At 41.6% G+C, this 135,477-nt stretch overlaps 1 protein-coding gene, 1 non-coding gene and 2 pseudogenes across 2 annotated transcripts; all 4 read left to right on the top strand.

Annotated features, from left to right (window-relative positions):
- Positions 1-26,653: 26,653 nt before the first annotated feature.
- On the top strand, positions 26,654-36,436 carry SNX12 (sorting nexin 12). Its single transcript, XM_010356469.2, has 4 exons — positions 26,654-27,054; positions 32,718-32,813; positions 33,721-33,845; positions 34,564-36,436. The coding sequence occupies exons 1-4, from the start codon at positions 26,890-26,892 to the stop codon at positions 34,664-34,666; spliced, it is 489 nt and encodes a 162-aa protein (XP_010354771.1). The 5' UTR covers positions 26,654-26,889; the 3' UTR covers positions 34,667-36,436.
- A 4,865-nt stretch (positions 36,437-41,301) lies between these two features.
- Positions 41,302-82,927, top strand: LOC115898672 (annotated as a pseudogene).
- LOC104656779 lies at positions 50,623-52,381 on the top strand (annotated as a pseudogene).
- LOC115898936 lies at positions 77,638-77,801 on the top strand. The gene has a single exon (XR_004058583.1). It is a non-coding gene; the product is annotated as a U1 spliceosomal RNA (small nuclear RNA).
- Positions 82,928-135,477: the final 52,550 nt, after the last annotated feature.

Raw genomic sequence — 135,477 nt, 5'->3', positions numbered from 1 at the left:
CCTGTGTGACAAAGTTCAAATTCCCTAGCAAGGCATGCCAGGCTCCTCAGATTCAGGCCACTTCACACCTTTCCTGCACACTAAGTTACAAGCAGAGTTTCACACTATTTCCTGGAAATACCATGCCCTTTTATACCTTTCTCTCTGCATCCTGAGATATCATCCCTCTTGTCATTCCTTTCCATGTCTCTTATTTTTGAAAACTCCTATTCAGCCTCCCCTGTCTCCCTTAGGTGCGATTAGTTCTCCTTTTTTTTTTCTGCATTCCTAAGCACTTTGTGCAGTCTTATGTTATATAGCACAAACTATATTGTATTGTAATTATTTGTTTACTTATCTGTCTCTCCCAATAAACTGTGATAGAGTCTCGCTCTGTCACCCAGGCTGGAGTGCAATGGCACGATCTCGGTTCACTGCAACCTCCACCTCCCAGGTTCGAGCGATTCTCCTGCCTCAGCCTCCTGAGTAGCTGGGATTACAGGCGCCTGCCACCGTGCCCAGCTAATATTTGTATTTTTAGTAGAGACGGGGTTTCACCATGTTGGTCAGGCTGGTCTTGAACTCCTGGCCTCTGGTGATCCACCCGCCTCGGCCTCCCAAAGTGTTGGGATTATAGGCATGAGCCACAGTGCTTGACAAATTATCATTTATTAAATGAAATATCACAAATAGCACTTGGACATTTAACTTTTAAATAAACATGTCCTATGCATTTTTTACCTGACCCTGTTCCAATTGTTAGACAGCAACCTCTGAGGGGCAGAGACTGTAATTTGACTTGTCTGCCACTTGCAGTGTTGCTATTATGTTCTGTGATGACAAGGTCTTCCTCCTGTGCAGAAGGATCTCCATGCAACCCAGGATTTTTCAGCGGTGGCAGCACATTGGGCCTTCAAAGTGATATTAGCCTGATCATTGTAAAATAGCCATATTGGTTCTCCATATTCCTGCCTTCTTCTGCTCCAGCATGCATTTATCCTCCACCTGTCACCTAGGTGTATACAGAAGGCCATATATTCCCATCTGAGGTCCAGACTAGAGAGATGAGACATAGTTGCTCACAATGCCTGCAAACATTCCCTGCACATGCCCCCTTTTCCTTCACCCCAGCTAAGGGTACTTGGTAAGTGCTGCATGAGTGGTGAATTTGGCAGAGGAGAGAGCCTTGTGGCCCTAGGTCACAAGGAGCTCTGTTCTAAGTGAAACAGGTATGGTAGCAGATCATGTAGTTACTGAGACAGGGAAATGTAAGGGTGGGGCAGGCACCTGTCCTGGCCTGAGTTGTATCTTGCATTGTCTCCCTTTGTACATTTGTTTGAAAAGGTTCACCTCTCCACCAACTCATGTCCATCACGTCCTTAAATTTCCAATTCAAAGCTCAAAACTAACCTGCCCTTGGAAACTTTCCCTGACTAGCTCAACCTGACAGGTCACTTCTCCAATTTGCATCTCCTGAACCTCTATGAACTCAGTTTGTATTTTTATTTATTTATTATTATTATTATTTTTGAGACAGAGTCTCACTCTGTCACCCAGGCTGGAGTGCAATGGTGCGATCTCAGCTCACTGCAACTTCCGCTTCTTGGGTTCAAGCAATTCTCCTGCCTCAGCCTCCCTAGTAGCTAGGATTACAGGCGAGGGCCACCATACCTGGTTAATTTTTGTATTTTTAGTAGAGACGGGGTTTCACCATGTTGGCCAGGCTGGTCTTGAACTCCTGACCTCAGTGATCCACCCACCTTGGCCTCCCAAAGTGCTGGGATTACAGGCGTGAGCCACCGTGCCTGGCTTGTATTCTTTAACTTTGTGCTTCTGCTTACATGACTTTTCATTTCATGAGGGCATATTGTCTCCCCAACTAGATTATGAACTTTACCATCAATCAACAGATGTTTGTGGAGCCTTTGCTGTTGAGAGTATACCTTGAAATCCTGGACAGATAAAAATGACCACACGTCATAGGACGAGATAATTTAGGAGGACGAGCTAAAGGATTGGTGGGATGGTAAAAACACCATCGTGACTTTAAAGCACGCAGATAGAGAGGTCAGGGTTGTTCAGCTGTGAAAATGTTGCAAAATAACATTAGTCAAGAGACAGAATTAGCAAGATGGTCTTGGAAAATAAAAAGACATTGGGCAGGAAACAAGATTAATAGGAGGCCCCCAGAAACCAGTGTAGCTGTAAGCTACAAACAGATAATGGCAGGATTTAGAGGACACAGGCTTTTCTCCCAGTTTGAAACCCCAGAGTTTATTTTCTCAAATGGCCCCCCATTCACAATTTGTTTTTTTCCTCTTCAAGGTCATAGGGGTTTGGCTCTCTTGACTCTTTCACTGCTACTGTCCACTCTTCTACTTGGGTGCCATGCCCCCACCACAGGTCTTTTGCCAAACTGGCTCTATGAATTTGAATTGAGGTTGACATTTCCCCACTTCTTTCTTAGTACCCAGCTCTGAAGAAACACACAATTCACATGTAGCATTTTTTTTTCTTTTTTTTTTTTTTTTTTTTTTTGAGACGGAGTTTCGCTGTGTCGCCCAGGCTGGAGTGCAGTGGCCGGATCTCAGCTCACTGCAAGCTCCGCCTCCTGGGTTCCCGCCATTCTCCGGCCTCAGCCTCCGAGTAGCTGGGACTACAGGCGCCTGCCACCTCGCCCGGCTAGTTTTTTGTATTTTTAGTAGAGATGGGGTTTCACCGTGTTAGCCAGGAGGGTCTCTATCTCCTGACATCGTGATCCACCCGCCTCGGCCTCCCAAAGTGCTGGGATTACAGGCTTGAGCCACCGCGCCCGGCCTACATGTAGCATTTTTATAGGATTTTTGCTAATAAACACATGGAAAATGCAGGAGTTAACAAAAATAATAATGAAAAAAATTCAAGGACTCTCAGAAGGTACCACCTCTATTCATCCCTGATCTTCACAAACGTATATAGAATGTCCATATATTTGCTTTTTCTCTTCCCTAAGTCTTTTCTTATGTGTTTCTGTGAAAGATTTCTAGTCTTTGTCTTTTTTCTTTTTCTTTCTTTCTTTTTTTTGTTTTGACAGGGTCTCACTCTATTGCCAGGCTGGAGTGCAGTGGCGCGATCTTGGGTCACTGCAACCTCCACCTTCCAGACTCAAGCAATCCTCCCATCTCAGCCTCCCAAGCAGCTGGCACCACAGGCGTGCACCACAACACCTGGCTAATTTTTTGTATTTTTTTGGTAGAAAGAGGGTTTTGTCATTTTGCCTAGGCTGATCTTAAACTACTGAGCTCAGGCGATCCACCCACCTTAGACTCCGAAAGTGCTGGGATTGCAGGTGTGATCCGCCATGCCCAGCCTAGTTCTTGTTTTAGAAGCCACCCTCCCAACCCTGTCTGTTATTGTTTTAAAAAACATTTTCACAGCCTAGGCAACATAGTGAGACCCCATCACTACAAAAAATAAAAAATTAGCTGGGCGTGGTGGCTCATGCCTGTAGTCCCAGCTACTCGGGAGGCTGACATGGGAGAATTGCTTGAGCCTGGGAGATTGATGCTACAGTGAGCTGTGATGGTGCCACTGCACTCCAGCCTGGGAGACAGAGTGAGACCCTGTCTCAAATAAATACATAAATAAATAAAAATATTTTCAGTTAATGACTTTTTTTTTTTTTTTTTTTGAGACAGAGTCTGTTGTCCAGGCTGGAGTGCAGTGGTGCGCTCTCAGCTCACTGCAACCTCTGCCTCCCGGGTTCAAGTGATTCTCCTGCCTCAGCCTCCTGAGTAGCTGGGACTGCAGATGCGTGCCACCATTCTTGGCTAATTTTTGTATATTTTATAGAGATGGATTTTCACCATTTTGCCCATGCTAGTCTCAAACTCCTGAGCTCAAGCGATCTGTCTGTCTCAGCCTCCCAGTTCTGGGATTACAGGTGTGAGCCACTGCACCTGGCCAATGAACATTTCTTTTTTTTTTTTTTTTTTTTTTTTGAGACGGAGTCTCGCTCTGTCGCCCAGGCTGGAGTGCAGTGGCCGGATCTCAGCTCACTGCAAGCTCCGCCTCCCGGGTTTACGCCATTCTCCTGCCTCAGCTTCCCGAGTAGCTGGGACTACAGGCGCCCGCCACCTCACCCGGCTAGATTTTTGTATTTTTTAGTAGAGACGGGGTTTCACCGGGTTAGCCAGGATGGTCTCGATCTCCTGACCTCGTGATTCGCCCGTCTCGGCCTCCCAAAGTGCTGGGATTACAGGCTTGAGCCACCGCGCCCGGCCCCAATGAACATTTCTTAAGGGTCTACTATTTTCCAGACATCAGGGTTGGTACTTGCTCGTAAAGTGCACCCTAGAGTGAAGTACTCAGATTTTAGCCCCAAATAGTTTTTTTTTTTTTTTTTTTTTTTGAGATGGAGTTTCCCTCTGTCGCTCAGGCTGGAGTGCAATGGTGTGATCTTGGCTCACTGCAACCTCCGCCTCCTGGGTTCAAGCAATTCTCCTGCCTCAGCCTTCTGAGTAGCTGGGATTACAGGCACCCGCCACCACGCCCAGCTAATTTTTGTATTTTTTTTTTTAGACGGAGTCTCTCTCTGTCACCAAGCTGGAGTGCAGTGGTGCGATCTCGGCTCACTGCAACCTCCGCGTATTTTTAGTAAAGATGGGGTTTCACCATGTTGGCCAGGCTGGTCTTGAACCCCTGACCTGAAGTGATCCACTAGCCTCAGCCTCTCCCAAAATGCTGGGATTATAGGCATGAGCCACCACCATGCCCAGCCCCACATAGACTTGAGTTGGCACCACTTTTTTGGACCATAGACATAACTCTGGTGCAGTGAAAAGAGTACTAGATTGAGTCAGGAGATCTGAGTCTTTGTCATATTTCTGTCACTAACTAGTTGAATAATGATACTAATTACACTAATATTGATAAGTAACGTTTATTGGGTTTTTATTGTGTGTTAGGTACCATGCTAAGTGCTTTATGTGGATTATCTCATTTAGTCTCACAACAAATGTATAAACTCAATGGTGTTACTGTTTTCATTTCACAGAGGAAAATGAGACTTAGGATAAGGAGACATGCTTAAGGTTCAGAATTACTAAGTGGTAGAGCAGAGGTACAAATCCAGGCAGTCCGACTCCAGAGCCTAAACAAGACAGTTTCACTCTTTTGGCTTTGGTTTACTCATTTGTAAAATGAGAGTGATATATGAGAAGATCTCTAAAGTCTCTTCTAGCTCTAAAGTCCTATTTCCTGTGATCTCCAATCTGGGTTCAAGACCCCAGGTTGCCCTTTATATCTTAGGCTGCCCCGAGCTTACACTTCACACCCACATGAATTTGGTCCTAGCCTCCTGCACAAATAACATCCACAATGCTTCATCCCTCAGGTTTTTTATTTGTTTTGTTTGTTTTTGTTTTTGAGATGGAGTCTTGTTCTGTTGCCCAGGCTGAAGTGCAGTGGTGTGATCTCGGCTCACTGCAACCTCCGCCTCCCGGGTTCAAGCGATTCTCCTGCCTCAGCCTCCTGAGTAGCTGAAATTACAGGCACGCGCCAACACGCCTGACTAATTTTGTATTTTTAGTGGAGACGGGGTTTCACCGTGTTGGCCAGCCTGGTCTCGAACTCCTGACCTCGTGATCTGCCTGTCTCGGCTTCCCAAAGTGTTGGGATTACAGGCTTCAGCCACCGTGTCCAGCCAATCCCTCAGGTTTCAAGGAACCTTAGAGTTTCCTCTTTAACTCTTCCTGTAGAGCTCTATGGTTCCAACCTTTGAAAGTCCTCACTCAGCCTGGGCAACATGATGAGACCTCCATTTCTACCAAAAAAAATCTTTTTAATTAGCTGGGCACGATGGTGAGCACCTGTGGTCCCAGCTACTTCGGAGGCTGAGGTGGCAGAGTTGCTTGAGCCCAGGAGGTTGAGGCTGCAGTGAGCTGTGTTTGTGCCACTGCACTCCAGCCTGGGCAACAGAGTAAAACCCTGTCTTAAAAAAAAAAAAAAAAAAAAAGCCGGGTACAGTGGCTCATGTCTCATGCCTGTAATCCCAATACCTTGGGAGGCCAAGGTGGGTGGATCACTTGAGGTCAGAAGTTCAAGACCAGCCTGGCCAACGTGATGAAACCCCGTCTCTACTAAAAGTACCAAACATTAGCCAGGCGTGATCGTGCATGCCTGTAGTCCCAGCTACTCAGGTGGCTGAGACACAAGAATTGCTTGAACCTGGGAGGTGGAGGTTGCAGTGAGCTGAGATCACATCACTGTATTTCAGCCTGAAAAAAAATGAAACAGTCCCACTGGCATGGTATTTACCAGAGTTATTTACAGAAGAGTTTTTTTTTCCAGAGGTATTTGCCAGAGAGTTTTCAATACACAAAAACATGCATATGTGTGTGTGTGTGTGTGTGTGTCTATGTCTATATATATGTATGTGTGTGTGTATGTGTGTATATATATATATATATTTTTTTTTTTTTTGAGACAGGTCTCACTCTGTCACGAGGCTGGAGTGCAGTGGCACGATCTTGGCTCACTGCAACCTCTGCCTCACAGGTTCAAGTGATTCTCGTGCCTCAGCCTCCCGAATAGCTGGGATTACAGGCTTGCACCACCCCACCTGGCTAATTTTTGTATTTTTGGTAGAGATGGGTTTTTGCCATGTTGGCCAGGCTGGTCTCAAACTCCCAACCTGAAGCCATCCACCTGCCTTGGCCTCCCAAAGTGCTGGGATTACAGGCATGAGCCACAGTGCCTGGTCAACATGCTTATATTTTAAGTTACCTGAAAAGAGCAGGATATGATACTTTATATACTATATGTTCATAATTTTGTTTAGTAAGGTACATTGAGAAAAGATAGGGAGATTTGCCAAAAAGTGTTAACAGTGGTTATCTGTTTTCCTTTCTTATATTTTTCCAATTTACTATGACCATGTATACCTTTTAAACTGAGAGAAATGCTTTATATTTTGCCTCTTTTTTTTTTTTTTTTTGTTGAGACCGAGTCTTGCTCTGTCGCCCAGGTTGGAGTGCAGTGGCGCGATCTCGGCTCACTGCAAGCTCCACCTCCCAGGTTCATGCATTTTCCTGCCTCAGCCTTCCGAGTAGCTGGGACTACAGATGCCTGCCACCACGCCCGGCTAATTTTTTTGTATTTTCAGTAGAGATGGGGTTTCACCATGTTAGCCAGGATGGTCTCAATCTCCTGACCTCGTGATCTGCCCACCTCAGCCTCCCAAAGTGCTGAGATTACAGGTGTGAGCCACGGTGCCTGGCCTATTTTGCCTCTTTCTACAAAAGATTTGAAGCACCTTACCAAAAGAATACCAATGTCATAAGATTATAGAAATAGAAAATAGAAATTTATTTCTTCCTTTGTCTCTCTCTATTTTTTTTTTTTTTAAGATGGAGTCTCACTCTGTCGCCCAAGCTCTAGAGTGCAGTGAGGTGATCTCAGCTCACTGCAACTGCCGCCTCCTGGCCTGCCTCAGCCTCCTAAGTAGCTGGGATTACAGGCGTGTGCGAACATGCCTGGCTAATTTTTTTTGTATTTTTAGTAGAGATACGGTTTCACCATGTTGGCCAAGCTGAGTCTCGAACTCCTGACCTCGTGATCCACCCACCTTGGCCTCCCAAAGTGCTGGGATTATAGGCTTGAGCCACTGCGCCTGGCCTTCCTCTTCCTTTCTGTAAAGGAAGAGGAAGCTCATGTGTGATGACTGAACACTAAATTTACCTTTTTGGGTAGTCAGTGGGTGGAGAAAGGGGGAAACACAATCAATTACACAATTTTTGTTATCAGAAAGAAAGAAGCATAGCAATTCCTCAAGAGAGACAGAGATTTTCCTGTCACTAAATTCTTTCCCCCACCCCCCAATTGAAAAGACAGGATTATAGCAAACACAATTTTTTGAAAAAAACAAAACACTTATAATCCCATTGCCCTCATACAACTTTCTTCATTGCCTGTCAGCTTTTAGTCCTTATCCACAGACACATATAATTTTACATGGTTGCAATTAGAGTCTGTATACCATTTTGTGTTCTGCTTTTTTCAATGAACATATCATAAACCAGTTTTCATATTTAGTTTTCCATAATTATATTTTTTAACAGCTACATAATTGTCTATTGCTGGCACTAAAATCCATAAGAAATTTCTTATGTGGGATTAACATAAGGGACAATGTCCTCAGTAACGGTTTTATAATACACACAGAAGAGATTTTCACATTACTTTCTTGTAACTACCCTGGCTCAAAGCCAAGGACGTAACATTGAGGCACTTCTGCAGAACTGAGCTCAGATGGGTCAGGCCTGTAACCTTCTGGGGCTCCAACTTGATCTGAGGACACAACTTAAAATGCCACGTAAAAGAGTGGATGGATAGAATGTCCCTTACAATATATTCCATAATTATCTCTTCTCATAGGCAGGCTTTTGACACGACCTTAGAGGCAGAGTACATTTATTCTCTGATGAAGGTCAGAAGTATTGGTATGCTCTGTTGTTGACTGGGGCAGGATCCATATGTTTTGGAAGCCAGATAAATAGGTGGACGGGTGACTGGGTTACCATTCTGGCTTGAAAGTTGAAAAGCCTGGCCAGAGTTGTCTGCATAGAGGTTTACCTCATGTTCTCATGGAGGTAGGGTGCAGGTGAAGTCAGATTTTTCTTAGGAAGCAGCTTTTGGATCTGAGTTCTATGCCACAGAGGAAGGATTTTTGATGTGAACAATTTTCAAAGCCCATTACCAGTCAGGTGGCATGGGCATAAGAAGAGAGTCTCAAAATATTCCAATGGAACCTTGGGTTTTAGGAATTATAGGGTACCAGTGTGCCTTACAGTATGAATTAGCTGCAGAATGGGGCATTATAGTGACCAATTGATTTTTGGAGACTGTCACTAAGGACAATTAAAATTTTTTACATGAATGATATCAAGCTGTTATTTCTGGCACTAATTATGTAGCAGAGCCTATTGCCTCTTAAGAACTATACCTAATATGCAATAATAAAACTATGTCAGCAACACAAAGCCAGCTTCGCTTTATTTTAAGAATTTATTTCTTTTAGAGAGGGAGTCTCACTATGTTGCGCAGGCTGGTCTTTAACTCCCAGGCTCAAGTGATCCTCCCACCTCAGTCTCCCAAAGTGTTGGGATTATAGTCATGAGCCACTGTGCCTGGACCTATTTTAAGATTTTTAGTATATAAACGTTATAGCCATACAACAAAAAAACTTTTTTAAAATAGAGAAAAAGAAGAAAATAATTAGCCACAATCCTATCATCCTAACACAACTATCAAAGGGTTTTGTGTACTTCCCTTATTTTTTCACCACCATAGTTTACATATTTACATTCATATTATATATATATACACATTTATGTCCTGTTTTAATAATTATAATTACACATGTAATACATAAGTATATTTTCCTTTAAAAATTTAGAACATTAAAGAAAAAACTAAAAGTACCTTTGGACCCTTATCCTACACACCTTTCCCCTGTCCCTGAAGTTACCACTGTCATGAGTTTGATATGCATTCTTCCTATCCTTTAAAAAAAATGGCCGGCATGGTGGCTCACACCTGTAGTCCCAGCACTTTAGGCAGCTGAGGCAGGAGGATCCCTTGAGGACAGGAGTTCAAGAATGAGACCAGCCTGTGCAACATCTCAAGACCTTGTCTCTACAAAAAACGTAAAAATTAGCCAGATGCAGGGTCATATGCCTGTGCCAGCCATGTGGGAAGCTGAGGCAGGAGGATCCCTTGAGTTCAGGTGCCCAAGGCTGCAGTGAGCTATGATGGTACCACTGTACCACTGTGCTCCAGCCTGGGTGACAGAGTGAGACTGTCTCTCTCTCTTTCTCTCCTTTCTTTTTTTTTTTTTTTTGAGACAGATTCTCACTCTGTCGCCCAGGCTGGAGTACAGTGGTACTATCATAGCTCACTGCAGCCTTGAGCACCTGAGCTCAGGGGATCTTCCGCCTCCCAGGTTCAAGTGATTCTCGTGCCTTAGCCTCCCAAGTAGCTAGGATTACAGGTGTGTGCCACCACACCTGGCTGATTTTTGTATTTTTTTAAGTAGAGACGGGGTTTCACCATGTTAGCCAGGCTGGTCTTGAACTCCTGGCCTCAAGTGATCCACCCGTCTTGGCCTCCCAAACTGCTGGGATTGCAAGTGTGAGTCACCGCACTGGGCCGAGACCCTGTATCTTAAAAAACAAACAAACAAGGCCGGGCGTGGTGGCTCAAGCCTGTAATCCCAGCACTTTGGGAGGCCGAGACGGGTGGATCACGAGGTCAGGAGATCAAGACCATCCTGGCTAACATGGTGAAACCCCGTCTCTACTAAAAATACAAAAAACTATCCGGGCGAGGTGGCGGGCGCCTGTAGTCCCAGCTACTTGAGAGGCTGAGGCAGGAGAATGGCGTAAACCCCGGAGGCGGAGCTTGCAGTGAGCTGAGATCCGGCCACTGCACTCCAGCCTGGGCGACAGTGCGAGGCTCCGTCTCAAAAAACAAACAAACAAACAAACAAAAAAACTCTTGCGTGGGAATACATAGTATTGTTTTGTGGGTTTTTTTCTTTGCATAAATGATTACATTTGGCAACTTGCTTTTTTCTTTTTTCTTTTTTTTGAGACGGAGTCTCACTCTGTCGCCCAGGCTGGAGTGCAGTTGTGCGATCTCGGCTCACTGCAAGCTCCGCCACCCCGGTTCACGCCATTCTCCTGCCTCAGCCTCCCGAGTAGCTAGGACTACAGGTGCCTGCCACCACGCCTGGCTAATGTCTTTTTTTTTTTTTTTTTTTTTTTTTTTTTTGATTTTTAGTAGAGACGGGGTTTCACCTTGTTAGCCAGGATGGTCTCATCTCCTGACCTCGTGATCCACCTGCCTCGGTCTCCCAAAGTGCTGGGATTACAGGCGTGAGCCACCGTGCCCGGCGGTAACTCGCTTTTTTCGCACAAAAATGTTTTTGAGGTTTATCCTTATTGAAACATCTAGTTCATTCCCTTTAACTGCTGTATGGTATTCAATTTAGTGAATAGGACACATTTGATTTAGCCATTCCCTAAAGAATTCTCATCTTTGGCTGGGTGCAGTGGCTCACGCCTGTAGTCTCAGCACTTTGGGAGGCTGAGGCAGGTGGATTGCTTGAGCTCAGGAGTTCAAGATCAACCTGGGCAACATGGTGAAATCCCAACTCTACTAAAAATACAAAAATTGGCTGGGCTCGGTGGCCGCACCTGTAATCCCAGAACTGTGGGACACTGAGGTGGGCAGATTGCCTGAGGTCAGGAGTTCGAGACCAGTCTGTCCAACATGGTGAAACCCCATCTCTACTAAAAATATAAAAATTAGCCAGGCATGGTGGTGCACCCCTGTGGTCCCAGCTACTTGGGAGGCTGAGGCAGGGGAATCACTTGAACCTGGGAGACAGAGGTTGCAGTGAGCCGTGATTGTGCCACTGCACTCCAGCTTAAGCGACAGAGCAATACTCCATCTTAAAAAAAAAAAAAAAAGAAAGAAAGAAACATAAATATAAATACAAAAAATTAGCCAGGTGTGGTGGTGCGCACCTGTAGTCTCAGCTACTCGGGAGGCTGAGGTACTAGAATCACTTGAACCTGGAGGTTGCAGTGAGTTGAGATTACATGCCACTGCACTCCATCCTGGGTGACAAAGGGAGACTCCACGTACCCCCCTCCATAAGAAAAATAATTCTTACCTTTAAAAAAAATTGTGGCAAGAGCAATAATGCTAATAAGTCTGCTAAACTGCCTCAATTTCCCTGGTGTCACTCAGAGCACACCAGTGCAAAGAAACAATGTGAAGTAAGACAAAATAAGTCACTTTGCATCTCTGCATACAGGTGCAGAGATGACTGGCCTCTAGATCACAATCCTGTGAGTCTAAATTCACAGTGCTGTTAAGTTGAACTTTCTGCAATGGTGGAAATGTTCTATATCTACACTGTCTAGAAAGTAGCCACTCTTTGGGCTGGGCGTGGTGGCTCATACCTGCAATCTCAGCACTTTGGGAGGCCGAGGTGGGCGGATCACGAGGTCAGGAGATCAAGACCATCCTGGCTAACACGGTGAAACCCCATCTCTACTAAAAATACAAAAAATTAACTGGGCGCGGTGGCACACGCGTGTAGTCTCAGCTACTCGGGAGGCTGAGGCAGAAGTATGGCTTGAACCCGGGAAGCGGAGGTTGCAGTGAGCCAAGATCGTGCCACTGCACTCCAGCCTGGGCGACAGAATAAGACTCTGTCTCAAAAAAAAAAAAAAAAAAAAAAAAAAAAAAAAAAAAAAAAAAAAATCCAAAAAAGAAAATAGCCATTTTTTTTTCATACTTGGCTATTGAAATATGGGCAGTGCAACTGAGATTTAATTTTTAACCTAAATTTGGCCACTTGTGGCTAGTGGCTATCAAATTGGATGATGCGATAATCTAGCAAATGGTCATTAAAGCCACAATTTTTTTTAATATTACAAGTTACATAATCAGAAGCTCCAAGACAATTGTGTCCACTCTCTAAAGGTCAAGCGATGATGCTGAGATCTTGTCTTGGCCCTCTTACATGCCTTTCTTTTAAGGTTAAGTCTCCTTGTTCCTGGCCTCAAGATGGGTTAAGAGATTCATTATCATACAGAAAGGACAAGGTTGCTAAAATGTCTGTCTTTCTGGGAAATAACTATACTCAAACCAAACCATGTAGAAATTAATTTCTAATTCCAACACCCTCACTTGACATTTAATAAACTAAAATCCCCCATCAATCATCCCACTAGCCCACTAAAAGCTTCAAGGATGACAGAAGTATTACACAAAATCAACAGAAGAGTATAACCATCTTACAAAAATGGTCTTGGCTAAGAGCCAGCATTGTTCACTTAGTCGGGTTATGTGTCATAAATGGGGTTTAGACTCAGAACTGCTCTACTTTCTTGTTTTCCATAAATGCCTGTGGGGCTCTCTGAATCCCCATGCAGATCTCCTTTATCATCCAGAAGATTCCTGACTGCCTCATATAGCCTGCTAAATCTATAGCTCACATAGATAGGCACATGGTTATATAATTTGCTCCTAGAACAGGCACCAGAATGTCCAGGTCTAGAGTCCAGTTGATCTTCCCTGGCAGTATCAGGCAGATATGACGGTACATGTGGGCTGGAAGGAGGACTATCGAGAGGCTCAAAGGCACAAATACAGACAATAGTAAAATAACATGAAAAACATGCTAGCTATGCCTGTTATAAAAATCCATTACTAGGCCGGGCGCGGTGGCTCAAGCCTGTAATCCCAGTACTTTGGGAGGCCGAGACGGACGGATCACGAGGTCAAGAGATGGAGACCATCCTGGCTAACACGGTGAAACCCCGTCTCTACTGAAAAATACAAAAAAACTATCCGGGTGAGGTGGCGGGCGCCTGTAGTCCCAGCTACTCGGGAGGCTGAGGCAGGAGAATGGCGTAAACCCGGGAGGCAGAGCTTGCAGTGAGCTGAGATCCGGCCACTGCACCCCAGCCTGGGCGACAGAGCGAGACTGTCTCAGAAAAATAAAATAAAATAAAATAAAAATCCATTACTAGCTTCTCTTTTTCATATGGGCCCTGATGCATAAAAGTATACCTATCCTCTGGTCTTTCCCTCCCCCTCCCATTTCCTCTTCTTTTATGTTTACTTTCTCTGAACTCTTTGCTTAGTCTCTTTCTCCTTCTGCCCCTGGCAGTTTCCACTGCTGATCCCCTTTCTTCTTTTTCTGGGGCCAGTCTTTTAGCATCCTTCAACAAGGTTATGCACTCAGTTAATCTATAAATGGTATCAGGCCATTAAGATATAAGTTAAGAGAAAGGAGGCATAAACACCATCCTGCTTTACTTGTGCTTGTGCTTTGGTGTACTCAGAGACTTCTTCCTACCCTGAGACTTTCTATCTTCAACTTTTAAAAAAGGAAGACCCAGGCCGGGCATGGTGGCTCACGTCTGTAATCCCAGCACTTTGGGAGGCCAAGGCGGGCGGATCACGAGGTCAGGAGATCCAGACAATCCTGGCTAACACGATGAAACCCCGTCTCTACTAAAAATACAAAAATTAGCCGGGCGTGGTGGCAGGCGCCTGTAGTCCCAGCTACTTGGGAGGCTGAGGCCGGAGAATGGAATGAACCCGGGAGGCGGAGCTTGCAGTGAGCCGAGATGACGCCACTGCACTCAGGCCTGGGTGACAGAGCGAGACTCTTGTCTCAAAAAAAAAAAAAAGACCCTCAGTCTGGCGCGGTGACTCACGCCTGTAATCCCAGCACTTTGGGAGGCTGAGGCAGGTGGATCACAAGGTCAGGAGATCGAGACCATATCGGCAAACATGGTGAAACCCCATCTCTACTAAAAATACAAAAAAATTAGCCGGGCATGGTGGCGGGTGCCTGTAGTCCCAGCTACTCGGGAGGCTAAGGCAGGAGAATGGCGTGAACCTGGGAGGCTGAGCTTGCAGTGAGCAGAGATCGCGCCACTGCACTCCAGCCTGGGTGACAGAGTGAGACTCCACCTCAAAACAAAACAAAACAAAACAAAACCCTCTCCCACTATAGGAGCAATACATGTTTATTAAAGAAAAATGATAAAATACAGAAAAAAAGTTACAAAGTACTTATAGTCTTATCATCCAATGAAAACCACAGTTAATATTTTGGTATATTTCTTTCCAGTATTATTTTTTCCCACATGGATTTTTAAAAATTGTAATCACATTGTACATACAATTTTGTATTCTTGTTTTTTCCTCAATGTATAAGCATGTATTCAAATAATTATACAGGTTCATAAATATAATTTTCATGACTGTGTAATATTCTGTCAGTTGGATGTACCATTGGTTAATCATTTCTGAATTTTTAGCCATTTATCTTTTTTCTTTTTTGAAAAAATAGAGATGGGGGTCTCGCTCTGTTGCTCAGGCCGGTCTCGAACTTCTGGCTTCAAGAGATCCTCCTACCTTGGCCTCCCAGAGTGCTGGGATTACAGGTGGTGAGCCACCATACCCAGCCCATTTATCTTGAAGTGGTATTAAAATGAGGATTTATACAAGCATTAATTACCAGGGATCTATGTTAAGCACATATAGATGGTCCCAAAACAGTAATTGCCTATGTAATCACTGAAAAATGATAGTTCAATGAAAGCAGCAGGTTTTCAGTGAATGGTAGTTTTCTCCATAAAGTTTAAGAGTAGTGAATTTTTTAAATTTATTTTTAATTTATTATTATTTTTTGAGACGGAGTCTCACCCTGTTGCCCAGGCTGGAGTGCAGAGGTGCAGTTTCGGCTCACTGCAACCTCCACCTCCCGGGTTCAAGTGATTCTTCTGCCTCAGCCTCCCGAGTAGCTGGGACTATAGGCATGCGCCACCACACCTGGCTAATTTTTTTTTTTTTTTTTTTTTTGTATTTTTAGTAGAGACAGGGTTTCACCATGTTGGTAAGGCTGGTCTCAAACTCCTGACCTCAAATGATCTGCCCACTTCGGCCTCTCAAAGTGCTGAGATTACAGGCATGAGCCACTGCGCCCAGCCTGTTTTAAATGTTTAAAAATGAGATGGGGGTCTCACTATACTGACCAGGCTAGTCTTGAACTCCTGAGCTCAAGCGATCCTTGCACCTCAGCCTCCCAAAGTGCTGGGATTACAGGCATAATCCACCACACCTGGCCAAGAGTAGTGAATTTTATAGTAGTGTCAGGACCTCCCTCTCTATTATGGCATCCTGGTGTAGTAGAAAGAAAAAAAATACTTTGGAATCAGACATTCTTTCCTTTATTCAAAAAATATTGATTGAGTATCTATTGTGTGCCAGGGACTGTAAATACACTAATAAGAAAAACCAGGCTGGGCGCAATGGCTTATGCCTGTAATTCCAGCACTTTGGGAGGTCGAGGCAGGTGGATTGCTTGAGTCCAGGAGTTCAAGACAAGCCTGGGCAACATGGAGAAACACCATGTCTACCAAAAATACAAAAGTTAGCTGGGCATGGTGGTGTGCACCTATAGTCCCAGCTACTCTAGAGGCTGAGGTGGGAGGATTGCTTGAATTCAGGAGGCAAAGGTTGCAGTGAGCCAAGATCGTGCCACTGCACTCCAGCCTGGGCTACAGAGCGAGACTCCATCTAAAAACAAAAACAAAAACAAAAACAAAACCAGCAAGAAAAAACTCAAGTGCTTCCCCTCATGGAGCATATAGTTTAGTGGAGTTCACAAGCAATCAAACAAGCAATTACATATAGCATGATAAGTGCTAAGATGGGGGAAATATGGGGGAATACACATGTATAAAAGAAGAAACCTAATTTGAAGTTGGGGGGTCAGGAAGGCTTCCCAGAGAAAGTGGCATGTAAGCTTAGATGTGAAGGATGAGTAGGAGTTAGCAAGCTAAAGATACAGAGGGGACTGGGGAAGAGACTACGTGTTCCAGACAGAGGGAATAGCAAGTATAAGGTCTTATAAGTATGTGAAAGACTCTCTTTTATCTGAAGATGCCATTATTTTGCCTTCACTCTTAAAGGATATTTTTACAGAATATAATATACTAGACTGACAGTCATTTTCTTCCCGCCAGTTTAAAGATGTTTTCCGACTGCCATCTAGTCTCCATAGTTCCTGAGGAGAAGTCCATGGTAATTTGAATCATTGTATGCAATGTTGTTCTTCTCTGGCTGCTTTCAAGATTTTCTGTTTATTTTTTGGCTCTCAGCAGTGTTTTTTTTTTTTTTTTTTTTTTTGAGATGGAGTTTTGTTCTTGTTGCCCAGGCTGGAGTGCAATCTTGGCTCACTGCAACCTCTGCCTCCTGGGTTCAAGCGATTCTCCTGCCTCAGCCTCCTGAGTAACTGGGATTACACACATGCACTACCACGCCCGGCTAATTTCGTATTTTTTGTAGAGACGGGGTTTCTCCTTGTTGGTCAGGCTGGTGTCGAACTTCTGACCTCAGGTAATATGCCCGCCTCAGCCTCCCAAAGTGCTGGGATTACAGGCGTCAGCCACTGCGCCTGGCCCGCTCTCAGCAGTTTTAACTATGATTCAAGTAGGTGCAGTTTTCTTAATATTTATTCTTTTTGAGGTTTGCTGAGCTTGAATCTGTAAATGTATAACTTTGCCAAGTTTGGGACGTGTTCAACCATTATTTCTTCAAATAATGCTTCTGCTCTATTCTCTCTTTCTCCTTCTTCACACATATTTTATTTTATTTGAGACAGAGTCTCACTCTGTCGCCCAGCCCAGGCTGGAGTGCAGTGGCACAATCTCGGTTTACTGCAACATCCGCCTCCTGGGTTCAAGTGATTCTTGTGCCTCAGCCACCTGAGTACCTGGGATTACAAGTGTGCACCACCATGCCCGGCTAATTTTTTGTATTTTTAGTAGAGATGGGATTTCACCATGTTGGCCAGGCTGGTCTTGAACTCCTGGCCTCAAGTGATCTGCCTACTTTGGCCTCCCAAAGTGCTGGGATTACAGGCATGAGCCACCACGGCCAGCCTCCTTCACACATATTTTAGACCTCTGATATTGTCTGAGACTCTGTTCATTTTTTAAAAATCCACTCTCTCTCTTCTTGAGATTGAATACTTTTAATTATGATATCTTCAAGTTCACTGACTCCTCTGTTATATTTCATTCTGCCATTAATTCCACACACTTAAATTTTCATTTCAGATACTGTATTTTTTAGTTCTGGAATTCTCATTTAGTTATTTTCTATATTTTCCTTTTCTCTGCTGAGGTTTTCAATTTTTTCATTTGTTACCAGGGTATTTTTCTCTCCTCATTAAGCAATATCATCTTTGAGTTAGCCTCCATTAATTGTCTTTTTCCTTTAGTGTGGGTTACATTTTCCTAATTCTTCACATACAGTTGTCCCTTTGTATCCATGGGGGATTGATTCCAGGAACCCTCTTATGGATACCAAAATCTGAGGATGCTCAAGTCCATTTTATAAAATGGTGTAATTTTGCATATAATCTACACATATTCTCTCATATATTTTATTTTATTGATTGATTGATTGAGATGGAGTCTCACTCTATCGCCCAGGCTGGAGTGCAGTGGCACGATCTCAGCTCACTGCAACCTCCGCCTCGCAGGTTCAAGTGATTCTCCTGCCTCAGCCTTCCGAGTAGCTGGGGACTACAGGCACGTGCCATCTGCCTGGCTAATTTTTGTATTTTTTGGTGGAGACGGGGTTTCTTCATATTGCCCAGGCTGATCTCAAACTCCTGACCTCAAGTGATCTGCCCACCTTGGCCTCCCAGAGTGCTGGGGTTACAGGCGTGAGCCCCTGTGCCTGGCCTGTTTTTTGAATATTTTTGATCTGCAGTTGGTTGAATCCACAGATGCAGAACCCATGGATATGGATAACTGTATTACTTTTAGAGGGGCTCCTGGACATTGTGTATGTTATGTTGTGGAGATTCTGGATTCTGTTATATTCTCTGAGAGGGTAGATGTGTTTCTTTTAGCAGGTAATTAACTTGTTTAGATTCAAACTGTACTTTGCCTTGCCTGTGGTTAGTGGCAGCTCAAATCTTAGTTCCATTCTTTCAGTTTTAGATGGAAACTGCCCTATGCATGCATAGTTCAGAATATGCCTTGGGGAAGAATTTATACAGATAATTTAGGGTTCCTTTTCTCAGAATCTCTCCTTTCTTAGCTATCTCCTCACTTTCCAGAGGCTGTGGTTGTCCCAGGCTCTGTCCTTTGGTTCTTCAGGCTAGAAAGATAAGGATTTCCTAATGGACTTTCAGTGATGTGGCCAGTGATTGCAGCCTGACCTCAGGCTGAGGCCACAAAAATGGGAAACTCACCCCATGCTGACCTCTTATTCCAAGCTCCAATTGCCCTCTGAAATCTGCCTGCTTTTTGTTCATTCTCTGGAGCCTTCAAGTTGTGCGTGCGTGCGTGTGTGTGTGTTTGTGCATGCACACACGCGCGTGTGTATCTGTGCGTGTGTGTGTATTTTGTCCAGAGTTTACAGATGTTATCTATTGAGAATTTACTCCATCATACTGAGAATGGAAACTGTAAGAGATTCTCAGATGAGCTTACTTCATATTTTAGGGGTAAAATCATAGACCTCAACTTCTTTCTTTTTCACCTTGATATTTCTGTATATCATCACCCATTTTCTCCTCTTGCTTCAGAGAAAAAGGCCAACTTGTCCACTTTTTCCCCCACCTCATATTTGTGGCAGGATCTACACTTCACCAATCCATTCATTTACTCAACAAGTATGTATCAAGCCAGGCGCTCTGCTAGGTGTTAGGGGTAACAAGAGCAAGCAAAAATAGACCCCACTTCACTGAAACGGCTCTCTTCTGGGTCATAGGTTGTCAAAAGTCCGGTTTCTTTTCTTTTTCTTTCTTTCTTTTTTTTTTTTTTTTTTGAGACGCAGTTTCGCTCTTTTTCCCAGGCTGGAGTGAAGTGGTGTGATCTTGACTCACTGCAACCTCCGCCCCCTGGATTCAAGCGATTCTCCTGCCTCAGCTGCCCGAGTAGCTGGGATTATAGGCGCCCACCACCACAACTGGCTTTTTATTTTTTATTTTTTATTTTTAGCAGAAACAAGGTTTCTCCATGTTGGCCAGGCTGGTCTTGAACTCCTGACCTCAGGTGAACAGCCCGCCTTGGCCTCCCAAAGTGCTGGGATTACAGGCGTGAACCACCATGCCTGGCAAGTCTGGCTTCTTAATCACCAGATAAAATAACTTTTTCTCAGTCTCATCCTCTCTAACTTCATTGCATCATCCTCCATTAATTCTGGTTACCAGCCTCTCCTTAAAATTTTTCCTTTGCCTTCCAGGTCTTCTCCCACCTTGTTGATTTTTCCTGTCACTTTCCAAGTAGGGGAATTCTCAGAGACTTTGTCCTTGGCTCTTTTCTTCTCTTGTCCTTGGCAGTCTTACTTGATCTTAGAGCTTCAACTACCACTTCCGTGCCCAAGACTCCCAAATCTCTCTCTTCAGCCTTGACCTCTCTCCTGAGGTTGAGACTTGAATTTCAGCTGTTTGTCTCTGCCTGATTGTCTAACAATCACATTAAATTGCAAGTAGTCAAAATCCAACTCATTATCTTGCCTCTGAACCCGCTCTTCCTGCTGTGTTTCCTATTTCAGTTAATTCCTGATACTGGAAGCATAGAGTTAAATAAGAGCTACATTAGGGGTGTTGCAAAAGGGATTCTTGCATTGGGTAGGAAGTTTGATGATAGGGAAAGCTGTGAAGTCCCTTCCAATTCTGTGATTCTATTATGTTCCCAGGCCAGAGCTGTCCATTTCCTTCAAGGGGCTCACAATTGAACCGAGGGAGACAAACCAATTGAGTGATAACTGGTCTTGACTTTGAATGCAGCGGAAATTCAGAGAAAGGAGATAACGTGCACTGAAGTAGTAAGAGAAGACTTTATGAAGAAGAGAACCAAGCCAAGCTCTTCAAAGGTAGAAGCTGTGTCTTTTATTTCATCCATAGTCCCACAGCACCATTCTCTACACACTGTAGAAACTCCATAAAGGCTTTTTGAATGAGTTTGTAATATTATTGATGTTTATTGAGTACACATTGAGTGCACAGTTCTTCACTAAATGATGTAGATGTTAACCAAGATGCAGTCTCTTTTTTAACCAGTCAACCAATGAATATTTACTGAGTGCCTATTATTTATAAAACACGATGCTAGAAATTATAGGGATGCAAGATGCAAGAAAAATATGTCTTAGACCTTCCCTTAGGGAGTTTACAATGTGGTTGGTAAGATGAGACATATATGCACAGGAGGCTAACTAAGAATGTGAGCCAGAGCCAAATGAATGCTATAGACAATAAGTGTAAACACAATTTTTAAAGTACAGGTTACTGTAGACTGGGTGGATATGGAGGCTTTATGGAGGTGGGACCTGCACTGGGCTTTGAAGGATGGGGCAGAAATTAAATAGGCTTCAAGTTGTCATAGTTAAGATACAATTCAACACATGAAGCATCAGACTAAAGGCCAAACAGATGAAGAACAACATCTAGGCAGGAATTTGCAGCTTATATCAGCATTTGCTAGAGTCATTCTATTTCCCTCCCACCATAATCACATTTTTGTTCTTTTTCTTCCTTTTTCCTTTTTAAAATATTTCCCCCCCTTCTCTTTATGGTGACATACAGGGCTAAAATATTCTCCTCTGAGAGACATGTTAAAAGCCTGAGCTCAAAAACCAGACTGGGTTCAAATCCTGATTTTATCACTATTAGCTGTGTGATTTGGGGCAAGTTGCTTAATCCGTCTATTCCTCATCATTACACTACAGATGTAAAAATAGCACCTATGTCATAGGATTGTTTTGAGGATTAACTGAGTTAAAATATATAAAGCACTTAAAATTGTGCCTGGCAGATAGTAAGTGTTCAATAAATGTTAGCTTTTATTAAGGGAAGAAGGCTGGCTAATTCAACATTATTGTCTTTCCAGGTCTTATTGTTTCTAGATAACTAAGTATATAATTAACGAACACCTCTATGGAAGCTGGAGGTCAGACTCTTGTCAGCTGATGGGTTAGGTCTTTAGCAACCCCATTAACATGCATAACAGCCCACTTAGGCTGCTGCCACTTTTTCCCAGATTGCCCTCACCCCTAGGCGACTTAGAGATACTTTTGTGAAATAAATACAATCACCAACTTAAGTAGGCAAGTTGAGTATTTAAAGGGCACTTCATCAACATAGGAAGAGAACTGACAACTTTCAGAAGGGATTTAGTTTAAAGTAGACTATCCCCAGGGAGGCCTCAGGTGAAATGAACGTCAAGAAGGGAACAAGTCACTAATGGTAATAGGCAGCTGGATGGGTGTGTGGAAAGGAGTAGGGTGCTCCATAGAAAGGCGGTTAAGCTCTGAATCCAGATCCCCTGGAATACAGATTGTATGGATATGAGCTCTACTCTTTTGTTTTCACCAGTCTACTACCTGTTTTTACAACCAGACCCTCCCCTCTTACTCCCTCCCTGCAGTTCCAGCCTCCTGCTCCCAGGAACACAAACACCCCAAATTACAGGGTCTTTTGATTTGCCATTTCCTTGGGACAGCCTGAAGGGAGAATCGAAAGAAGTTCTTGTCAGTACGGTTGCATAACACTGAGTCGGAGATTGTGAAATGTCCTTTGAGAAAAATGTACGGGCAGGAAGATGAATAGGTGTCTGTTTGATTAAGGTACAGTACTGCCTGTGGGCAGGATGATGAACTAATGAGATTCCATACAATTTAAAGGTCCTAAATCTTCATTTCTCACCACCCCCATTCTTGACTCCTTTTGGCCAAGAATCACTGTGGTCAAGGAAACGCAGTAGAGAGGAAAGTGCACATCAAGTTCTGATGTCACCTGTTTGTCAAGAGATTTGACTCAGCTACTGTGTGTGTGTGTGTGTGTGTGTGTGTGTGTGTGTGTGTGTGTGAGCTAACTGAGGTACAGAGGATAACTGTGCTTCACCCAACATCACTTAGTAGCTCTGAACTTCTGTGCCTGCCATGAAAAATAAAAAGGGTGCTGTGTGTGTGTGTGTGTATGTGTGTGTGTGTGTGTGTATGTGTGTGTGTGTGTGTGTGTATGAGAGCCAGCTAGCTGTTATTGCCTTATTAATGCAAAGGAGTTAATTAGCCCAGTACCCTCTACTCTCCTCTTCTTTTCACCCTATCAAAATTTTCTCTCAAAGATCATTTATCATTTATTTACACCTCATTGTGAATTTAACTTGCACAATTCTCCTAGGGCCATTTGATTTTAAGCCTTATCTCGTCACTCATCTATATATCTAACTTTTCACTTTCTATGGAATTGGTCCCTCTAGCGCTAAACACATTTAAATCTCTCCTATCCTAAAAAACAAATCCTTCTTTGACTATGCATTGCTCTCTAGCTACATTTCTTTCTTAGGCAAGTTTCTCAAAAGATTCTCTACTAAATGTTTCCACTTCTTCACCTCTGATTCAATTCTCAATTCACTATGATCTGGATTCTACTCCCAGGACTCTACTGAAACTGTTCTCATTTAAGTAATTATTAAATCTAGTGGACATTTATCAGGGCTTATCTTATTTGACCTTTCTACTGTATTAAACACTATTAACCACCTATTTGCTCCTTTTAGAAACATTTTCATTCATTGCCTTCAGATCATTATTGTCTTCTGGCTCTCTTCCTACCTCTCTGACCACTCCTTCCTGATATCCTTCACAGGCTTTTTTTTTTTTTTTCTTTCCAAGATGGAGTCTTGCTCTGTTGCCCAGGCTGGAGTGCAGTGGCTCAATCTCAGCTAACTGCAACCTCCGCCTCCCAGGTTCAAGCAATTCTCCTGCCTCAGCCTCCCGAGTAGCTGGGACTACAGGCGCATGCCGCCACGCCCATCTACTTTTTTGTATTTTAGTAGACACCGGTTTTCACCGTGTTGCCCAGGCTGGTCGCCAACTCCTGCACTCAGGCAATCTGCCCGCCTTGGCCTCCCAAAGTACTGGGATTACAGGCGCCAGCCACCGTGCCTGGCCCACAAGCTGTTCTTTTCTGTGCCTGCCCTTTAATGTTTTTCCCAAATGGAAATAGTTTTACTTTTTCTGGTTAAAAAAGAAATGTAAGTTTATTGTTAAAAAATCAGATCCTTTAGAAAATTATAAAAATATAAAATCCAACTGAAACCCCACCACACAGAGGTAACCACTGCTAACATTTTGCTGTATGTCTTTCCAGACTTTAAAAATTATATATAGTTATTTATATATATAAATAATTATTTATATATAATTATTTATATTTATATTATATATATAATTTATAATTATAACTATTTATATTAATTATATATATAAAATATACAGTAATACAAATGATGTACTACAATATTTTTTACCAGCTTTTTTCACTTTTTTATGGACATCATTCTGTATCAACAAGCATAGGACATTATTTTAAATGGATAGATAGGGGAACTGTAAATTAGGCCATTTACACAAGATAGTGAAATTTATGATGGAAGTGACTAAGATAAAAAGCCTTGTAAAATATAAAATCCACTACCCCTTTATAAGATTTGTTATATAAGCAAATTCACAAATTAGAAAAAAAGACTACAAAAATATTGCAGAAAATGCACAATTATTTGCTCTGAAAAACAGGATCCTTACACTGGTATCTTTATGTGATTATCTGATTATTTTCTGAGGATAAATTATTGGAAGTAAAACTTTTGAGTCAAAGATTTTGGTAGATAACATTTAAAATAAAAAAAAAACAAAGGCACTATACTTAAACATAGTTAATGAAAAACAACCCTCCCTGCCATCTGCGCCTCCTTTTCTCCAGTTCTGCTCTCCAGAGACAACCAGTATTACAAGTTTCTTCAAGTCAAAGTTTTTAAAAAAAATACATACTGCCAATCTATTTCCCAGAAAGATTGTACCGATTCACATTCCTACCAAAACTGCATGCCCTCACCAACTTTTAAATCTTCTGTCCTTGCCTCTTCATGTTTTTCTTTCTACATGGTATGCTGATGACTCTCATCTCTCTATCTCTCTAACCCTGACCTCGCCCTCGAGCTCCAGGCCAGTATTTCCAGCTACTCGCTGGACATCTCCACCTGGATGTTCTACAGACACCCCATATTTATCTAAACTGAACTCATTTTTTACAGATGAGGAAAACTGTTTGTATAATTTGCTCATGGTTATACAGCTAGAAAGCGAGGATTTAAACCCAGGCAGCCTAAGTCCATTGGTCACACATTTAAGCCCTACACTATACTACCACCATGTCTAATCACATACAAGTCCTATTTTATTTCTTCAATCTCTGTCCTATCTCTTCCCTCTTCTCCATTCTCACCATCACCACTTGATTCTGAGTCTTATTGTCAATACTTTCATAATTCAACTTAAATACATCTTCCATGTTGTCTACAAAACAATTCTTTTAACACATACATCTGATCATTTTTCCTGCTTAGGATCCTTCAGGGACTCCCTATCACCTACTATAAAGCGTTGTATCACTTATCATAAAGTCAGAGATCCTTTGCTTAATATAAGCAGATCATCCTTTGTCTGCCCATCCCAAGCCAGTCTACCTTTCTAAACACTTCCATCACACAGTCTGAATTGGCGATAAATGCCTAAAAATGCCCTACTATTTCTTATTGCAAGGACTTTGCATATTTCTCTCTCTCTGTCTCTTTTTTTCCCCCTTTTCTTTCTTTCTTTCTTTGATGGAGTCTTGCTCTGTTGTCCAGGATGGAGTGCAGTGGCATGATCTCAGCTCATTGCAATCTCTGTGATTCAAGCGAGGTTCAAGCGATTCTCCTGCCTCAGCCTCCCGAGTAGCTGGGATTACAGGCGTGTGCCACCCCGCCCAGCTAATTTTTGTATTTTTAGTAGAGACGGGGTTTCACCATGTTGGCCAGGCTGGTCTCGAACTCTTGACCTCAAGTGATCTGCCTGCCTCGGCCTCCCTAAGTGCTGGGATTACAGGTGTGAGCCACTGCGCCCGGCCTGCATATGCTGTTTCTTATTCCAGAAATTACCTTTCCCTATTTCCACTCCTATTTGTCCTTTATGTCTTTTTATGTCTGTTAAACTCATATGTTTCCTCCTCCAGGGGAGCCTCCCCTAATTTTTCCAATTATACATTTCCTATGTGCTGCTTTGAACATTTACTGATTTTGTATTTGTCACATTATATTAGTTTTGTTTACTTGTCTCCCTTGCTAGAATGTTAACTCCTTGAGGGCAGGGACTCTCTTATTTAACTCCAGGACTTTAGTGTTTAGCATGGTGCTTGGCACGTAAGTAGTTGCTTAGTGGATATTGGTTAAATTGAATTAAATAGCAATTGTGAAATTGTAGGGCCTCATACTCTGTTGAAAGAATTTCTGGCATCAGTGATATGGGAAATATTTTTTGAGCAGAGGAGGGCAGGGGAAAGGTGGAGAAAGGATGACCTGAAATCATCACCCTGTCTACCCTTTAATGTAGAGCATATGCAAATTAGTCATATAAATATTAGTATTTCTATAGATATTCTCATGTAAACATTTATTCTATCTCCATTATGGGTTGCAGGCAACCTCAGAGCAGCGCCAAGTACGGAGTTCTGTGGAGCAGAAATAGAAGGTATGAAGTAAGTACCCTCAATTTGCTGAGAAATGTAAGATTGAGTACACCTGGAGTGTGGCAACAAGGAGTAAGATATGCCCAATTTTCCTGAAAAGTGAGAGAGAAATGTCTTTCTTTACCCCATCCTAGTTGCCTGCTGCTTTCCTGGCACCATACGTAGTGCTGAGTGCGCCATTGTGTGTGGCATGAACTGAAAGCATCATGGCACAGGTGGGACGGCTACGTTATAGGTTCTCAGTACTATTGTTGGAACCCCACCCTCCATAGACCACCCTTCTATTTTCGCGGAAAACCAGGACTTATTCAGGTCACGGGGCTTCGACCTATCACTGTAGGAGCCTGGCTCGCGGGGCAGTACCCACTGTTGATTGATACACGGTATGAGACAATTTCTTGGGTTGAGGAGCCGCGATTGGCGGAGCCAGCCAGTGGTGCTAAGCAGGGTATTGGGTACTGCGTATTGGGGATGCAGGTTCCCGGGTGGCCACAAACATCACCCGGAAGCCTGAATATGGCCTCCACTCTACAGGGCGCGCAGCAGGCAGCACGGCCGCTATTCAGGGCGCAGGGCCCGGGCCCGAGCGGCGTGCGCGTGCGCGCGTGCGTGGGCGCGCGTGCGCGCCGCCGCCGCCTGTGGGTTGGCTGGTTATTTTGCAAGCGGGAGGGGCCGTGCGCGCTCCTGCCTCAGGCCTCTGTCCCCTACCCCCCTTCCCCGGTCCCAGGCTCTCCTTCGGAAAGATGTCGGACACGGCAGTAGCTGACACCCGGCGCCTTAACTCGAAGCCGCAGGACCTGACCGACGCTTACGGGCCGCCAAGTAACTTCCTGGAGATCGACATCTTTAATCCTCAGACGGTGGGCGTGGGACGCGCGCGCTTCACCACCTATGAGGTTCGCATGCGGGTGAGTCACGGGGTGAGGGAGACAGCTGAGGGAGGACCGGGCGGCGCGGGCGGGAGGGGGGAGGGAGGCTACCGCGAGGACAACTAACGGCGGGCAAGACGCCTTAGGGGTCATTTGGGGGTTAGGGGCATAATAGGCTTGGAGAGAGGTTTGCCGATTCGGTTGTGACCGGAGGATGCAGAAAACTCCTGAGGGAGACATCGGACGGGGATGCAGGAAAACTACCCATGAGGAAGTGAAGCATGGCTGGATAGGGTGGGGTGGATGGAAAAAGATTAGAGTGAGGAATTCAAGGAGATAGGAATCACGACAGAAGGAAGGGAGGGAGGATGGAAGAGGGCTGGGGGATGGAAAGCCAAGGCGATATATCGCTGAGCTCCATAACTAAACTAGGTTGCGGGAAGTCTGAAGAGGGAGGGCAGGAAGGACGGCTGCTTTCTAATGAGGTCTCCCTGGGATAATGGAGTTAAGCAAAGCCTTGAATTAAAGGGAAGGTAGATTCCAGAAAAGGCAGACAGCGGGCTTGTGGGAGCAGAAATAAGAAAGGGAGTCTCCTTGAGACCGAGCGCTTTCCTAACTTGTGTCGGATCAGCATCTGAAGAAGATAAATGTTTTATGCTTAAGTTTTCGCAGGTACTACATTCTGTCTCGCCTTGAAACCTGGCCTTGCCCTGGGATTGGTGCCTTGTCAGTCACTGCTTTCATTCTATGCTGATCCTTTAGATTTGAAGTATCCAGAATGTTTATTTCGGTATTTATTGACTCTCATTTAGGTACTTTGTATATGAATGGCTTTTTGCCCTTTCTGTCCTAGATTACCCTTTTGGATTCTGACCCTGGTCTGTAGTTACTTTAATACATGACATTTCAGAACTGCCCAGGAGTGGCTTCTTCCAGCATGCATGACAGAGGACTTTACTCTAGTGCTTAGCCCATAATGCAAGGATGGAATGTCCAGATAGAGTATTTGGTTTACAGGATCTTTTGCCCACTTGAAGTGGTTATAGGCAAAACAGTTTGAGAATCATTTTCCAGTTTTCCATATGTTTTCTTCTCAGACTAAAAGGCCAGAATATTCTCTGTGGACAGCATCCTGCTCAAACAGCATTGAAGAACTAAAAGAGTGTATGTGCTTTCATTGTTGAAGGAGTGAATTGAATGAGAAATTGTGGTTTCCTACTTGGGCTTTGAAATCTTATTGAGAAGTGATGATTTCCAGATTCCAAGCTTGGCAAAATCCAAACTAAAGAAAGAAAAGTGAATAGCAAAACATGAGAAACACTTCTCTACATAAGAACTATTTGAAATCATGTCTTTGGGGGAGAATGGAATTTAGGTCCTTTAGAATATGATAAAAGCAGGAAATTGTCAGTGCTGGAGAACTTAGTTACCTGAGGGAGCTTGGGCATAACTAGTACAGCATAAGGGCTGTCTGCTTTGGGGTTTTGGAGACATTCGATGCATTAGCCAAGAGTCTTAGGGATTCTGAATGAAATCGCTCTTTACTCCAGGTATTCTTTTGTTTTTTTAGAGATGGAGTCTCGTTCTGTTGCCCAGGCTGCGGTGCAGTGGTGTGATCTCGGCTCACTGCAACCTCCGCCTCCTGGGTTCAAGCAATTCTCCTGCCTCAGCCTCCCGAATAGCTGGGATTACAGGCACATGCACCATGCCCGGCTAATTTTTGTATTTTTAGTAGAGACGAGGTTTTGTCATGTTGGCCAGGCTGGTCTTGAATTCCTGACCTCAAGTGATCCTCCTGCTTCAGCCTCCCAAAGGGCTGGGATTACAGGCATGAGCCACCACGCCTGGCCCTACTCCAGGTATTCTAGTAACAACAGGGACTGTTCATCTAGTGCCTGCTGTGTGCCAGGCACTGAACTAGGTTTTAATTTGTCTTAATCCTTACAAAGTTCGTTTTACACATGGGAAACTGAGGAGGAATGCAGTTTAAGTAACTTGCCCAAGTACACATAACTATAACTGACAGGGCTGGGATTTTAACACAAATATGTCTGACTCCATATTCTTTCTACTATACTTCAGTCTCCTTGACAACACTTAGTAGCAAAACTTTAGCATGTAAAATTTTTCTACTCACTAAACTTTTAATTGGTCCCTTCCACAATTTTTTTTTTTTTTTTTCGAGATGGAGTCTCGCTCTCTCACCCAGGCTGGAGTGCAGTGGCATGATCTCAGCCCACTGCAACCTATACCTCCCAGGTTCAAGCGATTCTCCTGCCTCAGCCTCCAGAGTAGCTGGGACTACAGGCATACAGGTGTGGTGCCACCACACCTGGCTAATTTTTTTTTTTTTTTTTTTTGAGATAGAGTTTCGCTCTTGTAGCCCAGGCTGGAGTGCAGTGGCGTGATCTCGGCTCACTGCAACCTCTGCCTCCTGGGTTCAAGTGATTCTCCTGCCTCAGCCTCCCAAGTAGCTGGGATTACAGGCATGCACCACCACGCCTAGCTAATTTTTGTATTTTTAGTAGAGACAGGGTTTTGCCATGTTGGCCAGGCTGGTCTGGAACTCCTGACCTCAAGTGATCCATCCGCCTCAGCCTCCCAAAGTGCTGGGATTACAGGCGTGAGCCACCGTGCCCAGCTTGTTAATTAATTCTTTGAGACTAGGTCTTGCTCTATTCCCCAGGCTGGAGTACAATGGCACAATAATGGCTCACTGCAGCCTTGACCTTCTGGGCTCAAGTGATCCTCCCACCTTAGCCTCCTGAGTAGCTGGGACTAAAGGCATATCCCATCACTCCTGGATTTATTTAAAAAATTTTTTTTTTGTAGAGATAAGGTTTTATAGAGACAGCCTGTGTTGTCCAGGCTGGTCTCAAGTGATCCTCCTGCCTTGACCTCCTAAAGTGCTGGTATTACAGGCATGAGCCACCATGCCTGGCCCCTTATTTATTCTTTTTTTTTCTTGAGATGGAGTCTCACTCTGTCACTCAGGCTGGAGTTCAGTGGCACGATCTCAGCTCACTGCAACCTCTGCCTCCTAGGTTCAAGTAATTCTCCTGCCTCAGTCTCCCCAGTAGCTGGGATTACAGGTGCACACCATCATGCCTGGCTAATTTTTATATTTTTAGTAGAGACAAGGTTTCACCATGTTGGCCAGGCTGGTCTCGAACTCCTGGCCTCAGGTGATCTGCCTGCCTCAGCCTCCCAAAGTGCTGGGATTACAGGCGTGAGCCACTGTGCTTGGCCTTGTTTATTCCATTTTTTTTTTTTTTTAAGACAGAGTCTTGCTCTGTCACCCAGGCTGGAGGGCAGTGGTATGATCTTGGCTCGCTGCAGCCTCTGCCTCCCAGGTTCAAGCGATTCTCCTGCCTCACCTTCCTGAGTAGTTGGGATTACAAGCGCCTGGCTAATTTTTGTATTTTTAGTAGAGACAGGATTTCACCATGTTGGCCAGGCTGGTTTTGAACTCCTGACCTCAAGTGATCCGCCCGCCTCAGCCTCCCAAAGTGCTGGGATTACAGACATGAGCCACCGCATCCAGCCCTTATTTTATTCTTTTAAATAGATAATGGTTTAGTAATATTACTTCATATGAATCTCACTCCATTTCAACCTATTGACATTCCTTGAACCTTGACGATCCTGGATGGAGTTTAACTAATGTAAGTTGGCCAGTTATTTGGCTTTTGATGGCCTGTTTAAGAACTGGATCCTGAAAAAACGATTTCCAGTGTCAAGGAGTACAAAGCATGATGTAGTGTGGGGTCTGTGTGAAGCTCTAATAGAGTTTCGAGATGCTCTTTTCCTGCCAAGAGGCAGTTGTGGAGAAAGGAGATAACTAGTTTATTTTATTCATCCTCTCACCTGAATTGACTGGCAGTAAATATGGTCAGTATTAATACATGTGGTTGGCCATTTCTATTTAGAACTTGTAGGCAGGAATGAAGATCAGGGCTTTCTGTCTGTCAGGGGATTCGTGTTGCCACTAGAGCCTTGGGAATCTCAGTGTTTAAAATGTAGAAATGAGCTAATTTATATCAGGGAGCAAGCTTTGGTAAGCCAGCTTTTGTAATGGCGATTTCTTCTGCATTTTCTAGATGAGGAGAGGATAAACAGACACATAGAGTCTCTATTAATTAATTGAGCATTTATTGAGTAACTTGCATATTCTGCATTTAGAAGATGCAGAAGTAGTCATAGTTTCTGATCTTAATGAGATTAGTTAGTTAGACAAGGCAAACATGATGCATAAAACAATAGTATATCAGGCAATGCTAAAGTATGAATGTCAGAAGAGTTCAGAGAGGAGGTAAACCAATAAATCCAGTTGGTGTTGTCAGGAAATTTTTTTGTATGAAGTGAGAGTTGAGTAAGCAGTGGTAGAATGGAGAGGATTTGGACAGGAAGAGCAGAGGTAGGCATACCTTGGATGTGTTTTTCTCTTTACAGGGAATTTAAATTCACTTTTTAAAGGAAAATGTAATATGTACACATGATAAATTCAAATTGTACAATGAAAAACATGACTATTCCACCCATTCCAGTTGTCTTCTCTTACTCTCGAAAGTCAATCACCATTACCAGTATCTTTTCATAAATACTTTATTCATCAGTGTAAATATATACATATATATCCCTTTTTAAAACACAAATAGAGGCAAGCTATATATATATATATATACTGTTCTATACCTTTATTTTACTACTTAATATCTTTCCATACTGGCACATGGAGATCTTTCATTTTTATTTCGAGAGACAGAGTCTCTGTGCCAGATTACAGTAGCATGATCACAGTTCACCATAGCCTTGACCTCCTGGGCTCAGGTGATTCCCCTGAGTAGCTGGGACCACAGGCGAGCACTGCCACTACACCTGGCTTTTTTACTTTTTGTAGAGATGGAATCTTGCTATGGTTTTCCAGGCTAGTCTCAAAACTCGGGCTCAGGTTATCCTCCTGCCTCGGCCTCCCGAAGTGCTGGGATTATAGGTGTGAGCTACTGCACCTGGCTTTCACATTCTTTTCATAGTTATTTAATATTCTGCTATACAGGTATACCATAATTCATTGTAACCTATTGTCTATTCGTAGACATTTATTATTATTATAAATAATAAAATGCAATGAAACTCTTTTTTTTTTTTTTTTTTGAGACAGAATCTCACCCTGTCTCCCAGGCTGGAGTACAGTGGTGTGATCTCGGCTCACTGCAACCTCTGCCTCCCGGGTTCAAGTGATCCTTCTGCCTCAGCATCACAAGTTGCTGAGATTACAAGTGTGTGCCATCATGCCTGGCTAATTTTTGTGTATTTAGTAGAGACGGGGTTTCACCGTGTTGGCCAGGCTGGTCTTGAACTCTTAACCTCAAGTGATCTGCCCACCTCGGCCTCCGAAAGTGCTGGGATTATAGGCGTGAGCCACCAAGCCCGGTCAAAGCTCATAGGTACATATTTACACGCTACTGCAAGTCTACGTGTAGGATAAATTCTAAGCAGCAAGGGACTTCTGATCATCAGCTGTGACAAGGTTGGATGTGGTAAGGGTTGGTCTTTACCTGGTGGTGATTTGAAAGGTTATAGGAGCATGATCCATAGAAGCTATTTCTTCACTGGGACCTGTCCAAGTTACTCAGACAGGTGGCTACCACAGGCTGAACATTACTTTCCATCTTTCCTCTTTCATTTTTCCTTCTATGTAGACAAACCTACCTATCTTCAAGCTGAAGGAGTCCTGCGTACGGCGGCGCTACAGTGACTTTGAGTGGCTGAAAAATGAGCTGGAGCGAGATAGCAAGGTATGGCCTTGTTCTCTATGTGGCATCTTTGGAGGAGGAGATCTACATAGGCTGAGGGGGCATACAACCACAGTCTATAAAGTCTTGAAGGGAATGAAGAGGGTGAACACATTCTTATCCATCAAATCTCAGTATTTTAGATCGGGGGGATAACCTTTTGAAACTTGAAAGTGGTAAATTCTGGCTGGGCGCTGTGGCTCATACCTGTAATCCCAGCACTTTGGGAGGCGGAGGCGGGCAGATCACCTGAGGTCAGGAGTTCAAGACCAGCCTGGCCAACATGGTGAAACCCCGTCTCTACAGAAAATACAAAAATTTAGCCAGGTGTGGTAGTGGATGCCTGTAATCCCAGCTACTTGGGAAGCTAAGGCATGGAAATTGCTTGAACCTAGGAGTCAGAGGTTGCAGTGAGCCGAGATCGTGCCCTTGCACTCCAGCCTGGGTGACAGAACAAGACTCTGTCTCAAAAAAAAAAAAAAAAAAAGTAGAATAAGAAAGAAAGAAAGTGGTAAGTTCAGGATAAGTTGTTTTTTTTTTTAAAAGTATTACTTCACTTAGTCGCTAGTAAAGTTGTACAATTTAATTCCTGTAGGTGCTAAAAATGGAAAGTCTAGTGTCAGGGAAATCCTAGCTAAATTATTGAATGGTAGTGGCTTGTTAAGGAAAGTGAGGATTATTTGGAGTTTATTTCCTTCTTTTGAGGTGGTAAACCTGTCCTCCCATAGAAACGGATTAATTTTTGACCTGAGCCATCCTGACTGTTCTTATGGTCTTAGTTCTTGCAAGTTGCTGGCTGTGGGACAGGATAGACCCTATGCCTAATAAGAAATGAGGTACATAGTGCTTTACCATCTCATTCCCACTCTGTCTCTCTCCCATGTGGCTGGAATTTTGTGTGTGCCTGCAGATTGTAGTACCACCACTGCCTGGGAAAGCCTTGAAGCGGCAGCTCCCTTTCCGAGGAGATGAAGGGATCTTTGAAGAGTCTTTCATCGAAGAAAGGAGGCAGGGCCTCGAGCAGTTTATTAACAAGTAAGCCAAGTTCCTGGGGGCTCCACTTGCTACTTTTACCATCGTAGTCTTTCTTTATGTTTTGTTTACCTCACCTTTTATTTTTATTTATTTATTTATTTATTTGAGACAGGGTCTCACTCTGTCACCTAGGCTGGAGTACAGTGGTATGATCCCGGCTCACTGCAACCTCTGCCTCCTGGGTTCAAGCGATTCTCCTGCCTCAGCCTCTGAGTAGCAGGGATTACAAGCACCGGCCACCATGCCCGACTAATTTTCGTATTTTTAGTAGGGATGGGGTTTCACCATATTGGCCAGACTGGTCTCGAACTCCTGACTTTAAGTGATCCACCCACCGTGGCCTCCCAAAGTGTTGGGATTACAGGCATGAGCCACCGCACCCAGCTCACCTTTTATAATGGGTACCATGATGTGGTGCCAATTATGTGGTGGGCTGACTGGACAGTAAAACTCCATTCCTTTGAGTAGGATTCTGATCCTGTATGTCAGAGCCTGAGAAAGCACAGTATGTTGGTTGTATCTAGGGATTTCCCTGTCTTGCCCCTCTATTCCCCGTCCCCTCTACAATATTAGGGTTGAGGTGGTACCCTACTGCTGTCCTCTACTGGCTTGAACCTTAGGGCTGACCTTGCCCTTCCTCCCCTGTCCACATCCCCATCCCTCTGCTAATTCTCTCTGATTCTGAATACTACTGATAACCATCCTGGTTTCTTTATAGAATTGCTGGGCACCCACTGGCTCAGAATGAACGCTGCCTACACATGTTCCTGCAGGAGGAGGCAATTGACAGGAACTACGTCCCGGGGAAGGTGCGCCAGTAGGAGCCCCTCTCACCACCTGCCCTCTACTTTCCTGCTGAAATGACATTGGTTTTTACACTAAGCCTCTCTCTGTCTTTGATCTGAAGTTGGCTGCCCATCTCCTGGCCTGATAGACTGTCTGGCATTGTGCTCCCTGGTACCTGACTACACCATGTGGGCACTCTGCTAGGATCCTTTTCTCTGAGGAGAGGTGGGAACCCACAGGCAGATGCCCTTTGCTTGGGGTTGGGGTGGGTGGGTGGGGGGATTAGACTGGAAGGCAATTTCTTGGGCATTTACCCATGCCAGAAGGCTAACCTGGGGGGAGGGGGGCACTTGTGCTGGTGAGGCACTTGGATACATACTGATGCTGCAAGTCCAGGGGATTTTTCTTACTCTTAGGTTTAACCAAGAACACTGAGCAGGGAAAAACCCTGCCTTTCCTAACTGCATGTATTTTTTCCTTTTTGGAAAGGTGGTAGAGACTCAGAAGCTTTCCTTGTTTTCTCTAGGCCTGCTCCCAGCTTTCTTAACAGTTTCTTTTGTTGCTTTCTCTCTCCTTTGTTGCTTTCCATGGCAGTAATCCTCCTAGAGTCCAAGCAGTCTGTTGTATGGAGCAGGGTGTGTGGGTTTTCTGGGCCCATCATTATGGCTGCTTCAGAGTCAGAAGAAAGCCATAGGGCAGTAGGGGAGCTCCTATTGCCTAGCCCTTCTCCCTTTGTGGCTCCCACTCTAGCTGCCTATTTTTGCTCATCAGCTGGTGAGTCAGTATGGGCCAGCAGTTCTCCCTCCCTAAGCCCTTGCTACTTTATGGGTTAGCTTTGCAGGTTTGGTGGCTTGAGGGGTGGGGGCAACTCACCACTGCCAGGTAACTCCCTGAAGGGTGGGAGTGGATTATCTTCTAGGCTCTTCCTGGCGGTAGGGAAGGGCATCAACACTGTCTTCCTTCCATTCTCCTTTCCCCCATCCCATTTAGTGCTGCCACAGGGCAGAAGCACACAAACCAACCACACAGTCTCTGACTTCTCCTAAGCACTTTGAGCTGTTGAATGGGGCTCAGGGGCAAGAATTTTTGCTGCCCTCCCCAGCGTGGTCACAGGGTTATTGAACTGCCTGCACTTGTTTCTCATGCAACTCCAGCATTTTCTCCAGAAGTTGAACTATGGATAGCAGCTTGGTATGGATTTCCTAAATCTTAACATCTGAAGCAGCTTCTTGAGGCTGGCAACTATCCTGGTTTCTGTCTGGGAGGGGGTGGTTTGTTTGCTGGGGCCCAATGTCTGTCCCAAGTGGTGGGGTGAGAGCAAGTTAACTTTGGTGCCAGGTGAGAGGTGGGGGCTCTTTGCTTAGACTCCTTATCATGGAAAGATTGGAGTTTTCTATGCAGGGTGTTGGGGAAAAGGATTGCTGATTCTGACTGACCCTGATCAGAGAGATTAGGATTATATTTTGACATAGGATTTGGAGCCCATCTAAATGTTGAAGTTCCTTGAGACGGCTCTCCAGCTGCTGAGCCTGTGCCAGGGGCTAAGCAGCCCCAAATGAGTGGCTCTGCCCCCTTTCCCACCTCGCCAATGTTGTTGTTGCTGCCTTTTTGATTTGTATCTTCTGTTATAGACATTTTTTAAAAACGATTTCTTCTTTCATTGTGCACAAGTGCTGAGAGTCTGAGGCCCCATTTCTGCTGTGTATATATATCCTGACTCGGGGCTTTTATTCAGCAAACTGTTCATTCTTCTGTCAGACAATGTCATATTCAACTCTGTTCATATTAAACCACTGTGAAGCAAGCCTCTGTTTTCCTGCTTAAGTTGTAAATTTAGTATTTTTTAGTGTCTAGGATATGCTGGGTATTATGCAGAAATCATACAATGTGGCCAGTGTCCTGAGGTAATGTTTTGCATTTAAATTTTTTAAAAAAGCAGAATCTTAACTTATCTTAATGATATTTACCTATCCTTTTTGCAACTCACAACTGACTTTGTCACAGAGGTAATGCATCTGCTTGCAGGAAGTAGCTGTAGGCTCAGTACCTGTGGTTTGAGTCACATTTAGCAGATTTGGTTTTTAAGCTTGTGGGTTTGTGCTAATTTGGGCAGAATATATTTATTATATATATATGTGTGTGTGTGTGTGTGTGTGTCTGCATATGTAATACATGTACATAAACACACATGAATTTGTTCATCCTCTGACACACCCACACAACACCAACAAACATTTCTTCTATAGGCTTTTTACCTCAATTGACACTGTTTTGTTTTTTTTTTTTTCCAAATAAGTTTGACACAGGCAGAAAGGTGGGTGAACTCTCAGAACTTTTGGCGGGTGGATATTCATCTGACCATTGAGCTCTGAAATGGTTTCCCTACACAGAGGGGGTTTTGGCAAGGGCTGGAATGAGGGGAGGTAGCAGTCTTGTCATTTAGAAAATCAAAGCTAGTTTTAATGTAGTTCAACATGGAAAGAAGGTATAGAAAGTGATGTGTTTAAAACATTAGCAAATTAAGGCTGAATATGGTTGGCTTATGCATGCCTGTAATCCCAGCATTTTGGGAGGCTGAGGCAGGAGGATTGCTTGAGCCCAGGAGTTTGAAACCAGCCTGGGCAACAGAGTGAGACACCGTCTCTACAAAAAATTTCAAAAGAAAAAAAAAAAGGAAATTAACATTACTTAGCAGTATTTGGTTCTAAGCAGAAGAGTGGGGGCTGTGAGGAAGTTGAGGTTTCTGGTAGTTCATGAATGAGATGACTAAAAATATCTGAGGGGATAGGGAAGAATGGATATTTCTGTGAAATAAAGGAAAGTAAGGGTAAAGAGAGATGCAGCCTTCGTAGGCAGCAGTGTTGAGAATGAACTGTAGAATAAATAGAAAAGCAGCTATAAAATAAGTGTTAACAAAAATTTGGACAGATGACACCTCATTTAACAAGTGCTAAATAGTCTTCTGTGTCTGGTCCTATGCTAACAGCAGGGCTGGGGATAGGGTGGAGTGGTTGTGGTACAAGTAAAATATGATATTACATTCTCTTTTTTCGTAGACCTTAAGAGTTCAGTTGAAGAGGTGTTTAGCTGGGTGTGGTGGCCTATGCCTGTAATACCAGCACTTTGGGAGGATTGCTTGAGTCCAGGAGTTGGAAACGAGCCTGGGCAACTGAGTGAGATCTCATTTCTACAAAAAAAAAAAAAAAAAAAAAATTAAAAATCTGGCCAGGTATGGTGGCACATGCCTATAGTCCCAGCTACTTGGGAGGCTGAAGCCGGAGGATTGCTTGAGCCCAGGAGGTTGAGGAGTGAGCCATGCAGTGAGCCATGATTGTACCACTGCACTCCAGCCTCAAAACAAAATGAAGAGAGGCCTATACAAGACAGGAAAATGCTAGAGACAAAGTAAGAGATTCAGGCACATCTGGTTAGTTGTCCAGTCTTTTTCTTTTTTAAAAATATCAGGCCAGGTAAATCTCTCTTGGATGTCAAATTGGCCATTTTGGCACATGAACTGGGCCGGGCAAGAACCCTAAATCCAAACCCTCTTACCCATTAACACTGAGGAGAAGCATACTTTTCTTTGATAAGGAATTCTAATTTACACAGGTATTTGCATGTTTACTGCTAATTAATCCCCTTTATCTATAGTGCAGAAAGGGCTTAACCTTATGCTGGAACCTGGGGGACAGAGGCTAACAAAAAATTTTGAACATAGCTAGACCCAAAAGAAGTCTAAATCTTCACATTCCAAAGATGCCTTATCTACCCTTTAACCCATTCTTTGAGACAAGGAATTAAGCCAGTCAAGGTGGGAGAGGTGGATAACATTCAGGCTTCTCTGGAGTTGTTTGATAGTTATCCTACATGAGATACTTTTATGTTGAAGATATTCCTACTTTTATGTTGAAATATATGCTGTAATAATTTAAGTAAAATTACTTTCTTCTGTGGAAATGTAGAACAGCTGCTCACTGAAATGGATATTTCTTCATATCCTTGAAAACTGTTGAGTCACCCTTAGTATTCTCTTCTTAGATATAATAAGTTCTAATTTTTCCTTACTTGGCTCATTTTTAACTCTTTTATCTTTTTATTATTCTGAAATCTCTCCAAGGCCCTCACATGTCCTCAGGTTGTAGAGTCTTAAATTGGACAACATTTTAATTACAACCTGAAGGTTAGGTAGTTGTTATTCCATTTATATATCTTAGTATTTGAGTTTACTTTTGAAATATAAAGTCTTGGTGACTAATTTAGCATGTGGTTCTCTGCCACTCCCTTCCTGACCACCCACCACCCCTCATTCTTATCTTCTTTTTTTACCTTGTTTGTACAAAAACCAGTTGTTGCCTATTTTATTTCTTCTCTCCATACCCTGTCTCTCTGTCTATGCATTTAAAAACAGAACTCATTCCTTATAAAACAGACAAACCAGGGATAATTATCAACATCAAAAAAGAATTCTTTAAATCACTGCAGGCTTCCTTTAAATAGGTGTTTCCTGTGGTGGTTTTAAGTGTTTTTATATAGGTCATCAACTACTTTATAAAGAAACTGAAGATAAATAAAGGGTTAAGAGGCAGTGCCAGTTGAAGAACAGTTAGAAATTGGGATAAAACAGTAGTTCTTAGGTAAACAGTAAAATACAGTTAGATTTTTTTTTTTTTTTTTTTGAGGTGGAGTCTCACACCGTTGCCCAGGTTGGAGTGCAGTGGCGTGATCTCAGCTCACTGCAATCTCTGCCTCCCAGGTTCAGGTTCAAGTGATCCTCCTGCCTCAGCTTCCCGAGTAGCTGGGACTACAGGTGTGGCGCCATCATACCCGGCTAATTTTTGTATTTTTGTTAGAGACGGGGTTTCACCACGTTGACCAGGCTGGTTTCAAACTCCTGAGTTCAAGTGATCTGCCCATCTCGGCCTCCCAAAGTGTTGGGATTACAGGTGTAAGCCACTGCACCTGGCCTGATTTATGTATTACTTTTCAAGAGAATGTTATACCAATAATATTTTTTGTCTAGATACAGTGAACTTTTCATCATCTGTACTAATGGAGGCATATACATTTTAATTTTGTTATGCATTTTGGTTGTAACATTTAAATATAGGGATGTCTAATCATAAAATTTAAAAATACTTCATACTTTCATCATACTGAAGACTCAGGAAGATCTGAAAAGAAACAGAAAGAGTACCAGGCCTGGAATAGAAACCTGACTTCTAAAATTGGCTATATAGCTAGCTGTAGGACCTTAGTTGAATTGCTTCACCATTTTGGGCCTGTTTTCTGAACTATACAATGAGGGATTTCAACTAAATGAGGGATTTTGACTAAATAATCTCTGAGGTATCTTAAATCTCTAGCTTTTTATGATTTCCCACCCTTGCCAAGGAGTTGAGTAAACATTGGCGGTGATGCCACCAGAAAAGTGAAAGCACAATTTTTCCTGTGTATGATGGAGTTTGTTGTAGTGTAGTTAGTTTTCTCTTCCAGAAATGAACGATTATCCTGATTAGATTTTGTTTGCCCACATCCTGTTATATCAAGTCATGAGTATACCCCCATTGAAACTCAGAGTTGATTTGGTTTACGGTTGTCCTAATTGTATCCTAGGTCTTCTAGCTGAAATTTTAAAATGAAGTAGTCACCCCATGGAGTTATTTATTTATTTATGTATTATTTTGAGACGGAGTCTTGCTTTGTCACCCAGGCCAGAGTGCAGTGATGTGATCTTGGCTCACTGCAACCTCTGCCTCCCAGGTTCAAGCGATTCTCCTGCCTCAGCCTCCAGAGTAGCTGGGACTACAGGGGCACGCCACCACGCCTGGCTAATTTTTGTATTTTTAGTAGAGACGGGGTTTCACCATATTGGCCAGGCTGGTCTCGAACTCCTGACCTTGTGATCTGCCCACCTCGACCTCCCAAAGTGCTGTGATTGATTACAGGTGTGAGCCACAGCACCCAGCCCCCATGGAGCTATTTTTATTTAAAACACATACATTATAATTCTATTGATCTGATTACAAAAGTGCTTATTTTGTTAAAATGTTTCATTGTGGTGATAAAAATTCAAAAATTATTAATGTCAGTCAACAAAATTCAAGCAAAACATAAATGTGTAAAGTAAAAAGTGAAAGATTTTTCCTTAGTCCCTCTCACCACTCCCATTCTCCAAGAATAACTTAATTTGGTGTGTGTCTTCCCAGATGTTGTTCTGTGTGTGTTTATATATTAATATACACATATATACATATATGAATACCCACACATTTGTATATAGGTTTTTTAAACAAAATGGGATATTATATGTACCGTTTTGCAACTTTTTTTCACTTTGCATTGTATTCTGGACTTCCTCTTGCATTAATACCTGGAAATTTACCTCATTTAAAAAATGACTGCATAATATTTCATGGTATGGTTGTATCACAATTTAATGATTCACCTATTGATGCAAATTTGTCTCCAATCATTCACTATTATAAATAATGCTACATATAACCTTGCTCCAGCGTATAAGTATTTCTGTAGGATAGATTTTGAGAGAAGGAATTGCTGGGTCAAAAAGTGTGTGCCTTTTACTCTGTGTGTGTGTGTGTGTGTGTGTGTGTGTGTGTGTGTAGAGATGGGGGAGGGGGTGATCTCACTTTGTTGCCCAAGTTGGTCTCGAACTCCTGGCTTCAAACAATTCTCCTGCCTCAGCCTCCCAAAGTGTTGGTATTACAGGCATGAGCCACGGTGCCTGGCCTCATTTTACATTTTGATAGCTAAAGCGAAATTGTTTTCTTAAAGAATGCAGTTTAGGCTTCCAATGACAGCAAATGAGAATGTTTCCCCACCCAAAGTGGGGAAATTCTGTTCACAAAAAGTTTACTTGCCAAAAGTGGCAAAAATTTAAACAATTGATAATTATCCAAACTATTTGGTGAAAATCGTATTTCATGGTTTTAATTTGCATTTTCTGGTATGTTTAGTTGTAATGATACCACTGTCAGGTTTTAGTTTCCCCACACATTAACTTTTGGTCGTTCTAGAGGCAGTATCTATTGTTGCTAATTGAGGATACTGACTACTCTTCACCATAAATAAACCATCACACTTAATTAAAGGCCCCGAGTGTAAGTTTCTTCCCATCTGACTCTGGGGGAAGATGAAGCGATTAGTCTAGTGACAAAGCAACATTATCTGAGGCGCTCTCACAACCAGTACCTTTTTCAGATTGTCATTACTTGAGGTCAAGCCCAGAGCAGCACTGACAGCTCAACTACATGGTCTTCTGACCTCATGGCCAACCTGCTTTGATACTCGGGGAAATATAACTTGGTCTCTTGAGCCACCATCCCTCCAGTTTGGACCCCCGTCCAGTTATTTCTCCCAGATCCATACCTTTGATTCCATGCAGGGATGGAACAAGGATGGGGACCAAGACCGTGATGGTGACCATAATAAGAGGTCGGATTACCAGGCCTTCTGGTTGGCTGTCCACGTGTTAGTCAGAAATAAGCTTTAATTGGTCGTATGCAATGGGAAGCACATACCTGTCGTACGCAGTGGGAAGCACATACCCTCTTCTGATTGGCCTCTTAGTTGAGGGGTGGACTACAGGGAAACCTGCTGGTTGGCTGGAATGGAAGACCAATAGGAACGCTGTGGCGCTGCTTTCGAAAGTGAGGCCTGCCCCGCGCGCCTGGAGCTGTCAGCGGGTTTCCTCGGAGCTCCAGAGGCCTGAGTTGGTAACTGCGCTTTCCTGCAACCTAGGTATCCTCTACCCCGGTCACGGTCACACTTCTGGCGTCTCAGAATGTCTCTGGTTGTGCCGCGGTGAATGAGGCCGTAGTCCGCTTGTCCAGCCCTTAGGAAGGTCCTGCCTTAGGCTGTCGGTTTCGTTCCGCAAACGCCAGCCCGGAGCTCTTCCTGGGATGGGGCCATTGAAGTCATGGGCCTGGGGAGTGGGGATCAGGGACCAGGGAATGGGACAATACTTTGCGGGCCTCAGGATGAAGTTCTTCATTGCGAGCATTGTGACCCGATTCGCGGCGGAAGCGGGAGAGGCTGCACTCTGCGGCTGTGAAGGCCTTTTTTGTATTAAGTCTCAGGAAGGGAGCAGGAAGTGTGTGACCCAGAAAGTTCCGCCGTCTAGGTGGCCTCCACCATTTCAGCCAGCCACCGCCTCTGTTGCCTGATTTCAACCCCTGTGGCTCCTTCCTAGACTCATCAGCTCTAAGACCATTGCAGTAAGTAGATTAACCCTTACAGCCTGTACTCAGAAAGTCCCCTTTCTTCCTCAATGTCAGTGGGTTTGACCTTGTTGCTTTTATTTATTTTTCTAATTAATTACACCAGTACATTCTCCTTGTAAAAAAAAAAAAAATTCAAAACACTATACATATATGGGGCTAACACTTTGGCCATTACCCACAATCCTTGTCCTCTTTCCCTCTTCCCCAGAGTAACTGCTATTAACAGTTTGGTGTGTATCCTGGCAGCCTTCCAGGTCTTTTTTTCTAGTTATCATAGAAACTACATTGTGTTGTATTTTTATTTTAACAAAAATTATACCCTACTGTACATACCCCGTAAGTTTTTTCATTCAGTGTTTTGGAAACATTTTTATTTTGGTACATCTAGGTTTATTTTTTATTTTATTTTATATTATTTTATTTTTTAGTAGAGATAGGGTTTCACCATGTTTGCCAGGCTGGTCTCAAACTCCTGACCTCGAGTGATCCAACCACCTTGGCCTCCCAAAGTGCTGGGATTGCAGGTGTGAACCACCGCACCCGGGCAGATTTACTTCTTTTTTAAAAAAAGTGATGTATTATGCCATAGTATGACTATAAAACAGTTTATTTAACAATTTCCTTATTGATAGACTACTAGATTTTTTCAATATTTTGCTTTTACAAGTGGTACTCCTATGAACATTCCTGAACATGACAGTTTCTTTAGTGCAGTGGTTCCCAAACTTTTTGATTGCAGGACCCCTTGACATTCCTAACAGAATTTGTTTATGTAGGTTTATGGCTCTCTCTATTCAATGAAATTAAAACTGGCCGGATGCGGTGGCTCACACCTGTAATCCCAGCACTTTGGGAGGCTGAGACAGGCGGATCACCTGAGGTCAGGAGTTGGAGAACAGCCTGGCCAACATGGTGAAACCCCATCTCTACTAAAAATACAAAAATTAGCCGGGTGTGGTGGCACACAGCTGTAATCCCAGCTACTCGGGAGGCTGAGGTGGGAGAATCGCTTGAACCCGGGAGGCGGAGTTTGCAGAGGTTGCACCATTGCACTCCAGCCTGGGCGACAAGAGCGAGACTCTGTCTCAAAAAAGAAAAAAAAAGCAAAATAACTTTTCCAAAGCAAGAAATATTATTGAGAAGAGTAAAATTGTTTTTTTTTTTTAACAAGTCTCATTAATGTCTAGCTTAATAATAATACTCCAGACATCTGGAGTCTCATATCTGCCTTTACATTTGATCTATTGGGATGTTTTGGTTGAGTATATCACACATATATTATAAATGTATATGTAACAAAATTTACCATTTTAACCATTTTTAAGGAAACGTTTCAGTGGCATTAAGTACATTTACATTGTTATATAACCATTACCACCATCCATCTCCAGAATTTTTTCATCTTCCAAATTGAAACTCAAAACAATAACTCCCCATTGTCCCCTCCCCCAGCCCTAGCAACCACCATTCTATTTTCTGTTTCTATGAATTTGACTATTATAGGTAACCTTATGTAAGTGGAACCATATGGTATTTGTATTTTCGTGACCGGCTTATTTCTTTTTTTTGAGACGGAGTCTCAGTCTGTTGCCCATGCTGGAGTGCAGGGGTGTGATTTCTACTCACTGCAACCTCCGCCTCCTGGGTTCGAGCAATTCACCCACCTCAGCCTCCAGAGTAGCTGGGACTATAGGCACGCTCCACCACACCTGGCTGATTTTTGTATTTTTAGTAGAGATGGAGTTTCAACCTGTTGACCAGGCTGAACACAAATGATCTGCCCGCCTTGGCCTCCCAAAATTCTGGGATTATAGGCAGGAGCCACTGTGCCAAGCCATGACTGGCTTGTTTCACTTAGCATAATGTGTTCAAGGTTCATTCATGTTGTAGGTTGAGTAATATTCCAAAGTGTGTTTATATACATACATACATACCACGTTTTGTGTGTCCATTCGTCTGTCAAGGACACTTGGGTTGTTTCCACCTTTTATCTATTGTGAACAATGCTACTATGAATATAGGTATACAAATATCTGTTTACATTTCTGCCTTCAATTCTTTTGGGTATATATCCAGAAGTGGAATTGTTGGGTCATATAGTAGTTCTCACTTCCCTTCTGATGGACATTTATATCAGTGCTACTCAAACTGCATTCCACAGACTGGTACCAGTCGTGAACTATCACCTGTACACAAGGAGATAAGTCTAGGAACCGAGGATAGGCATTTAAAGCCTTTTGTAGCAATTTCATGTGGCCATGACATCTAAGTGAATGATCACTTTTCTAGTAATTTGTTTTTTCTTTACAAAGGTATCAGTCCGTGATGGATTGGAAATTTACCAAAAAACAAAAATAAATAAAACAACAACAACAACAACCAAACTGGGTCAGGCGTGGTGGCTCATGCCTGTAATCCCAGCATTTTGGGAGGCCCAGGCAGGAGGATCACTTGAGACCAGCCTGGGCAACCAAGTGAGGTCTCATCTCTACAAAAAATTTTAAAAATTATCTGGGCATGGTGGCATGTGCCTGTAGTCCCAGCTACTCAGGAAGCTGAGGCAGGAGGATTATTTGAGCCTGGGAGGTCAAGGCTGCAGTGAGTTATCATCACACCACTGCACTCCAGCCTGGGCAAAAGAGCAAGATCCTGTCTCAAACAAAAAACAAACAAATAAAAAAACCCAAATCCCTGATCTTTTGCCATACATAGTTTTCATTTTAGTTTTTTTCTGAAGATGGGATGTTGCTGTGTTGCCCAGGCTGGTCTCGAATTCCTGGCCTCAAGCAGTCCTCCCACCTTGGCCTCCCAAAGTGCTGGGATTACAGGAGTGAACCACTGCACCTGGTTACCACAGATAGTTTGAGAAGCACTGATTGAAGTGGATTCCAGTTTGGGGTTGTCATTTGCCATTAACTCTTTTTTATGGACAATGTTTCTCTAAGGTAGGTACTGAAGAGTAGAATTACTGGGTTACTGGATCAAAGGGTATGTACATTTTACATTTTATTACTGCAAAATTGCTCTTCAAAAAGGCCAAATACTTCTAACAATGGTATATGAGTCCTTTTTTTGTGCCAGAAATGATATTCAAAAAAATGAAAACTAAGATGGTATATGAGAGTACCTATTTCCCTACACTCCTGCCAACACTTGATATCAATCTCTTAAACTTTTTTAGTCTGTCAGGCAAAAAATATCTCCTCTTTATTCACAGTTTTCTGATTATTAGTGAATTTAAGTATTTTTTCATGTTTATTAACTTTAAATTTTGATGTAGTCAGATATATTATTCCTTTTCTTTATGGCTTTTACTTTTTTGTTATTTTTTCATAGAGACAAGTCTCACTCTGTCGCACAGGTTGTAGTATAGTGGTGCAATCATAGCTCACTGTAACCTTGAACTCCTGGGCTCAAGCAATCCTCCCACCTCAGCTTCCCCAGTAGCTGGGACCATAGGCACATGCCACTATACCTGGCTAATTAAAAAAAAAAATTTTTTTTGTAGAGATGGGGTCTGACTATGTTGCCCAGGGTGGTCTCTAACTCCTGACTTCAAGTGATCTGCCCGCCTTGGCCCCCAAAGTGCTGGGATTATAGGCATGAACCACTGCACCTGGCCCAGCTTTTGCTTTTTTAGTCTTAAGTGTTCTTGCTCCAAGGTTTTAAGCATGTTCATTTATATTTTCTTCTCATGTGTTTCTTCCCCTCTTTTTCTTACAGCTTTATTGAGGTATAATTGATGTACACTAAACTGCACATCCTCAAAGTATATGATTTGATGAATTTGGACATATGTACACACCCATGAAACTATTACCACAATCGAGATAATGAACATGTCCATCACCTCTGAAAATGTCCTTGTGTGTTCCTTTGTTCTCATACATTTCTAAATGTGTGTGTATGTTCATGTATGCATAGATGCACGGATATGTGCTGGGATTATACACTTTTTCATTAATTAAGGTAAACTTACATACAGTAAAATTCATCTTGAGTATATGTTTCTGCAGGTGCTGACAAATGCATAAAGTCATGTAACAACTGGCCGGGCGTGGTGGCTCATGCCTGTAATCCCAGCACTTTGGGAGGCCAAGGCAGGTGGATCACCTGAGGTCGGGAGTTGGAGAGCAGCCTGACCAACATGGAGAAACCCCGTCTCTACTGAAAATACAAAATTAGCCGGGCGTGGTGGTGCATGCCTGTAATCCCAGCTACTCGGGAGGCTGAGACAGGAGAATCGCTTGAACCCGAGAGGCGGAGGTTGTGGTGACCCGAGATCACGCCATTTCACTCCAGCCTGGGCAGCAAGAGTGAAACTCCGTCTTAAAAAAAAAAAAAAAAAAAAAGAAAGAAAGAAAGAAAGAAAAGAAAAGAAAAAAGTCATGTAACAACCAATACAGTGAAAATATAGAATAGTTTCATCACCTCAAAAAATTCCCAATTCTCCTTTATAGCCTACTCCTCCCCTCTACTTCCCAGTAATCACTGCCTGTTTTCTGTCACTATAGTTTTGCCTTTTCAAACCTGTCATGTAATCATACAGTATATAAACTTTTGAGACTGGCTTCTTTTATTTATTTTTATTTAGTATTATTATTATTTTTGAGACAGAGTCTCACTCTGTCACCCAGGCTGGAGTGCAGTGGCGTGATCTCGACTCACCACAACCTCTGCCTCCCAGTTCAAGTGATTCTCCTGCCTCAGCTTCCCGAGTAGCTGGGATTACAGGCCTGTGGTACCACGCCCAGCTAATTTTTGTATTTTCAGTAGAGATGGAGTTTCACCATGTTGGCCAGGCTGGTCTCGAACTCCTGACCTCAGGTGATCCGCCTGCTTCGGCCTCCCAAAATGCTGCAATTATAGGCAAGAGCCACCACGCCTGGCCTATTTATTATTATTATTATTATTTATTTATTTATTTATTTTGTTTTTTTGAGACACAGTCTCGCTCTGTCACCCAGGCTGGAGTGTAGTGGCGTGATCTTGGCTCACTGCAACCTCCCACTCCCAGGTTCAAGTGATTCTCCTGCTTCGGCTTCCCGAGCAGCTGGGATTACAGGCGCCGCCACCACGTCCAGCTAATTTTTGTATTTTTAGTAGAGACAGGGTTTCACCATGTTGGCCAGGCTGGTTTCGAACTCCTGACCTCAGGTGATCTGCTCACCTTGGCCTCCCAAAGTGTTGCAATTACAGGCGTGAGCCGCCACGCCTGGCCTATTTACTATTATTTATTTATTTATTGAGACAGAATCTCACTTTGTTGTCCAGGCTAGAGTGCAGTGGCATGATCATGGCTCACCACAGCCTCCACCTCCTGGGCTCAGGTGATCCGCCCACCTCAGCCTCCTAAGTAGCTGGGACTACAGGCGCAGGCCATCACACCCGGCTAATTTTTTTGTATTTTTTGAAGAGATGGGGTTTTGCCATGTTGTCCAGACTGGTCTTGAACTCCTGGGCTCTAGTGATCCTCTCACCTCAGCCTCCCGAAGTCCTAGGATTACAAGTATGAACCACTATGACTGGCTGGTTTTAATTCTTTAAACTGTTTAGGAGTTACTTTTGTGAATGGTATGAGATATAGCTATAACTTAATTTTTTTTCAAATATTAGGTTGGTGCAAAGTTATTGCAGTTTTTGCCATTAAAAATGGAAAATTTATTTTGCACCAACCTAATAGGTAATCATCACAATACTATTTACTTTCTCCAATGACTTGAAATGCCACCTTTGGCCGGGCGCGGTGGCTCAAGCCTGTAATCCCAGCACTTTGGGAGGCCGAGACGGGCGGATCACGAGGTCAGGAGATCGAGACCATCCTGGCTAACACGGTGAAACCCCGTCTCTACTAAAAAAATACAAAAAACTAGCCGGGCGAGGTGGCGGGCGCCTGTAGTCCCAGCTACTCGGGAGGCTGAGGCAGGAGAATGGCGTAAACCCGGGAGGCGGAGCTTGCAGTGAGCTGAGATCCGGCCACTGCACTCCAGCCTGGGCGACAGAGCGAGACTCTGTCTCAAAAAAAAAAAAAAAAAAAAAAAGAAATGCCACCTTTATTATATACCCAATTCCCTTATACATACAAATCTGTTTCTGGATCATCTATTTTGTTTCACTGATGTTTGTTCTTTGTTTTTTTTTTGTTTGTTTGTTTGTTTGTTTTGTTTTGTTTTTTTTGAGACGGAGTCTCGCTTTGTCACCCAGGCTAGAGTGCAGTGGCGCAATCTCGGCTCACTGCAAGCTCCGCCTCCCGGGTTTACGCCATTCTCCTGCCTCAGCCACCCGAGTAGCTGGGACTACAGGCGCCCGCCATCTCGCCCGGCTAGTTTTTTGAATTTTTTTTTAGTAGAGACGGGGTTTCACCGTGTAGGCCAGGATGTCTCGATCTCCTGACCTCGTGATCCACCCATCTCGGCCTCCCAAAGTGCTAGGATTACAGGCTTGAGCCACGCGCCCGGCCCTGATGTTTGTTCTTACGCCAAAATTACACTTTTTATATTACTGCTATAGCTTTATCATAATTTTGATACCTGATAAAGTCTTCCCTGTTGCAGACATTTCTTGCCTAACTAGTTCACTTTTCCTTCTACAAGGATTTTTAGAATCAGCCAATATATTCTCCAAAAAAATCTTGTTGAGATTTTAGTTGAGATTATGTTGAAATTTCAGCTTAATTTGGGGAGAGTGGATATCTTTACATTATTAAATTTTCCCAACATAATATATCCCTCTATTTATTAAAGTTTTCGTTAATGATATGTCTCTCCTTTTATTTAGGCTTCTTTTATGTTTTACATTATTTTGTAATCCTGTGTTTACTTCTCTTTCTTTCTCATCTGTAAACTTTTGTTTTTTTTTGAGACAGAGTCTTGCTGTCATCCAGGCTGGAGTGCAGTGGCGCAACCATGCCTTATTGCAGCCTCAACCTCACTGCCGCTATTAACATTTTTTTTCTTTTTTTTTTTTTTTTTGGAGAGATGAGGTCTCACTATGCTGCCCAGGCTGGTCTTGAACTCCTGGTCTCAAGTGATTCTCCTGCCTCGGCCTCCCAAAGTGCTGGGATTATTGGCCTGAGTCACTGCGCCTGGCCTGTAAACTTTTTTGAGTGTAGGGACATTTTTGTTTCATCTCTGTATTTGCAGTGCCTGACATATAGTAAGTGCTCAGGAAATGTTTGATGAGCAAAGTACACCACAATAAGTGTTCCAGCATTTCATTAAAAATGGTGGACTTCAGCCTGGGCAACATAGTGAGAGACCTCATCTCTACAAAAAATAAAAAGATTAGCTGGGTATGGCAGCATGTGCCTGTGGTCCCTGCTATTCAAGTGGCTGATGTAGGAGGATCGCTTGAGCCCAGGAGGTTGAGGCTGAGTGCACTTCAGCCTAGGCAACAGAGCAACACCTTGTCTCAAACAACAACAAAAACAGAAAAACAAAACTTGTGGACTTGGAAGTGGGGGGTTGTGGGGGGAGGGAAAATGGGTGAAGAAGGGGAGGTGGCTGGGGAATGGGTGGGGGCCTGGCGGGAGCAAGCAGTGGAGCTGGGGTCCCTGAGCTCTGTCAGGAGGAAGCCAGGCTGCACTTTCTGGGCAGTCGGAGGGGACAGGTGGCACCAGAAGGCAGGTGGACTTAACCTGTTGGTGACTGCGGCCTCTGCCCGTCCTGCCTTGCTGCAGGTGCCTTGGATGAGGCTGCCCCACACACCCTGAATGATTTTTATAATCAGTGGATAAAGTGGGAGAAATGTGGAATAACTTCAAATACAGGTAACAGAATGTCTTCAGTCGTGAGGGAGTAAGCCGTAGTGAAAATGTGGGTATGAACTCTGACAGATATTTGTCAAAAAGAAAAAACATCAATATAGGAGACTCGGCTGCTCAGCAACAAAGTAGTCCCTTAAGAGAAAATGTTGCCTTACACCTGGCACGCCAGGCCCTTCAAAGAATTCTTCAAGGAGAAACCAACATTGTGCCACTGAAATCCCTCAAATTGTTGAAATAAGTATCAAAAAGGATAATGATTTTTGTGTTACCCCAGGAACAAGACTTGCATGAAGAGATTCCTACTTTTGACATGCTCCATGGGGTGGTAAGAGAAACATTTCTGTTATAATGACCCAGGATTCATTGGATACTGATAAAAAGCTTGGTAGAACTCAAAGTGGACTTCAAAGGAAAGAGAGGTGCTAAGCTCTGTACAGGACACGGACAGTGTTTCCAGAAGAACCAGAAGAACCGTAGGAAAGTCGCTCTCTGAGACAGGCTGCAGGATACTGTGGGCTTGTGTTTTCCCATGAGAACGTATAAGAAGAAGTCAAAGCCTCTCTTTTCCAATTAAAGAAACATCTCTTTCTGAATTAATGCTGGAGAAATGCCCTTTTCCTGCTGGCTCAGATTTAGCCCCAAAATGGCATTTGAATAAGCAGCATACAGCTCCTGTGAGCCCACATTCAACATTTTTTGATGCATTTGATTTGTCTTTGGGTTTTTTTTTTTTTTTTTCTTTTTTTTGAGACGGATCCATCGCCCAGGCTGGAGTACAGTGGTGTAATCTTGGCTCACTACAACCTCGGCTCACTGCAACCTCCGCTTCCCGGGTTCAAGCGATTCTCCTGCCTCAGCCTCCTGAGTAGCTGGGATTACAGATGCCCGCCACTACGCCCAGCTAATTTTTGTATTTTTTAGTAGAGATGGGTTTTCACCGTGTTGTTCAGGTTGGTCTTGAACTCCTGACCTCAGGTGATCAGCACACCTCGGCCTTCCAAAGTGCTGGGATTACAGGTGTGACCCACCTCACCCAGCCCCATATTTAGTTTCTATAGAAGATGAAGATAGTTTAGAGAGAGAAGACCGCTTAGTATTGAAGAAGGGGTTCATCCCCCTCCCGATGCACAAATACATACATTTGAAGCGACTGCACAGGTTAATCCATTATATAAACTGGGACCAAAGTTAGCTCCTAGAACGACTGAAGTAAGTGGGGACAGTTCTGCAGTTCCATATGCTAACTGTGACCTGAAAGAGGATACAGCCACCCTGTGTTTGCAGCCATGGAGGGCAGAAGCAGCATGAGGTACATGCCCATGTTAGCAGACAGGGAGCTTGGGAAGTCCACACACAGACTGATTACATACATTGCTTCAGACTACAGGGAATCCTTGTTATTGGAGAGTGATGGATCGTTTTGAAACAGAAGCCCTTCTAGAAGGGAAACGCAAAGACACATTTTTGCTCAGGGACGCTGGGCAAAGGGACTGCCTCTTCTCTGTGAACTTCTGGGGCTACAGCAGATCCCTGCAGGCCTGAATTGAGCAGTAATCACAACTTTGGTTTTGATGCCCATGACCCCTGTTTATTTCACTCCTCCACTGTAACAGGACTTGAAGAACATGATAGCAGCCATAAAAAAAGGATGAGTTCATGTCCTTTGCAGGGACATGGATGAAGCTGGAAACCATCATTCTCAGCAAACTAACACAGGAACAGAAAACCAAACACCGCATGTTCTCACTCGTAAGTGGGAGTTGAACAATGAGAACACATGGACATGGCGGGGAGCGGGGTGTGGGGGAACATCACACACCGGAGCCTGTTGGGGGGTGGGGAGCGAGGGGAGGGATAGCATTAGGAGAAATACCTAATGTAGATGATGGGTTGATGGGTGCAGCAAACCACCATGGCACATGTATACCTATGTAATAAACCTGGACGTTCTGCACATGTGTCCCAGCACTTAAAGTATAATAAAAAAGAACATTATAAAGATCCCAGTTATTGCATGTTTTTTGAACTGTTGCTTACTATATTACTAGATAGGACTTTCCCTTTTAGCTGTAGTATATCTGTTGTACAGTAATCTGCAGGTGCACTACATATGATGGAATTAATGGGCCTCCTTTACCATCAATGTTACAGGATTTTTAAAAAGAGTATTATTATAAACACAAATTTTGGGTTCGCTGGTTAGAACGAGAACCAGTCAAGGCAAAGTAAACTCTCCTGTCCCCAAAGGGTGTGAACCTGGTCTGCTTTCATGTGCATCAGACATACACCTATAATGATGCTAGGTTTTTTCATATAGTATGTAAGGTTAGTGTTAGTATCTGTCAGATGCAACCTTCTGTTACTTATCCAGATAAACATGGTTCCTAGTGGAACAACAGAGGATAGAAGTACAGGTGTTCAGGCCGGGCACAGTGGCTCACGCCTGTAATCCCAGCACTTTGGGAGGCTGAGGCAGGCGGATCACTTGAGCTTAGGAGTTCGAGACCAGCCTGACCAACGTGGTGAAACCCCATCTCTACTGAAAATACAAAAAATTACCTGGGTGTGGTGGCGGGCGCTTGTAATCCTAGCTACTGGGGAGGCTGAGGTGGGAAAATTGCTGGAACCTGGGAGGTGGAGGTTGCAGTGAGCCGAGATTGCTCCACTGCACTTCAGTCTGGGAGACAGAGCAAGACTCTGTCAAAACAGAGACAAAAACAAAAACAAACTACAGGTGTTGAGTAAGACTACAAAACAAGTTTGCCTATTTAGTGAACAGTTTGGTTTTTAATGGCTGTAGTAATAGAGTGAGGCAACTCTGGGGCATTTGCTGTGAAGAATTCTATTTCTTACTGAAGAACAAATTATTAATATCAGATAAGTATTTCAACAGTGTGACTAATGTTTGAAATTATTTTTTCTAAGAGTTTTTCTATAACCTTCCAAAAGCAGTGATATTTATAATTACTATAAATCAAGCTTTAGAAGTCCAATGCAAATAAAATAATGCCTTTCTTTTAGGAAAAAAAAAAATGTAAGTTTCTGGCCACAAGGGCATAGTGCAATTCACCTAAGTGTTGATGTAATTTATAGTCAGACTCTTTTCTCTTCTGCAAAAGATACTGTTAAGTAAACCAGGTTTTCTAAATAGTAATTCTTAAAAGTTTGGACTTATAAAATTAGTAGTAGAATTTTATTTAAAGGCCCTAGGTATTAGTTTTTCTTTTTTTTTTTTCGAGATGGAGTCTCGCTCTGTCACCCAGACTGGAGTGCAGTGGTGCGATCTCAGCTCACTGCAACCTCTGCCTCCCGGGTTCAAGTGATTCTCCTGCCTCAGCCTCCCGAGTAGCTGGGACTACAGGCGCTTGCCACCATGCCCGCTAATTTTTTGTGTTTTTAGTAGAGATGGGGTTTTACCATGTTAGCCAGGATAATCTCGATCTCCTGAGCTCGTGATCTGCCTGCCTCAGCCTCCCAAAGTGCTGGGATTACAGGCATGAGCCACTGCACCCAGCCAGGTATTAGTTTTTAAATGAGTGCTTTAACTTAAAACAGCTGCTGCAATATAGTTTTGCATATGATTTTTTAAAAAGTTGATGTGACCGGGCATGGTGGCTCATGCCTGTAATCCCAGGCCAAAGCAGGCAGATCACCTGAGGTCAGGAGTTTGAGACCAGCCTGGCCATCATGGTGAAACCGCGTTTTTACTAAAAATACTGAAGATTAGCTGGGTGTGGTGGTGGGCGCCTGTAATCCCAGCTACTCGGGTGGCTGAGACAGGAGAATCGCTTGAACCTGGGAGGCGGAGGTTGCAGTGAGCCAAGATTGCACCACTGCACTCCAGCCTGGGCAACAAGAGCAAAACTTGGTGTCAAAAAAAAAAAAAAAAAAAAAGTTGATGTGTAGTCTAATTGTTGTTTCATAAAAGTTGGATCTTCTCCTGTGCCCATAATGATTTTGTGAATCATGAAGAAAATAAGACTAGAAGATGCCCAAACAAATCAGATAATAGTAACTACAATGGTTGCTGATGTTAGATTATTGTTAAACTGTAATTACTAATTTGGATGGCAGTATTTATCTCTTTTCTGTAAACACTCATAGCTAAATTGCTTAAGTATAATTTACAGAATTTCAGTGTAATTTACTCTCAATGGAAAATCTGAAGCATAAATTGCAGATTTGAAAGGTACTGTACAACCATTATATCTGTAAATAACTACTTAACACCTCTTTGTCACTTAGAATACTACTTGAGTGTACTACTACTTGAATACTACGTGAATGTTATACTACTTGAGTGAGCTCTTTTGGAAGTTATATCAAGTTCTAGTGTTTGCTTCTTAGTAACCGAATTGAATGTACAGTTCTGTCCTAGACATTTTGCCCTAAAGTAGCTGAATCTATTCTTGTGTCTTTTTGTTAATGTGCTCTATACCACTGGTGAGTGCTCCATAGTTTCCTTACCTGCTGCTACAGAACATTATTTTACATCCCTATGGCAATTGCCAAGGCCACAAAAAAAGAAAAGCTTTATTTGTATGCCACACTAACTCTTTGACTGCTAATGTATGTTTCTGCTTGCTATGCCTTGTTATGGCTGCTTTTTTGTGCTAATAAAGTATGTTTGGTGTTCTCCTTGTATATCTGCTGTTGTATACATTTGCAACGATTTCTCTTGTAAATGGAATGGTATAGGGTTTTTTAAAATAAGCATTATCTAACAACTAGCTAATGTAGAATTACTGTACAGTCTCATATTGACTTATCAGAATAAGTTAACTCTAAGTTTAATGCTCTGCACCTTATCAATCATAGTCACATATACTGTGGAGCAGTATGTATAGTTACTGAAAATCATTGTACAGTTTAGATTATAACAGAAAACTGACAGAAATAATAAATCTATTGATTGCTTACGGGTAAAAGATCAAAACTATCAATGACATATTATAGTAAATGAGTATCTGTAACCTTCCACACATCAGAAGCAGATGAAATCAAGTCTCGTGAACTATTAATATATCAGTACCGGCCAGGTGCGGTGGCTCACGCCTGTAATCCCAGCACTTTGGGAGGCCAAGACGGGTGGATCATGAGGTCAGGAGATTGAAACCATCCTGGCTAACACGGTGGAACCCCATCTCTACTAAAAATACAAAAAGTTAGCCCGGCTTGGTGGCGGGCGCCTGTAGTCCCAGCTACTTGGGAGGCTGAGGCAGGAGAATGGCATGAACCCGGGAGGCGGAGCTTGCAGTGAGCTGAGATTGTGCCACTGCACTCCAGCCTGGATGACAGAACGAGACTCTGTCTCAAAAAAAAAAAAAAGAAAGAAACAAAAAAGAAAAAAATATATATCAGTATCACTTATTGGTTTGGGGCCATCTTAATTGAAAACAAATGCCACAAATATAGAACTTTAACCAAAGACTTGTCCATTTTAAAGCAAGATGGGGATTGAAGTCACTTATAATTTCTATTGCTTATAATTGAAGTCCCTTAAGAACATATGTCAAAGTGTTTGAGAACTTCATTCAAACCTACTTTTTTTTTTTTTTTGAGATGGACTCTGGCTCTATTGCCCAGGCTAGGAGTGCAGTGGCACAGTCTCAGCTCACTGCAACCTCTGCCTCCTGGTTTTAAGCAATTCTCCTGCCTCAGCCTTTGGAGTAGCTGAGATTACAGGTGGGCACCACCATGCCCAGCTAATTTTTGTATTTTTAGTAGAGACGGGGTTTTACCATGTTGCCCAGGTTGGTCTCGAACTCCTGACCTTAGGTGATCCGCCCGCCTTGGCCTCCCAAAGTGCTGAGATTACAGGTGTGAGCCACCACACTTGGCCCGAGCCTACTTTTAAAGTTTTATATGCAATTAGGTTGTTATGACTAGATTGTGTTTTAGGGAGGAAACTGGAAACTCCAAGAAAGCACTTGATGTTTTTATATGCTTGTAGCAAATTGATATTCTAACTGTAGATTTATAGAAAGTATTAATGCTTTTATGTATTTCAGAACTTTCATATGTTAAATGGAAATTATTTTAAATGTGTAACTATTTGAGTTTATGTAAGCATGTATACACTGTGCTAAAAGTCACTTGTGTTTCAATTTGTCTATAATATTAATAGGCAACTTTTGGTTTAAATATTTTTCTTAAATTATTAGTGGCTTACATTTTAAAAAAGAAAAATTACCAGCATGAAATTGCAAAAAAAAAAAAAAAAAAAAGTCTTTGGACTTTCCCCCCTAGAAAAATGCACAAATATACACAGAATTTTGCATCAATTTTAAACGTGGACGTGTTCCCTGATGCCTATCCATAAGCTTCACATTAAATACTCCTAATCAGAAGTAATAAATCCATAATAGGACTGCTATGGCACTTGTTCATAATTCAACCACAGGCCATCAGGGAAGGCTTCATAGAAAAGATAGTTTTTGGTCTGAGATTTAACGAATGAGTAGGAGTTTCCTGGATTTTCAAGGGCAAGGAAGGGCATTTTAGACTGAAGAGTCCAGTTAACTGAAAACCAATTAATACTGCAAGTCTTTTTGGTCATCTGCCTTTTTGTTTACTCTGTCCTGAACCCCTTTGGGCTTCCTTCTGTTCTTCTACACTTTTCCTTACCCTCAATCATCCACCCACTATTGCCTCTCTTGCCAATTATTTGTACTATGTTTTCTGGAAAACTGGTTCCATTGTAGATAGACTCTACTGTACCCTAAATTTCCTCACTGAATTCTCTCTCCACTTGCTTGCTTTAACTGAAACCTGGCTTCTCTCCCAGGGTATGCCCTCTTTATTGCTATGGTTCTTGAGTGAAAGCCTCACATAATTGATTGAACAAATATCCTTACTGATGAACATTTAGGTTGTTTCCAGTTTTACAAACAATGCCACTGTGAAATGCTAATACATGCATGTTTGGGTACATGTGAATATATTTGTAGGATAGATTTGTGGATTTGGAACTGCTGAGTCAAATGACACAAACATTAAAAAAATTGATAAATACTGCCAAATTTTTATCCAGAAAGTTTTTCTAATGTACCTTCTTACCAAGCATACATAAATGCCTATTTTCTTATACCTCACTGATACTGGAGAGTTATTAATCATTGTAATTTTTGTTTCCCAGAAGTCATCATCATTCCTACTCCTTATCACTGCTTTTAGACCTTTGCTTTCAACCCTCACATTAAAGGCCTCTCTTTTAAGGCTCATGCCTTTTGCAATATTACCTTTTATTCCTTCTCAATGTAGTCATTTATTGCCTTCTTGGATATTTCCTAATGTTCTATGGAGACTCGAGCATCTGTTGTCTACCACCCAGCCCATCACAATGCTCCTGTGGATGAACTGGCTGAGCAACACTCTACCTTCACAGCTCCTTGACCATTTCTAGTGCTCTTCTCCACTCTACTTCTGCAAGAAAATTTATTAGCCTCATTCTGGGTTTTGTCATTTCCCAGAATTACTCTATATCTGAAAATATAAAATTCCAATATCTCATTCTCTGTCCACAACTTTTTTTTTTTTTTTTCTTTTGACAGTCTCGCTCTGTCCTCCAGGCTGGAGGGTAGTGGCATGATCTTGGCTCACTGCAACCTCCGCCTCCTGGGTTTAAGCTATTCTTGTGCCTTAGCCTCTCGTGTAGCTGGGACTACAGGTGTGTGCCACCACGCCTGGCTAATTTTTGTATTTTTAGTAGAGACGGGGTTTCACCATGTTGGCCAGGCTGGTCTCGAACTCCTGACCTCAGGTGATCCCCCCCATCGGCCTCCCAAAGTGCTGGGATTACAGGCATGAGCTGCTATGCCTGGCCCAAACTCTATTTTATATACTGTGCTGCAACTTCCTTTTCAACATATTTTTGACATTTTTATTGTTTCACTACACACAGCACCAACTCATTTTATTTTATTTTATTTTATTTTATTTTATTTTATTTTATTTTATTTATTTTGAGATGGAGTCTTGCTCTGTAGCCCAGGCTGGAGTGCAGTGGCATGATCTCAGCTCACTGCAACCTCTGCCTCCAAGGTTCAAGCGATTCTTCCTCTTCAGTCTCCCAAGTAGCTGGGATTACAGGTGCCTGCTGCCACGCCCAGCTAATTTTTTGTATTTTTAGTAGAGATGGGGTTTCACCATGTTGGCCAGCCTGGTCTCGAACTCCTGACCTCAGGTGATCTGCCCGCTTCGGCATCCCAAAGTGCTGGGATTACAGGTGTGAGCCACTGTGCCTGGCCAACTCATTGATTTTAACAGGTGCATGGTGTTCCATTGTATACATGGACCATTATTTCATTTTACCAGACTCAATGTACAGGCATTGTTCTGATGTTTGACTGTTGCAAATACTACTGCATTCTTTTTTGTGCATAGGTTATATGTAAAGCTACACTCTTTGTATATAAATCTTTGTGTGTCTCTGTGAGTATTACTGTGGGATAAATTTTTAGAAATGGATTGCTGTGTGAAATGGTAAGCATATTTACAATTTTAATAGTATAGTCGTATAGCCTTCTAGAGTCGACCAATTTACACTCCCACTAACAGTATATAAAAATGTGTTTTCCCCATATACTTGCCAGAATTAGGTCATTTTTCAATCTTTATCATTTATCAATCATTTTTCATCCTTATCAATATGATGAGTGAAAAATATCTTGTTTAACTTATTTTTCTTTATTTCATGCTGTTCTTAATCCATTTTTTTCACTCAACAGTACATTTTGGACATTTTTCTATGTCAATGAATATAGATTACACTATTGTTTTAAGTGGCTTTGTAAGGTGGGCACAGTGGTATTGTGCCTGTAGTCTCAGCTCTTTGGGAGGCTGAGGTGGGAAGATTGCTTGAGTCCAGGAGTTCAAGGCTGTAGCGCTCTATGGTCATGTCTGTGAATAGCCACTGCATTCAAGCCTGGACAACGTAGTGAGATCCCATTTTTTAAAAAATAAAAAAAAAATGGCTGTATAGCATTTCATTGTGATAATGTAATATTATTTTATTTTATTTATTTTTGAGACAGACTCTCATTATGTCACCCGGGCTGGAATGCAGTGGCGCAATCTCAGCTCATTGCACTCTGCTTCCCAGGTTCAAGAAATTCTTGTGCCTCAGCCTCCCAAGTAGTTGGGATTACAGGGATGTGCCACCATGCCCACCTCATTTTTGTATTTTTAGTAGAGATGAGATTTTGCCATGTTGGCCAGGCTGGTCTTGAACTCCTGGCTTCAAATGATCCACCCACCTTGGCCTCCCAAAGTGCTGGGATTACAGGCATGAGCCACTGTACCTGGCCTTGCCCAGCATAATGTTTTTGAGATTTATCCATGTTATTGTGTGTATCAAGTTTGTTCCTTTTCAGTGCTGAGTAGCATTCTATTGTATGACTATGCTAGTTTATCCATTCTATTCTTTTTTTTTTTTTTCCTTTGAGATAGTCTTGCTGTGTCTCGCCCAGGCTGGAGTGCAGTGGTGTGATCTCGGCTCACTGCAGCCTCCACCTCCCAGATTCAAGCGATTCTCCTGTCTCAGCCTCCTGAGTAGCTGGGACTACAGGTATGTGCTACCACACCTAGCTAATTTTGTACTTTTTAGTAGAGATGGGGTTTCACGATGTTGGCTAGGCTGGTCTCAAACTCCTGACCTCAGGTGATCCACCTGCCTTGGCCTCCCAAAGTGCTGGGATTACAGGCATGAGCCACTGTACCCGGCGTATCCATTCCATTATTGATGGACATTTGGATTATTTACAGTTTTTGGCTACTATGAATAAAGCTGAAGTAAACATTCTGGTACAAGTCTTTTTGTAAACATATGCTTCCTTTTTTTTTTTTTGTAAATACCTAGAACTGGAATTGCTAGACTATAGGATAGATGTATATTTAAATGTATAAGAGACTTCTAAGTAATTCTCTAAACAGGTTATACCATTTTTTATTCCCACTAGCAATATATGAGAATTCTAGTAGTTATTTATTCTCTCCAACACTTGGTATGGTCAGTCTTTTAACATTTTAGCCATTCTGGTGGGTGTGTAGTAGTATCTCATTGTAGTTTTTTTTTTCCCCAAAGACAGGGTCTCACTCTGTTACCCAGGCTGGAGTGCAGTAGTGCAAATAGCTGGGACTACAGGCCATGCCACCACACCCAGCTAATTTTTGCTTTATTTTTTGTAGAGACAGGGCTTCACTATGTTGCCCAGGCTGGTCTGGAACTCTTGGGCTCAAGTGATCCACCTGCCTCGGCCTCCCAAAATGCTCAGATTACAGGTGTGAGCCACTGTGCCTGGCTCACTGTCGTTTTAATATGCATTTCCATGAGTATTAATGATGTCGAGCACTTTTTCATGTGCTTATTGACCATTCAAATATATTTGCCAAATATCTATTCAAATCTTTTGTCCATTTTAAAGTTGGATTAAATCCATTTTTAAATTATTGATTTGTAAGAGTTCTTTATATATTCTGCTTACAAGTCCTTTATCAGATATATGTTTTTCAAGTATTTTCTCTTAGTCTGTGCTTGCCTATTCATTTTCTTAATAGTGGATTTTCATGAGCAGATTTTAAAATTCGGTGAATTCTAATTTATCATTTTTTTCTTTTATGACTATAGCTTTCTGTGTTCTAAGACACCTTTGTTTATCCTTAAGTCCCAAAGATTCTCTTCTGGATTTTCTTCTAGAAGCTTTAGAGTTTTAGCATTTATAGTATATGTTTAGTGTCATGATCCATCTTCAGTTAGTTTTTGGGTATGATGTGGGGTCGGGGTTGAGGTTTATATTTCCCAAATGAATATCTAGTTATCCTAGCACCATTTGTTGAAAAGACTTTCCTTTCCCCAATCCAACACTGCTTGGTCAGAAATCAAATGACTTTATATGTGCAAGTTTATTTCTGGGCTCTGTATTCTGTGCCATTGATCTATTTGTCTATTAAGTACTATAGTTTTATAGTAAGTCTTAATGTCAGGAATATAGGTCTTTCAACTTTGCTATTGTTTTCCAAGATTGTTTTGGATATTTTAGATCCTTTCCATTTCCATATACATTTTAGAATCAGTTTGTCGATTTCTCTTTTAAAAACCTGGTAGTATTATGACTGCTATTGTATTGAATCTATAGAAGAATTCTGGGAGGATTTACATCTTAACAATATTGTGTCTTCTAACTCATGATCATGGTATATCTATTTATTTCAGGTTTTTATTTGTTTTTTAAAGATGGAGTTTCATTCTGTCACCCAGGCTGGAGTGCAGTGGCATAACCATGGCTCACTGCAGCCTCAACCTCCCGGGCTCAAGCGATCCTCCCACTTCAGCCTCCCAAGTAGCTGGGACCACAGGTGTGTGCCACCATGCCTGAATACGTTTTTTTGGTAGAGATGGGGTTTCACTATGTTACCCAGGCTGGTCTTGAACTCCTGGGCTCAAGTGATCTGCCTGCCTCGACCTCCCAAAGTGCTGGGATTACAGGCATGAGCCACCATACCCAGCCTATTTATTTCAGTCTTGTAAAGTTCCTCTTAGCAATGTTTTGTAGTTTTCAGTGTAGAAGTTCCTGGATCGATTTTGCTTAATATTATGAAATGCCTTCTAGAAATGTTGTATCAGTTTACCTTACCACCAATAGTACCTTTTCTTTTCCCTTCCTTCCTTCCTTCCTTCCTTCCTTCCTTCCTTCCTTCCTTCCTTCCTTCCTTCCTTCCTTCCTTTCTTTCTTTCTTTCTTTCTTTCTTTCTTTCTTTCTTTCTTTCTTTTGAGATGGAGTTTCACACTTGTTGCCCACCCTGGAGTGCAATGGCACGATCTCGGCTCACTGTAACCTCCGCCTCCCCGGTTCAAGTGATTCTGCTGCCTTAGCCTCCGGAGTAGCTGGGATTACAGGTGCCTGCCACCAAGCCTAGCTAATTTTTTTGTATTTTTAGTACACCATGTTGGCCAGGCTGGCCTCGAACTCCTGACCTCAGGTGATCCACCTGCCTTGGTCTCCCAAAGTGCTGGGATTACAGGCGTGAGTCACTGTGCTCGGTCTGTTTTCTTACACTCTCATCAACACTGGGTTTTATGTCTTTTTATTCTGTGCCAATCCTCATAGGTAAAAAATTATATATCAGTTTGTTTGTGTGTGGGGGTGTATGTGTGTGTGTGTTTGATGGAGTCTCACTCTGTGGTGGCCCAGGCTGCAGTGCAGTGGTGCGATCTTGGCTCACTGCAACCTCTGCCTCCTGTGTTCAAGCGATTCTCCTGCCTCAGCCTACTAAGTAGCTGGGATTATGGGTGTGGGCCACCACGCCCAGCTAATTTTTGTATTTTTAGTAGAGATGGGGTTTGGCCATGTTGGCCAGGCTGGTCTCAAACTCCTGACCTTAGGCGATCTGCCCATCTCAGCCTCCCAAAGTGCTGAGATTACAGGCCTGAGCCACCGTGCCAAGCCTATATTTCAGTTTTATTGGCATTTCTTTTATTACTGGTGAGGTTTTCACATACCGTATTTATTGACTATTTGTATATAATTTATCATGAATTGACTGTTCTTGTTCTTTGCCCATTTGTCTTTTGGGGTGTTCATCTTTTTTCATGTTCATATGCAATGATTTGTAAGTTTTTTGTATGTTACGGAAATATATATGTGTGTAACTAGAGAAGTAGGTAGTATTGTCTTTACAACATAAAGAGATTAAGGCTGAGAAAAGCTAAATGACTTGGCTCAAGATCATACAAATAATAAATGATAGATCAAGGATTTGAATCCTGGTCTATGTGACACAAAATACCATGTTATTTCTATTACAGAAAGCCTATTTTTAATCTCTTAGTAGCTTTTCCAACTCTTAAAAAATTATTTAATATTATTGTCTCCTTTGCTAAAAGCCTTAGTTTTAGAATTTATCTCTTGCTGATGGTCTTTTTAGAACTTTAGAGAACATTTAGTATAGTTTTCTTTCTCTTTTTTAATCATTCAAAGCTTTTAAAAAACTTCATTACTTCAAAATAATTTCAAACTTAAAGAAAAGTTACAGTATTACTACAAAGAACTTCCACTTACCCTTAACCCAGATTCATACATTTTTAACATGTTGCCACATTTGCTTTATCATTCTATCTCTATCTCTATCTATTTTTTCTCTGAATCAGAATAACCCGGAGACATAAGGCCCCCATACTCCTAAATACTTCAGCATATCTTTCCTGAGAAGAGGGACATTCTCTTACGAAACCAAAGCATAATGATCAAAATCAGGAAAATTAACATTGATGTAATACCACTGCTATCCACATTCAGCTTTTACCTCTTGTCCTAATAATTTCCTTTATAGCATTTTTCCCCAGTCCAAAATACAGTCCAGGATTATACATTGGATTTAATTGTCATGTCGCTTTAGTTGCCTTTAATTTGGAGTAATTTCTCAGCCTTTCTTTGTCTTTCCTGACATTGACACTTTTGAAGAGGACAGGCCAGATATTTTGTATAATGTCCCTTAGTTTGGGTTTGTCTAATGTTTCCTCATGATTAGATTTAGATTATGCTTCTTTTTTGTAGGAATATCACAGAAGTGATGTGTTCTCAGTGCATTGGCAACAGGAGGTACATGATATCAGTTTGCCCCGTTATTGGTGATAATAACTTTGACTACTTGGTTAAAGTGGAGTCTGCTAGGTGTCTCCACTCTAAAGTTACTATTTTTATATTTGTAATAAATATGCAGTTTGTGGGGGGACACTTTGAGACTGTATAAAATGTCCTGTTCCATATCAAAGTCTCAGCCAATAGATTTTAACATTCATTGATTATTGCCTGAATCAGTTATTACTATGATATTTGAAAAATGGTGATTTTCTAAATACATCATTAGTTCTACACTCATTTGCTGGCATTCAATTGTAAGGAAGAGCTTTCCTTTTACCCTATGTATTGATTAATTGACTGATTGATTATCAGTATAGACTCATGGATTCTTACTTATTACATGAGTTATAACGTTTTACTGTTTATTCATTTTGATGCTCTAAGTGGCCCAGATTTGGTCAGTGGGAGCTTCTTCAAGCTGGTTTCTGTGTCCATTGACATGCCTCCATGATTCTTTGGCACTTTCTTACTTTCTGGGACAACAAGAATATTTTAGGATTATCATGTATTTTCCTGGCCCTAGCCTTGGAATCAGCTATTTCTCCAAGGAAGCCTGGCTCCATTAAGTGGGGAATGATATTTAGCAACCAGGATCTCTCTGCTGGGGTATACTTATTGCTACTGAGGTATCATCACTTTGGGGCTCCTTTAGCTGAGAGACCTAGGATTTATCCCAGGCTTTTGAATCTCTCCCAGTATCTCCACTAAGTGAGTTTAGATCTGTGCTTGAATACTTCATTATTTGAGGAAATTGCCCCGGAGACAATCTCCTTCATTATTGGGCAACCCTTTATATTTGAAAACAGTGGTCATTGGTTTCCTCTACTAAGTCTTGTCTTCTCTGTGCTAAATAAACATCTGCAGTTCCTTTACTGCCATTACTCTCATGGCAGAGTTTGAAGATCTCCTCATCATTCTGGTTATTCTATTCTGTTCATACTTCAGTTCATGAATATCTCTCTTTAAAGATTGGCATCTAGAATGAAATGTACTATTTCAGGTACATGTTCTGATCAGTACAGAGGAGTGGGTCAGTGATTTTCTTTGTTCTAGACCCTATGCTACTACTCATGCAGGCCAAAATTGTTGGCTTTTTTTTCTTGTCTTTTTTTTTTTTTTTTTGACAGCCACATTGATCACTCTGTTGAATTATGTTGAGCCTATAGTTAGTTGAAATCCCTAAGACTTTAACTCAACTATATTTATCCATTTGGTACTTAAATGCTTGTGTTTTCGGACCTAGTATAAGGCTTTAATTAGATCTCTGTCTTTTCAGCCTAAGAAATTTAGCTTATCATTCCTGCTTGTCAAACTTCTTTTGAATCCTGAATGTCATCCAGTTGTACTAGCTTCTTTTCCAGTTTATCATTTGCAAATTTGATTAGTATGCCACTAAGTATCTTCATACAAATGACTATCTGAAAATATCAAAAAAGGCAGAGAGGAGCTCAAATATTTGCAGCCTGACTGGACACCTTTCCTCTGTTGAAATCAATCCATCAAAAAAGGGTTTGCTACTGTTTATCTACTTTCACCTGCTGTTGTATATAGGATCTGACCCAACAGACCTGTCAGAATACTACCTTGAACCAATTTCTAGTGTTTTCCTGGGATTAGTGTTTCAAAGTTATAGGGAAGCTTGTTTATTGTAAAATGGGGACCTTTCACACAGTCCAAACTTGCTATTCTTGAGTGGAGATTGTCCTGGTGTGGCTTGGTCTGTGTCCTCCTTGGTGCCAGAGGCAAAGAGAAATGTTTGAGGCAGCCAAGGCTATTCTACCTTAATCAGAATCTTCATCAAATCTAAGGAACAGAGGTTATCTAGTTCAGACTTCTAAAATATTACTGATAAAACTTATTAATGTGCCCTTTTCTTTTAATGCTCTGTCTGTCAACAAGTACTCCTACACATTATTTAAAAAGGAGGAAAGGTGCCTTATAGAAAGGGGCTCTCAGAATTTGCAAGGAAGGATGGGAAAAGGTCACTGTCTGAAAATGAAGTAAAATGAAACAAAATAGATAAAAACAGCTATCTGACCCTAGAACTTAAAGTATAATAAAAAAAAAAAAATAAATAAAAAAAAAATAAAAATTCAAGAACAATAGATGCTGGTGAGGCTGTGGAGAAATAGGAATGCTTTTACACTGTTGGTGGGAATGTAAATTAGTTCAACTATTGTGGAAGACACTGTGGCTATTCCTCAGGGATCTAGAACCAGAAATACTATTTGACCCCAGGAGTCCTATTACTCGGTACATACCCAAAGGAATATAAATCATTCTACTATGAAGACACATGTACACGTATGTTTATTGCAGCACTATTTACAATAGCAAAGAAATGGAACCAACCCAAATGCCCATCAACGATAGACTGGATAAAGAAAATGTGGTACATACATACCATGGAATACTATGCAGCCATAAAAAGGAATTAGATCATGTCCTTTGCAGGGACATGGATGAAGCTGGAAGCCATCATCCTCAGCAATCTAACACAGGAACAGAAAACCAAACACTGAATGTTCTCACTTATAAGTGAGAGTTCAAAAATGAGAACACATTAGCATAGGGAGGGAAACAACACACAACGAGGTCTGTTGGGAGGTGGGGGGCAAGGAAAGGAACCTAGATGACTGGGTAATAGGTACCGCAAACCACCATGGCACACGTATACCTATGTAACAAACCTGCACATTCTGCAAATGTATCCTGGAACTTAAAGTAAAATAAAAATTAAATTAAATTAAAATAAAAAAAAAAAAAAAAAAAAAAAAAAAAAAAAAAAAAAAAAAAAAAAAAAAAAAAAAAAAAAACAGCTATCTGAAGGCATACATCTGCAGAATTAACCTACCCTGAGAGACTTAGGTTTTCTTTTAATGAGACTGGAATGTTTTTTTTTAAGTTTCCATCAAAGACCAGAGTATGGTCTCAGGAAAAAGAGAATGAAATATAATAATGTGAAGAAATCCTAACTTACTCAACTGCCTTATGAATTTGCCATCTGAAATAGTAATCTATGAATAGAATGGTAAAGGCTGGTTATCTGCAAGGAGCCTGGAAGGGGAAGGATGATACTTTAGCCTTTTCTTTTTTTCTTTAGCCTTTTCTTTTTTTGTTTTTTGTTTTTTGGTTTTTTTTTTTTTTGTTGTTGTTGTTGTTGTTTAATTACATAGGTAACATGTGAGTACATTCTCCTATAAAAATATTTAAACATTACAGCTAAGAGTAAGTTTCTTCTCACCAATCTTCTTGTCCCCAATTCTGGTTAGTCAGGCTTTTTATAAAAATATCTTGAGTAGGGAAAGATAGTTTATCAGGCTTATAAAATCTGATGTTAACATATCCTTTGTGGATATAAACTCCCTTTGTTTTATTTATTTTTGTTTGTTTTCTGTTTTTTTTTTTTATATTTTTACCCTTTGTTTAAAAAATGTGCTCATAAATCAACCTTTTAATATATAAACTGGCCTGCTGAATTTGTGTGCTTGCCTCACTGGAGTAATTACCTTGTACAAAGATATTGCCTACCTAGGAGGTTGTTCTTGTATAGTCAGCAGCTAAGCCTCCTGATCTCAAACAGCTCTCTGACTTCTGTATGTACAGTGGGGAATACAGGATACAAAGATTTTTTTTTCATTTTTTCTTTTTTTTTTTGAGACAGAGTCTCACTCTGTCACCCAGGCTGGAGTGCTGTGGCACAATCTTGGCTCACTGCAACCTCCACTTCCCAGGCTCAAGTGATCCTTCCACCTCAGCCTCCCGAATAGCTGGTACCACAGGCGAGCACCACCACACCTGGCTGATTTTTTGGTATTTTTTGTAGAGATGGGATTTCACCATATTGCTCAGGCTGCTCTCGAACTCCTGGACTCAAGCAATCCGCCTGCCTCGGCCTCCTAAAGTGCTGGGACTGAAGGTGTGACCCGCTGTGCCTAGCCTAAAGACATTTTTTAAAAGCTCCATGAGGAGCTTTCATTTTACTGGGAAGACTAGACATGCATGTGAGGCATTTTTTGAAGGGGATGATACCATATATTCTTATTATGATATAAGACAGTATATGGCAAAGGATTAATTGGACAGCATAAATGAATGGTACTGGTATACCATTCATATCCTCTTTCAGTTCCTGTCATCTCTCTTTCTTCCCCTTCATTCACCTTATTTTTCCTCACCTCCTACTCTTCAATTCACTGTAATCTGGTTTCTTTTCTGCCATTGTTGTGAAGTTACTTGAGGTAAAAGATATGGGGCTACAGGGCCACATGTTATCATGTTATGCTTTGCTTTTTTTTTTTTTTTTTTTTTTTTTTTGAGACAGGGTCTCGCTCTGTCACCCAGGCTGGAGTACAGTGGCGTGATTCTTGTGTCTCAGCCTCCTGAGTAGCTGGGATTACAGGCACGTGCCATCATACCTGGCTAATTTTTGTATTTTTAGTAGAGATGGAGTTTCACCACATTGGCCAGTCTAGTCTCAAACTTCTGACCTCAAGTGATCTGCCTGCCTCGGCCTCCCAAAGTGCTGGGATTACAGGCGTGAGCCACTGTGCCCACCCGTTTTGCTGTTTTTGACTAGGCTCATCTTATCCATTCTCATGGCTTCAGCTGCTTATTATACACTGACTTCATACAAATGTATGTTCAATCCAGACCTATTTTCTGAGCTTCAGGCCCCGGGTAGCCATCTGCCTATTTTCATGCTCCATAGTCATCGCAAATTTACTATTTCCCATACTGAGCTACTTCCTTCCTCACCCTCTCGGCCTAAGTCCGTTCCTCTTCTTGTGTTTCTTATGTCAGTGAATGGCACAACTATCAACCCAGTTTCCCAAGTCTAAAACCTTCACACCATCGTCTCTCTATTTTACCACCAAATCCTTTCAGGTTTATTTGCTAAATATTCATTGAATCCATATACTTCACCTTTTTCCTAATGCCACTACCCTGGTCCACGTCACCATCATCTCAGACTTGAACTATTGCAACTGTCTCCTAATTAATCTACCTGCCCCTACTCTTATTTTACCCTCAAATCATGTCCCACACTATAGCCAGAGAATATATTCTAAAACAAAAACCCTTCAGTGACTTCCCAGTCCCCTTAAGAGAAAATTCAAAATTCTTTAAGTGTTACAAGGCCCTACATCTGGCTCCTGCATCAGCTTCATTTATCACTACTCCTAATCTCACACTCTGTACCTCAGCAATTCTAAATTCCATATTCAATTATCGGTATATGCCATGCTCTCTTTCTCTGGAATCCAAGCCCTCACACATGCTACCCCAATGTCTGGTTGGTCCACTTTTAGTGATGCTATGACTGAGCAGTGAGTACAGATTGTGGACAGCTTAATCTTTCTATATTAAAATTCCTTATTGTCTTTCTCATCTACCCTCATTGTTGGAAAGACATCTTCATTGTCTCAGCATCCACTGATGATCATTATCTGAATTATTAGTTTCATAAGGGGATTCCAAATGGCGATTTTTCTAGTTCCTAGTTCTTTCATTTCTTCTACACTATCTTTTTTTTTTTTTTTTTTTTTTTTTTTTTTTTTGAGTCAGGGTCTTGCTCCGTCACCCAAGCTGGAGTGCAGTGGCACAATCATGGCTCATTGTAACTTCGAACTCCTGGGCTCAAGCGACCCTCCTTCCTCAGCCTCCCAAAGTCCTGGTATTACAGGTGTGAGCCACCTTGCCCAGCTTCTTCTACGACTATTAACTGAAATTCTTCTGTAAATAATTTTCCCTTACCAACTAGGTCTTTTTGGTATCCTAAAATAACCATTTGTACATGATGAGTAGAATAAATGTTTAATTCTTTTGCGAATTTTTCTTTGTGCATAATTTTTTTGTGTATTTTTTAAAGTTTAAGCATTTAAATTAGCGATTTGAAGCTCTGGACAATTTTGTCAGAGAAACCATTTATAAGTGGTGGTTATGTTTCCAGAATAGCAGAAAAAAGCTTGCTTAATCCACAGGATCAATAAAATATTACACATAGCAATAACAAATAGAAAATATTTTTGTAATATTAGTTATGAAACAAAAGAAAACAGTTTTTAAAGTTTAACTTGAGTACCAGTACTTGAGAGAAAAGCAATCTTAATTAGAAGAAGAAGAAGTAGATGGTACTTATGGTGATGTGAAGGGATCTGCTGAGTACTTTCAAGGACTTTTAGAGTTTGATGGCATTGGTTCTGGTTTTTTTTTTTTTTTTTTGAGACAGAGACAGTCTCACTCTGTTGCCCAGGCTGGAGTGCAATGGCACGATCTCAGCTCACTGCAACCTCTGCCTCCCGAATTCAAGCAATTCTCCTGCTTTAGCCTCCCAAGTAGCTAGGATTACAGGCACTCACCACCACGCCTGGCTAATTTTTTTTTTTTTTTTTTTTTTTTTTTTGAGGCTGAGTCTCACTCTGTTGCCCAGGCTGGAATGCAGTGGCACGATCTCGGCTCACTGCAAGCTCCGCCTCCCAGGTTCATGCCATTCTCCTGCCTCAGCCTCCCAAGTAGCTGGGACTACAGGCACCTACCACCACGCCCAGCTAATTTTTTGTATTTTTAGTAGAGATGGGGTTTCACCATGTTAGCCAGGATGGTCTTGAACTCCTGACTTCAGGTGATCTGCCTGCCTCAGCCTCCCAAATTGTTGGGATTATAGGCATGAGCCACCTCACCCGACTGGCATTGGTTCTTTTTTTTCTTTTTCTTTTTCTTATTCTTTTTTTTTTTTTTTTTTTTTTGAGACAGAGTCTTGCTCTGTCGCCCAGGCTGGAGTGCAGTGGCGCGATCTCGGCTCACTGCAACCTCCACCTCCTGGGTTCACGCCATTCTCCTGCCTCAGCCTCCCAAGTAGCTGGGACTATAGGCGCTTGCCACTATGCCCGGCTAATATTTTGTATTCTTTAGTAGAGATGGGGCTTCACTGTGTTAGCCAGGATGGTCTCGATTTCCTGACCTCGTAATCTGCCTACCTCGGCCTCCCAAAGTGCTGGGATTATAGGCGTGAGCCACCGCGCCCAACTGCATTGGTTCTTATGTTTAATTTCACTACAGATTTAAGCTATTTCCATTTATTTATTTTTTCCCTTTGAGATAGGGTCTTGCTCTGTTGCCCAGGCTGGCCTTGGATTCCTGAGCTCAAACGATTCTTTTGTCTTGGCCTCCCAAAGTGTTGGTATTATATAGGCATGAGCTACCATGCCCGGCCTTAAGTTTCTTTCTCTTTCTCTCTCTCTCTTTTAGACTAGGTCTCTCTCTGTCATCCAGGCTGGAGTGCAATAGCATGATCGTAGCTCACTGATACCTTGAACTCCTGGGCTCAAGGGATCCTCCTGCCCCAGCCTCCCAAGTAGCTGGAACTACAGGTACACTTCATGATGCCTACCTAATTGTTTTTAATTTTAAATTTTTTTTTTTTTTTTTTTTTTTTTTTTTTTTTTTTTTTGTAGAAATGGGAAGGTCTCACTATGTTGCCAGGACTGGTCTTGAACTCCTGGCTTCAAGAGATCCTCCTGCCTCAGCCTCCCCAAGTGCTGCTATTACAGGCATGAACCACCATGCCCAGCCATTCTCTCTTAATTGAGAGCAGTCTATGCCTCGCATTTTGTTTGTCAAGCCATTGACTTGTTGCAGAAAGTGAATCAGTGATCCTGTAGAATATCCCACATTTTAGATTTGTTTGTTTTCTTTTTATGCTGTCATTTACTTTATTCCTCTATATCCCATATTTTTCTATAATGGAAGTTAGCTTTAGAAGCTTGATGATATTCAGGTTCAACTTTCTTCATTTGGTCAATAATATTTAACAGGGGTAACTGTGTATTTTACTTTAAATCACATCTGGAGGCACACATCCATTCCATTTTTAATAAAAGAGTAACATCTTGATTCCTTCATTATTTTATTTAACTTATTATTATTATTTTTAGAGATGTGGTCTTGCTCTGTCACCAGGCTGAAGTGCAGTAGCATGATCATAGCTCACTGCAGTCTTGAACTCTTGGCTCAAGTGATCCTCCCGTCTTAGCCTCTTGAATAGCTAGGACTGCAAGCATGCACCACCCTGCCTGGATGATGATGATGATGATGATGATGATGATGATGATGATGATTATTATTATTATTATTATTATTATTTTGAGACAGAGTCTCCCTCTGTCACCCAGGCTGGAGTGCAGTGCCAACCTCTGCCTCCCAAGTTCAAGTGAGTCTCCTGCCTTAGCCACCTGAATAGCTGGGATTACAGGTGTGTGCCACCATCCCTGGCTATTTTTTTTTTATTTTTTACTTTTAGGAGAGACGAGGTTTCACCATGTTGGCCGGGCTGGTCTCAATCTTTTAGCCTCAAGTGATCTGCCCGCCTCGGCTTCCCAAAGTGCTGGGATTATAGGTGTGAGTCACTGCGCCCAGCCCTGGCTAATTTTTAAATTTTATTTATTTATTTATTTTTCTGTGGAGACAGGATCTCTATATGTTGCCCAGGCTGGTCTTAAACTCTTGGGCTCAAGTGATCCTCCCACCTCAGACTCCCAAAGTATTGGGATTATAGGCATGAGCAACCATGCCCTGTCTAACTCCTTCATTATGTTTCCCATCAACTTTTCATCTAATAGTTTAATCTGTTGATGACCATTGGTGGAATTAATCATTTTACTAGTAGTTTCAAAATAGTGATTCCCTAATTTTGTTTTCCACATTAATTAGTTGGAATTCTTCTGAAAGTAAGCTTTCCCTCATCAACTAGGACTACTGTGTTACTCCTACAGGGAAGGCAGAATACATGATTAATTCTTTCCTTAATTACCAATTTTCAGAGTAAAGAGTTGGTGCTCTGCTTACTTTCAATGATATCCAATGAGTTGTATATGTTTGTTCTTTCCCTGTCATTATTAACCACTCTTTAAAAAATGTCTATCACAATAATATGTACATTTATGTATCCATAAAAATTAAAAATTTTAAATAATTTTTATGTATATCTATTTATGTATCCATACAAATTAAAAATTAAAAAATGTATTCAATGAGTTTTAATTGACTGCATTCATTGTTCTTGTTAATGCTCAATTTTTACCATCTTTTGCCAATGTGTTGCCTCCTGTATGTTCCTGACATGACTCATTAATGTTCCATAGCTTGCTTGATTCCTGGCACAAGGTTTATATATTTCCTGCCTCAGACTTGCTATTTCTCCAAGGAGTCCTAGTTGACTTATATTTTCTTTTTTTAAAAAACAGCTTTATTAAAGTTTAATTTACATAGCATAAAATTCACCTATTTTAAATATACAATTCAAAACTTTTTAGTAAATTTATAGTTGTGCAACTATGTCCACAATCCAGTTTTAAAACATTTCCATCAAACTAAAAGATCTCCTATATACTTTTGCAGCCAATCCTGCTTCATGTCTGTAGCCCCAGGCAACCACTAATATACTGTCTGTAGATCTGCCTTTTCTAGATATTTTATGTAAATGAAATCATATGCTATATAGCCTTTTGCTTTCACTTAGCACTAGGTGTTTTTAAAATTTGAAATATACATGCCATAAAATTCATCCTTTTAGAATGCATAACACAGTGGTTTTTAATATATTCACAAGGTGGTACAACTATCATCACTATCTAATTCCAGAACATTTCCCTCACACCAAAAATAAACCCTATATCCATTAGTGTGCACTTTCCATTTCCCCCTGCCCTCAGCCCCTGGCAGCCATTAATCTACTTACTGCCTCTATGAATTTGCACACTCTGGACATCTTATATAAATGGAATCATATAATATGTGGTCTTTTGTGTCTGATTTCTTTCACTTAGCATAATGTTTTCAAGGCATCCATGTTATAGCATGTATCAGTACTTCACTCCTTTTTATGGGTGAATAATATTCCACTGTATGGATATATATATATAACACTTATCCATTCATCAGTTGATGGACGTTTTGGGTTGTTTCTGCTTTTTGGGTCATAGAGTAACTCTAATGTTTAGCCTTTTGAGGCACTGGCACATTGTTTTCCAAAGCACAGGCTTTTTACATTGGTTGTACCATTTTACGTTTCCACCAGTAGAGTATGAGGGTTTCAGTTTTCTCCACACCCTTGCCAACACTTACTTATTGTCCATCATTTTTATGATAGACATCCTAATGAGTGTAGCTACTTTGGAAAACAGTCTTGCAGTTCCTCAGAATGTTAAGCTTAGTGTTCTGATCCCCACTCCCTAATGATTGTTGTAGCTTTCCTTTTTTTATCTTTTTTTTTTTTGCCCCATCCCCCTCCACCCCTCTGTTGTATTTTCTTTCTCCTCTCTTGTCCTCCTCTCCTTTCCTCTTGTCCCTCCTCCCCTCCTGTCCTTCAGAGACAGGGTCTCATTCTGTTGCCCAGGCTGGAGTGCAGTGGTGTGATCATAGGTCACTGCAGCCTCAATCTCCTGGGCTCAAGTGATCCTCCCGCCTCAGCCTCCCAAGTAGCTGGGACCACAGGCACGTGCCACCATGTTCAGCTAATTTTTAATTTTTTTTTGTAGAGACAGGGTCTCCTTATGTTGCCCGGGCTGGTCTTGAACTTCTCGCCTCATGCGATTCTCCTGCCTCAGCCTTCCAAAGTGCTGGAATTACAAGCATGAGCCACCGTACCCAGACTTTTGCTCAGTTAAAATAAAAAAAAATTGACCGGGTACGGTGGTTCATGCCTGTAATCCCAGCACTTTGGGAGGCCGAGGTGGGCGGATTACTTGAGGTCAGGAGTTGGAGACCAGCCTGGCCAACATGGTGAAACCCCCGTCTCTACTAAAAATACAAAAATTAGCCGGACTTCGTGGCACATGCCTGTAATCCCAGCTACTCGGGATGCTGAGGCAGAAGAATTGCTTGAGCCCAGGAGATAGAGGTTGCAGTGAGCTGAGATTGTGCCACTGCACTCCAGCCTGGCCAACAGAGCAAGACTCTGTCTCAAAAAATAAAATAAAATAAAATAATATTTTTTTTTCATTTCTAAGCCTGGCTTTCTAGGTATCATATCTGGGTCAGGGTAACTTAGTGGTCAGTCAATAATTTGCTGGAGGTTGTCCTTAAACACCTTGGGCCAGTATGTCTTCTGCCCTTTGCTGACGAAGTTGTGTGTGGTTTGGGAAACACATTCAAAGTTTGGAGAGTTTACAAGTCTTCTGTGACTTTTACTTCCTGATAGGCCTTCTCATGTCCTGTGCCTGTGCAAGGCCTCACATTCAGCCAAGGAAATGTAAATAACTAGGCCCCTCTCTGGTACCTTGAACTTCAGTGCAGCCTTGCACATGCACACAGCCTCCTAGACAACGAGGGCCTTGAAGGTGCTTATCAAGCCCCACTATTACTGTCCTGTTTTCTGGATCTCTCTGTAAACTTCTGGCAGATCTGCTATGCTGTTGCTTGCTCCAACCAATATTGTAACTTCAGGTAACTGTGATATTGGCTTCCCATGTTTGTATGAAATTGAGTTAGCTATTGTTTTAAGCACCCCGGGGTATAGGATTTTTTTGGTGCTCATTCTTTATGAAGTAATTCCCCTCCAGCATCTAAATTGTTATTTTTTTATGGCTTGCCTTGACTTTTCTTGTAAAATCAGCTCCAAGGGACCTAGTGGGAGCAGGGGAGATGGAAGCAGCCCCGTAGTCTCCCACTGTTCTTAGCCAAAGGTTCCACAGGTTTTCTTAAATGCTTCTTAATTTAATTTCTGTCTATTTCCAGAGTCCTGAAATTATTGTTTTTGACAATTTTTCCAGTTTTATCATTGTTTTAAGGAAGAGAGGATTTGCTGAGTTCCTCTGCCATTCCAGAAGTCCTGCCTAATTTATGTTTTTTTGTTTTTGTTTTTGTTTTTTTTTTTTTTGAGATGGAGTCTCACTCTGTCACCAGGCTGGAGTGCGGTGGCACAATCTCAGCTCACTGCAAGCTCCGCTTCCCGGGTTCAAGTGATTCTCCTGCCTCAGCATCCCGAGTAGCTGAGATTACAGGTGCATGCCACCACACCCAGCTAATTTTTGTATTTTTAGTAGAGATGGGGTTTCACCATGTTGACCAGGATGGTCTCGATCTCTTGACCTCGTGATCTGCCTGCCTTGGCCTTCCAAAGTGCTGGGATTACAGGTGAGAGCCACCACACCCGGCCACTAATTTACGTTTTAAAAGATCATTCTTTTTTTTTTTTTTTTTTGAGATGGAGTCTCGCTCTGTCACCCAGGCTGGAGTGCAGTGGCCAGATCTCAGCTCACTGCAAGCTCCGCCTCCCGGGTTTACGCCATTCTCCTGCCTCAGCCTCCTGAGTAGCTGGGACTACAGGCGCCGCCACCTCGCCCGGCTAGGTTTTTGTATTTTTAGTAGAGACGGGGTTTCACCGTGCTAGCCAGGGTGGTCTCGATCTCCTGACCTCGTGATCCGCCTGTCTCGGCCTCCCAAAGTGCTGGGATTACAGGCTTGAGCCACCGCGTCCGGCCAAAAGATCATTCTTAAGTGTTCTTACTACAAAAAAAAAGTATGGGATGTAATGCATATGTTACTTATTAGCTCAATTTAGCCATTCCACAATGTGTACATCTTTCAAAATATTATATTGTATACCATAAATATCTATACTTTTTATTTGCCAACTTTTAAAAAAGAACATTCTGTTAGGAGTGGAGGATGGAAGGGAAGCTGGTGACCAGAAGTATATAATTTTACTCAGCAGTGCTTTGTAAGCAGGAATGGAGAATATAAATAGTTTGGTTGATTTGTGGGTGAGAATTGACATAATAGGTGTGGTGGAAAATCAAGGGGTTAGGAGAATAGAGAGCGCTTGTTACTTTTATTGAAGTCCCACTGTCCATAGACTCTTTCCTAAGTAGACAAGGAAGTGCAGTCCAAAAGTACGTGATGGCAATGGACTTTAGGGACTCAGGGGGAAAGGGTGGGAAGGGGGTGAGGGATAAAAGACTACAAATATGGTGCAGGGTATACTGCTCGGGTGATGGGTGCACCAAAATCTCACAAATCACCACTAAAGAACTTACTCATGTAACCAAACACCACCTGTTCCCCAAAAGCCTGTGGAAATAAAAATCTTTTTTAAAATAAAAGAATTCCAGTCCCCCACCCCCCCCGAAAACAACAACAACAACAACAACAACAACAACAAAACCAACGCCCAAAAGTACGTGATGGCTTTGGAAAATAGGTAAGAGGGTTAATGAATTAAAGGCCTTGAGTCAATTGAAGGGTAAATTCAAGGAGTATAAGGTTTAGGAGAGGTAGAATAACAAGTAGTTCTGAGAGTGGCTCCTCTGTGTTTGGTTTTGGAAGTAGAGCCATTCCAAGTGTCACTCCAGAAACAAATAATTGATACCTGGCAGGGGAGATACCATGATCACAAAGGTGGTTTTCTCAGGGTAAGGCCCATCCATTGCATTCTGGGTGTGCTGGCCCTTGCGATTTCCCCAAATACAGGAAACTCGACTGCATAATGTGTGGTAGTGAGAGACTGAGTTTGTGCTTTCCCCTGAAAAAAAAAAAAAAAAAAAAAAAAAAAGAAATGGATGATTGAAATGGAATTAAGATCAAGAAATTAGAATAGGGTATGTCAAGGATCCATGAGGTCTGGGTGTTAGATCATCAAGGGGGATAATGAAGGCTTTCAGGATGAGAAAACGAAAACAGTTGGTACTGAAGTCCTCAGTGAATGTTGGGGGGAGAATTTGAGATTTTCATTTAACATTGAGAGAGTCATAAAATTGAGTATTATGAACTTTGAAGAAAGAGGTTATTGAGGTAAGATGGTAAAATAATACCTTGGGGATCCAGTGAAGAAGATACAAGAAGATGATAACCTGATCTTGACTTATGGGGAGATATGAGCAAAGGAAAATGAACAGCCTCAGCTGGGCATGATTGTGTGCACCTGTAATTCCAGCTACTCGGGAGGCTGAAGTGGGAGGACCACTGAAGCCCCAGGAGTTCAAGGCCAGCCTGGGCAACATAGAGCAGGACCACTGTCTCTCAGAGAGAGAGAGAGAGAGAGAGAGAGAGAGAGAGAGAGAGAGAGAGAGAGAGAGAGAAAGACAAAGAGAAAACAGCCTCAAATGAAGAGCTTGGCCAGGGAGGAAAAAACAGCACAGTTCATGGTTTGAGGTGACCAGAGTTCAGGTAAGGAGAGGTGATAGAGGCTGAATGGATGGGCATGACCAAAAGCTGGAAGGTTTTAGGGAATGGTGGCTAGTTTTGGCTCAAGCATAGGGTGCAATTAGTTGTATAAGAAAAAGATAATATTGGAATCTATGTGGTTAGTTGGAATCCAGAACATAACTAGAGTCATTATTGTTGAAAATATTCTTCCCAGCCGGGTGCAGTGACTCATGCCTGTAATCCCAGCACTTTGGGAGGCCGAGGCGGGTGGATCATGAGGTCAAGAGATCGAAACCATCCTGGCTAACATGGTGAAACGCCGTCTCTACTAAAAATACAAAAAACTAGCCGGGCGTGGTGGCGGGCGCCTGTACGCACAGCTATTTGGGAGGCTGAGGCAGGAGAATGGCATGAACCTGAGTGGTGGAGCTTGCAGTGAGCCGTGATAATGCCACTGCACTCCAGCCTGGGTGACAGAGTGAGACTCCATCTCAAAAAAAAAAAAAAATATATATATATATATAATATAGCATATATAATATATAAATATATATATTTATATATTATATATGCTATATATTTATATATTATATATACATATAAATATATACATAAAAATTTTAAATATATTGTATATATTTTTTCCTAGACAGTAAATTAAGGAAACTTTTTGAAATTGTTTTGTTTAGATCTCAGTGAAATTTGGGAACTGATATTTGTAGCTGGGAAGTAATTTGACAGCTTTGGAATACTGTGACTATGACAAGCGTGAAATTGGTATATGTGATAAGTTATTAATGCCACCACTAGAATTAAAGTTGACTATAGATCATAATTTTGGTAAGAATGCAGTTTAGTATCAAACAGATTTTTCCTTGGGCTGTGTCCAGTATATTGTGATGAATTTTTTGTCTATTTGTAATTAGAAAATTGGAGCTTAAAAAAATGTATTGATGCCGGGCATAGTGGTGTGTACCTATAGTCCCAGTTACTCAGGAGACTGAGGCAGTAGGATGACTTGAGCCCAGGAATTCCAGGCTGCAGTGAGCTATGATTGTACCACTCCACTCCAGGCTGGGTGACAGAGTGAGAACTCATCTCTAAAAACATGTATTGGCTTTTTGGAATGACCTTTTTATATTCTTTTCCAGGACCATTTGCAATCCACAATATACAGAGGACTACTTGGGATCTGCTTTAGTGTGAGGGTTCCATCTTAATTACCCTAGCTATATTTGATATAATTTTATCGCTGTATAAATAATATACATAGCTAGAAGCATGGAAGAGAAAATGTAAAGCAAAAATGAGAGTGAATCAGAGGTGTAGAGCTCCAGTTATGAAACCCTAAGAATATTGATTGCCGTGATGATAAATCTGGCACATATTGAGTTCTGGCTACCATTTGTTACAGGATAAAAGAACATTGGAATAGTTGGATACTGAGGTGCATAATTGCTGGCAATGGAGTGGAGGAGAGGAGCTGATCAGCCGGAAAGGAGCCTTATAGCTGTTTCTGTACTAGTACTTTATATTTGATATTGGTTGACAACAGCAGAAAAATTATTTATCACTGTGCTGGGGACTTATTAAATTGATTTCTACTCTGAAATAATATTGAAGAATTTAATGGTTACTCTTAGAGATGTAATATTTCTTTATTTTTCATTCTAGCAGCCATCAGAAAAAAAATCACAAAAAATATATTGCTTGTACAGTCCTCTGTCATTTGTGACCTGGGATATTGTGCTCTCGGGCTGCCAGAATTCCAGTTTATGAGGCAATCTGTGTCATTCTGGTTTAGCCAGGTGAGTAGTCCCCCGGCTCTGTAGAAAAGAACAAGAAAGAAAAAGAACAAAAAAAGAGGAATGTGGAAAAATATAGATATGAATCTTAGACCCTAGAGGACAAGTTAAGGCCTGGGTTACAAGCGGCAAAACAGAGAGGAGGCCCTGGGGGTTATGGACACAGTCAGTAGAGTGGTAGTCATGAATTATAAAAACTGAGAACTAGGAGAACTAACCCTGTGTGGGGACCTGGCTTGAGTTCAAAAATGAAGAAGCTTACAGGAAGCAAGGTTAAATAGAAAGAAAGTATGCTTTCAAGTTAAAATGAATAGAAGGCCAGGCACGGTGACTCACACCTGTAATCCTAGCACTCTGGGAGGCCAAGGTGAGAGGATTGCTTGAGGTCAGAAGTTCGAGACCAGCCTGGACAATATAATGAGACCCTGTTTCTAAATTAAAAAAAAAATTTAATTAGCTGGAAATGATGGTACACTAATGTAGTCCCAGCAACTCGGAAGGCTGAGGCTGTAGGATTTGTTGAGCCCAGGAGTTTTAGGTTGCAGTGAGCTATGATGGCACCACTGCACTCCAGCCGGGGCAGTAGAGTGAAAATATCTATGAATATCTATCTGTGTCAAAAAACAAAAAGTCACAAAAAACTAAAAATACTAAAAATGGATAGAAGTTTAATTATAGGCCAGGCATGGTGGTTTGCGCCTATAATCCCTGCAATTTGGGAGACTGAGGTGGGAGGATCACTTGAGCCTAGGAGTTTGAGATCAGCCTGGGCAACATAGTGAGACCTTGTCCCTGCAATAACTAACTAACTAACTAAATAAATAGAAATTGAATTATGATGACTTATCCTTTTCTAATGAAATATTGGCTATATAGAGATGCCAATCATATTTTAAAGGTTTCTTGGCCGCCTCCATTGCCGCCATCATGCCAGCCCCTCGGGTCTCCGCAAGGCCGGGTGATGCTCCAGAATGGGACACAAGCCAATTTGGGAGCAGGTTGGATCCAGCTTCATTCAACATTACTACCAGTTATTTGATAACGATAGAACCCAATTAGGTGCAATTTACGTTGATGCATCATGCCTTACGTGAGAAGGACAACAGTTCCAGGGGAAAGCTGCCATTGTGGAGAAGTTGTCTAGCCTTCCGTTCCAGAAAATCCAGCACAGCATCACAGTGCAGGACCATTAGCCCACGCCAGATGGCTGCATCATCAGCATGGCTGTGGGGTCAGCTTAAGGCGGATGAAGACCTCATCATGGGGTTCCACCAGATGTTCCTATTAAAGAACGTCAACGATGCTTTCAGCAATGACATGTTCAGGCTTGCCCTGCACAACTTCTGTTGACCTCCTCTCAGCCAGGCACTCATACTGTTTCCTCATCCCTCCTCTTCCCAATACTATTCCCACTCTTCCAGATGCTCCAAATGTCATGCACAAATGAGCAGGGCTGCGGCGGGAGTGGGCTCAGTGCGCTGCTGCCACCAAGGTGTTGTGCGTGAAGTTTGGACACTGGACTAGTTGCTTCTGACGGGAGAAGTTTGTGTTGTACCAGCGCATGCGTTGGAAAGACTGAGGTAATGCAAAAGGTTGTCCTTTTTTTTTTTTTTTTTTTTTTTTTTTAAATCTGTGGAGAAGTTGCTCTAGTAACCCAAAGAAGGGAAGGAGAAAGCAGCTGCCTCACTGCCCAGACACTGATTTGTTCAGATGATACAATGAAACCACAAGAGTTTTATTAACAACAAAAAAAGATTTCTTTAATATTTAATAGTTGAAAGAATGAATCCTGGCTCTCCTATGTACTAGCTGCCTGATCATGGAAATATTATTTACTTTCTCCAAACTTCAGTTTCTTCATCTATCAAGTGGATTGATACTTACCGTAAGAATTAAATGAAAAAAATAAACCACACAACACGATGCCTGGCACATACTTAGAGCTCAATAGTCACTATTATTAGGCAGTGGAAAGCAGAGTTAATGAGATGGAAGTTGAATCATGTGATGGATTATTCTTCACAGATAGGTATGCAATTAATTATTTCTTGTCAAAGCAGCTTACAGAAGTTTAAGGGTCAGAGCTTCTTGGACATCAGGCTGCAATGAATGCAAATTAGGCTCATTTGAAGAAAGGTAGTTCCCTTTTGTTTCTTGAGTTTGTAAGAAATTAGATCTTCTGTATATTTTCTCTGATGGTTAATTTTAGATGTCAACTTGACTGGATTAAGGAACACATAGAATCCTGGTAAAGTATTATTTTAAAGTGTGTCTGTGAGGGTGTTTCCGAAAGAGATGATTGTGTGAGTCTGAGTGGACTAGGTGGGGAAGATTTGCCCTTAGTGTGGGCAGGCATCATCCAATCTGTTAGAGACCTGTACAGAACAAAAAATGAGAAAAAGGCAAATGTGTTGATTTATCTGCTGGAGCTGGGATACATTTGTCTCCTGCTTTGGGCAACAGAACTCTGGTCTCCCCGGTCTTTGGACTCCAGAACTTACACCAGTGCTCCCTGCCTAACCTTCGGTTCTCAGGCCTCTGGCCTCAGACTGAGAGTTACACGCCATTGGCTTCCCTGTTTCTGAGGCCTTCAGACTTGGACTGAGCCATACTCTCAGCATCCCAGGGTCTCCAGCTTGCAGATGACCTGTTGTGGGATTTCTCAACCTCTATAATCATGTGTGCCAATTCCCCTAATAAATTCCCTCTCATATATCTATCTATATGTATCCTATTGGTTCTGTCTCTCTGGAGAACTCCGACTAATATACTTTCCTTCCAGAATAGTACTTTTAACATTAGCATTATTATTATTATTATTATTATTTTTTAGACGGAGTTTCACTTTTGTTGCCCAGGCTGGAATGCAATGGTGCAATCTTGGCTCACTGCAACCTCTGCCTCCCGGGTTCAAGTAATTCTCCTGCCTCAGCCTCCAGAGCAGCTGGGATTACAGGCATGCGCCACCATGCCCGGCTAATTTTGTATTTTTAGTAGAGATGGAGTTTCTCCATATTGGTCAGGCTGGTCTCAAACTCCTGACCTCAGGTGATCCACCTGCCTCAGCCTCCCAAAGTGCTGGGATTACAAGCGTGAGCCACCGTGCCCAGCCAACATTAGCATTCTTAGTATTTACCATTAGTATTTTTAATGTTTTTGTTTGACTCAAATCTTGAATTTTTTGGAAAATAGTAAAACGATGGACAGGTTAGGTAGACAGACCATGCTAGTTTAAAACAGAGAAGATGGTAGAGTATAAAAGATAGCTAGGCATAGCAGCATGCACCTGTAGTCCCAGCTACTCAGGAGGCTGGGGTGGGAGGATCACTTGAGACCAGTAGTTTGAGGCCAGCCTGGGCAACATAGTGAGACCCTATCTCTAAGAAAAAAAAGTTTCCTCCTTAATCAGTTCAGATCACCTTTTGGATATAAGTCATTAGGTTATTTGTCTGGGTAGAGTAAAGCAGGCTGCCGGGAGTTGAAGCGTCACAGGGAGACTAAAGAAGAGGTACTAAAGAGGCCCTTTAGACGGCTTATTAAAGTTAAGGAGGAGGAGTTAGGCCTCTCAGTCTAGATAGCAAGGAAAGGGATGGACTGGTGTTTTGTTTGTTTGTTTGAGACAGAGTCTTGCTCTGTTGCCCAGGCTAGAGTGTAGTGGTGCCATCTTGGCTCACTGCAACCTCCACCTCCCAGGTTCATGCTATTCTCCTGCCTCAGCCTCCTGAGTAGCTGGGACTACAGGTGTCCACCACCATGCCCAGCTAATTTTTTGTATTTTTAGTGGAGATGGGGTTTCACCGTGTTAGCCAGGATGGTCTCAATCTCCTGACCCCGTGATCTGCCCGCCTCGGCCTCCCAAAGTGCTGGGATTACAGGCGTGAGCCACTGCTTCCGGCCATACACTTTATTTTTTAGAGAAGTTTTAGATTAACAGCAAAATTGAGCAGAAAGTATAGAGAGTTCCCATATACTTCCTGTCCACACATGCACAATCTCTTTTACTATCAACATCCCACACCACAGTGGTATATTTGTCACAGTCAATGAGCCATCATTACCACCCAAGGTCTAAAGTTTACATTAGGGTTCACTCTTGGTATTATACATTCTATGGGTTTCAACAAATGTTTAGTGACATGTATCTACCATTACAGTATCATACAGAATAGTTTCACTGCCCTAAAAACCCTCAGTGCTCCACCTCCACCTATTCTTCCCTCTCCTCCCAATCCCTGGAAGCCACTATAGTCATCATGATGTACAATAGATCTCCTGGCCAGGCGCAGTGGCTCACAACCATACTCCCAGCACTTTTGGAGGCTGAGGCTGGTGGATCACTTGAGGTCAGGAGTTTGAGACCAGCCTGGCCAACATGGTGAAACGCCGTCTCTACTAAAAACAGAAAACTTAGCCGGGGACAGTGGCTTGGGTTTGTGATCCCAGCAACTTGAGAGGCTGAGGCAGTAAGATCACTTGTGACCAGGAGTGTGAGGCTGCAATAAGCTATGATTGTGTCACTGTACTCCAGTCTTGGCAATAGAACAAGACCCTGTCTCTAAAATAAATAAATAAATAAATAAAATAAAGAGGTTAAAATGGTGAATTTTACCTTAATTTAAAAACCACTCTTTTGTCTCTCTGTTATTTACAGAATAAAACTCTTTAACAAGCCAGGCGTGGTGGCTCATGCTTGTAATTCCAGCGCTTTGGGAAGCTGAAGTAGGAGGATTAGTTGAGGCCAGGGGTTGGAGACCAGCCTGGGTGACAGAATGAGACGCTATCTGTACTAAATAAATAAATAAATAAATAAATAAATAAATAAATAAATAAATACTGCACACCTCTAGTTTTAGTGCCTTGGGAAGCTGAGACGGGAGGATCACTTGAGTCTAGGAGTTGGAGGTTCCAGTGAGCTATGATTGCGCCACTGTACTCCAGCCTGTCTCTGAAAAACAAAACAAAACAAAACAAAGCAACTCTTTAACTTGGCATGCAAAGCCCCACCTGTGTCTCTAGTCTCATTATTCACATGTATCTCCTTTCACAAATATTCTAGACATATTGAAAGTAAAACTTCTTTTCTGTATCCCTGTGTCTTTACATATCCTGTTCCCTGTGCCTAGAATTACCAGTATTCTACTCACTTGGCAAATTTATAATCACTTTAGAAAATCCTGCTAAAATAACCTAAGTTGGGTTTGGTAACACACCTGTAATCTCAGCTACCCAGGAGGCTGTGGCAGGAGGATCACTTGAGGCCAGGAGTTTAAGACCAGCTTGGCAAGGCAGTGAGACCTTCATCTCTGAAAAAAAAAAAAAAAAAAATTAGCTGGCTGTGGTGGTGCACACCTGTAGTTGCAGCTATTTGAGAGGCTGAGGTAGAGGACCTCTTGAGCCCAGGACTTTGAGGCTGCAGTGAACTATGATTTCACTATATGAAATCGTATGATTTCATATGATATGATTGTGCCACTATACTCCAGCCTGGGCAACAGAGTGAGATCCTGTCTCTAAAAACAAAATTAAATAAATAATAAATAAAATAAAACGTTACCCTCACATGAAGCTTTTCTTAGCTTTTTCTGGGACACTTAGTTGCTTTCTGATCTATATTCGCACAGCACTTTATTCATATTTCTCTTCTGTCACTTAGCTGAATTGTTTTGTAACCTGTCAGTTAACATATCTATTTCCCATTTGATCAGTGGCTTTTAAACTTTTTTAGAGGTCATAGATGATGTACTACAAACTGTGGACTCTGTCTAGAAAAATACACATATATGTATATATTTACACAGTTGTTCGTGAGGTTCATGAACTTCCCAAAGGACATGCACAGACTCTTCACCTGCATTAGAATCACTAGGAATGCTTGTTTATAAAGCAACCTGAGTTACTGAATCAGAATCTTTTGAGGGTAGGCCTCAAATATCTTGAACAATCCCACCAGGTAATTATTTTATTCACTAGGCCTCAAGAACCACTGTCCTAGCTTAAGGACCCCCATGGTAGACAGTGAGTTCTTGAGGGCAGAGAGTAGATATTATTGATCTTTGGATCTTATCGATCCTAAAATCTTATTGATCTTTGGATCTTGTTGATCCTAAGATCTCACCGTGTAATAGAGATCAGGATAAGAAAGAGATCATTTTTAGCCATGGTGATCAGAAAAGGTAGCAACAGGAGATGAGAATCACCTGCCCCACAGAAAACAGGTTTTCAGTAGGTTGAGATGAAGTAGTGGAAAACATTGTAGGCACAGAGATTGGCAGCAGCAAAGCAGAGAGGCTAGAAAATGCTATGTATATCCATCGAACCAGTAGGATAGTAGGAAATAAGGCCAGAGAGGAGGTTTATTTAGTCATTAACTAACCATCCCCTCCCAACACACTATGTGCTAGATACTATGCAACACATTGAGAGTAAATATATGAATAAGACATGGCTTTTGCTCTTCAGGAATAAGAGCAATCTAGTAGCAGGGGAAACAAGCATAAAATGTGATAAAGTATAACAATGGAGAGTGAGATTTGAGACATCTTCACAGAGAAGGTAATTAAATGGAAACAGGGAATGAATAAATATTTACCAAATGCGCAAAGTTAGGAAGGATATTTCAGGAAGAAGAATTTAAACTACCCAGTTATGCTGGGGTGAAACAGTATGGCCCATTCTTATAACTGAAAATAGACTGGTATAATTGAACTATAGGTATAGAACAAAGAATTGGGGCCGGGCGCGGTGGCTCAAGCCTGTAATCCCAGCACTTTGGGAGGCCGAGACGGGCGGATCACGAGGTCAGGAGATTGAGACCATTCTGGCGAACACGCTGAAACCCCGTCTCTACTAAAAAATACAAAAAACTAGCCGGGCGAGGTGGCAGGCGCCTGTAATCCCAGCTACTCGGGAGGCTGAGGCAGGAGAATGGCGTAAACCCGGGAGGCTGAGCTTGCAGTGAGCTGAGATCCAGCCACTGCACTCCAGCTTGGGCGACAGGGCGAGACTCCGTCTCAAAAAAAAAAAAAAAAAGAATTGGATAGAAGGTAAAGTTGGATAGGTAGGCAGTGGTCAGAGCACAGAAGAGCCTTGCATGCCAAACTATGTGAATAACTGGTAGCTGCTGAGGCGCTCTCAAGGGGAGAGTAAACTGTGTTTTAGATGGATGGTTACAGTATAAAGAAGACTGGGCGGGGGAAAGGCCAGAGGTAGGGAGACTAGAAGGACATTGGTATTCTCAAGGGAGAAATGAGGGCCTGAACAAAAGAGAGCAGGTGATATATTCAGAGACGTTTTCTTGTTTGTTTGTTTTTTGAGATGGATTCTTGCTCTATTGCCCAGGCTGGAGTGCAATGGTGTGATCCTGGCTCACTGCAACCTCTGCCTCCTGGGTTCAAGTGATTCTCCTGCCTTGCCTCAGCCTCCCGAGTAGCTGGGATTACAGGCGCATGCTACCATGCCTGGCTAATTTTTTAAAATTTTTAGTAGAGACAGGGTTTCACCATTTTGGCCAGGCTGGTCTTGAACTCCTGACCTCAGGTGATCCGCCCACCTCAGCCTCCCAAAGTGCTGGGATTGCAGGCATGAGCCATTGTGCCCAGCCCAGAGAGGTTTTTTTTTTTTTTTTTTTTTTTTGAGACAGAGTCTCGCTCTGTAGCCCAGGAGGCTGGAGGTATTTTTAAAGAAGGATCAATAGGCCTTTGGTGACTAAGTGACTATGGGGAGTGTGAGAGGAGTTAAGAAGGGATTGAAGCCATTAAATGGCATGAAAATAGGTTTAGGAGCCTAGGTCAGTGGCAAGACCATTAACCAAGAATGAGACTACAGGCAATAACAAAAGTTTGGGGAAAAGTGACAGCGATATAATAATTTCTAACATTTACTGAACACCTGCTATGTGGCAGGCACTATACTAAATGCTTTATATGTACTTACTCATTCAATTCTCACAACAACCTTACATGAGGTAGGTATTAATATAAGCCCCACTTTTACAATAGTATTTAAGAAGTGAGCAGAGAATGAGGAGCCAGTGAAGGAGATTGAAATTATGTTCATTAAATAATCGGAATTTTGTTCTTGTTAATTTATATATGCATCAGTTTGGGAAAGCACTTATTTGGGTTCTTTATGCACAGTGCTATGCTAGGTACTTTGAGAGCTATCTATAGTTTGAGATACATTGTACTTTCAAGGTTACAATACTTTTTTTTTTTTTTTTTTTTTTAAAGCATACTGAAGAGGTGGGACTTGGGTTGGTGGGCAAAATGGCAAAACCCCACAAAGGTCATAAACAGACATGTTTCAAAAGAAAACATACATGTGGCCAACAAAAATATGAAAAAAGCTCAGCATCACTGATCATTACAAAAATGCAAGTCAAAACCACAATGAGTTACCATCTCACATCAGGCTACTATTAAAAAGTCAAAAAATGACAGATGCTGGCAAGGTTGCGGAGAAAAAGGAACACATATACTGCTGGTGGGAGTGTCAATTAGTTCAATCATTGTGGAAGATTGTGTGGCAATTCCTCAAAGACCTAAAAACAGAAATACCATTTGACCCAGCAATCTCATTATTGGGTATATACCCAAAGGAATATAAACCATTCTGTTTTAAAGACATACACACTTAGGTTCATTGTAACCAAATCACAGTAGCAAAGACATGGAATCAACCTAAATGCCCATCAATGGTAGACTGGATAAGGAAAATGTGGTGTGTATACACTATGGAATACTATATAGCCACAAAAAAGAATGAGATCATGTCCTTTGTAGGAGCATGGATGGAGCTGTAGACCATTATCCTTAGCAAACTAATGCAGTAACAGAAAACCAAATACCGCATGTTTTCACTTATAAGCGGGAGCTGAATGATGAGAACACATGGACTCATAGAGGGGAACAACACACACTGAAGACTATTGGAGGGTGAGAGGAGAGAGAGGATCAGGAAAAATAACTAATGGGTACTAGGCTTAATACCTGGGTGATAAAATAACCTGTACAACAAACTCCCATGAGTTTGCACATGTACCCTGAACTTAAAATACAAGTTAAATAAAAACAAAACAAAAAATACAAAAATTAGCCAGGTGTGGTGGTGCATGCCTGTAGTCTACTTGGGAGGCTGAGCTGGGAGGATCAATTGACCCCGGGAGTTCAAGGCTGCAGTGAGCCATGATCACACCGCTGTACTACAGCCTGGGTGACACAGCAAGACCCTGTCTCTGTAAAAAAAAAAATACATGTAATTTGTCCTGCTTTCTCCCAAGCCCCTGGCAACCACCAATGTGCTTTCTGTCTTTGTGGATTTGTTTATTCTGGACATTTCATGTAAATGAAATCATCCAATATGTGGTCTTTTGTGTCTGACTTCTTTGACTTAGCATGTATTTTCAAAGTTCATCCACATTTGGCATTACTTCAACCATTTTCTGGCTGAAAAATATTCCATTGTGTGGATACACTACATTTTGTTTATCCAGTTAACCATTGATGGACATTTGGGTTGTTTCTACCTTTTCACTACTGTGAATAGTGCTTCTACGAACATATGTTTTCAAGGTTTTGTTTGATTATTTGTTTTCAATCTCTTGGGCATATACCTAGGACTGGAATTGCTGGGTAATTCTATATTTAACATTTTGGGAAACCACCAACTTTAGTTTCCTTTAGTCTGGAACATATTCCTTAGCCTTTCTTTGTCATTCATGGCATTAATATTTTTGAAGAACATAGGTCAGGTTTTTTTAGAATGTCCCTCATTTTGGGTTTGTCTGATATTTCTATGCAATTTAATTCAAGTTAAGCATTTTCAGTAGGAATATGACAGAAGTAATTTGTGTCCTTCTCAGTGCATAATATCAGGAGGCACATAATATTTATTTGTGCCATTGCTGGTGATATTAATGTTGATCACGAGTTGGTTAAAGAAAGATCTGCCAGTTTTCTACATTCTCAAGGTACTATTCTTCCCTTTGCAAGTAATAAATACCTTTGAGGAAGATATTTTAAGAATATCTTGTTTCTCGGCCGGGCGCGGTGGCTCAAACCTGTAATCCCAGCACTTTGGGAGGCCGAGACGGGCGGATCACGAGGTCAGGAGATCGAGACCATCCTGGCTAACACGGTGAAACCCCGTCTCTACTAAAAATACAAAAAACTAGCCGGGCGACCTGGCGGGCGCCTGTAGTCCCAGCTACTCGGGAGGCTGAGGCAGGAGAATGGCGTGAACCCGGGAGGCGGAGCTTGCAGTGAGCTGAGATCCGGCCACTGCACTCCAGCCTGGGCGACAGAGCGAGACTCCGTCTCAAAAAAAAAAAAAAAAAAAAAAAAAAAAAAAAAAAAAAAAAAGATTATCTTGTTTCTCATCAAACTTTCACCCACTAGTTCTAGCATTCATTGATGATACTTGCCTAAAACAAGTATTACTATGCTGTTTGTAAAATATTGCACAATAAGGTGTTTTTCTTTGCAGTATCTGACCTTTATTTCGTGCTTGGATTGAGAATGTTGTGACTAAATTTACCTTTTGGAGAAGATACACATCAATCAGCAGCTAACTATATGCTAGTCTAAGTGACACATAGGCACTTAGAGAGAAACAAAGAAGTGAACATGTAACAATTAGTGTAGGGGGTAGCATATACATAATTTATCTCCTAAGTTCTTTTTGCCCTGAGTTCATTGGCATTAATGTCACATCATTGTTGTATCGAATTCATTTGGAAATTACTCATTAATATATTTTTACCTTAATAAATCCTTAATTGAAACACTCAATATTTTTGCACAGTAAGTTTTTCATGACGTCATACCTACCACACATAGCACATCACACAGATGGACATGACAGCACATGGATTCTTGGTAGTTTTAATGAAAACTCTGAATCCCACTGCACAGTGCTGCATCCCACTAATAGTGTGTAGACCGTTGGTCGAGAGTAAGATTGAAAGTGCTAAGGAGATAGTGGTATCAAAGCTAAGGGAGGTGAAAGTTCTAAGGTAGAAAAAGTTGAATAGGATCAAATGCTGCAGAGGTCAACTAGTTATTTCATTATACTTGAAAATGCTCATGAAATTTGGCTTTTAAGCACAATTGGTGACCTCTTGAGCAGTATAATTGGAATGGTATGGTTCAGAAACCAGTTTATAGTGGCTGGAAGAGTAAGGCAAGCACAACCGTAAAGAAAATTATTGATAACCTTGAAAAAATTGTAAGTAGTAAAAAATACCAAAACACCATAAACAAAGTGAAAAAAGTCAAACTCATGAAAAATACTTTTGATTTTCAGACAATTTTCAGATTTCAAAATTGTAGATAAGGGATTGAAGACGTGTACAACCTTCTTGGAAAGCAGCTGGGCATATACAGTTAGGTGTTGGTTAGTGACGGGGATACCTTCTAAGAAATGCATTGCTAGACAATTTGTTCCTTTTGCAAACATCACAGTGTATTTACACAAACCTAGGTGGTATAGCTCACTACACATCTAGGCTATATGACATAGCCTATTGCTCCTAGGCTACAAACCTGTACAGCATGTTACTACATTTAATACTGTAGACAATTGTAACACATGGTAAGTATCTGTGTAACTATGTTTAGATACATTTATATTTAAACATAAAAAAGATACAGTAAAATAATGGTAATATAATTTTATGGGACCATCATTGTATATGTAGTCTGTCGTTGACCAAAATATAGTTATGTGGCTCATTACTATATAGTAAAGTTGAAGATATCTACCTCTCAACTAAGTAATTCCATTCCTAGTACAAAAGGACCCATATAAGAGTGTGCATTGCAATATTGCTTGTAGTAGTGAGAAACTGGAAACACAAATGTCCATTAGTAAGTGAATGAATGAATAAAGAAATGATGGTATATTCATATGAAAGGACTCTTTGTTCAAGTTAGTTTAAAATGAATGAACTATAGCTATAGGTGTAAACATGGAAAGATCTCAATATGAAGAAACAAAAAAACCAAGTTGTGATGTAATATGTATAATATGATATTATGGATATAAAACTAAACCACACCAAAACTTAGTCACTTAAAACAACGTTTTATGTATGTACATTTAGAGACAGGATCTTGTTCTGTCACGCAGGCTGGAGTGCAGTGGCATGATCACTGCTCACTGCAGCCTCGACCTCCTGGGCTCAAGCAATCCTCCCACCTCAGCCTCTCGAGTAGCTGAGACCACAGACGTGCGTCACCTTGCCCAGCTAATTTTTTATTTTTATTTTTATTTTTATTTTTATTTTTTTTTTGAGGCGGAGTCTCGCTCTGTCGCCCGGGCTGGAGTGCAGTGGCCGGATCTCAGCTCACTGCAAGCTCCGCCTCCCGGGTTTACGCCATTCTCCTGCCTCAGCCTCCCGAGTAGCTGGGACTACAGGGGCCCGCCACCTCGCCCGGCTAGTTTTTTTTTTTGTATTTTTAGTAGAGACGGGGTTTCACCGTGTTCGTCAGGATGGTCTCGATCTCCTGACCTCGTGATCCGCCCGTCTCGGCCTCCCAAAGTGCTGGGATTACAGGCTTGAGCCACCGCGCCCGGCCAATTTTTTATTTTTTATTTTTTTGTAGAGACGAAGTCTTGCTATGTTGCCCAGGCTGGTCTTGAACTCCTGAGTTCAAGCGATCCTCCCACCTTGGCCTCCCAAAGTGCTGGGATGACAGGAGTGAGCCACTGCACTGGCTTCATTTATTTGATTTGCTCAAAATTCTGTAGATGATTAAATTCTGAGTGTAGACTCAGTTGGGCATTTCTTCTCTTGGTCTTGCCTAGGCTCTCTGTGGCAGTCAGCTGTCAAGTTGGTGGGGGCTGGATGACCTAAGATGACCTCACTCACACATCTGGCAGTTGGCAGACTATTAGCCACAGTGCCCACAGTGGCCTCTCCAGAAGGTTTGGACCTGTTCGTGTGGTGGCAGCATTTCAAGAGGGCAAGCCTTAATGTACAAGTGCTTTTCAAGCCTCTGTTTGCATCACATCTGTAGATATCCTGTTGTCCAAAGCAAATCACATGACCAATACCGAAGGTATGCGTTCTGGTAAGAATGATTCATTGGGAATCATTACTCACATCTTGTGTAGTGTGTAGACTGTCAGTCAAGAGAGAGATTCAGAGCACTAAGGAGACAGTGGTGTCGAAACTAAGGGAGGTGAAGTTCTAAGGTAGAAAAAAATGAATAGGATCAAATGCTGCAGAGGTCAACTAGTTATTACATATATGGAATTGAGAAATACCAAAGTCTGAATAGTGACTACCTCTGGGGAAGGAGGAAGAGGGATGGGGATGGGATAGGTACACATAATGCTTACTCTATCAATGTTTTACTTCTTTAAAAAATAAGAAAGAAATTTGACAAAATGTCAGCTGTGTTTTGTTTTGTTTTGTTTTGAGATGGAGTTTCGCTCTTGTTGCTCAGACTGGAGTGCAATGGCACGATCTTGACTCACCACAACCTCTGCCTCCCGGGTTCAAGCAATTCTCCTGCCTCAGCCTCCCGAGTAGCTGGGATTACAGGCATGTGCCACCACACCCGGCTGATTTTGTATTTTAAATAGAGACGGGGTTTCTTCATGTTGGTCAGGCTGGTCTCAAACGCCCGACCTCAGGCGATCCACCCGCCTCGGCCTCCCAAAATGCTGGGATTACAGGCATAAGCCACCGTGCCCAGCCAAAATGTCAGTTTCTAATAAACTGAGTTGTAGGTACATGGGTTTTTATTATATTATTCTTTACCCTTTTTTGTTTGCTTAAAGTATTTCTAAATTTCAAGGAAGCAAATGGGAGGTGTGGAAATGCAGACTAATCTTTAAAGAAGTTTGGCAAAGGGAAAGAGTAATAGGGAAAGCAGACTATAGCTAGCATGGTTGAAGGAATGCGATTTTTTTAAAGATGGGCAAAGACTTGAGAACACTAATAAGTTAAAGAGAAGATGTCAGTAGAATAGGCTATGAGAGAAAGTTAATTCAAGAAGTACATTTTAGAGGGAAGCTTATTGATCAATTCCTCTGTTGATCACTTCATATAAATTCACTTAGTATATGAAAGGAGATTTTTATGAAACACTGTCAAAAATTGCTAGCATTAGGCAAGGTCGTGGAGAAAAGGCAATGCTTATACACTGCTGGTGGGAGTTAAATTGTGAAAGACAGTGTGGCAATTCCTCAAAGAACTAAAAACTGAAATACCATTTGACCCAGCAATCCCACTACTGGGTATATACCCAAAACAATAAAGGCACATTCATGCGTATGTTCACTGCAGCACATTCACAATAGCAAAGACATGGAATCAACCTAAATGCCCATCAATGGTAGACTTGATAAAGGAAATGTAGTGGCCAGGCACAGTGGCTCACGCTTGTAATCCCAGCACTTTGGGAGGCGGAGGCGGGTGGATCACCTGAGGTCAGGAGTTCGAGATCAGCTTGACCAACATGATGAAACTCTGTCTCTACTAAAATACAAAATTAGCCAGGCATGGTGGCAGGTGCCTGTAATCCCAGCTACTCAGGAGGCTGAGGCAGGAGAATCGCTGGAACCTGGGAGGCAGAGGTTGTGGTGAACCGAGATCACGCCATTGCACTCCAGCCTGGGCAACAGAGTAAGACTTCATCTCAAAAAAAAAAAAAAAAAAGAAAGAAAGAAAGAAAGAAAATGTGGTACGTATACACCATGGAGTACTACACAGCCATAAAGAAGAACAAGATCATGTCCTTTGCAGGAACATGGATGGAGCTGAAGGCCACTATCCTTTGCAAACTAAGGCAAGAAGAGAAAACCAAACACTGCATGTTCTCACTTATACGTAGGAGCTAAACAATGAGAACACATGGACACATAGAGGGAAACAACAGACTCTGGGTTCTACTTGAGGGAGGAGGATGGGAGGATGGAGAGGTTTAGGGAAAAAAAAAACAACTGTTGGGTACTATGCTTAGTACCCAGGTGACGAAATAATCTGTACAACAAACCCTTGAGTCACAAGGTTACCTATATAACAAACCTGTACGTCTATCTCAAACCTAAAATAAAAGTTAAAATATTTAAAAAAGAATTTTTTTTGCTTTAAGATCTGGGATACATGTGCAGAACGTGCAGGTTTTTTTCATAGGTATACAGGTGCCATGGTGGTTTGCTGCACCTATCAACCTGTCATCTAGGTTTTAAGCCCCGCGTGCATTGGGTATTTGTCCTAATGCTCTCCCTCTCCCTGCCCCTTAACCCCCAACAGGCCCCAGTGTGTGATGTTCCCCTCCCTGTGTCCATGTGTTCTCATTGTTCAACTCCCACTTGTGAGTGAGAACATGCGGTGTTTGGTTTTCTGTTCCTGTGTTAGTTTGCTGAGAATGATGGTTTCCAGCTTCATCCATGTCCCTGCAAAGGACATGAACTCTTTCTTTAAAAAAGAAATTTTGTACATACATTTAAATAATAATACTTACAAACCTGTTTATTAATAATGTAAGATATTAAAGTTACTATGCAAATAGTAAGGGAGTATAAATAAAAACAAAGCCTGAAACACAATTTTAAAAAATTGCCAGCATTTACTGCTCGTAGTTGAACGAATAATGAAAGGACACTGTATTAGTCCGTTCTCATGCTGCTAATAAAGACATACCTGAGACTAGGTAATTTATAAGGGAAAAAAGTTTAATGGACTCACTGTTTAGCATGGCTGGGGAGGCCTCAGGAAACTTACAATCGTGGTGGAGGGGAAAGCAAGTATGTCCTTCTTCACATGGTAGCAGCAAGTAGAAGTGCAGAGCAAAGGGTGGGAAAAAGCCCCTTATAAAACCATCAGATCTCATGAGAACTCACTCACTATCATGAGAACAGGATGGGGGAAACCGCCCCCATGATTCAATTATCTCCACTTGGTCTCTCCCAGGACACATGGGGATTATGGGAACTACAATTCAAGAAGAGATTTGCGTGGGGACACGGCCAAACCATATTAGACACAGTCAGAAGAAAAAGCAAGGCAACAAACAAAAGGCTACTTACTGCCAGAGAGAGGTTTCAAAATTCATTTATATAGTGAACATTTATTGAGCACTTACAATGTGCTAAACACACTGAGATACAAAGATTGGTTAAGCCTGCCTGCCTGCCTGCCTGCCTGCCTGCCTGCCTTCCTTCCTTCCTTCCTTCCTTCCTTCCTTCCTTCCTTCCTTCCTTCCTTCCTTCCTTCCTCTCTTTCCTTCTTTCTTTTGAGACCAATCTCACTCTTATTTCCCATGCTGGAGTGCAGGGGCACCATCATAGCTCACTACAGACTTGAACTCCTAGGCTCAAGCAGTCCTCCCACCTCAGCCGCCCCAGTAGCTGGGACTACAGGCACATACCACCACGCCCGGCTGCAAGATTTTATCTCTATCACCATGTATCTTATATCTAGTGGGGGATAATATTGTGTAAACAGAAATATTACATTCTAGTGTGGTAACTGCCATTTCAGAGTGGTGAATAGAGTGCTATGGGAACACAGAGAACAGAACAATCAACTATGTATAATACACATTGCCTGTAGCATAGTGGTTAAAAGTCCAGGTTTTGAATACCTATATTTAAATCCCACCATTTAGTAGATGACAATGTTATTTAGCCCCTTTAAATCTCAGCTTTTTCATCTGTAAAATGATGATAGTAGTTATCTCACAGAATTGATTGAGGCTTAAAATAAGCTAATGAACATAAATTGCTTAGCAAAACTTCTTGATAAATAATAGCTAGTTTGTCTTTCCCAAGAAGACACATACTAAAGGATGAGTAGGACATTGTCAGGTGAGGAAGAAAGAAAAGGACATTCTAAGAGGACAGGATACAATGTGTGAAGACATGGAGACATTATATGGCCTGGTGTGTTTGTGGAATGGTGAGAAGCTTAGCATGCAGGAGTTGGGGAGTGGAGTACAGCGTGAGGCTAACAAGCTGGACTGAATCCTAATATACTAGACCAAGGAGTTGTGTTTTCTCCTGTAGGCACTGAGGAGTCAAAAGAGTGAGTTTTGTTTTGTAAAGATTGTTTTGAAAGTAGTGTGGAAGTTCAACAGGTGTAGAATGGGGAGAGATTGGTGGCAGGACTACTTAGCAGACGTAATAGTCCCAGCTGGACATTATGAGAGTCTGAACCAAGATTGAGGCAGTGCAGGAGAAAGGCTAGGCTTGACAGAATGACATTTATGAGTTAAAATCAATAGGACTGTCTGCTGATTGATTAGATGTGCAGCGTTAGGGAGAAGGGATAGTTAAGGCAAAAGCAAAAACTTCTAGCTTAGGAACATGGCTTGCGATTGTGAATGAGAATGTAATTCAAGAATTTAATAAATTGTGGCAGTAGAGAAGATAAGTCTGATTTTAGACTAGTGGAGCTTAGGGTACCTGTTTGTAACCTGTATGTAAAGATGCTTAATTGTAATTTGGAAATACAAATCTGGAGCTAAAGCAAGAGTTCGAGGCAATTATTACAAATTTTGCAATCTATCATTGTATAGATGATAGTTGAAGCTGTGTAAGTAGATAAACTTTGTTCCAGGTGGTGTAAGAAGATAAGAGACTAGGACATAACCCTAGGGAATCCCAATGAATAAGTGTGGAACAGAAGAGGGAAATCTGACACGGAAAGGTAAGAAAAATAAATTTAGAGACAGTAGTGTCATTTCTTCCCATTTCACTCCTTTCTTCCCAGAGGCCAAGAAGAAGAACTTCTGGGAAATAAGAGCAACCAATCACCCTAGGCTGTGTAAATATCGGCCAGTAAGTTCAGCAACTAGGAAGCTTTCCTTTAAAGTTTGTTGGAGTCGTGGCAGAAGGCAGACTGCAGCAAATTGAAGAAATGGAAACGGGGAAAAGACCGTGGTTGTAGATTAATTGTTCCAGAAATCTGGCTATGAAAGGAAGGAGGTAGAAAGGATGGTAGTTTGTAACGAGATAAGGGAGAAATAGTGTTTTAACTTTGTTTTAGAATGGGGAAACGTTAAGCATGTCTATAGGTGGTAAGAAAATGTGGAAAATAGAAGAGAAAGGAGATATTTGATGGAATCGGAGTCTAGAGAGACAATTTTCCTAATAGATTCTTTTGGTTACCACCACTTGTAAGTTGATTTAGGATGTTCAGAGTGTGGAACAAAGCCAGAGAAGAATCGAGAGGGGGTGAGACACAACAGAACAAAGCTTGGAGTCCTGTTCATTACTTCCTTTTATGTTCTAGAGAATGCTTATCATAGAGAACAATCAGTCTTTCTCTGGGTCTCCATTTACCCTGTTACTTTGCCCTAGAAGATGTTATTCATTTCCCTGACTGAAACAGATGGTAGAAAATGCAACTCAGCTTACTTACTATTAAAACAAACCATCTTTTTGGACTTTTATCATTTGGAATTTTCTTACAATAGTTATATTTATTTTAGAAATTTTAGATAATACAGATAAGCAAAAAATAAAAGAAAACTGGTAGCCCTACTCCCCAGAAATAATCAGTATTAACATTTTGGTATATATTCTTTCAGTCTTTTTTCCCATATCTGTAATAGGAGGAAAATACGCAAATAGCCAACCACCACTGAACCACTTCCATAAGGCTTCTGTCAGATTCCAAATGGTTCCAAGGCTTTTATAGTACTTATGTAACAAGCCACACAGTGGATTGATTACTGTTATGTTATATCCTCTGGGAGTTGCCAAGGAGGCTCAGTTTCAATTTCTGTACATCCCAGATTTGAAAGCATATCCCTAACTATGTGTCTTAAGGATTTTAATTTTTTTCTTTCTTGCTACTGGATATGAGTGTCTAATAATTCTCACTGGGAATTGATTAGTGAGTAGGTATTGTCAGGTAAAATGATTAATGCTGTAATAAGTATGTAGGAAACTAAGAACTCAGAAAAAGAATTACTCATTGAAATTTTAATAATAACTGTCATTTAAGAGATGAGATTAACTCTCTGGAGAAGTGGTTTACAACTGTGTTGCTAATGAAAACATAGGAAATAATCAAGTTATCAAAGTGCAACTTTAGAACTGGGTGGTAACTTAAAAAAGCATTTCTGCCCTCCCTCAGCTGCAGGCATCTCAGCACAGAGAGAGAGAGAGAGAGAGAGAGAGAGAGAGAGAGAGAGAGAGAGAGAGAGAGAAAAAGACTCTGTTTGTTTGGGAAAAAGTAAGGGCAGAGAAAAAGAGTCTGTGTCTGGTAATCCAGAGAATTCTTCCGGATTTGATCCAAGACCACCAAGGCAGTACCTCAATGAGTCTGCAAGAACCGCAGCGTTACCGAGCTTGGGGTGCCCCCTAACGTAGATGTGACTACAGTGATCAAAAACTTAGATCACAACACGCAAAGTCCCTTCGAATACCTGGAAAGTTTCCCAAGAAGGACGGGTATGAACAAGCCCAGACTACAAAGACTACTAAACACCTAACTTTTCAATACTTAGACACTGACGAACATGCACAAGCATGAAGACCATTTAGGAAAACATGATCTTCCCGAACGAACTAAATAAGGCACCAAGGACCAAACCTGGAGAGACAGAGATATGTGATCTTTTGGACAGAGAATTCGAAATAGCTGTTTTGAAGAAACTCAAGAAAATTCAAGATAACACAGATAAGGAGTTCAGAATCCTAACAGATAAATTTAACAAAGAGATTTAAATAATTAAAAAGTATCTAGCAGGAATTCTGGTGTTAAAAAATGTAATTGACATGCTGAAGAAGGAATCAAAGTTTCTTAATTGCAGAATTGATCAAGCAGAAGAAAGAAATAATGAGCTTGAAGACAGGCCATTTGAAAATACATGGCTTGCCATAGTAGCTCATGTCTGTAATCCCAGCACTTCAGGAGGGTGAAGCAGGAGGATCTCTTGAGCCCAGGAGTTTAAGATCAGCCTGGGCAACATAATAAGGAATCATTTCTATAAAATTTTTTTAAATTAGCTGGGTGTAGTGGCATGCGTGCCTGTAGTCTTAGCTACTGAGGAGGCTGAGGCAGGAGGATCACTTGAATCTAGGAGTTCAAGGCTGCAATGAGCTATGATTGTGCCACTGCACGACAGCCTGGGTGAAAGAGCAAGACCTTGAAAAAAAAAAAACCCACAGTCAGAGGAGACCAAAGAAAAAATAATAAAAAAGAATGAAGCACACTTCCAAGATCTAGAAAATAGCCTCAAAAGGGCAAGTCTAAGAGTTATTGGCCATAAAGAGACGAAGGAGAGAGATAGGGGTAGAAAGTTTATTTAAAGGGACAATAACAGAGAACTTCCCAAATGTAGAGAAAGTTATCAATATTTGAATACAAGAGAGTTATAGAGCAGCAAGTAGATTGAACTGAAATAAGACTAACATTTAATAATCAAACTTCCAAAGGTCAAGAATAAAGAAAGGATCTAGGCTAGGCACAGTGGCTCATGCCTGTAATCCCAGCACTTTGGGAGGCCAAGGTGGGTGGATCACTTGAGGCCAGGAGTTCGAGACTAGCCTGGCCAACATGGTGAAACCCCATCTCTACTAAAAATTAAAAAAAAATTAGCCAGGTGTGGTGCCCTGTCCCTGTAGTCCCAGCCATTCAGGAGGCTGAAGCATGAGAATTGCTAGAACCTGGGAAGCGGAGGTTGCAGTGAGCCGAGACTGTGCCACTGCACTCCAGTCTGAGTGACAGAGGGAGACTCTGTCTCAAAAAATAATAATAATAAAATAAAAATAAAAGATACCAAAAGCAGCAAGAGAAAAGAAGGAAAAAAAATACAATGGAGCTCCAATATATCCAGCAGTAGACTTTTCAGTGGAAACCTTACAGGCCACAAGAGAGTGGCATGACATATTTAAAGTGTTGAAGGAAAAAAACTTTTACCCTAAAATAGTGTATCTGGCAAAAATATCCTTCAAATATGAAGGAGAAATAAAGACTTTTCCAGACAAACAAAAGCTGAGGGATTTCATCAACACCAAACTTATTTTACAAGAAGTGGTAAAGGGAGTTCTTCAGTCTGAAAGAAAAATATACTAATGAGGAATAAGAAATCATCTGAAGGTATAATATGAAACTCACAGGTAACAGTAAGTACACAGAAAAACACAAAATATTATAACACTGTAATTGCAATGTATAAATACTCATATCTTGAGTAGAAAGACTAAAAGATGAACCAATCAAAAATAATAACTGACAACTTTTCAAGACATAGACGGTACAGTAAAATATAAATAGAAACAACAAAGAGTTACACGGCTAGAGGATGAGGTTAAAGTGTAGAGTTTTTATTAGTTTTCTCTTTGCTTTTTTGTTAGTTACCTTGTTTGTTCCTGCAATTAGTGTTAAGTTGTCATCAGTTTAATAATAACATTGAATGTAAATGGACTCAACTCTCCAATCAAAAGACGCAGAGTGACTGAATGGATAAAAAAAGCAAGACCCAATGATCCGTTGCCTACAAGAAGCACACTTCACCTATAAAGACACACATAGACTGAAAATAAAGGGATGGAAAAAGATATTCCATGCCAATGGAAGTCAAAAAGGAGGAGTAGCTATACTTCTGTCAGACAAAATAGAATTCAAGACAAAAACTATAAAGAGACAAAGGTCATTATATATATAATATAAATATAGATTTTTTTTTTATTATACTTTAAGTTCTAGGGTACATGTGCATAACGTGCAGGTTTGTTACATATGTATACTTATGCCATGTTGGTGTGCTGCACCGATCAACTCGTCAGCACCCATCAATTCATCATTTATATCATGTATAATTCCCCAATGCAATCCCTCCCTCCTCCCCCCTCCCCCCTCCCCATGATAGGCCCCAGTGCATGATGTTCCCCTTCCCGAGTCCAAGTGATCTCATTGTTCAGTTCCCACCTATGAGTGAGAACATGCGGTGTTTGGTTTTCTGTTCTTGTGATAGTTTGCTAAGAATGATGGTTTCCAGCTGCATCCACGTCCCTACAAAGGACGCAAACTCATCCTTTTTCATGGCTGCATAGTATTCCATGGTGTATATGTGCCACATTTTCTTAATCCAGTCTGTCACAGATGGACATTTGGGTTGATTCCAAGTCTTTGCTATTGTGAATAGTGCCGCAATAAACATACGTGTACATGTGTCTTTGTAGTAGAATAATTTATAATCCTTTGGGTATATACCCAGTAGTGGGATGGCTGGGTCATATGGTACATCTAGTTCTAGATCCTTGAGGAATTGCCATACTGTTTTCCATAATGGTTGAACTAGTTTACAATCCCACCAACAGTGTAAAAGTGTTCCTATTTCTCCACATCCTCTCCAACACCTGTTGTTTCCTGACTTCTTAATGATTGCCATTCTAACTGGTGTGAGATGGTATCTCGTTGTGGTTTTGATTTGCATTTCTCTGATGGCGAGTGATGATGAGCATTTTTTCATGTGTCTGTTGGCTGTATGAATATCTTCTTTTGAGAAATGTCTGTTCATATCCTTTCCCCACTTTTTGATGGGGTTGTTTGTTTTTTTCTCGTATATTTGTTTGAGTTCTTTGTAGATTCTGGATATTAGCCCTTTGTCAGATGAGTAGGTTGCAAAAATTTTCTCCCATTCTGTAGGTTGCCTGTTCACTCTGATGGTAGTTTCTTTTGCTGTGCAAAAGCTCTTTAGTTTAATTAGATCCCATTTGTCAATTTTTGTTTTTGCTGCCGTTGCTTTTGGTGTTTTAGACATGAAGTCCTTGCCCATGCCTATGTCCTGAATGGTACTACCTAGATTTTCTTCTAGGGTTTTTATGGTATTAGGTCTAACATTTAAGTCTCTAATCCATCTTGAATTAATCTTCGTATAAGGAGTAAGGAAAGGATCCAGTTTCAGCTTTCTACTTATGGCTAGCCAATTTTGCCAGCACCATTTATTAAATAGGGAATCCTTTCCCCATTTCTTGTTTCTCTCAGGTTTGTCAAAGATCAGATGGCTGTAGATGTGCGGTATTATTTCTGAGGACTCTGTTCTGTTCCATTGGTCTATATCTCTGTTTTGGTACCAGTACCATGCTGTTTTGGTTACTGTAGCCTTGTAGTATAGTTTGAAGTCAGGTAGCGTGACGCCTCCAGCTTTGTCCTTTTGACTTAGGATTGTCTTGGCAATGCGGGCTCTTTTTTGGTTCCATATGAACTTTAAAGCCGTTTTTTCCAATTCTGTGAAGAAACTCATTGGTAGCTTGATGGGGATGGCATTGAATCTATAAATAACCTTGGGGAGTATGGCCATTTTCACGATATTGATTCTTCCTATCCATGAGCATGGTATGTTCTTCCATTTGTTTGTTTCCTCTTTTATTTCACTGAGCAGTGGTTTGTAGTTCTCCTTGAAGAGGTCCTTTACATCCCTTGTAAGCTGGATTCCTAGGTATTTGATTCTCTTTGAAGCAATTGTGAATGGAAGTTCATTCCTGATTTGGCTCTCTGCTTGTCTGTTACTGGTGTATAAGAATGCTTGTGATTTTTGCACATTAATTTTGTATCCTGAGACTTTGCTGAAGTTGCTTATCAGCTTAAGGAGATTTTGGGCTGAGACAATGGCGTTTTCTAAATATACAATCATGTCATCTGCAAACAGGGACAATTTGACTTTTTCTTTTCCTAACTGGATACCCTTGATTTCTTTCTCTTGCCTGATTGCCCTAGCCAGCACTTCCAACACTATGTTGAATAGGAGTGGTGAGAGAGGGCATCCCTGTCTTGTGCCAGTCTTCAAAGGGAATTTTTCCAGTTTTTGCCCATTCAGTATGATATTAGCTGTGGGTTTGTCATAAATAGCTCTTATTATTTTGAGGTACGTTCCATCAATACCGAATTTATTGAGCGTTTTTAGCATGAAGGGCTGTTGAATTTTGTCAAAAGCCTTTTCTGCATCTATTGAGACAATCATGTGGTTCTTGTCTTTGGTTCTGTTTATATGCTGGATTACATTTATTGATTTGCGAATGTTGAACCAGCCTTGCATCCCAGGGATGAAGCCCACTTGATCATGGTGGATAAGCTTTTTGATGTGCTGCTGAATCCGGTTTGCCAGTATTTTATTGAGAATTTTTGCATCAATGTTCATCAGGGATATTGGTCTAAAATTCTCTTTTTTTGTTGTGTCTCTGCCAGGCTTTGGTATCAGGATGATGTTGGCCTCATAAAATGAGTTAGGGAGGATTCCCTCTTTTTCTATTGATTGGAATAGTTTCAGAAGGAATGGTACCAGATCCTCCTTGTACCTCTGGTAGAATTCAGCTGTGAATCCATCTGGTCCTGGACTTTTTTTGGTGGGTAGGCTATTAATTGTTGCCTCAATTTCAGAGCCTGCTATTGGTCTATTCAGGAATTCAACTTCTTCCTGGTTTAGCCTTGGGAGAGTGTAAGTGTCCAGGAAATTATCCATTTCTTCTAGATTTTCTAGTTGATTTGCGTAGAGGCGTTTATAATATTCTCTGATGGTAGTTTGTATTTCTGTGGGGTCAGTGGTGATATCCCCTTTATCATTTTTTATTGCATCTATTTGATTCCTCTCTCTTTTCTTCTTTATTAGCCTTGCTAGCGGTCTGTCAATTTTGTTGATCTTTTCAAAAAACCAACTCCTGGATTCATTGATTTTTTGGAGGGTTTTTTGTGTCTCTATCTCCTTCAGTTCGGCTCTGATCTTAGTTATTTCTTGCCTTCTGCTAGCTTTTGAATGTGTTTGCTCTTGCCTCTCTAGTTCTTTTAATTGTGATGTTAGAGTGTCAATTTTAGATCTTTCCTGCTTTCTCTTGTGGGCATTTAGTGCTATAAATTTCCCTCTACACACTGCTTTAAATGTGTCCCAGAGATTCTGGTATGTTGTATCTTTGTTCTCATTGGTTTCAAAGAACATCTTTATTTCCGCTTTCATTTCGTTATGTACCCAGTAGTCATTCAGGAGCAGGTTGTTCAGTTTCCATGTAGTTGAGCGGTTTTGATTGAGTTTCTTAGTCCTGAGTTCTAGTTTGATTGCACTGTGGTCTGAGAGACAGTTTGTTATAATTTCTGTTCTTTTACATTTGCTGAGGAGTGCTTTACTTCCAATTATGTGGTCAATTTTGGAATAAGTGCGATGTGGTGCTGAGAAGAATGTATATTCTGTTGATTTGGGGTGGAGAGTTCTATAGATGTCTATTAGGTCCGCTTGGTGCAGAGATGAGTTCAATTCCTGGATATCCTTGTTAACTTTCTGTCTCGTTGATCTGTCTAATGTTGACAGCGGAGTGTTGAAGTCTCCCATTATTATTGTATGGGAGTCTAAGTCTCTTTGTAAGTCTCTAAGGACTTGCTTTATGAATCTGGGTGCTCCTGTATTGGGTGCATATATATTTAGGATAGTTAGCTCTTCCTGTTGAATTGATCCCTTTACCATTATGTAATGGCCTTCTTTGTCTCTTTTGATCTTTGATGGTTTAAAGTCTGTTTTATCAGAGACAAGGATTGCAACCCCTGCTTTTTTTTGTTCTCCATTTGCTTGGTAGATCTTCCTCCATCCCTTTATTTTGAGCCTATGTATGTCTCTGCATGTGAGATGGGTCTCCTGAATACAGCAGACTGATGGGTCTTGACTCTTTATCCCAGTTTGCCAGTCTGTGTCTTTTAATTGGAGCATTTAGTCCATTAACATTTAAGGTTAATATTGTTATGTGTGAACTTGATCCTGCCATTATGATATTAACTGGTTATTTTGCTCGTTAGTTGATGCAGTTTCTTCCTAGCCTCGATGGTCTTTACATTTTGGCATGTTTTTGCAATGGCTGGTACCGGTTGTTCCTTTCCATGTTTAGGGCTTCCTTCAGGGTCTCTTGTAAGGCAGGCCTGGTGGTGACAAAATCTCTAAGCATTTGCTTATCTGTAAAGGATTTTATTTCTCCTTCACTTATGAAACTCAGTTTGGCTGGATATGAAATTCTGGGTTTAAAATTCTTTTCTTTAAGAACGTTGAATATTGGCGCCCACTCTCTTCTGGCTTGTAGAGTTTCTGCCGAGAGATCTGCTGTTAGTCTGATGGGCTTCCCTTTGTGGGTAACCCGACCTTTCTCTCTGGCTGCCCTTAAGATTTTTTCCTTCATTTCAACTTTGGTGAATCTGGCAATTATGTGTCTTGGAGTTGCTCTTCTGGAGGAGTATCTTTGTGGCGTTCTCTGTATTTCCTGAATTTGAATGTTGGCCTGCCCTACTAGGTTGGGGAAGTTCTCCTGGATGATATCCTGAAGAGTGTTTTCTAACTTGGTTCCATTTTCCCCCTCACTTTCAGGCACCCCAATCAGACGTAGATTTGGTCTTTTTACGTAATCCCATACTTCTTGCAGGCTTTGCTCATTTCTTTTTCTTCTTTTTTCTTTTGGTTTCTCTTCTCGCTTCATTTCATTCATTTGATCTTCAATCGCTGATACTCTTTCTTCCAGTTGATCGAGTCGGTTACTGAAGCTTGTGCATTTGTCACGTATTTCTCGTGTCATGGTTTTCATCTCTGTCATTTCGTTTATGATCTTCTCTGCATTAATTAGTCTAGCTGTCAATTCTTCCACTCTTTTTTCAAGATTTTTAGTTTCTTTGCGCTGGGTACGTAATTCCTCCTTTAGCTCTGATAAGTTTGATGGACTGAAGCCTTCTTCTCTCCTCTCGTCCAAGTCATTCTCTGACCAGCTTTGATCCGTTGCTGGCGATGGGCTGCGCTCCTTTGCAGGGGGAGATGCGCTCTTATTTTTTGAATTTCCAGCTTTTCTGCCCTGCTTCTTCCCCATCTTTGTGGTTTTATCTGTCTCTGGTCTTTGATGGTGGTGACGTACTGATGGGGTTTTGGTATAGGTGTCCTTCCTGTTTGATAGTTTTCCTTCTGACAGTCAGAAGGACTGTCTGTTGGTCTGTTGGAGATTGCTTGAGGTCCACTCCAGACCCTGTTTGCCTGGGTATCAGCAGCAGAGGTTGCCGAAGATAGAATATTGCTGAACAGCGAGTGTACCTGTCTGATTCTTCCTTTGGAAGTTTCCTCTCAGGGGTGTACTCCACCCTGTGAGGTGTGGGGTGTCAGACTGCCCCTAGTGGGGGATTTCTCCCAGCTAGGCTACTCAGGGGTCAGGGACACACCTGAGCAGGCAGTCTGTCCGTTCTCAGAGCTCAACCTCCGAGTTGGGAGATCCACAGCTCTCCCCAGAGCTGTCAGACAGAGTCGTTCGCGTCTGCACCGGCCCCCGCTGTTTCCCCTGTTGGTCTTCAGCTGTGCGCTGTCCCCAGAGGTGGAGTCTACAGAGACAGGCAGGCTTCCTTGAGCTGCTGTGAGCTCCACCCAATTCGAGCTTCCCAGCGGCTTTGTTTACCTACTTAAGCCTCAGCAATGGCGGGCGCCCCTCCCCCAGCCTCGCTGCTGCCTTGCCGATAGATCTCCGCAGACTGCTGTGTTAGCAGTGAGGGAGGCTCCGTGGGCGTGGGACCCTCCCGGCCAGGCGTGGGATATATTCTCCTGGTGTGCCTCTTTGCTTAAAGCGCCGTATTGGGGTGGGAGTTACCCGATTTTCCAGGTGTTGTGTGTCTCAGTTCCCCTGGCTAGGAAAACGGATTCCCTTCCCCCTTGCACTTCCAGGTGAGGCGATGCCTCGCCCTGCTTCAGCTCTTGCTGGTCAGGCTGCAGCAGCTGACCAGCACCGATTGTCCGGCACTCCCTAGTGAGATGACCCCAGTACCTCAGTTGAAAATGCAGAAATCACCGGTCTTCTGTGTCGCTCGCGCTGGGAGTTGGAGACTGGAGCTGTTCCTATTCGGCCATCTTGCTCCGCCCCTTAAATATAGATATTATACGTAAATATAAATATATATAAAGAGACAAAGAAGGTCATTCTATATAAAGAGACAAAGAAAGTCATTATATAGTGATAAATTCAGCAAGAGGATATAACAATTTTAAATATATATGCACCCAACACCAGAGCACCCTGATATACAAAAGAAATATTATTAGAGCTAAAGAAAGAGACAGAACCCAATACAATAATAGCTGGAGACTTCAACACCCCACTTTCAGCATTGGACAGATCATCCAGACAGAAAACCGACAAAGAAACATTGAACTTAATCTGAACTATAGACCAAATTGACCTAAAAGATATTTATAGAACATTTCATCCAATGGTTGCAGAATACACATCTTCTCATCAGCACATGGATCATCCTCAAGGACAGACTATATGTTAGGCCACAAAACAAGTCTTAAAACATTAAAAAAAATTATTTCAAATACCTTCTCTGACCACAATGGAATAAAACTAGAAATCAATAACAAGAAGAATTTTGGAAACTGTACAAACACATGGAAATTAAGCAACATGCACCTAAATGACAAGTAGGCCAATAAGAAAAATGAGAAGAAAACTGAACAATTTCTTGAAACAAATGATAATGGAAGCACAACATACCCAAACCTATGGGACACAGTGAAAGCAGTACTAAGAGGGAAGTTTATAGCTATAAGCACCTACGTCCAAAAAGTATTAGGTTGATGCAAAAGTAATTGTGATTTTTGCCATTGAACATAATGCCAAAAAGTAATGGTTTTTGCTTTCAGTGGCAAAAACCGCAATTACTTTTGCATCAACCTAGAAAAAACTTCAACCTAGTTCTAGTTGAAGAGGTAAATGAACTTTTCTAGTTCTTTAACATGCATCAGTAGGTTGTTTATTTGAAGAATAGAACCTAATGATGCATGATAGAGAACTAGAAAAACAAGAAAAAAACCCCAAATTAGTAGAAGAAAATAAATAGTAATGATGAGAGCAGAAATAAATGAAGTTGAAACAAATAAAACAATACAAAAGATCAATGAAGTGAAAAGTTGTGTATTTTTTGGAAAAGATAAACAAGATTGACAAACCTTTAGCCAGACTAAGAACAGAAGAGAGATTATCCAAATAAATAAAATCACAGATGAAAAGGGAGATTTTACAATTGATACTGCAGAAATTCAAAGGATCATTAGAGGCCACTATGAGCAACTATATGCCAATAAGTTAGAAAACCTAGAAGAAATGAATAAATTCCTAGACATATACACCCTCCCAAGATTGAACCATGAAGAAATCCAAAACCTGAACACACCAATAACAAGTAATGAGATCGAAGTTATAATAATAAGTCTCCCAGCAAAGATAACCCTGGGGCCCAATGGCTTCACTGTTGAGTTTTACCAAACATTTTAAGAAGAACTAATACCAATCCTATTGAAACTATTCCAAGTAATAGAGGAGGGAATATTTTCAAACTCAGTCTACAAGGCCAGTATTACCGTGATACCAAAACCAGACAAAGACACATCAGAAAAAGAAAATTACAGGCCAGTATCCCTGATGAACATTAACATAAAAATTCTCAAGAAGGCCAGGCACAGTGGCTCAGGCCTGTAATTCCAGCACTTTGGGAGGATGAGGTGGGTGGATTACGTGAGGCCAGGAGTTTGAGACCAGCCTGGCCAACATGGTGAAACCCCATCTCTACTAAAAATACAAAAGTTAGCTGGGTGTGTTGCTGCACGTCTGTAACCCCAGCTACTCAGGAGGCTGAGCCATGAGAATTGCTTGAACCTGGGGAGCAGAGGTTGCAGTGAGTTGAGATCATGCCACTGCACTCCAGCCTGGGCAAGAGGGTGAGGCTTTATCTAAAAAAAAAAAAAAAAAAAAATCCTCAAGAAAATACTAACAAACCAGTCAGATGCAATGCCTCATGCCTGTCAATCCCAGTGCTTTGGGAGGCCAATGTGGGAGAATTACTTGAAGCCAGGAGTTTGAGACCAGACTGGGCAACATAGTGAGACTCTGTCTCTACAAAAAAAAAAAAAAAAAAAAAAAAAAAGACAAAAAATAATAGCAAATGGAATTCAACAACACATTAAAAAGATCATTCATCATGGCCAAGTGGGATTTATCTCTGGATGGAAGGATGGTTTAATGTATGCAAATCAATCAATGAGATATGTCATACCAATAGAACAAAGGACAGAAACCATATGATCATTTCAACTGATGCTGAAAAAATATTTAATAAAATTCAACATCCCTTCATGATAAAAATCCTCAAGAAACTGGGTATAGAAGAAACATACCTCAACACAACACAAGCCATATATGACAGACCACAGCTAGTATCATACTGAATGAGGAAAACCTCAAGGCCTTTACTCTAAGATCTGGAACACAACGAGGATGACCACTGTAAGCACTGTTATTCAACATAGTACTGGAAGTCCTAGCTAGAGCAATCAGACAAGAGAAAGAAATAAAAGGTATCCTAATTGGAAAATAAATCAAATTAACCTTGTTTGTAAATGATATGATCTTATATTTGGAAAAACCTAAAGACTTCACCAAAAAACTATTAGAACTGATAACAAATTCATAAAGTTGCAGGATATAAAATCAACATACAAAAATCAGTAGTATTTCTACATGCCAGCAGTGAATAATCTGAAAAAGAAATTAAGACGGTAACTCCATTTACAATAGCTACACATAAAATTAAATACCTAGGAATTAACTTTTTTTAAATTTTTATTTATTTTTTTGAGACGGAGTCTCGCTCTGTCGCCCAGACTGGAGTGCAGTGGCCGGATCTCAGCTCGCTGTAAGCTCCGCCTCGCAGGTTTAGGCCATTCTCCTCCCTCAGCCTCCTGAGTAGCTGGGACTACAAGTGCCCACCACCTTGCCCAGCTAGTATTTTGTATTTTTTAGTAGAGACGGGGTTTCACTGTGTTAGCCAGGATGGTCTTGATCTCCTGACCTCGTGATCCACCTGTCTCAGCCTCCCAAAGTGCTGGGATTACAGGCTTGAGCCACCACGCCCAGCAGAATTAACTTATAAAAGGAAGTGAAAGATCTCTACCATAAAAACTATAAAACATTGGTGAAATAAATTTAACAGGATACAAAATATAGAAAGATATTCCATGTTCATGGACTGAAAGAATCAATATTGTTAAAATGGCCATACTACCGAAAGCGATCGGAAGATTCAGTGTAATCCCTATCAAAGTACCAATGACATTCTTTACAGAAATAGAAAAAACAATCCTAAAATTTATGTGGAACCACAAAAGACCCTGAATAGTCAAAACTATCCTAAGCAAAAAGAACAAAACTGGAGGAATCACATTACCTGACTTCAAATTATACTACAGGCCAGGCATAGTGGCTCACACCTGTAATCCCAGAACTTTGGGAGGCCAAGGCAGGAGGATCACGTGAAGTCAGGAGTTCGAGACCAGCCTGGCCAACGTGATGAAACCCGTCTCTACTAAAAATACAAAAATTAGCTGGGTGTGGTGGCGGGCACCTGTAATCCCAGCTATGGGGGAGTCTGAGGCAGGAAAATAACTTGAACCCAGGAGGTGGAGGTTGCAGTGAGTTGAGATTGTACCACTGCATTCCAGCCTGGGCAACAGTGGGAGACTTTGTCTCAATAAAAGAAAGAAAAAGAAAAAAATTATACTACAGAGCTATAGTAACCAGAACAGCATGGTACTGGCATAAAAACAGACATAGACCAATGGAACAGAATAGAGAACCCAGAAACAAATCCATACAACTATAGTGAACTAATCTTCAACAAAGGTGTCAAGAACATACAAAGGGGAAAGGACAGTCTCTTCAATAAATACTGCTGGGAAAACTGGCTATCCATATGCAGAAGAATGAAACTAGACCCCTTTATCTTGCCATATACAAAAACCAAATAAAAATGGATTAAAGACATAAACCTAAGACCTCAAACTATGAAACTACTAAAAGAAAATATTGGGGATTTATATGGTTTGGCTGTGTCCCCACTCAAATCTCATCTTGAATTGTAGCTCCCATAATTCCCACGTGTTGTGGGAGGGACACAGTGGGAGATAACTGAATCATGGGGCGGTTTCCCCCATACTGTTCTTGTGGCAGTGAATAAGTCTCATAAGATCTGATGGTTTTATAAGGGAAAACCCCTTTCACTTGGTTCTCATTCTCTCTTGTCTGCCACCATGTAAGACATGTCTTTCACCTTCTGCCATGATTGTGAGGCCTCCCCAGCCACGTGGAACTGTGAGTCCATTAAACCTCTTTTTCTTTATAAATTACCCAGTCTCAGGTGTGTCTTTATCAGCAGTGTGAAAAATAACTAATACAGGAACTCTCCAGGACATTGGACTGGGCAAAGATTTCTTGAGGAATACGCCACAAGCACAGTCAACCAAAGCAAAAACGGACTAATGGGATCACATCAAGTTAAAAAGCTTCTGTACAGCAAAGAAAACAATCAACAAAATGAAGAGAGAGCCCATGGAATGGGAGAAAATATTTGCAAACTGTCTGACAAGGAATTATTAATCAGAATATATAAGAAGCTCAAACAGCTCTATAGAAAAAAATCTAACAATCTGATTTAAAATGAGCAAAAGATCTGAATAGACATTTCTCAAAAGAAGACATATAAATGGCAAAGAGGTATATGAAAAGATGCTCAACCTCGTTAATCATCAGAGAAGTACAAATTAAAACTACAACGAGATATCATCTCACCCCAGTTAAAACGGCTTTTACCCGAAAGACAGACAATAATAAATTCTAGCAAGGATATGGAGAAAAAGGGACACTTGTACACTGTTGGTGGGAATGTCAATTAGTGCAACCACTATAGAGAACAGTTTGGATGTTCCTCAAAAAACTAAAAATAGAGCTAGCTACCATATGACCCAACAACCTGACTGCTGTGTATGTACGCCAAGGTAAGGAAATCAGTATACTGAAGAGATATCTGCACTCCTATGTTTGTTGCATCATTATTCACAATAGCCAAGATTTTGAAGCAACCTAAGTGTCCGTCAACAGATGAGTGGATAAAGAAAATGCTACATATACACAGTGGAGTACTGTTCAGCCATAAAAAAGAATGAGATCCTGTCATTTGCAACAATATGGATGGAACTGGAGGACATTATGTTAAGTGAAATAAGCCAGGCACAGAAAGACAAACTAGATGTGTTTTCACTTGAGGGGGCCAAAAATGAAAGCAATTGACCCTGGAGATAGAGAATAGAAGGGATAGTTATCAGAGGCTAGGGAGGGTAGTGGTGGGGGCAGTGGGAATGATTAATGGGTAAAACATACGGTTGGATAGAATGAATAAGATCTAGTATTGGATAGCACAACAGGGTGACTACAGTCACAATAACTTATCATATATTTAAAAGTAACTAAAAGAGTATAATTGGATTGTTTGTAACACAAAACAGGATAAATGTTTGAGGTGATGGATATTCCATTTACAGTGGTATGATTATTTTTCATTATATGCCTGTATGAAAATACCTCACTCACCCCATAAATATATACACCTACTGTGTACCCACAAGATTAAAAATTAAAAATAAAACCAAATAACTTTAAATAAAGAACAAAAAATGTTTTAAATAAAATTCATAAAAAAGAGGAAATGAGTTCTGTAGTCAGCCTGAGATACAAGTTTATGGTGAAGGTTCTCACTCCATAGAACAGAGAAGATAGCTTTCCCAGTATAAATGGTATTAGATAGCATTTGAGATAATCTCCTGAAATACTACTCTATACAAACAACACTAACCTTGTAATTATATTTCTTAAGTGACCCACACCCTGAATAATGTCTTTAGAGGCCAAACATCTACAGACTAAAAGCACTTTCAGAAGGCCCATTCATTTCAGGTAGATTGTTTTATAAAAGGATTATTCTTATTGACTTTTAATGTGTCTTCCAACTCTGAAATTCATTCAGGAATGTAATAAATGGAAAGGGGATTGGGAACCACTTATTTCTAAATTTGGTATTCACTGTTCCTAAAGTTGCAGTCACTAACATTGTAACTTACAGATAAATTAGGTGCCACTAGGCTGCATTAGACTGAGCCTTAAAGATGCCACAGTATCTCTGTGGCATTTCCTAGACTAGGGCCTGATCTGTTGTTTTGTAGGTCCAGAAACTCAATTTTGTCAGTTCATCCAAAGATGATCAGATTCAGAACTAACTTGAATTCTGTGGCCAATAGACCAGAAAGAAATGTATTAATTAATGTTTCTTAAATGTGTGTAGCATTTTAAATCTTTCCTTATTAGTAACTTTTTTTTTCTATTTAAAGTAACACATCTGGGGAAAATGCAAGTTGAGAAACAAAATATAACATATGATTAAGATGACAAACAGCAATTCTACTTCTGAGTATATGCCCATAAGAATTAAAGCAGGGACTTGAACAGGTATCTGTACAACCATGTTCACAGCAGCATCATTCAGAATAGCTGAAAGGTAGAAACAACCCAAATGTCCATCAATGGACGAATGGATAAATGAAATGTGGTACACAATGGAATATTATTCAGCCTTAGAAAGGAAGGAAATTCTGACATATGCTACATGAATAAACTTTGAGGACATTATGCTAAATGAAATAAACCATACCATTCTAATCTGCTCTGTTCCTATTCCTGAAACCTTTATGACTTTGGCCTTTGTGTTCTTTTCTAGGTGACCGGGGTGACATCTAAAAGAAGAAAGGAAGCATTAGTAACATGAAAAACAGATCTGCCTTTAGGGAATGTGCTCCTTGGCTCTAGATTCCAAACTTTGATCTTTCCATTCAACTTAGAATTTATGAGTACTTACTTATGCCAGGTATTTTGTGAGACTTTGAACTAAGAAGTTGTGAAAGATTTAGCCCCTGTACAGGAAGAGTTTATAATTCTGTGGGGGAAACAAACATATGAACAAATAATTGCCATATTACAAAGCATAAGAGCAAGAATAGAGGTGCTATGGGAACACAATATTGGAGCCTAACAGTGTTAGAAAAAAATCCTCGGCCGGGCACGGTGGCTCACACTTGTAATCCCAGCACTTTGGGAGGCTGAGGCAGGTGTATCACCTGAGGTCAGGAATTTGAGACTAACCTGGCCAACATGGTGAAATCTTGTCTCTACTAAAATTACAAAATTAACTGGGCATGGTGGCACATGCCTGTAATCCCAGCTACTTAGAAGACTGAGGCAGTAGAATCGCTTGAACCTGGGAGGCAGAGGTTGCAGTGAGCCAAGGTCGCACCATTGCACTCCAGCTTGGGCAACAAGAGAGAAACTCCGTCTCGATAAAAAGAAAAATCCTCATGGAAGAGATAGTTAAGTTGAGTATTGAAGCATAAGGATAAATGTACTAGGCAGACATTGGACAGAACAGCATGAGGAAAGGCAGAGAGAGATGAAAGAACATGGAATGTTTGGGGACCATCAGAAAGTTCCCTCTAAGGGCTCACCAAAAATTCATAACTATACTGAGGTGGGAGACTGGCAGTACTTGTTTTCTGGTCACAACCCTGCTGACCAAAACAGGATATGGTCCAGATAGGACAAAATGAAGAAACCTGCAGGAAACAGCAGATGGCAACAAAAGTGATCCCTAGCTGCTTTTTTTTTTTTTTCCAAGACGGAGTCTTGCTCTGTTGCCCAGGCTGGAGTGCAGTGGCATGATCTTGGCTCACTGCAATCTCCACCTCCCGGGTTCAAGTAATTCTCCTGCCTCGGTCTCCCGAGTAGCTGGGATTACAGGCATGCACCACCATGCCTGGCTAATTTTTGTATTCTTAGGAGAGATGGGGTTTTACTATGTTGGCTAGATTGGTCTCGAACTCTTGACCTTGTGATCCACCCACTTCAGCCTCCCAAAATGCTGGGATTACAGTCATGAGCCACTGCGCCCACCCCACTAGCTGCTTTCATTGCTTACTGAGATATGGCACTCCCACCAGGCCATGACAGTTTACAAATGTCGTGGCAACAACCTAGAAGTTACCACCCTTTCCATAGCAATAACCTGGAAGTTATTGCCTGTTTCCTAGAAAATTCTAAATAACCCACTCAGTCATTTGCATTCACCCATCCCTTAATTTGCATGTAATTGAAAATGGGTCTGAGTATAAATACAGTTGCCAAGAACCCAGACCTTGCCAACCCTGGTGCGCTGCCTGTGAGGTAGCTGTGCTCCACAAGGAGCAGTACACTTCAATCAAAGATTACTGTCTCACACTACTGGCTTGCTCTTGACCTTTTTTTTTTTTTTTTTTTTTTTTTTTTTTTTTTTTTTTTGAGGCAGAGTCTAGCTCTGTCGCCCAGGCTGGAGTGCAGTGGCACGATCTCAGCTCACTGCAACCTCCGCCTCCTAGGTTCAAACGATTCTCCTGCCTCAGCCTCCCAAGTAGCTGGGATTATAGGCACACACTATCACACCTGGCTAATTTTTTGTATTTTTAGTAGAGATGGGGTTTCACCATGTTGGCCAGGCTGGTCTCAAACTCCTGATCTCAGGCAATCTACCCGCCTCGGCCTCTCAAAGTGCAGGGATTACAGGCTTAAAAATTGTAGCAATTTTGTAATGTTCTGCAATATCAAATATTCAGTCAGTGTGCAAATAATCTCATAGTCTACAGATTGAATCGAAATTCCAAAATGTCTATACATTGCAATTGGTTCATATGTCTCATAAATTTCTTTATTCAGTAGTCTTACTTTTTTCCTCACAACTTGTTGCTAATAAATGATGAATTTGTCTTGTAAAAAAAAAAAAAAAAAGAAAGTTCCTTCTAATTAGAATGGTACATTTATGATGAAAAAATTAGAAATGTAGGATGAGACCTTTCCTTATGGAATTTGTTTTTTGTTTCTTTTTTGAAGACAGAGCCTCGCTCTATCCCCCAGGTGGAGTGCAGTGGCACGATCTCAGCTGACTGCAACCTCCGCCTCCTGGGTTCAAGTGATTCTTATGCCTCAGCCTCCCGAGCAGCTGGGACTATAGGCGTGTGCCACCACGCCTGACTAATTTTTGTATTTTTAGTAGAGATGGGGTTTCGCCATGTTGGCCAGGCTGGTCTCAAACTCCTGACCTCAGGTGATCTGCCCGCCTCAGCCTCCCAAAGTGTTGGGATTACAGGCTTGAGCCACCATGCCTGGACCCTTATGGAATTAAAGCTTTATCATGTAGGCCAATGTTTCCCAAGCTTCACTTATTCATATTCTACCTTCACCATTTTAACTTCTTAAATTTAGACAATAATATAATAATATGCTTGAAGTTGTGATTTTGTTATATTTTCTTTTTTTTGTTGTTGTTTTTTTGAGACAGAGTCTCACTCTGTCACCTAGTCTGGAGTGCAGTGGCGTGATCACACACTGCAGCCTCAACCTCCTGGGCTCAAGCGATCCTCTCTCAGCCTCCCGAATAGCTGGGACAGCAGGCATGAGCCACCACAGTCAGCTAATTTTTAAGTTATTTGTAGGGACAGGGTCTCACTTTGTTGCCCAGGCTGGTCTCAATCTCCTGCACTCAGGCAATCCTCCTACCACGGCCTCCCAAAGTGCTGGGATTACACGGATGAGCCACCACACTCAGCCTAGTATTTTTGCATATACTACTTTATACACTTTTCTCGGTGGTTGCTCTAGGTATTACAATATAAATATGTATCTTATCACAGTGTACTGGTATCAGTGTTTGAGTGCACTTTGAGTGAAGTATAGAAACCTTACATTTAGGCCGGGCGCGGTGGCTCAAGCTTGTAATCCCAGCACTTTGGGAGGCCGAGACGGGCGGATCACGAGGTCAGGAGATCGAGACCATCCTGGCTAACATGATGAAACCCCGTCTCTACTAAAAAAAAAATACAAAAAATTAGCCGGGCGAGGTGGCGGGCGCCTGTAGTCCCAGCTACTGGGGAGGCTGAGGCAGGAGAATGGTGTGAACCCGGGAGGCAGAGCTTGCAGTGAGCTGAGATCCGGCCACTGCACTCCAGCCTGGGCGACAGAGCGAGACTCCGTCTCAAAAAAAAAAAAAAAAGAAACCTTACATTTAGATCCCCTTTCTCCACTTTAAAAATATATAATTATCTTACTTATTTGCTCTATACACATTGAGCACCGCATTCAGTTGTGTTACAATTTTTGCTTTAGGCATTAAATATACTTTTAAAAACTCATAAAGAGGATAGTATACCCCTACTTTTGCCCAATCCAATATTCTTCTTTCCTTTCTGAAGTTCCAGGTCTCCTTCTTTTATCACTTCCTTCCTGTTTAGAGAACTTCTTTTAGCCATTCTTTTTTTTTTTCTTTGAGACAGAGTCTCGCTCTGTTGCCCAGGCTGGAGTGCAATAGCACAATCTCGGCCCACTGCAACCTCTGCCTCCCAGGGTTCAAGCGATTCTCCTGCTTCAGCCTCCTGAGTAGCTGGGATTACAGGTGCACGCCACCACATGCAGCTAATTTTTTGTATTTTTAGTACAGACGAGGTTTCGCCATGTTGGCTAGGCTGGTCTTGAACTCCTGACCTCAGGTGATCCACCTGCCTCTGCTTCCCAAAGTGCTGGGATTACAAGAGTGAGCCACCTCGCCCAGCCTTTTAGCCATTCTTTTTTTTTTTTTTTTTTTTGAGACAGAGTCTCGCTGTGTTGCTCATGTTGGAGTGCAGTGGCCCAATCTCGGCTCACTGCAACTCCACCTCCCGGATTCAAGCAATTCTCCTGCCTCAGCCTCCTGAGTAGCTGGGATTACAGGTGCGCACCACCACGCCTGGCTAATTTTTGTATTTTTAGTAGAGACGGGGTTTCACCATGTTGGTCAGGCTGATCTCAAACTCCTGACCTCGTGATCCACCCGCCTCGGCCTCCCAAAGTGCTGGGATTACAGGCGTGAGCCACCGCGCCCGGCCTTTTTAGCCATTCTTTAAGGGTAGGTTTGTTAACAACAAATTCACTTAATTTTCCTTTATCTGAAGGTATTTCTTTGTTAGAACAGTTTTAGATTTATAGAAACATTGCAAAGATAGTACAGAGAGTTTCCATATACCCTACATCCAGTTTCTCCTATTATTAACCACTTATATTAATATAGTACATTTGCTACAATTAATGAAGCAGTATTAATACATTATTATTAAAGTCCTTACTTTATTCAGAGTTCCTTAGTTTTTACCTCATGTACTTTTAAAAAGTTATGTTTAGCAGCAAGGTCTTGCTCTGTTGCCTAGGCTGGAGTGCAGTGGTGTGATCATAGCTCACTGCAGCCTTGAACTCCTGGGCCCAAGTGATCCTCTTGTCCTAGTCTCCTGAGTTGCTGGGACTTCAGGTACATGCCACCATGCCCGGATAGTTTTTTAAAAATTTCTGGAAGAGATGTGGTCTAGCTATGCTGCCCGGGCTGGACTGGAACTCCTGGCCTCAAGTGATCCTCCCACCTTGGCCTCCCAAAGTGCTGGGATTACAGGCATGAACCACCATGCCTGGCCACCTAATGTCCTTTATCTGCTCCAGAATATCATCTGGGACACTGCGTTACATTTAGTCATCATGTCTCCTTAGGCTCCCCTTGGCTATGACAGTTTCTCAGGTGTTTATTGTTTTTGATGACCTTGATAGTTTGAGAAGTACTCGTCAGTAGTTTTATAAAATATTCAAATTTGTCTGATGTCTGTTGATATGGTTTGGCTCTGATATGGTTTGGATGGCTCCCATCCAAATCTCACCTTGAGCTGTAATCCCCATAATCCCCATGTGTCAATGGTGGGACCAGGTGGAGGTAATTGGATCATGGGGGCGGTTTCCCCCATGCTGTTCTTGTGATAGTGAATGAGTCTCATGAGATCTGATGGTTTTATAAGCATCTGGCATTTCCCTTCCTTGCACTCACTCCGTCCTGCACCCTGTGCAGAAAGTGCTTGCTTCTCTTTTCCTTCAACCAGGATTGTAAGTTTCCTGAGGCCTTCCCAGCCATGTGGAACTGTGAGTCAATTAAACCTCTTTCCTTTATAAATTACCCAGTCTCGGGTATTTCTTCATAGCAGTGTGAGATTGAACTAATACACTTGTCTCATTATTAAACTGAGGTTATGGATTTTAGGGAGGAAGACCACAGAAGTGCCATTTTCATCACATCATATCATGGATACATACTATTGATGTTGATCTTGATCACCTGACTGAAGTAGTGTTTGTCAGGTTTCTCCATAGCAAAGTTATTCTTTTTCTCCTTTTCCATACTATACCTTTGAGATGGAGTTTCGCTCTCGTTGCCCAGGCTAGAGTGCGGTGGCACAATCTTGGCTCACCACAACCTCTGCCTCTGCCTCTGCCTCAGCCTCTCAAGTAGCTGTGATTACAGGCACACACCACCATGCCTGGCTAATTTTGTATTTTTAGTAGAGACTGGGTTTCTTCGTGTTGGTCAGGCTGGTCTCAAACTCCCAATCTCAGGTGATCCATGTGCCTTGGCCTCCCAGAGTGCTGGGATTACAGGCATGAGCCACCGCACCCGGCCATACTATACTCTTAGAAGTCACTATGTGCATTCAAATTGAAGGACTAGAGCTATGCTCCATCTCCTTGAGGGGCAGAGTATCTACATAAACTATTTAGAATTGTACATGGGAGATTTGTCTCTATCTACCTATATCTATCTATCTATCTATCTATCTATCTATCTATCTATCTATCTATCTATCTGCTATAGTTCGGATGCGTCCCCAAAAGTTCATGATTGGAAACATAGTTAAAGAAGTGAGGTCCTTAAGAGGTAATTAGACCATGAAGGCTTTGCTATCCTGAAAAGATTAATGCTGTTATCTCAGGAGTGGGCTCCTGATAAGTTCAGACCTCTTCCTCTCTGTCTCACATGTTTATTTGCCCTTCCATCATAAGATGACCCTTGCTACATGGCACCAACAGCCTCCAGAACCACAGCCTCCAGAATCATGAGCCAAATAAACGTCTGTTCTTATTAAACCACCCAGTGTATGGTATTCTGTTATAGTAGCAGAAAATGGACTAAGACACTATCTGTCTATCCATTCAGCCATCCAGCAATCCATCTGATCAAGTCATTTGTTTACAACAGTATGAACTCATGGATTATGTTTGGGTTTTTCTTTCTTTCTTTTCTTTTCTTTTTCTTTTCTTTTTTTTTTTTTTTTTTTTTTTTTTTTTTTTTTTTTTTTTTTTTTTTGAGACAGAGTTTTGTTTTGCTGCCAAGGCTGGAGTGCAGTGGTGTGATCACAGCTCACTGTCACCTCTGCCTCCTGGGCTCAAGTGATTCTCCCACCTCGGCTTCCCAAGTAGCTAGGAATACAGGCAGACACCCCTGCACCCAGCTAATTTTTGTAATTTTTGTAGAGATGGGGTTTCACCATGTTTCCCAAGCTGGTCTTGAACTCCTGAGCTCAAGTGATCCACCTGCTTTGGCCTCCCAAAGTGCTGGGATTACAGGTATGAGCCACCATGCCCAGGAAGATATATATTTTATACTTTAGGTTATAATACAATACTATATTTTATTGTTCATATTGTTCTAACTTTGGACATTAGGAGCTCTTTTAGTTGCCTCCTGTGCCCTTTTACATCCTATCATTGTCTTTTTTTTTTTTCTTTTGAGCACTTCCTTACTTTCCGTCACTATGAGATGTTCCAGCCTTATCTTGTATACTTCCTGCCCTAATCTGACAATTCTTTTCTTTCTGCTCTAAAGCAAATGTTGTGCCACTTTATTCTGGCCCACATGGTTTCATTTGCGAAATCTGCTCTCATTGCAATTGGTGTTCTGCTGTAAGTGATGCATCTTTTCTCTTTACCTGACTTCAAGGTTTTTTCTTTTGTTTTCTTTCTTTCCTTTCCTTCCTTTCTCCTTCCTTCCTTCCTTCCTTCCTTCCTTCCTTTCTCTCTCTCTCTCTTTCTTTCTTTCTTTCAGTGGAATTTCGCTCTTGTCGCCCAGGCTGGAGTGCAGTGGCACGATCTCGGCTCACTGCAACCTCCACCTCCCGGGTTCAAGCGATTCTCCTGCCTCAGCCTCCCAAGTAGCTGTGATTACAGGTGTATGCCACCATGCCTGGCTAAGTTTTGTAATTTTTGTAGAGACGGGGGTTTCACCATGTTGATCAGGCTGGTCTCGAACCCCTGACCTCAGGTGCTTCACCTGCCTCCACCTCCCAAAGTGCTGGGATTACAGGCATATGCCACTGTGCCTGGCCTGTTTCCTTATGTTTAATTATGATGTGTCTTGGCATGGATTTCTTTGTAACTCATTCTGCATACTATCCCATATGTGGAGATACCAGAAGTTAAAAATATCTTCTGTAGAAATATAATCACCAATATAAAGACATCCATGTAGAGGATATTTACTGTGGCATTATTGTTGATGGCAAAAAAATGGAACAAACTATAGGGTCAAAAAGAATATGTTATTAATTTGGGGAGTTCCTCAGTGATGCAGGTTAAGTTAATCATATTCCTCAGTTTATAGCATATTATCATTATTGATCTGTGTTAGGTTCCTCCCTTATATATTCTCTTTTATAAGACTTATTAGGAGTAGAAAAAATATGTATATATTATCTTTAATTCTCATTCCCCATCCCTGTGCCCTCTCCACCTCATAGACAACCATTCTTTAATGTATATCCTTTCGTTTGAATGTATTCTTTTGTCTTTTTTTTGTTTTTTGTTTTTTTTGGAGAGAGGGTCTCATCTGTCACCCAAGTTGGAGTGCAGTGGAGTGATCATGGCTCACTGCAGCCTCAACCTTCCAGGTTCAGGTGATTTTCCCACCTCAGCCTCCCAAGTAGCTGGAACTACAGGCATGTGCCACCACATCCGGCTCATTTTTGATTTTTTTTTTTTTTTTTTTTTGGAGACGGAGTCTCGCTCTGTCGCCCAGGCTGGAGTGCAGTGGCGCAATCTCGGCTCACTGCAAGCTCCGCCTCCCAGGTTTACGCCATTCTCCTGCCTCAGCCTCCCGAGTAGCTGGGACTACAGGCGCCCGCCACCTCGCCCGGCTAGTTTTTTTTTTTTGTATTTTTTTAGTAGAGACGGGGTTTCACCGTGTAGGCCAGGATGGCCTCGATCTCCTGACCTCGTGATCCACCCGTCTCGGCCTCCCAAAGTGCTGGGATTACAGGCTTGAGCCACCGCGCCCGGCCTCATTTTTGATTTTTTAAAATAGAGCTGGTGTTTCGCCACGTTGCCCAGGCTGTTCTTGAACACATGAGTTCAAGTGAGCTGCCTGCCTTGACTTCCTAAAGTGCTGAAATTACAGGCATGAGCCACTGTATGGAGCCTGAATGTATTCCTAAAAGTGCAATTTATTTTATGTGTGTATTTTTTAATTTTTTATTTTTTTTGAGATGGAGTCTCACTCTCTCACCCAGACTGGAGTGCAGTGGCATGATCTTAGTTCACTGCAGCCTCTGCCTCCCAGGTTTAAGTGATTCTCCTGCCTCAGCCTCCCAAGTAGCTGGGATTAAAGGTGTGTGCCACCACGCCCGGCTAATTTTTGTATTTTTTTTTTTTAGTAGAGACAGGGTTTTGCCATGTTGGCCATGCTGGTCTCGAACTCCTGACCTCAACTGGTCTGCTCACCTCAGCCTCCCAACGTGCTGGGATTATAGGTGTGAGCCACTGGCACCTGGCCTATGTGTGTATTTTAATTTACATAAATTGTATTGTGTTAGACATGTCAATGTTTCCTTTTTCACTCAGCATTCTTTTGTAAAAGCCATTCCTGTTGCTAGGTATATATCTAATGCATTCCTTCTAACTGCCGCATAGTACTCTAAGATATATCTGCCACATTTTCCCTATTCATTTATCTAGTGATGGACAATCAGATTACCTCCAACTTCCTGTTATCACAAACAACGATCTGACGAGCATCCTCATACAAGCACCTTAATGGACTTGTGTGGGGATTTCCTTGGTATAAGAGGAATATATATGTATTTTATGTTTTAATAGGTATTTTTAGATTACTTTCCTAAAAGGATACAGCAAGTCATCCTTCTGCCAGCAGTGTACAAGGGTGCCTGTTTCCCTTAATCTTCACCAACACCGGATGCCATTATTCTCATTAATTTTGCCCAGTCTTTGTCAGAAATATTGTATGCATTACTTTAATTTGCATTTCCTTGACTATAAGGTGAGGTTGAGTAGCTTTTCATATGTTTTTGGCACCTTGAATTTCTTCCCTAAATTGCCTTGCTTAGAATTTAATTTTGGGTGTGTTCAGTTGGAGACACCTAGGAACATCTAGATGGACCCATCTAGTAGGCAATTCAAAATATGAGCCTGCAGGAGTTCGAGAACAGCTTGGGCAACATGGCGAAAACCCGTCTCTACAAAAAAGCAAGAATTAGCCTGGCGTGATGGTATGCACATGTAGTCCCAGCCTCTCAGGAGGGTGAGGCGGGAGGATCACTTGAACTCAGGAAGTGGAGGTTGTGGTAAGCCAAGATTATGCCACTGCAATCCATCCTGGGTGACACAGTGAGACTCTATCTCAAAAACAAAAACAAAGAGACAAACAAACACAAACAAAATATGAGCCTGTAGTTCCAAACAGAATAAAAGTCTGAAGACAGCAATTTGGGAGTTGACAGTTTATAGATGACAGCCAAAATCGTCTAAATGGGATTTGGAAGGTAAGATTATCTTTGAAAAAAACTATAAAGTAATAAAAGAGCTGAAAAGAAGCCCTGCAAGTTCAATATTTAAGCAGCAAATAGATGAGGAACCACGAAGAATGTCAGAAGGAAAAGTCATAGAGGAGAAAGAGAAGCAGGAAAGAGTGATACCAGAGACGCCAAGAGAGGAGAAATTTCCAAAGAGGATATGATTAGCTACTTCCAAGGCTACAGAGAGGCCTTGTGAGATTGGTACTGAAAAGTAATTGTTAGATTTGTCAATTATGGCATTATTTGTGGTGAGGGTAGTGATGGTAGTTCCAATAATATGGTAGGGGCAGAAACCAGGAGTCAAGTACAGACTCAGAAGCGAGGAAGTAGATATAGTGAGAAATAGATGATCTGTTTTTGTTGTTCTTTTTGTTGTTGTTGTTGTTGTTGTTGTTGAGACGGAGTCTTGCTCTGTCGCCCAGGCCGGAGTGCAGTGGTGCAATCTTGGTTCACCACAATCTCTGCCTTCTGGGTTCTAGAGATTCTCCTGCCTCAGCCTCCCGAGTACCTGGGACTACAGGCGTGCACCACCATGCCTGGTTAATTTTTGTATTTTGGGTAGAGACGGGGTTTCACCATGTTGCCCAGGCTGGTCTTGAACTCCTGGCCTCAAGTGATCCTACTGCCTCGGCCTCCTAAAGTTCTGGGATTACAGGCATGAGCCACTACACCCAGCTAAGGTGATCCTTTAAAGAAGTTTGGATATAAAGGAAAGGAAAGAGGGTAATAGTTAGAGGGATTATAAGGTTTGGGAAAGGCTTCATTTGTTTTAAGAAACAAGAGACTTGACCATTTGTACAGGCTGACAGAAGGAGAGATTAGAGACATAAGAGGAAGAGTTTTTTATAATTAATTTATTTTCTTTGAGACAGGGTCTGGTTCTGTCGCCCAGGCTGCAGTGCAGTGGTGCCATCACAGCTCATTGCAGCCTCCTGGGCTCAAGCAATCCTCCTGCCTCAGCTCACCATGTAGTTGGGACCACAGGTGTATGGACCATGCCTGGCTAATGTTTTGATTTTTTTGTAAAAATGGTGTCTCACTTTGTTGCCATGCTGGTCTTGAACTCCTGGGCTCAAGCAATCCTCCCACCTTGGCCTCCTAAAGTGGTAAGATTAAAAGCCTGAGCCACCATATCTGGCCAGGAGATTTTTTTTTTGTTTTGTTTTGTTTTTGTTTTTAGACGGAGTTTCACTCTTGTTGCCTAGGTTGGAGTGCAATGGCTCGATCTCGGCTCACTGCAACGTCCGCCTCCCAGGTTCAAGCAATTCTCCTGCCTCAGCCTCTGGGGTAGCTGGGATCACAGGCATACGCCACCACGCCTGACTAATTTTTGTATTTTTAGTAGAGACGGGGTTTCACCATGTTAGTCAGGTTGATCTTGAACTCCTGACCTCAGGTGATCCACCCACCTCAGCCTTCCAAAGTACTGGGATTGCAGGTGTGAGCCACCATGCCTGGCCAGGAGATTTTTTTTTTTTTTAATGTCCAAAATAGAATTCCTGATTTCCCTTCCAAACTTATTTCTCCCTGAGACTTTCCAATCTCAGTAAAAGGCACTCTCTCACTTAGTTGCTCAATCCTAAAACCTGAATATCACTCTTGAGTCCTCTTTTTCCCCTCTTTCTCTCATTCCATTTCACGAGCAAGTGGGAATGTTGGAAGAGCACCTAAATATTCTAGTAATCTAAGAAGCTTCCCTTGCTTCTTGAAGTCTTCCCAGAGCAGAATTTTAGGAGCCATGTAGGTCAAGGTCAGAGAAAGGGTGAGCTTGCTTTTTATTTCCTGACCATGTTCATAGATAATAGTCAATTTTGAGAAGACAGCAGATGCCAACCGTAAACAGCTTACTGAACTTCTTTTGATTACTAAGGACAGTACATTGGCTTCAGTGCTATGTTTGGAATGGATGAGAAGCATCATCAAAATAGTACAAACTGGTAATGGGAATACATGTAGCTATTCTTCATAATAGGTATTCATTCTGATCTTCCTTTCAGTTCTCTGGCAAGGAAGAAAGAGTATTAGGCCTCTGTCTAACAATGAAGGGGGAGGGTGTGGGTGAGGGGTGTGTGTGAAAGAAATTAGCCTTTGAAAATATGCCTTAAAACTCATTAGACTTAAAACCTTAATAGCAAAGACTGTGTCTGTACTCTCAATACCTGGTATATAGTGTAGCTACTCAATAAATGTTTGAATCTAAACTGTTAAATTACCTCATCTAATTCTTGTAACAATTCTGTGATTGTAAATATTTTTATCCATATTTTACAGGTTAGGATACTAAAGCTTAGAGAGTTTGGTAGCTTTTGCCCAAGTTCACGACCTCCCTTTTCCAGACTCATGGGAATGTGCATGCATAAGAGAGTCAGTGGTTTGGGTTAAGGGGTGAGACTGGGGGAAGAGAGTAACTCTTCCTCTGCACCAATCAGCTTTCTTACTTGCTTTCTTTCTCTCTCTCTTCCTCTCTCTCTCTCTCTCTTCCTTTTTTGTTTTTCCCCAGCCTGGAGTGCAATGGCGTGATCTCGGCTCACTGCAACCTCTGCCTCCTGGGTTCAAGCGATTCTCTTGCCTCAGCCTCCCAAGTAGCTGGGACTACAGGCGTGCACCACCACACCCGGCTAATTTTTGTATTTTTGGTAGAGATGGGGTTTTGCCATGTTGGCCAGGCTGATCTCGAACTCCTGACCTCAGGTGATCTGCCCGCCTCGGCCTCCAAAAGTGCTGGGATTACAGGGGTGAGCTACCATGCCTGTCCCCAGTCTGCTTTAGAACAGAGTTTCTCAACTTTGGAACTTGACATTTGCTGCTGGCTAATTCTTTGTTGTGTATTGGCAGGTGCTGTCCTGTGCTTTGTATGATGTAGCAGTATCTGGCCTCTACCCACTAAATGTCAGTAGCATGTTCCTCTCCCAGCAATGTTTTGACAACTAAAAAAGTCTTTGGACATTGCTAGAAGTTAAAATCACTCCTGAATGAAAACCACTGCTTCAGAGGCTCACGGGACAAAGCCAGTACTGCCCAGGAAGTTCTTCATTTCAAAGAGAGAAAGACTGGGGTCTTCCCCAGTCTTTTCTCGCTACAAAGTCAATGGTAGACAGCCTGATATGAACACAAATTGACATTGACCAATTCTAAGTCATTGCCCTTTTCCTGCGCCCTTTATACTCTTCCCTCCCTATGGGAGATTTCTGTTTTCCCTTCCCTTGCATACCCCACCCCTACCCCAGCCCTTTCAACCATATTGGCCAACGTTGTGCTTGGTGTGAAAGTAGCACCCTATAGGCAGTAGAATGGTAGTCACTTAGAGTGTGTTTGAATTTTCTGGTAAAATCCAGTCCCTTTCTGCTACCAAACTTTACTCTAGGCCCTGAGGCTGGTTGACTCTCCACTCTCATCTCTGCTTCTCTGCCACGGTCTCCTTTATCGTAGGGAAATGCCAGTCATATTTGTGCAATTCCATCCATAGTTTTCAAAAAGTGGTGGAATCAGGTCTATCTGAATCCAATGCCTTTGTCTTGTCTCTACCCCAGTTGTTCTCAAACTTGAGTGTGATTCAGAATTTCTCAAAGCTCAGGTTACCAGATTGAGAAAAGCAAACAAAAACTAGCATTCCCAGTTAAATTTGAATTTGAATGTGTCTCAAATATTGCAAACATTTATACTAAAAATTTACTCACTGTTCATCTGAAATTCAAACTCAGTGAGTGTCCTGTATTTTATCTAGCAACTCTTTAGAGAGTTTATTAAAACACAGATTGCTGGGCCCCACCCCTAGAGATTCTGATTCAGTAGGTTTGGATGGGGCCTGAGAATCTGCATATGCTGGTTCAGGGACTACACTTCTGAGAACCACTGGCATATAGGTTAAATGGTGAAAGACAAGAGGTTGTATCTGTGAAGACTTCCCCTCAAAGTAGCAAAGTAGAAGGGGGAAAATGGCTAAAAAGAAGGTAACTGCCTGATCAGAAATCCATGTGTGAAGATATATGAATTTTTATTGATAACAATGGCATGCTAGCTATTCAAAACTATGGATTTTGAGCAGTAATGCAAAACAATCTAAAATTCAGTTTGGGAAACTTATTCTTACCATTTACCAAAACACAGTGTTAGTCATTGCACAATTTTAATTAGGTCAGCGAGAATGCCTCCTTTCATAAACTAAAGGATTCTTGACATGTATGAGGCATTTCTGACCCTTGATAATTATGAGATGATCACAGTTCTTTTTTCTTAAATTTTCTTTAATGGTTGTTTTCATTAATTATAAAAGTATTATGTGATGCTGGGTGGGGTGGCTCACGCTGGTAATCCTAGCATTTTGGGAGGCTGAGATGGGTGGATCACTTGAGGTCAGGAGTTCGAGACCAGCCTGGCCAACATGGTGAAACCCCGTCTCTACTAAAAATACAAAAATTAGCTGGGCATGGTGGCACACGCCTGGGATCCCAGCTACTCAGGAGGTTGAGGCATGAGAATTATTTGAACTCAAGAGGAGGAGGTTGCAGTGAGCTGAGTGCATGCCATTGCATTCCAGCCTAGGCAACAGAGTGAGACTCCGTCTCAAAAAAAAAAAAAAAAAAAGTAGTATCTGCTCATTAAATTTCTTTTTCTTTCTTTCTTTCTTTCTTTCTTTCTTTCTTTCTTTCTTTCTTTTTATTTATTATTATTATTTTTTGAGACGAAGTTTCGACCCTGTTGCCCAGGCTGGAGTGCAATGGCATGATCTCTGCTCACTACAACCTCTGCCTCTGGGTTCAAGCGATTCTCCTGCCTCAGCCTCCCGAGTAGCTGGGATTACAGGTGCCCAACACCACGCCCGGCTAAGTTTTTGTATTTTTAGTAGAGATGGGGTTTCACCATCTTGGCCAGGTTGGTCTCGAACTCCTGACCTCAGGTAATCCACCTGCCTCGGCCTCCCAAAGTGCTGGGATTATAGGCATGAGCCACTGCTCCTGGCCTGCTTATTAAATTTCAAGCAAACGTTATAGAAAGTTGTGATCTTGAAAGAAAAATTCTCTATAATCACAGTCCCAAGAGATAAGCTCGGTTGACTATTTGCTGTAAGTTTATATAAAAGCTTTTTGCATAGTGTTAATATGTACACTAATTTTTTAAACAAAATTGGATTATACTAAAATACTAGTATGCAACTTTTTGAAATTTGACCATATAGTTTGGACATTTTCCCATACCAGTGCATATAGATAATTCCTTTTAAATTAAAATATGTTTTTAAAATCAAAGTAATACATCACGAAAAAGCACATAACACAAAAGGATTTTTAAGAAAAATGGAAAGATATTCCATGTTCATGAATTGGAAGAATTAATATTATTAAAATGACTGTATTACCCAAAAACAACATACAGATTCAATGCAGTCTCTATCAAAATACCAATGACATTTTTTTACAGAAATAGAAAAAACAATTTTAAAATTAATATGGAACCACAAAAGACCCTAAATAGCCAAAGCAAAACTAAGCAAATAGAACAAACCTGGAGGCATCACACTGACTACAAAATACACCCGACTTCAAAATATACCAGAAAGCTATAGTAACCTAAACAGCATGGTGTTGGAATAACAACAGACACATAGACCAATGAAACAGAATACAAAACCCAGAAATAAGCCCATGTATTTACAGCCAAAGAATTTTTGACACAGGCGCCAAGAGTGTTGGCAGAAAGGATATTCTCTTCAATAAATGGTGCTGGGAAAACTAGATATGATATCCATATGCAAAATAATGATATTAGACCTGTGTCTCTCACCATATACAAAAATCAACTTAAAATGGATTAAACACTTAATCATAAGACCCCCAAACTATAAAACTACTAGAAGAAATCTTAGGGGAAATGCTTCAGGACATTGGTCTATGCAAAGATTTTATGGGTAAGACTTCAAAAGCACAGGCAACAAAAACAAAAATAGGCCAGGCGCGGTGGCTCACACCTGTAATCCCAGCACTTTGGGAGGCCGAGGCAGGCAGATCCCCTGAGGTCAGGAATTCAAGACCAGTCTGGCCAACATGGTGAAACTCTATCTCTACTAAAAATTAAAAAATTAGCCAGGTGTGATGGTGTGTGCCTATAATCCCAGCTACTGAGGAGGCTGAGGCAGCAGAATTGCTTGAGCCCAGGAGATGGAGGTTGCAGTGAGCTGAGATCACACCACTGCACTCCGGCCTGGGTGACAGAGTGAGATTCTGTCTCAAAAACAAACAAACAAACAAACAGAAAACCCAAAAAACAAAAACCAAAAAACCCCCAAAATAGACAACTGGGACTATATCAAAGTAAAAACCTTCGCACAGGAAAGCAAACAATCAACACAGTGAAGAGACAATCTGTAGAATGGGAGAAAATATTTGCAAACTATTCATCCAACAAGGGACTAGCATCCAAACTGTATAAGGAATGTGGCCGGGCGCAGTGGCTCATGCCTGTAATCCCAGCACTTTGGTAGGCCGAGGCAGGTTGATCACCTGAGGTCAGTAGTTTGAGACCAGCCTGACCAAGATGGTGAAACTCAGTCTCTACTAAAAATACAAAAATCAGCCAGGGGTGGTGGCATGTGCCTATAGTCCCAGCTACTCGGGAGGCTGAGACAGGAGAATTGCTTGAACTTGGAAGGTGAAGGTTGCAGTAAGCTGCCATTGTGCCACTGCACTCCAGCCTGGGCAACAGAGCCAGGCTCCATCTCAAAAAAAAAAAAGTATAAGGAACGCAACAGCAAAAAAACCAATTCAGTTAAAAAATAGGGCCCAGTGGCCGGGCGCAGTGACTCACGCCTGTAATCCCAGCACTTTGGGAGGCCAAGATGTGCGGATCACCTGAGGTCAAGAGATTGAGACCAGCCTGACCAACATGGTGAAACCCCGTCTCTACTAAAAATACAAAAATTAGCTGGGCATGGTCTGGGCGCCTGTAATCCCAGCTACTCAGGAGGCTGAGGCAAGAGAATCGCTTGAACCCAGCAGGTGGAGGTTGCAGTGAGCCGAGACCGTGCCATTGCACTCCAGCCTGGGCAACAAGAGCGAAACTCCATCTCAAAATAAATAAATAAATAAATAAATACATAAATAAATGGGACCCAGCACAGTGGCTTACACCTGTAATCCCAGCACTCAGGACAGGGAGGCCAGGGCAGCAAGACTGCTTGAGGCCAGGAGTTTGAGACCAGCCTGGGCAACATAACAAGACTCTGTCTCTACAAAAATAAAAATAAAAAAATTAGCCTAGCATGGTGGTGCATGCCTGTAGTCCTAGCTACCTGGGAGGCTGAGGCAGGAGGATCATTTGAGCTCAGGAGTACCGGGCTGCCATGAGCTATGACTGCACCACTGCACTCCAGCCTAGATGACAAAACAAGACACTGTCTCAAAAAAAAAAAAAAGGGCAAAATATCTGAATAGAGATTTCTCAAAAGAAGACACAAATGGCCAAGAAGTATATGAAAAAATGCTTAACATCTGTACTAATCAGGGAAATGCAAATCACAACCACAATGAGATATGTCACCCCAGTTGGAATGGCTGTCATCAAAAAGACCAAAAAAAAAAAAAAAAAAAAAAAAAAAAGCAAATGCTGGCGAAGATGCAGAGAACAGGAAACTCTTGTATACTGTTTATGGGAATGTAAATTAGTACAGGCATTATGAAAAACAGTATGGCGGTTTCTTCAAAAACTAAAAATAGAGCTGGTAGATCTAGCTCTCTTATACTAATCCCTGTCTCCACTCCCTAATTCAATTTTCTTTCTTTCTTTTTTTCAAAGACAGGGTTTCGCCTTGTCTCCCAGGCTGGAGTGCAATGGTGCAATCTCTGCTCACTGCAACCTCTGCCTCCTGGGTTCAAGTGATTTTCCTGTCTCAGCCTCACAAGCACCTGGGATTACAGGCACCCACCACCATGCCCGGCTAATTTTTGTCTTTTTAGTAGAGACAGGATTTCATCATATTGGCCAGGCTGGTCTCCATCTCCTGACTTCAGGTGATCTGCCTGCCTTGGCCTCCCAAAGTGCTGGGATTACAGGCGTGAGCCACCGTGCCCAGTCCCTACTCCAGTTTTCATAATCATATTATTTTTAGTGTTTCTATAGATTAACTTTGTAACATTAAAAAATAAAACTTTAAGCCTGGTGTGGTGGTTGAGTACTCCGTCTCAAAAATTAAAAATAAAGTAAAATTTAATTTATTATTCTGTCAACTCTGATTGTATTTGTTGAATTCCCATTATGTAAGAGGAAGTTATGAATTCCCCACACCTTTTCTCCCAATTTCTCTCCCACCTCCACATTAGCTGTATCTTAACTTCTACCTTGTCAAGGTTGAGAACAGTTACAATTTGTTGGGTAATGGTAATTAATTTTTCCATGCATTGTTTTTTTTTTTTTTTTCCTTTTTGTGGAGAACGGGGTCTCGCTGTATTACCCAGGCAGGTCTCGAACTCCTGGGCTCAAGCTATCCTCCCGCCTCTGCCTCCCTGAGAGCTGGGATTACAGGCGTGAGCCACCGCGCCCGGCCTCCATGCATTGTTTATAGGTTGATGCTAAAAGTTGTAAAGCAATAAACAATATTTGCATTATTACAACTATACAAATGTTTTTCACTGCAGAGACAGGAAGGGTTTTTGGATTACACTTTCTTTTCTAGTGGCACAATGTCATGATTTCTGTGCTACTTGACAAGGTCAGATAAAGTCTCTTCTTACACTCCATCCAAAATCATACCACATTTTAGTTGGCTTCATATTTTTTCTTGTTATACATGCTTATCAAGATTCTGTCTTTCTAAGCTGGAGAAGATTCTATCTCAGGGTCTGGATTTCTCACTACTCCAACTCAGAAGAGTGCTATACTGCCATTTTCCCTTGGCGGTTGTGTGTGGAAAACAGTAAATACCGGAGGGTGTATAAATGTAACAGTTTAAATGAAAAAAGAAATTGTCAAGTGTCCCTCCCTGATTATACACATCTCTTTCTACTCCCCACCCCCTCTGCCAGGTAACTACAGTCATGAATTTCGTGATAACTATTTCCTCAAATAAAAAATAATAATTTTGCCATCTGAGAATGTATCCCTAAATAATATAGTTGAGTTTTGCCTGATTTTGAACTGTATATAAATGGAATCATACTACATATGTTCTTTTGTGATTTTCTTCTTTTATTCATATTTGAACTTTTGCTCAAATCTATGCTTATTGTTTTCTGCTTGTTCTGTTAATTACTGAAACAGCTGTCTTAAATTTACTATGATTGTAGTTTTTTTCTGTTTCTTCTTCTTCTGTGTCAAAATTTTCTTTGCATTTTATAGCCATATTATTACATACATATTATCCATTTTAAAGTACACAAGCAAACATTCTCTAATAGTATTTTGCAACATTCATTTTTTTCTTTTAACTATTACTTCCAACTGGGCACAGTGGCACATGCCTATAGTCCTAGCTACTCAAGAAACTGAGGTGGGAAGATTGCATGAGCTCAGGGAGTCTAGTCCAGAATTTTGTCCTAATATGATATATTTTATGCTTGAAAGTCTTTTTTATTGCCCACCATACTTCTCTGCCTCAAAAATATATGTATTTTGTAATTTTTTTTTCTTTTTTTGAGATGTGGTCTCACTTTGTCACCCAGGTTGGAGTGCAGTGGCACGATCTCGGCTCACTGCAACCTCTGATTCCCAGGTTCAAGCAATTCTCCTGCCTCAGACTCCCAAATAACTGGGATTACAGGTGTGTGCCACCACACCCGGCTAATTTTTGTGTTTTTAGTAGAGACGGGGTTTCACCAGGTTGGCCAGCCTCGTTTCCAACTTCTGACCTCAGGTGATCCGCCCACCTTGGCCTCCCAAAGTGCTGGGATTACAGGCATGTGCCACTACACCCAACTAATTTTTATATTTTTAGTAGGGATGGGGTTTCACCATGTTGACCAGGCCTGTCTTGAACTCCTGACCTCAGGTGATCCACTCGCCTTGGCCTCCCAAAGTGATGGGATTACAGGCGTGAGCCACTGTGGCCAGCTATAAAATGGTGATATTCTAATTCCATTATTAATCATTTATTTGCTGGAATAAAGAGAAACATCCTCTCCTCTATTATTTGGTTGCCCAATAGTCTAGTTTTTAAGGAAAAGCAGGATAAATGTTTGATTTTTCCCTTTAACATTTTCAAAAACATTGAGTTGGTTTTCTATCACTCTAAAATTTTCAGTGATTTTAAAAAACAGAATCATTATGAACTTGTGGATTTAAATATAGTTGGTATTTCCAGCTTATCTTGTAAATTTCCTGTCCCAGACCTGGAATCAGCCATTCTCCAAAAAGCCCTGGTTTCTTTTTAGTGAAAAATGGTATTTCAAGGCCACAGCCTGGATGGTAGCAATGCTCATAGCTACTGGGCTAGTCATTGTTTCTAAACTTTTTAAAGAAGAAAATGCCTCATGAATTCACATTGATATTTTATTTTATTTTATTTTATTTTATTTTATTTTATTTATTTTGAGACAAGAGTTTTGCTCTTGTTGCCCAGGCTGGAGTGCAATGGCACAATCTCGGCTCACTGCAACCTCCGCCTCCCGGGTTCAAGCGATTCTCCTGTCTTAGCCTCCCAAGTAGCTGGGATTATAGGCATGCGCCACCACGCCCAGCTAATTTTTGTAATTTT

This window comes from Rhinopithecus roxellana, chromosome 7 (genome assembly GCF_007565055.1).
Source record: "Rhinopithecus roxellana isolate Shanxi Qingling chromosome 7, ASM756505v1, whole genome shotgun sequence".
In the NCBI taxonomy this organism is placed as follows: Eukaryota; Metazoa; Chordata; class Mammalia; order Primates; family Cercopithecidae; genus Rhinopithecus; species Rhinopithecus roxellana.
This window is presented reverse-complemented; position numbering and strand designations above follow the sequence as displayed.

Excerpts from the sequence above, each read along its gene's own strand:
- SNX12 (XM_010356469.2), top strand. The coding sequence starts at position 26,890 with ATGTCGGACACGGCAGTAGCTGACACCCGGCGCCTTAACTCGAAGCCG. Across the intron at positions 27,055-32,717 it reads CCTATGAGGTTCGCATGCGG|ACAAACCTACCTATCTTCAA; the intron begins GTGAGTCACGGG and ends CCTTCTATGTAG. Across the intron at positions 32,814-33,720 it reads AGCTGGAGCGAGATAGCAAG|ATTGTAGTACCACCACTGCC; the intron begins GTATGGCCTTGT and ends GTGTGCCTGCAG.